General features: G+C 40.2%; 2 protein-coding genes across 8 annotated transcripts; one reads left to right on the top strand and one right to left on the bottom strand.

The window, feature by feature from the left end:
- The first annotated feature begins 35,396 nt into the window (after positions 1–35,396).
- On the top strand, positions 35,397–110,152 carry ZDHHC17 (zDHHC palmitoyltransferase 17). Of its 6 annotated transcripts, XR_013958870.1 has the most exons (18): positions 35,397–35,663; positions 55,517–55,620; positions 62,744–62,866; positions 69,072–69,149; positions 70,552–70,696; positions 75,979–76,043; positions 77,397–77,559; positions 81,808–81,933; positions 83,176–83,318; positions 85,704–85,806; positions 93,043–93,165; positions 96,621–96,683; positions 97,934–98,027; positions 101,832–101,915; positions 102,313–102,470; positions 104,868–104,962; positions 106,816–108,170; positions 109,676–109,917. XR_013958870.1 is itself a non-coding variant. In XM_080638877.1 (17 exons), the coding sequence occupies exons 1-17, from the start codon at positions 35,601–35,603 to the stop codon at positions 110,105–110,107; spliced, it is 1,767 nt and encodes a 588-aa protein (XP_080495003.1). In that variant the 5' UTR covers positions 35,397–35,600; the 3' UTR covers positions 110,108–110,152. The 6 variants fall into 6 exon arrangements, 5 of the variants coding, with proteins under 5 accessions (XP_080495003.1, XP_080495002.1, XP_080495001.1 ...); XM_080638877.1 differs by lacking the exons at positions 106,816–108,170; positions 109,676–109,917 and adding an exon at positions 110,071–110,152; XM_080638876.1 differs by lacking the exon at positions 106,816–108,170.
- A 3,609-nt stretch (positions 110,153–113,761) lies between these two features.
- On the bottom strand, positions 113,762–118,699 carry CSRP2 (cysteine and glycine rich protein 2; the record flags this gene model as incomplete). 2 transcript variants are annotated; one of them, XM_080628021.1, is made up of 5 exons in its annotated part: positions 113,762–113,838; positions 114,420–114,513; positions 115,171–115,303; positions 116,514–116,682; positions 118,588–118,699. In XM_080628021.1, the coding sequence occupies 5 exons, from the start codon at positions 118,697–118,699 to the stop codon at positions 113,762–113,764; spliced, it is 585 nt and encodes a 194-aa protein (XP_080484147.1). The 2 variants fall into 2 exon arrangements, with proteins under 2 accessions (XP_080484147.1, XP_080484148.1); XM_080628022.1 differs by having other exon boundaries at positions 114,426–114,513.
- Positions 118,700–137,706: the final 19,007 nt, after the last annotated feature.

The raw sequence follows: 137,706 nt of genomic DNA, 5'->3' as shown, positions 1-137,706 counted from the left end.
ATTTTATTCTGACTTAACTACTAATCCCATTACATTAGTATCCCAAGTGGAGTTCTCTCACCTCCACTTAGAAAAGCAGGAATGATAGAACCACAGAACACATCTGGATTTGGAGAGGTGAAGCTCTGCAAAGTAAGAACAGTTTTCCTTCATAATACAAGGCTTTTGCACATAATTTCCATTTTGTTGTTTAAATTGTTGCTTGACGGTTTGGAAATCTCATAGAACTGTAGAATAACCCAGTTCGGAAGGGTTTCCTGAGCCACCGGGAGCAGCAACCAGTTATCAGGTACTCATGCAACTTGTGCCAAAGTTGTCTTTTTCTGTGTTGCTCCATTGTTATGATAAATGAATGTTTTTCAGCTACAGAAATATTCAGTCAGACACTTGGGTTTTTTTTTCAGGGTTCAGTTCTTGTACCTTTCTTACATGGTGTGCTATTCTGCAAGTTAACCTATTAGAACTGATGGAATAATTCAGCAACTAGAGTGCTGTCTCCTGCTCTGCTGCCAGCTTCTGTCTTCCTCAAATTGTAACCCAGCTATGAAACCCTGCAACAAAAGGTAATGCTTCTGTCTGTGTTCTCCTAGTACAAGCATAATTTTAAATAGGTAAGGATTCAAAGGCTTTTCCCCACCTAGTGAAGGCACTAGGAGAAGATTGAATGCAGTGTGGTTCTGCATGAATTCATGCGTTCTTTTCAAAATCAGGGTCAGTGGAACAGAGAGAAAGTAACTTAAAACATCAGCTGTCATATTTTTCTTGTTCTCCTAATGAGCCAGATTTGACAAAGGTAAGTAAGTACTACTTCCTTATTGATGATGCTCTTTGGTTTCTGAGTGAACCTTATAGCGGTGTATCTTCTGTTTAGAATTTGTGGATTAGCAGAATTGGGGGTTTGCCATAATACTTTCCTGCATTAGCAACTTCTGAATAGATAGATATTCAACCATCTGTCACGGGCATTGTTTACGAGGTGGCCAAGTTGCTCCTTTGCCTCTAGTAAGGTAAGAGGCCCTGAATAATTTTACTGCTGCTTTTACTGAGATTGTTCCAGGCCATCTGCATTCCCTGGAGCATCATGGATGTCCCCAGAGCTTCTAAACCTATTTTCCATCTGTTGCCTCTCACCTACAGCAGCACTGATATGCCCCAAAAGATCTTGTTGTTTTCACTGACAGCAAGAGCAACATTTGGAGCCTTCTGCTATGTGCTGGTGCTGCTGGGAGCTGGCAGGCAGGCAGGCATCAGGAATGAATGGCTTCAGAGCCCTGCAGAGTAGGGTTAGACTCAGAGCTGGACTATGGTCAAAGCCAAATACTTGTTTTGGGACATGAGAAGTTCGCATGCATCCTTAAGGATGCTACTGAGACCTAACATCCAAATGTTCACAACTGTTAATACGCTTCCTGTCACTATGTGTAGCTGGGCAGAGAGCAAAGCCTTGATTCCAGTTTATCTACTTGCTGGTCAGAGAGCTAACCTATCAAATAAAAAGCAATTTACTGCTGCACAACCTGGGAACAGGGAGGAGGAAGGGTGAAAGTGAATTTGTTGTGTCTTCTGGGCTTAGGTATCTGCAAGATGGCCAACTATCCTCTCTATTGCTCAGAACTGAAGCTGAGAGAGCTGTCAAGCTGTCTGCAAGGTGCAGGGGGGGTGGAGAATTGAAAGGAGTGGTTTCTTGTGCTAGGGGAGGGTGGGATAAGATTGGAGACGGGAAGAAGCTTTCAGAGCTAGCAGAGGGAGTGACTTTTGGGGGATTGACCCCCAAAATAATATCTATAATAATAATATCAATGTCTATTGATTTGTTGTTCTTTCCTCATGCCTGAGTCACAGGCTTAGAATTTATTAACCTTTCAGCCATGGGTGCACTTTGGTAGTTTATGGTTTCCACACAGGCACTCCCTTCCTCAGTGTTTCACCTTGTGAGCTCTATACCAGCCATATGGTGGAACACTGGAGGATGCTGCTGTACTGCCTTTTCATGCCTGCTTCTCTGTCACAGCTGGAGTCACATATCCAGGGTTCACAGAGAAATTTCTGGTGACACACAGAAAGCAGCACTGGAGTGCTCATTCTTATTTCTCCCCGGGTACCAATGTGTATCAATAAACAGCCAAACAGTTGTTTTGTAATGTAACTTTGTCTGTAAATGACTGCAGGAGTTGGGATATTATGTGATTGAGTTGAAGTGATGGAATGGCATCAGGAGCCATATCTTTGTGAAGGAGAGAGATGGCTTTATGAGCAAGTCTGATAGGCTGCTAAAGTCTAATGATAGGAGGGAAAGAGGGACAAAAGGAGATGGAGACACCCATCTCCAGAAGCCAAAAAGGTGAAAAAGCAAGAGCAGAGTAGAGAAAGGCAAAACCCTTGACAGAGCAGAGTTGAAAGGGGTGTGGTGAGGATGTATTACAAATCTTTGCTGTAGTGACATAGCAGTGAATGTAGCCACCCAATTTGAGTAGCACTTTGGGTAATAATCCGGCCCTCAAGAGTGATCTAAAGAGCCTCTCTTTGGCTAATGTAAACATCCAGGTTAGCACATTCTTCACTGAAGGGACCCTTCCGTTCAGCTGCATTTGGGAAAAGCAGCTACTAGCACCGGAGAGACATGGACACTCTTCTCCTGCCACCTTGCTGGCTACACAGAAATTCCCCATCCTGGCAGCCTCACTTGACTCCATAGCATGAGTGAGTGCTGCTTCATGTTTGGTCTGTCTCTCCCTCTGCTGGTGAACGTGGCAATGCTTCCTACAGTGATGTGAGAGACAGTCTGAGAGTGAAGATGATAGTGAGATGATCCAGTCTAGAAAAGCTTCCCGGTCTTCCTGCAAAAAAGATTGTTCCCTCTGTCTGCATGACTCAGCTGGAGACAGTACAGAGCTGCAGTACATACCAGCTTACGTTAGGTAGGCTGGCACAGCTGTGAGAAACTAGTCTGTGTCAGCCAGGGACCAGCAGTGCAGAAAGAACATTTGGTGTGACCAGCTTGGGGCACAGGAACCAGTTTTACGCTGCCTGAAGAGCTGGGGAGGTTGCTATATTCTTTTGCTGTCAAAGGAGCACAAAAATCTAAACAATTCTAACAGTACTTAAAAACTCAGGAAGATAAATTTCTGAGAACTGAGAAATGAAAAATATCATTTTGGTCCATATTAAAAATCATTCTTTACTGCCTTCCTGCTTTAGAGATAGAAGCTCATACTTGGCAGGGGAATGCCCTCATGTCAGAAAGTTGCTATTTTCTTGTCTCCAGGCCATTTTTTAAAAGGTTATAAATCACTGCAGTAGCTCAGTTAATGTGCACTCCATAAAGACTTGTCAGAGTTTGGTACCCATTTTCTCAGGAAATCTGATCTGCAGTAAGCACGTATGTTGCTCAAGCTGAGATGTAGGGACTAAAAGCCCTGAAGCAGATGCTGCTGGCTGAAGCAGACTTCGTGGTCTGCTGAGATAGCTGAGAGCAATGACCCTGTCTCTTGCAGATTTTCAGTGCTCCTTCTATTGCACTAATCCTGGCAGCAACAGGACAAGAGCTGAGGTACAGCAAGAAGTGATGGTGGTGGAGAGTGGTGACAACGGACAAGGTGCCTAGAAAGAGGACTGGAGGAGGGAGTTCTTGGACGAGGACAAACACTGGGACCTATATAATAATGGATAAGGATAAGGGATTTCACCATTTCAGGTATTTTGAGAAAAAGAGTCTGGAATGTAGGAAAAATTAGGTTCTCCTGAGGAAAGGAAAGCATGTTGTGACACCATGAAAGACCAAAAATCACTTTCCAAATAGAATGGAAGCAAAACTCACAATAATTAGCTAATAATGGAAATTAGAAAATACAGAAGAAAGAGGGACTAACAAGAAACTAGAGCTGAAAAGGTGTTGCTGAAAATACCTGGATACTGAGAGGGCAGAGGGAAGAGAATAGGAAAGTAATTTAAAATATGAGACAAATGATGGATAAACAAAATTAACATGAAGATGACAAGAGCAGTCATGAAGCTTTACAGACCAGCTGTAAAACCAGAAACAACAACTTCCTACATACCTACAAGACTATGCCACACATCTCCTCTTAAATAACTGTTCTTTCTAGAAGAATTTGCCCTCCAGCTTCCTACACTAATTGTTGTTGCAGTACAGGTATGATTTCTATTATAGTGTTGGCAATGTAGAGGAACTGGAATGTTCAGTCATCAATACTATCATCAAAATTGTCCCTTCACTTCAGAGTGCTCCAGGCACAATACATAAAGGAAGGGAGTTGAATTAACAGGATGTTTCATTAATCTTTCTCTGTGGAGCTCTTGCAGAAGCACTGAGCACAGTTAACTGCAGAAATGGAAGAGGTAAATGAAAGGGGAAGAACCAAGAGAGACGTTAAAATGGACTGTTTAGCAAATAACTATCTGATTAGGGAATCCCTTGTACTGTGAGTTAGATCACAAGAAAATTCATCCTTGCTGCCTGTCCATTAACTTCATTGGAGACAGGTCAGTGCTGAATAAAGCCTTGGCATTCTCAAATACAGGTTTTCTTTGTAGTGAACATCTAAGTTAATTGTGCCAATGCAGAAAGAAAGTGGAAGAGAAATAGGATTCTGTTTCCAGTTTTGCTGCTGACTTTCCAAAATGATATTGTTTATATTGTTAACTCCTATGTAGGAATGCTTTTCTCACTCCTGCTGCTCAGAAGCCAGCACAGACTTTGTTCTTTGTGCCAGGCCCAACTCTTTGGCCAAAGATGTGTGCTTCAGGACTCAAGGAGCACAACATGGCGGAGGCACTGAGAAGAACAGAGATAAACAGAGCTCTCCATACAGCCCAAGGTGAAGAGTGAGGTTTCAAAAGTAGTGGTGTTCCTGTTGTAACAAAATATCAGGGCACAGCAACTTCTTCTGCAGCCATAGTGTTTTGTTTGCTGATAAAAGGCCTCTATGAGATACAGCAAATGGACCCACAGCCCCACCACACCTTTCAACGCAAGCCGCAACTCAGAGGAGTCCTTTCTGCTGATGCTTCAGTGCTTCATCTTTACAGAGCTTGTTTCGGAGGAACACCATATGGTCTCATCTATTAATGATTCTGAAGCTCTTTTATCTGTGGAGGAAAGGCTTTATAATGACAACTATAATGCTGCAATCCTATATTAATCTCTGGATGTCCGGTACAGATGGGGCTAGAATTTCTGTGCGTTATCCAGTTTAATAAAGAGCAATGCTGTGTTCTCAGGAGATCCCTGGGTGACCTGTCTGGCTTTGACAGATGATCTATCCAGGTTTGTTATATTTAAGCAGCACCATCTTCTACTCATATTTACTTCTTGACTGGAAACCAAAGTTGCTCAAGCAGAGGAAGTTGTATCTGTTTAATACGCCTAGTCCTGCCCTGCCTAGCCCCCAATCCTCTAATCAAAATCTCATTTCAGACTGTAGAAATATCTGAAAATGCTTTCCTTTTTTGTTTAGTTTTTTTTTAAAAGTGTTTATTTCCTTGTGTTTTATTAGTACTCTATATTTTCATTTGGCACTAAATATTTTGCATCAATTATAGTATCTATCATGGACCAAACACCACAGAAACCAGTATTAAATCATCAGAATGCACTGGATGATGTTTCTTATGCTACTTTCTAAATAGAGAAGGTTCTTTTGGTCTCTTTTAAAATCTACATATGTAAATGCATTTATATACTCACATAGGTTTCCAAGGAGCAGGAAAAAGGTAATACCTTGGAAAAGTAAGTGCCTGCATGCCTGAAAAGAAAAATTCTTCATAAATTAGCAACAGCTGCCTGCAAGGAATAGTCAGTAAAGAAAGGCCACATCTCTCAAAAGAACACCTCCATAGGGTACAGGTCTTGGTGGATGACAGTAAGACCAATAAACAAGTGTGACACTGATGGATAGCTGCTACCCTGCTGACACAGGTAAAGAAGAATATCATATATGTTCATTCACTTACAGACACACAACTAAATTTAAGATGTACAAGAGCGTAGTATAAGTACAGAAAATCAAAGAAAGACTTAATTATGGTCCACACATGTGTGTCTCAGTACCATTTAACCATGATTAAGGGAGTGGAGCGTCTCCCTTATGAGGAAAGGCTGAGGGAGCTGGGTCTCTATAGTTTGGTGAAGAGGAGACTGAGGGGTGACCTTATTAGTGTATATAAATATATAAAGGGGGAGTGTCATGAGGATGGAGCCAGGCTCTTAGTGGCAAACAATGATAGGACAAGGGGTAATGGGTACAAACTGGAACACAAGAGGTTCCACTTAAACTTGAGAAGAAACTTCTTCTCAGTGAGGGTGACAGAACACTGGAACAGGCTGCCCAGGGAGGTTGTGGAGTCTCCTTCTCTGGAGACATTCAAAACCCGCCTGGACACATTCCTGTGTAACCTTATCTAGGTGTTCCTGCTCTGGCAGGGGGATTGGACTAGATGATCTTTTGAGGTCCCTTCCAATTCCTGATATTCTGTGATTTCTGAATTTTTGAACAGACCAAGGGTTTAAAGATGGAAAGCCAAACGAGAAAACACTTCAAATTGTAGTCTAACAAAAAGACCTGTGCTTTTCATGGTTTTTTTGTTGCCTTGCATTTGTGATTCTTAGTCTGCGGAGGAGGTTATCACCTCTTATTTGTTCACTGTGATGCAGAGTTAATTTTTTGAGCCTTGCAGCCAGCAAATGCATCTGAACTGTGCAGTAAGAACCTTCACTTCCCTAAACCAGAGCAAGGGAAGCAAGACCCTCGACTTGCATTCTCTCCTCTGTGTGATGGGGAAAGAGACTGACTACCTTACACACAGAAGGAAGCCAGAGAATGATCAAGGTGATGTAACGAAGATGTTTAAATCCTCTTAAAGAGGAGGGCACAGTTGGGTCAGAACTGCTGGAGAGGGAAATACTCACAGAAACTCTGTTAGGCAGTGGGACACTGTCTCTGCAAGGAAAAGCAAATTAGGAGAACATCTGTAATTGGCACTAGTTAAGTAGCAGTGCTTGAAAGTACGAATAGTCAGACCAGCTACTGGAACAAGTTCATCCTAATAATCTGACCCTTTCAGCTCGTTAAGAAGTAAAACATAAGGTAGAGAACAGCCAAAATGTTGAATAAGACTGCTCATTACTCCAGTCAGTTCAAGTGGGGTGAGGAGCTGGAATGTATTCCAGAAGAGTGACAAAGAGAAAGGAATGAGCACAAAAGCAGATGTGCTAGGCTCTTGTCTCCCTCATAAGTGCAATATATATATATATTCACACAAAGAAAAAGAAATGTGGGAAATAGAACAGACTAGGATGGTCTGAGACATTCTTTAGGTGGGCAAAAGTTGCTGTCATTAACATTGCTATATGTTAAGAGGGCTTTGATGCAGTGTTACACATGGCAGATGACCAAAGTCCATGAAAATCACTCCTGATACCCCAATACCCAAGCAGCGCGTCATCTTTGATGAGCTTCATATCGATTTGGATCCACAAAACTCTGCTGCTGGAGCCAAATCCTCAAATCCATACTCAGGAGTTAAAATTTTTCTCTGTGTGATGGTCAGAAATGGGAAGAAAACCACCCTGTGTGCTGATAAGATGAGCTGAAGAAAACACAGCTGCAAGGAAAGGATACTGCAGGGTGTGTTCCTGATTCCCAGCTCCCTCCTAATGCCAGGATGGACTCCCTTTTCTTCTTAGGCACCTAGCCTGACTTTTTGGTACCCTCCTTCGCCACTCTGCCTTCCAGAGGGGTACAGCATAGAAATTTAACATTTTGGGGGACAAGGAAGAGCTTGCACATAGCCTTGTGAGGAGAAAGGCAGGGTGGGAAATGGTTCCCACCTATGTTCTGAATCAAACCAAGTCCTCTTTTCACTGGGCTGCAGGTTCACGTCGCCTCGTGTTCTCTGGTTTCCCTGCCATGAAAATCTTCATCTGTTCTGCATGCTGGTCCAGCTTTAACAGGCAGACTGAAATACCCCCTTTTTTTTTCTCTCTTGTTTTCTTTGCTATCACTGTCATACCTACAGACAGGTATATGAACACTTCTAGAGACAAAGGGCTGTTTATTCTGGACATGTCCAAACCAGAAACTTCAGTCAAGTTGCACACATCCCACTCTGCTTCCTCAGCAGCTGAATTGCAGAAACCATTTCTATACAAGTGTCCTAAACATCTGAGAAGCTGACCTCACTGGCAGAGCTCCTGCTGGCTTTAGTGCAACATCTTACACAAATATACAGCTCATATTTAAGCTGGTTTTCTTTGAAGAGCAGATCTTTGGAATTCTAATACAGAAGATGGGGTTTTATTTTTTTTTTAAACCTTGTAGCTGCAACATTTAAAATACCCCTGCAAAATAAAGAAATAATAATTAAATATTAATAAAATTGAAATGACACTTATCAAAATGTCACCTAATATATATCGATGCACGTTGGTGTTTTAATAGCTAGCTCAGGACATATGCTTGGAAGGAAACACTCCTTCTCTGTACAATTATTTGCTTATTTTTTCTAGCAGGACCATTAGCAATGAAAACAGCTGGGCAGTGTTTCATGAAGTAGTAACTGCTTTGATAATCAGTGTTTTCTGTCCTGGTTGTAGAAACTGAATTTGTGAAATAATGGCTTATAAAATGACAGGGGAAAAATGAGAGGCATGCAGTATGCAGAGGGGACACGTGGAGGGGCTAATACGTTTTTACTTTGAGTCATGTCTGTCAAGTTATAAGGTTTCCATTACCAAATTTTCCTTTGTCCTGACAGCATATAACATTTCCCAGCATGGCAAACAGTGGCAGACCTGTGCTTTTAATAACATGCACACTGAACCACAAGAGAGCTTGGAAAAACGTTCACAAATCCCAACCATCCTGGGCTAAGGCAGCAGAAACTTTTGTTAGAATTACACAGCCCTTTGGGACATGCAAGAATAGTGTCATTATGTGTAAAGAGTAGCCACTGTATGTCATGGATGGTAAATGAATCCCTTTCCCACAGCTGCCATCTATAATAGTGTCACTTCTGAAGGATTACATTTGTTTCCTGTTGCTTTTAACCAACATCATTTATGCTCGTTAACCGCGGAGGCTGTACAACACACCTGGGCATGTGGAACCTAAAGAAAAAGAGTTCTTGAAGGTCCTTGGGTTTCATCTCTTTCAGATTCCCTCAGCAGGCCTGATAGTTTTCTTTCAGTTTCTCCATGCAAGAAAGTACAGTGGCTTGGCCTTGGAATGCACAGTTCACACAGGTAGAGCCTGCTGCAAGCAGTGTGCTGCTAATGTGCTGGGACACCATCACCTTCATGCTTTGGTTGAGGTGCCTAGGAAGCCTTTGGACTAAAAGGCCAGATCAGCAAGGAATAAGTGACAGGGAACTTCAGAGCAATTCAGAGAGCTCAGCCTCGCACACAAAAGAGAAGTTAACTCGCTTTTGAGAAAAATCTGCCTCTTGCTTCAAGGCAGCCACTTCTCCTCAAGCAGGTATACTTGTGAGCTCTTCCACTACTCCTCCCTGACAGGGATTTCCTCTCTTATCAGGGTCACCCTTAAAAAACCTGATCATCAGCATCACTTCTTGCAGAGCAAGGAGATTTTTGATGTCCTCGGAGCTGAAAAGTTTGTTTTCTGCAACAGCGGTATAGTCTGTTACACATTGTGCTACAATTACAGTTACATCTGTACCAGCACTGCTTTTCTACACCCCTTTCTGCCACCTGAAGGTACAAAATTCCAAGAGAAGGTTATACCAAGCTCTTGCAATATTGCAGGCCATTTTCCTTAATTATGTGCAATTTAAAAACATTGCCCAATTCTCCAGGCTATTTTAAATGGAGAATACTCCTTCCCTACTGGTCAAAGAAATATCCAGTTTAGTTTTTCCTTTACAGCTCATGCAACCAAATCTTCCTTCCTAATAGGTGAAAAGCAATTCTGGTCCTGCGAAGTAGCGTATCAGCATTTTTATGACCAGAAATACCTTGTGAAAGCAACAGAGGAAAGACGTTTTCAGGAAGGATCATTCTAACACAGAAAAAAAAGAGAAATTATGTGAGTAGCAGGCAAGGTTTTGCATCAGCAACCCACCACTGTAATGTAAATGAATTAGCAGCTTTCCTACACAAGGGTGGCAAAATTTATGTAACAATACCTAGTAGGATTAATTAAAACAAACTGGTTTTTAAAAAACATTCGAAAGAAGGAGAAATATCCTTTGAGGGTGGCTTTACTGTCACCCTTGCATTTACACAACCCTATAACAGTAAATGGTCATAAAATATTTCTAGTGGAAAATGTACTTCCATGTTTTTTTAGGCCAGTCATTAGGCATCTGCTGCTCTAATTTCACTAAGGTACAATTCCCTATTCTAAAATGGGAACTTCCCTATGCACAGCTTGTGCTTTTTACTGCCTTTTACCATTCCAGCAGCTACTACATGTTTATCTTTTTGATAACTCTAATCAGAACAAATTAACAGTCCCATAGTTAATAAATAATCTCTCTCCCCTCCCCTTTTATTTAAAGCAGAACCCTTTCCAGTCGCATTGGCCCATCAGGTCACTTACCTGGGACTCATTCCACTGGGTATCTGCTGCTGCTAAAGGAAGAGACAGTCTTGAAATAACAGGTAAACACTATCCAGAATACTCAGGAATATCTAGAGGCACTTGATGCTGGCAGCGACTAACAAGACAGTCAAATGTCTGTCAAATTCCATGTATTTTTGTTGTGAGGTTTGGTAATATTCACCAGCAATGCCAACAGATTGTTTAAAAATAACCCCAGGAACTCATCTTTTCTAGGTCAAAACCAACTGTGAAGCTGAGTGCACTGTAATTATAGTGCACTAAATGAGTTACAGCTTGAGCTAATCACACCCCACTGAACTGAAAAGCTGTAATTACACAGGGAGATAATATGAGCTTGGCAGGATCTCCTATGGCAGCCTATGGCTTTGAGGGGAGTTTCAAGACCAGTTTGCTGGTCATCGTAAGGTGGGGCTCACCTGGGCCAATTTGCAGTTCAACAAGTAAAATCAAAAGTTTGTGCCCAACAAAGAGTAGAACTTCATGGTATTTACCTAGCAAGGATGAGATAAAGAACAGTTCAACTGAAAATGAAGGTTATCTATCAAACCAACCTGCATGATACTGGTTTCATGACAGCATGACGCTGTTTGAAGGGAGCTATTATAATCTAGCAATGTAACTATATAAAGAATTGGGGCCTCTGTATTTTTCTAGTATACCATATGCTCATCTTCTGTTGAAGTAGGAGTCTGGATGAATTATCAGATTTAGGGCTGTCAAATATTTCATTTTTTAACTATTTCTCAATAAATGGATGATTTTGGCTTATTTGCGATGCATCTTGGCTTGTGTTACAAGTAGAGCACTTGGCAGACAGGGCATCCTTAGCATCATAGCTCACAGAAATAACTATATTAAACTTAAACAAAGGGCCAGTTCATCATATTTGTTAAGAAACTCATGGTGACCCCATTGTCCTAAAGGTGAAAAGCTGTGACAAAGGTAGATAAGTGTGGAAAAAATGAATTAATATTAAACAAATAGGAAGAGAAGACTGAGAGACTGGAGAAAGAAAGGTCATTGATGAAATGTTAGGTGGCTAACCTGGCAGAGAAGTCACACTGTATGTATGAGGTGACTCCTAAGCCTGTTGCTGGAAAATATGTAAAGATAGGCTGGGAGACGGTGGGCTTTATAGTGATGGCTTTTAGTCTTGATCCACTCTTTTAACTGGTGGACAACTGAATTTTGACTTTGTTTTCATACACACAGTATCACATGCAAATTGTTCTGCTACAACAGTATCTGCTCAAAAAAACCTGTCTACCACAAACATCACTGTTGCTGTTAAACACAAGCTGATAACTCAGTCAACTGAAATACAGATTTAAATGTAGTGCCTGTAAGCACTTCTTTTCACCAAGGCATGCCCCTGTGTCACATTTCAGCTGCCCCCTACAGCCCTTTGGCCTCCAGATCTGTGCAGGAAAGGTTGCTCTAATTTTCTGGAAAGCATCACTTACAGAAAAGGGCCAGACATTCACATGTGCCAAAGAACAGAGGATAATGCAGGAACATTATCCTGCAGGAACAGTGCGATAGAAAGGGCTCATTGTGCTTGTAAGAGGAGGTCTCTGTAACCTGCTCCCTACCACGGGCCACATGGGCCTCCAGCAGCAGGAAAGAGAAGGCGCCAAAGGAAGTGGCTGTGGTAGGAGATCCCAGTAAAAAAGCCCTCCAGGCAGAAAAGGAGCTGCATGGAGTGTGCAGGAGGAGAGGGGTCTGCCTGACGCCAAGTGTGGATGCAGGGGAAGAGCGTGAGAAGCTCTCTCATAGTGGGTTTGTGCCTGGACAGAATGGGTGAGGTGACCCTGCTTTGTGGCTGTTTCAGCCTCTCTCATTCTCTTCACTACTTTTCTGCAAAGGGGTGAGACAGACACTGCAGGCAAGGTAGGAAGCCCTGTGTGTGCCTGGCAGGTGGTCACCAGGAGATGGCAAGTTCTAATGCAGAAGGTGATGCTTTCTTTCTCTCAGTATTGAAAATTGCACACTCAAACCCCCACTATGCTGGACTTAAAACTATGGCCTTGGCTTAAGTCTTCTAAATCAGTGTTCATCTCCTCCTGGAGATAAACAAGCTTGCACCCAGAAAGAAATGTGGGAACGAGAGCAAGGGATGGTGGATTTTTTACAGCTTTCCCCCAAGAAATGAAACGAGTGACCAGCAACAAAGTGGCTTGCTGAACGTGTTTATATCTCACCCTATGAGAAATGCACAGCAGGTGGGATGAGCAGTCGAGCTTAGCTTTGCCAATAATCTGCAGAATGTTACTGCTTCTTCCAGAGCTGATATAGCATTGGCTGGAGAACTTTCTGGGTGGATAAGAGCCAAGGAATACTCACTGTGGCTGAGAGTACCAGCAGGCTGGGAGAGCCCTCTGTAGCTAACTGCTGAGCTCTGTGTGTGACTGCAGATGAGATAATAAAGGAAAGACAAGGCAAGAGTCAGCAAAGGTATCTCTGCAAATGATATAGGTGGGAAAGCTGGGAGAAGTGAAATAGCTCTTGCGATTCACAAACACTGTTTTCCTTTCTGAAAATGTTAGTTGGATATTTTAAAGCCACTGGGTATTTTGTCCTCCTTCTGCTCCCCAGTCTCATTAGGTTCTTTGCTGTGTTCCCTCCTGCCATCTGTCCTGACTCAGCAGGCAGGAAAGCAGCTCTTGCAGAGTGACTGACACAGGATGTTTGGTGGTGCTGGTGTAGCACAGCAGAAAAGCAGCCATTTAGAAAGGTCTCACGGGGCAGAGGAATGCAAGAATAAGACAGTGCAGGGTAACGGAAGGAAAGAAAGAGTCAAGGCCTCTAGAGTCTTGTCTGGATTGGTTTTGATACCCACACTTCCGAGCAAGCCTTCATTCCTGAGCCAGGTGACGTGGACTGGCTTGTGCCCATACGCTGCAAGGCTGGGGTTTGGGGTCTGGATGGGACAGGCTGCTGATTCCTGCAAGGCACAATTCCCACCGCTACTGCAGTGCAATAGTTTGCTGTAGCCCTTTGATCTTTCTTGCCCTTAGCCTCTTCAGCAGATGCACTGCACTTGTGTCTTGCCTGACTCATGCACACCATGCAATCAGACCAGCGCACACTGTATGGGGAACAAGCCAAATGTACCCAGTGACTGTTCAGCCCTCAGCTGCCACTACAGTTCATGCTGTTGCACAGTAGTGATGGTACTGAGGCCTGCCACACTTCACCTTCCATGGTAGACTAGACAGACCTGCGCTGGGTACAAACCATCCTGAGGGGTGGATGGAGTTCCTTAATATACAGAGACAGCATGAAATGTTTGCACCGCTCTCATTCTCCAGAGTGAAGCCATAACTCAGCCTCTCTTGTCAAGAGGAAATTTGGGTCTGAGAGACTGGTGAGACAGATCAGCTGGTGAGACCACATCATGCAGCTGCATGGGATAACCAATAGAGAGTAGGGACCATGTTTAAGTCCTTGTGCCAGGAGCTGGAATTACTCTCCAGAACCAGCTACTGTTCTTGTCAGCACCCAGGCCCAAGAGAACAAATGCTGCTATGTGAAGCCATGCAAAAATTAACTCTTATCAGCCTTTGAAATGCAATCTTGGAGTCAGCAGTTTTTCTGTAGGCAAAGAGTGAAGTTTCTGGAAGCCCTACAGGCCCCCTGCCCCTGCATGATCAGTGTCTGCCATGTTCCTGGGGAAATGTATACCAGAACACAAAGGGTTCCTCAGCTGCAAAAGGCCATGATAAGTACTGAGGTTTTCATGATGCCTACACAGAAACGAGTGCCCATGAATTCACATCCTTATCAGAAATGATTGGTTAGGAGACTGGTTCATTTTATTGAGGTTTTCCTTGCCTGTATGTACCAAGGCAAAAGAGCCAAGCTGAAAGTCTCGAGAATGAAAAGCACCATGTAAATATTAAACACTGCATTTAAATATTTATGGTTTGTATATTCTATTTGTATTTATGTATTTATAAATGCTGTAAGGCACAGCAGAAATGCAAATACTGAGCCATTTCCAAAGCTTATACAGATACTTTGTGCTACAAAGAAGGTTGCAAAGTGATCTTCTTCTTAAAGCTTTCTTTGCTCTTCTTTCTTTTTCTGGTTTTTTTTTTTTTTTTTCCAATCTCCATTAGAAGTAACTGGCTTCACTTTTATATCATTTCTTTTGTTAACAAAACTGCCAGAGTGGGAACGGTGGTGGTTCCGCATCAGATCTGCACCTGCCTTCCTCAGGAGGAGTCTTTGCCATTAACCTAAACTACAGCAGGTACCTAGAGCCTCAGAGTGCTGTGTCAGCAGCTGCAGCACTGCTGAGACAGGTGATGCAGGATCAAGCTGCATCACTGTGTGTGGTTTTGTATAAGATGACATTCAAAATTCTTCACACTGGCACGGTAACGTGGAACGCCTAGGTCACACAGAGGCTTCAAAAAGCTTGACTCGAGGTTGGGGTGAGGGTAGTCATGCGCTGGAGCAGGCTGTCCTCAGAGGTTGTGGACTCCATCCTTGGAGATGTTCAGAACTTGATGGGACTCTGAACAGGTTGCTCTAGCTATGCTTTCTCTGAGGAGGCAACTGGGCTAGGTGACCTCCAGAGGTCCTTCTGGCTTGAATCATTCTAAGAGTTTATGACCTTGGCAGGAAATCCCTGTCTATATAGAAGTTCAGATTATGTGTCCATAGCTAATAAAAGATGCTTTTATTGCCTTATTTGTTGAAATGCAATTGGTTTCTTGTAACTGTAACTCTCAACAGCCTATGTACTTATCTGGCCCCATTGAGGAAACTTCTAGAGAAGTCTGAGAAGCAGTATCCATATATATTGGTTAATTTAAACCCTGTGTTGCAGATCCTCTGCAGGATAGTGCTAGTTTTTCCAATTTTCTCCTCTGCCAAGGCATGCAAGTGTTTATGTCCTAGTCTAACACAACAAGCAAAATAGCAAATGAGTTTCTGAATTAAATCTTGGCAATTTAACAGCACTAATCAGACTGGAAATGCTTTAGAGCATTGAGTGAAAATTACTTGGAATCCAAGACCATTATGACAATCAAAGACACAGCTTTGAAAGTGTGTCGGGTGTTTTGGACTTGAATATTCTTTAAGTCAGTTTCAGCAAACTATTTCTAATTCCCTTAAATACATGAAAGAGTGAGATATTTGTGGTGCATTACTTCAGTGGAGTTACATCTAGGATAATGTTGTCCATCTTTCGCTGTCAGCTGGGGAATATCTCAAATCAAGACCCCAATTAAGTATTCATGAGCTATGTCTGTGTTATTTACAGGATTGCACTTCATTAGCAAATACAATTCCCTATCACATGGTTAATGACAATCAACGTAACCGGGGTATACAATTGCTTCTGAGTTATAATGAAATGTTTTAAGAGAAAAATTTACTCCAATACTTGAGATAATAGCTTTAATGGAACATTACTCCTTTTATCCCACCCACAACCTCCAGTAAGTACTTTTAGGGCAATTCACCTCAAATGTGCAATTTAGAAGATCATAATGGACAAAGTGGACAACTGGAAGGCTACAGTTGATTCAGGTACTACCTTTAATGCACCCAGGTGTCTCTGGCTCGTCCTTACTACAGTAGTCAAAACATTACCAAAACACAGAGAGGTCTGTGTGTGTTTGTGTACAAACTTCTATATGTGTGTATATATGTCACACATATCGCACCAGGTTTATATGTGCAGCAGAACAACCAAATCCCTGTGTTTTATTTCCTTTAAAAAAGAAAAAAAAAAAAGGAAATTATTTCGTAAAGTCATTAGTAAAAGCCTTCCGTATCAACCTAAGGGACATAAAATAGTTGCAGCCTGGTTTTTGACGGCAAAGATAAAGGGAAACTACTGGCTATTGCATACAGCTACATGGTCATGCTGAGATTTAGATAGCATGAAATAGTGTAGCTTTATCAATACAAAGAGCACTTCCTTTGCTCATGTTTTCTTACCATCAAAGAAGGTAGCAGCAACATAATCCCCTTATCCAGCACTTCCCCCACATACGGAGACCTCAGCACCAGGCAGCTTGACCCTGGAGCTGCCCTGTGAACCATGCTGAACCATGCAGGTTCTCCCCCTGCTTATGTGTCTCACAGATCAGTTTCACCCATTCAGTTTTGCCAGAACTATTAATGGGACTTAACTTGGGTTATTTCCCAAACCGCATACCAACAGACACATTTAATTTTAGATACAGAGATCCAAAGTTTACTCAACCTTTTCATTGCTTGTTTCACTTTGCAACACAAATAATCTTTCCAGAAACCCATTTCCCTTCCTTCCCCCCCCTCCAGCTAATCTCCATGCTACCCTAATCATTTCTTGTTGCAAGGAAGCAACCCTTCATCTCTGAGACCTTCATTACTAGTATTAAACACTAAACCAATGCCAAAGATAGAAGTTGTAGGCACATTTGGTTTTATTATTTTTTGGAAATTGAGCCCAGATTCCCCTTTCTGCTTTAGTCAGCATGGGACTTATTTGGGAATGATTCATTGTGAGCTTTCAGAATGTATCATGAAAGACAAACTAAAATCATTCGTCTCTTGTTTGTACACAGTTACCACAGCTTGTCAATAAGCAATTTGGATTTGGCACAATTCTTGCAATGAAATGTTGAAACTTCTTGCAAAAAATATTTACCCTGTATGAATAATGGTACATTAACTACAGATGGATTCTGAGCATGCTCATTTTGAGGACATTGATTTGCTTCCACAGTCTAAGGATGATATTTTTCCACATCTAGCTATCATACATCTGTTTTAATTTCTCTTTTTATTGAGTCACCACTGAACAAAGCTATTTTTTGACATTATTTTTTGGTAATACTGTGTAAGCATTTTCATTCCCCCTTTGCTTGAACATAAGCAGTGGAAACAAGGTTAATGATCTTTCTCAGTTTTCTTGTCAGACGACTCAGGATGCTCATCATGAGGACATGCAAGAGAGGAAAAGTGTATTCTGCTTTGGGTAAGTTTTTACTGTGGACAGTTAATGAAGAGGTACACGGGAAAAACACAGCCTGAAACTAGAAAAAAAGCAGGATTTTAGTCCGGAGAAAGAAATGTCCAATGTAGAGACAAATTTGGGAATATTTTGCATAGTGACGATATTCAAAACATTCTCTTATATGCAATTGCTCAACCTGGATGTGCAAGCAGAAGGAGGGTAGAAGCCTAGGGAAAATAAAGCACAATGCACAGTTTTGGTGTTGGAAAAAAGGTAGAGTCATCACTGTGCTGTTTGCCTGGGCTTTAATGACTCTGGTTTCTCAGCAGAGCTAATTAGCTGAGTGAGCACTGTCTGGAAAGGAGCTGTGCTCCATTCAGCCGACTCCAAGTCACATCACACTCTGTTGTGCTTTGTAGACACAAGGGAGATGTCTGAAAAAATATCTGAGGGATTCCCTTAGGGAATCTCTGTCTGAAATCAAATGGTAAAAAAGATGATGCTCTACCAAAGGAGAAAATGAATGAACAATCTGGAAGGAAGGCACAGCACCGACATGGTCAAAATCACTGAATCCTTCCACATGATTACATTTAGCAGCTCTGATGTGTGGTACTTGTTAATTAGTGCCAGATGCAAATATCTAACATCTGTGTATTCCAGTTCAGCGGAGCACAGGAGAAGAAATAGGCTGAAAAGTGTTCACTCTGGGAGTAAAACATGCAGCTGTCTCATTAGCTTAGTAGCTAGGTAGTGCTCAAGAAGCTTTTGAGTGACCAAGATGAACATCCATGGGAAAGCAAAGGTCTGCCAGTAAAGGGCTGTGCTGAGTGGCCAGAGTGTCAGTGACATGGATGCTTGTGACCTGAAAATTCTTTGTTACAAGTAAACCTTAAGGAAAAAAAAGAAGAAAGATTAACAGGATTGTATTGGCAGCCTCAGCCACCTGTATTGGAAGGGACAATGCGAACAAAAGCCACCACTATCAGGAGTATGGAATTCAAACTGGATGGTTTCCCAGTTGATGAGGAGGAAGAGAAGCATTTCAAGCAAGATACAGCTTTTCCAGTCTCATTAAGCACTCTTAGAGAGGAAAACTAAAGGAACGATGATGCCAGTCCTGTACATAAAGGAGAGTAGAGACTTGGATATTGTTTTCTTAATTGTTGCTTTGTATCAGGAGGCACTGGTTTGTTATGAACCCAGTGAGAAAGGCACTCAGATTATGACAAGTACTGCTTAAAATGTTACTTATCAGCATCAGTGTCTTATAGAAAGAGAGGGTAGTATAGATAGTCTTACGTCCATTCAGATGCTGGTATTGCTGTATTGTGGAGGTCCAGACAGCCCTCCAGATCCATTCACTGAGGAGTTACACCACTTTTTTTTGTTAATTAGTGTTCTTTCAGGATTTTCTTAAAAGAAAATATCTCTATTCATCTTTTCTACTGCCAGATAGAAAGGATGTTTGCTGGAGAACTTGTTGCTGCAGTTTTAGATAAAGGCAAGGACATGCAGGTGGTGTAATTGCAGGTACCAAGTGGGAGCTGTGTGCAGGCTCCTCCACTACTATAAGCTTTCTAAGCTTACTCTGCAGCCGAGGGATCTGAGCAGCACAGCATGGGTCAGAAGACCACGCTGTAGTGTAGCAAGGCTGCTGGGGTGAACTGCTGTGTGGATCACTCACACCTCAATGTACAATGGTCTTCTAGTCATGAACACAGCACCTGCATGCTGCCTCTGATTTCAGCAACTCAATATCTAGGTTTAGTATTTCTGTTACTTCTATGAGCAAACTTTAGTGAGCAAATCGTAAAAGGTAACCCCAAATAAAAAGTAACGTTACTGCATGTTAAATGGAGTATGTGCATAAGTCAAGGTTACAGTTCACTTGGCAGAATGATGTGTTCGGCACATGTGGAGGAAGAACTTTAACTGAACCATAAAGGTTAGAGAGGTTAAACCTCTGAAACATGGTTGCTGGCAGGTTTGGATGCCTCCCTCTGGAGACCCTTTAATAAAGAGTCTTGTATATTGGTCTACTTTTACAGAGATAGCCATAAATATGCCAAGTGAAATGCAAGCCAATTAGAAAGCACTTATTCTAGTCCTCCAGAGTGTATTAAGATGGAGAGTTTCACTTTCAGTCTGCAACTTACTCCTTTCACATTCATCCCCATTCTTTTCCTGTTGTATTGCAAAGATTTTCTCCTTCATTCAGTGACAAGGCAGTACATCTAGCAGGCTTTCAATGTAAATTTCTTCCTGTGGTCCTTCTGAGTTGAAGTCATTGTGTGTGGGGAGTCAGTCACAAATGTCCTTCAAAAAGTGTGGCATCAGGTTCTTTGTCCATCCCATCAATCTCCTTTTTATTTTATTAGATTCATTTATTAGATTTATTAGATTTCTTAGATTCACAACTGGCATCAAATGTCTGTGGGTTCTATATACTGTTCCCTAATGGAATAACACAGTACTGACATGCCTATGGCTATGTTAAGACTACCCAGAGAATTTATCTGGCAAATTTGATGAAGCAAACAATCTAAAAAGGCTAAGTACGTTTATTTAATGACAAGCAAGTTACTTGGAGATAAGATGGTGAAATTGTTCAGAACAGAACGAACAGAGGAAGTTAAATGAAATTTTATCTTGACATTCTTTGATATTTTTTAGATAAAAAATAACTTCTCAAGTCCTTTTAATAAAACCAATCTCTACTACAGCAATATCTTTGCCTGTGATTGAGTTACTGGCTACTTCATCTTCAGTTGTGACTACAATTCAAATGTAAGACAGACTTATGTGGATGACTTTCTGGCAAAGAACGGCCATGTACCCAGATCAGCCAGTGCCTACGTGGAGTTTGACATGAACCAAGGAACAACAAAAGGTGAAGGAGGATGGGAGCGAGACACTGGGAGTGAGAATCCCAGCAAGATAAGAAGGAGCTGGAATTTACTGAGTTGATAAATTGAGGACTGTTGGAAAACTTTGAAGGTCAGGTTCTCACACCTGTGCTTAACCAATTATATGTTAGTTGTTAAGGGCCTCACAGATCCGTATCCAATCACAATGGGCCAAGTTAGCGCAAACAACTTTAAGAAATAGTATATAAAGGGTTAGTTTTCTAGAATAAATGGCTTTGTTTGATCACATTGATCTCCGACTGAGTCCATTCTGCAACAGACTTACTTGAACTATTCCTTACAAGTGAAAATATTGGGTCCATGGAAGAAGGCTGGCATTTCACTGCAGGTGTTGTCGGAAAAATGGATCATTTGTGCACTGATCCTGTTTGTCTATATCTATACTTATGACAAATGACCTCATCTTTCTTGGCCTTGTTTGAACATCGCCAGTTAAGGAAGCAGAAAGCAGCCTAGAACCAGGCTGGATTGTTTGAGCCTTAAACTTTTCCAATTTAGAGAACTGGAAAGGGATTCTGGCCTTTTTAGCCGCTGTCAAAGGTTATCTGTCTAGAATTTGGCTGGAGTTAGACCTAGAAATTTTGGAGGAGGGATGTTGGCAATAAGAGAGAAGAGTAGTCTTTGAGCTGGATCATCTTTGAACTGGGTTTAAGTTGAACACTGGGATGGGCTGCTGGGATGGATGTCAGGCCCAAACTGGCAAAGTGCGATGGCCTAAGGAGAAGACAGAAGTGAAGTTTAGGGTTTCAGTTTTACAGGTCGAAGGCCGAAGGCCAAAGGCTGTGGCTGAGCCCAGAAGGAGAGGGTAAACTAGGTCTGTGCTGGCTTCATTTCACTGGGTTTATGTACAGCCCTGCCCCAGTCAATTGCAAGGTAGGTTTTGATACCTGACATTAGAAAACTCCTGGGTAGGGCTGGAACACTTTACTGTTAAAATACAGACTGCAGAGGGCTCTAGTATGAATTTTCACTGCCCCAAAATGGCCACTTAATTTGATGGTGGAAGGAATTCAGGCCTTGGGTCAGGCATAGGGATGGTGCAGTAGTTGCTGCATGGATCGTGTGACTAGGCAAGGATTTTGGGTCCAATGCACAGATCTCCCACTCTCTTGCCAGGCTTCTGGATGTGCTTCAGCCCTTGGGTCTGGCCTTGAGCAAGAAAGCAAGGGATAATTGAGGGAAATCAGTATTTTGCATATGTCATAAAGTTTGAGCTCCTTATTCCTTATATCCGCTATTATAGGGGATATTTGGCAATTGCACTGCAAGGAACAGGCAGATCCATAGTCTGTGAATCTGCTTCCTCTGACATATAATAGATGGGTCACAATTAGAGCTAGGTCAGGACTACAATCTGACAAACTTATCAGATTGCTGGCTGCCGTATCTTGCTCACATTCCCAGGGCTAAACTAACTGCCAGATTTAGGGTTTATTTGAGGATTAAGTTTTTCCTTCATGTCAGATTGGCAGGGGATGAGCAGCTGTTGCTCTCCTGCAGGGCATGGTGCAGGGTCCATCTGTTAGAAATTCTCCAGGGATGTTTCAGCTAATGGCAGAACTGTGCCTCTCTTCTGTTCTCTTTAAAGTGACGCCATGCTGTAATTTTTGAAGCTTTTTGCCTTTTGTACTAATAGTCTTGTAATTGTTCCATGGTTTCAGAGACTGCTGTAGGGTACAAGATTTAGGTGGGGGAGTGGATACTCTGAGGATCCATCTGAGCCTAATGTCAATGCCATTACAGTGTGATCGCAGGGAGCTGGATTCAATCACACAGAGGTTCCTTTCCCGTCCCACGTTCTGCCCCATCCCCTGCATGCTCAGAGGGATCATGTGTCCCCCTTTCTGTCTCATGTTCCTGTTTAGCTGCTGCTCTTCAATTTTCTCTTCTTTAGATATATGCTTCTCTCTCTGCTTATGAGACTACCTAACAGCCTAAACAGAACATTTCCAAAATAATTGTGTAAGATTAACAATACCAGCCTTTGAAACTATACTATTTTGATAATTCTCACCCCTATCTTTCAATTCCTGCCTTAGCTTTGGAGCCAATATTTTCACAGAGTGCTGGAAATGAATGCTTCATATAGCTTGGAAGCTGTGATTCTATGTTTTCATATGAAACATGGCATTGTTTCAAACATAAATCACTCAAAGGCAGCAGCTATTTAAATTGGGTCAGAACCAGTGAATCAATGCAAGCAGAGAGAATGTTAGTGAAAGTAATGTGATCTTTATCTTCAAAATCCCATAGCCACTAAGCCTAGAGAACAAACTGCTGTATGTCTTTGGACTGAATGATTAGCTTTCTACTGGCAAGCAGCATTGATTTCTGTTCTGGGTGATAATGAATCATCAATAGTCAATGGCTTTTCAAATCAAGCAAACACACAAGTCTTTTTCTGGACAGGACAGGATGTTTTCTGCATCTCAAGTGTCTTGAACCACTTACTGGATATCATCCAGCCCTGGTGAAATAAGGACTAGCCAGCAGGAGTAAACAGAAGTTTAAATAAATAGGTTTTGTTCTCCTAGTGTGGGAGAGTAAGAAATGCAGGCATAGATATATAAAAGGAATTGTCTGCATGAGGCCTTCTTTTCAAAGGCTTACATGGGGAGTGTAAAGCTGCTCTTAAACATGCACTTCTCAGGCAATGGCACTAATGGTACACTATGCACACAGTCTTCAGCTTTAAAAGAGGCTGCTTGGGTAAAAAGGAGGTTCCATTGCCTCGTTTTCTAATTCTCTGGGCATTGTTTTTGGAAATATCCTTTCTGTGCAAAGCCCTGGGGAAGAAAGTAAATTCTTTTCCATTTCTGAGTGCCTGGGATTTGTGAACACTAGAAACAGGTTGAAGCCTTGATGCTATTCATGACATTTCAAAGTCAGCTAAGCTAAAATTCAAATACTACTTAACCACAGAAAAGGAAAAGATTATGGCTAGTATTCCAGCCTAGACACAAGACCTGATAGCTCCCTTGCTCCCTTGCCCCAGCCCAAAGCCTGTATATATTCAGCGGGAGAAGGTTTAGTACAATTCAAAAACTAAAAAGCAGTGCCTGTATGATTAACAAACACGCAATGAAGAAGAAAAATTTGTTTCAAGAAATTATGAGTAAGAAATGCCCCTATTTTCTCCCCAGCCACTCTTCTTTGTTTCTTTAGTACCCTTCTGTCTCTGTCTTTTGGTGCCTCTTTTAATGGTTTCTTTGTCTATCATTTTCTCTCTTTTCTTCAAAGCTTTACTGACTCAGATTCTTTTCTTTCCTTACTCAAGGATCTTTTTCTGGTTTCTCATGTGCCCTCCACACCCCTTCAGTTTGCACCTTGTCTTAGCCTTTTCCTCTTTTTATTTCCCAACCTACTTATTGGTGCTACTGCCAATTTAAAGCTACTGGCAGAGGGCAGGACCTGGCTTTGCTCCATAGATGAGCTCTTCACGGACCGAAAAATTTGTAAGTCATTAGACTTCATAATCTGCACTATGCCTTTGGAGACAGTGTTGAGGTTCATTAGTGTCTAATGCAATAAGCACAAACACAGAGTGATAATGTGTCACTGGAACACAAGGGAAGAGCAGATTCTGATCTCAGAGCATTGACTGATGGAAGTCTTAAGTAACTCTGTTGATACTCATGGAATCATACTGTCTACATCGGTGCTTGCAAGGATACCCACTGCCTCTTCTCTTAAGCGATGACCCCTGCAAATACTGGATCTGGTTCACAGCTATTTTCACTGAAGTTTTGCACCAGCAGAACTTCACTGATCTCAGTGGAGATAGGCCAAGTTTAGTGATAGAAATGAATCCAGGAGCAGCAAATCTAGCCTATATATTTCCTCTGAGTGCTTTCCAAAAATCTTCATTTATATTTTGACAGTCTCTGCATTTCTGTTCAATTATTCATGTTTGACAGAACCTGCTCCGGCACTATTGTGCTTTAAAAACTGGAATCTCCTCCAAGCTATAGTGCAGAAAAAATAAAACCTGTTATTGTCCTTGAAGGGTAAGCTGCAAGGCTGCTGGTTCTCTTCTTTCAAGTAGACTGATAGGTTTTTGTCGTATTGTGTCAGTTCATGGTTGCTGAATGTATTCTAAAACATCTCAATTACTTTCTACTTTACAGACATTTTTATTAGATTTATAATCTCATGCCTCATATCCTCAGAGTGTCTTCAGCACTCTGCCATTGCTAAACAATTATCATGAGGATGTATTTTTCTCCCTGATGGATTCTAAGCTTTTCTTCCAGAGGCTAGATTTTATTGCAGATTTTATGTCAGAACAGCAGCAGCTCATTGTTTCCTCTTAATTGTTCCCACTAGAAGTCAAAAACATAAATACAGGAAGAAGAGCTGGAGTGATAATCCAGGCAAGAAAGAGAGCAGATTTTGACATCCAACATTCTCATAAAGATTCATTTCATGTTCCTGCTGACCTCCTTCTTGTTGATTCATAGTAGATAAACAGAACACCTATCTCTTTTTAACTCTGTTACGATGCACCAAAAAGGCCAGGCTCATCTCTCACACAGCATCTGTACTGCAGAATAACAGGCCACAGGACAGCAGGCAGTTTTGCAAGCTTCAAGATTTTGGCCGTTCTTTCTGCTCATGCCTATCACCTTGTCCTCTTCATACGCTGAAAAATTTTACCAACCATAGGTGGTCTTAACCCCCAAAAGACCACAAATGAACAAGCATGTTAATGATGTCCCCAAAATACGATACTTCAGACCTGTATGTTATGCTCTGTATTTTCCACAGTAAAACAACACAGGAATACATTCCCAGCTTTCAGATAAAAGTGTCAAATTCATTAATTAGCTGTCAAATTAATATTAAGTCTAACCTTCCATTCCACATTCTATTCTTCTTAAGACTGTATTTGAAAAGGGGGATCCTGACAATACAGCAGGGAAAAGATGTTTTTCCTCCAGTCATCACAGTAGCAGGATCATAGAGACGTGAGACTTGCATCATGTGCATGTGAGCATTGCACATGACATATTTAATTCATATAGTGCACATTTCAAATAGATATTTTAAGGAACACATGTATTAATGAGTTATATGGACAGCATGTGAAGGAATCAGGCTAGACTTCTCAGTTTCAGCATTTGGGAGATGTCCTACCAGCTGGCTGCTCTGAAGCAGCAAACTTGCCAAGACTACAGACTGGTGACATACTTCGGGATCAAAGGAGAAGATGAAGAACCTGGAAGACAGCAACAGTTTGAGAAATTAAATACTAAGATTGTCACAACAGACTTTCTTGACATAATTCCAGTGGGTCCTTAAGCATGTAACAGAGCAGCATTAGGTTTTTCACTAAAAGCCTAATCACAACAAAGACTTGTCTGATTTTGGTGAAAAAAAAAATGTTGGTTTCATGTCTGCAAAAGTCCCACGGTTTGAAGCTATTGCTGCCAAGTTTAGTTCATTTATTGATTCTGTCATTCTGAATGCCTTCTTCCCCATGCATTTGACAGGTGCTTGAAACTACTACAAAGCAATGACATGCAAATTCAAGCCATCATCCTTTTGCACAAATGTATCATCTTCAGGAGCACCTACATTATTCTGGAGCCAAGGCACTTTCACGCAGAGGAGTGAAAGGATGGGGTGATATCCTTCCCCAGGGGAGCACCACAGACTGTAGCCTCTGTTGAGGTCACTCACATACTCTCCCATCCAAATGCCGTATCTGTTGAGCTGATGTCTTCACGGTACAATACCTTTCACAGGTGGGATGTAAGGTCTTTCCCATCAGCCAGAGAAAATGGCTTTTATTTACTTAAAGTACAAGGGAGAAGTTGGGCCAGCAACTCCATTATCCACCATCTCCCAGTAAAACACTGAGAGGGTTCATTCTTGCCAGGTAATAAATAGGAGAAGTAGACAAATACTCATGGTCAATAGTAAAATATTTCATGTTTCAAATTCACCATGGTTTTTTTTCCACCCAATTTCTTGCAAAGGTCGGCAGTTGCCTACTTCCCAATCCTGGCAGTTGCCTGTGCATGTAGGAAAACCCGTGTCCTGGCAAGAAAGAAGCACATGATCAGAAGTTTGAAGTGCTCAAGGCTGATGAGAGTTAGCCTTCAGCTTTAAATGACTACAGGTCTTCCTGCACTGCTTCTTTTAAAGAATCACACAGTTGCAGCTGCCTCCATTCACTCTATTTTGCATCTCAGCTCTGCCTTCTGTCTGCATCTACCCAGGGCTTAGGATAGGAACTGAGCATCTGCAAAGGCGAACTATGAGCACTGAGTGAGTTTCCAAATAACAGCACCATGCTTACACAGCATAGCTTGCTACGAGTTGTGCTGATGTGTGGTGACTCTTCATCTAGGTGCCCAAAGTGTCTTCATTTTCTCCTTTATATTGAAGATCTGTTTTGATTTGTTGCCTCTCTCCTGTAAAACCAATATTGCAAAAATCCTTGCAGCTTGGTTCTGATGTGCATCTCTGACCATGTGCACAGCCGTATGGTCCCAAATCTCAGCTGAGTTCTCATGAACTGGCTCTGCTAATCCCGGAGCTAGGAGCTTTAGGGTATTACCCAGCTTGCACCTGCAGAAGTGCTGCTCTGTTACTCCTCCTGCCATTCAATCAGCATAGTAGCTCCATGCTGTACCAAAGGGATGCTCAAGCTTGGGTCAGCCTGTGCTGGGGCTGTTCACGTGCACCTCCATCCTGCAAAGCACCACCTCTGCCTTCTCAGCACAGTAACAAAGCAGAGGCTTTTAGGTGTTTTTCTTGGTTTGGCTCTCCTTTTTTTCTTTTAATATTGTGTGAGAGGCAGAACCAACCTTGTGATGACTGACAATGATCTGCAGAAGGTGCAGATTATATTGTATGTATGTATGTTTTGGTCTGCTTAAGTAGACTACCTTGGGAGGAACAGCAGGATAATATTTGCCATACAGTTGTGAGGCAAAAGGAGCCATGAAGTGAGAAGGAATGATTTTATAGGTCTATTCTGTAAATCATGCCCCTGAAGGCCCCACCATTCCTGACTGTCCCTGCCCACCCTCCCAGGTCTGCCCCTACCCTGCCCACCCCATGTCAGCCCTAGGGGCTGTCAGTGAAGACCCATCAGGGCTGGGATCCAGCTCCCCACAGGCCTGCCCTGCCCATCCTATGCCCATCCCTGGGGATGTGCCTGATGCTGGGGCCAGGCTGCCTCCCTCCCCTGGCCCGCTGGGTGCCCAGGCAGCAGCAGATCTGCTACTTTGCCCAGAGCTGTGGGGCAGGGTGCTAGGAAGAATTACTGGGTTAAAAGCTGAGAATGCCAGAAATCGGCTGTCAGGAAAAATGAAGATATTCATAAGAAACTAAGTATATGGCTACTAGTTCTGTATTACATTTCATTTCACCTTCACAGAATTACCCCTTCCCCCTCTGAGACTGGCAGGGACTGGGTTAGTGTTCAACAGGGGAGCTCACATCAATGCAACAGCCAGAATATTCTCAGCTGCAATATGCTGACCTGCAGCATCATAGATGAAATTGATTATTTTTGCTGTCAGCTCCCTCCTGCTCCATTAAAATTCAGTTTTATGGTGCAACATTCCCTATGGACGTATTCAGTCGTTTGTTTCCAAGACATGCTGAAAGCATGTATGTGCTTCTAGCAGATGCTGAAATCTGAGAGAAATAGCTTGTAAATTAGCAGCAGCAGGCTGTAGTATGATAAACTGCTTGCTTTTTTGTTACCATATAATATGTAACCATTTGTAACAGTTTTAAAGCCCAGCTACATACTCTCTATTAAATACCATTCTGTGTGCTAAGCCTTTTAGTTCCACTGTATTAAAGTGTGAGTAAGCCTTTTTTCTTTATTTTTTTTTGAATGCTAAAAGCATCAACCCTGAATGAAGCCCAAGGTGACCAAGGTCGTGATCCTGCAAGTTCCCAAGTGTGGCCAGGTCCCATTACTGCCAAGATGAGCAGTTAAAGTGCTGTGAAATCTCTGAAGTGGTGCCACTTTTGAGAACATGGGCTGAAACAGTCTTAAACTGTGCAGCAATTTAAGGGAAGTCTGTCTCATCGAGCTGTAGGAATCATCAGTGCTATTTTGACTGTTACCTCAGTATATGAAGGGAAATAACACTGGCATGGCATTGAAAATGTCTTAGCTTATAGAGACATTTTTTTTCCAGAAAACAATCATGACAAAGGACTAAACCATCTACTTGTTCCTGGAATTATCACATTTCCCATGTTTTGTGATGTTTCTGATTAGGCATTGGTTTTGATTTTCATCTGCAAGCTCAGAAAGGCAGACTTGGAATAGTGCATCTGTAGATTTCCATCCGCCCCTAACCCAGATCTTTGCACAGCAGATCAGAGCTGCATAAACAAGGCTCTCAGCTCTAATGTGACAGCTCAGTTCTGCATTTATTCTAAAAACAGTGCCACTGGTTCATTTCCTGCAGCTCCTAGACTTGATTATACTGACTGTATGCCTCCTATACATTTTGATGTCTTTAGCAATTCCCAAGCACATCATGTAAACATACAACTGTCTGAGCCCCAGTTTTCTTTTTAAAAATAATTAATATTTCACTATGCAGCATGATGTTTAATATCTTGTGCTAAGTATTAGCAATGCATGTTTGAGTTTGCAGTTCAGATTTACTCAGGAGGAGTGGGGAAGAAAGTAGCTTTCCCTCTTAGTACCCCTGTCCGTGCTGTGTACACTCTAGGTTACAACTGAGGGAGCACCCAGACATCAGATAATAGTTCAGTTGGGATTTTTCCAACACTTTTACCCCTGTTCTAGGAGCATTGCTGATATTGTGTGATATCCAAAACTGCCTGGCATGATATACAGTGGTATTTGAGACATAGTAAAGGGTGGTATAAGTAGACACTGTGTCTGACTTTCCTCTCTTCACAACAATGTAAATCAAGATGACCACGACTGAAATTCAGACGCAAATTCATGGCTATAAAACAAGAATTCATGGCTATAAAACTGGTGTAAGAGCACTGTCAGGCTCTCTGATGTGATCCTCAGAAACAAACTGTCCAACATAGCCACTGCAACTATTCCTCTTCATTGGCTGTGCTGAGGAGCCTGACCGTGCTCAGTAGTGAGGCAAATCACATCACTCACTGCTCTCTTGTCCTAACAGCGCTGACTGACGTGCTGTGGCATGTTACACAGTCACACAGTTGAGTTGCTGCTGTCCCCAGCCAGCCTGGCTGACAGACGCTGCCACCTCTGACCGAGTAAGGACACCAGGTCCCCTCATGAATCCTCTCCTGAAGCGGCATGGATTTCAACCCAGGACACACTGAAGATTCACGTTACCTTGGAAGAGAGAGCTGGAGCCTGCAGTGGTTCAGGATCTGTCCCACAGTGAGGTCTGCCTTCCAGAGTAGTCACCCTCTTTCAAGAGGGCAAGGCAAATCGTTGTGTGTCAAACCAGGTTTAGTCACTCAGGTTGTATTCACATTCACACAACTGTCAGAGCCCTGAAATGTTATCACAGAAGCAGTGACTGCAGCTACAGGAGGCACTGTATCAACCAAATTCACTGTCTTTGTTTTCTAGTACGAATGCTGCATATTTAATGTTCTCTTAATGCACTTATAGACAAATTCCATGGAGCTGTTTGGGCAGAGTGATGCTCAGTAAACTATCCCTGCTTTCCCTCCACTGTGGCTTTCACTAAGGAGGAATTATTTGTGTTGTCCTTATAAAAAGTGGTTCTAGTTTGACTTTAGGTATTAGGTATTGTTGCAGATTATCTTAAATTTTACTGAATCTTTCTGTATTTTGTGTGTGCTTGTAAACAATTATCTATAGGAATATCGTGATTTAAGAATTTAGCCTTTATGTTAGCATGGGTTGCTGTGTTACTTGAAATCTGACCCTGTGTTGCTTGAAGTCCCTGTTCTCTGTAACGTTAACTTTAGTCCTTACTCTCTAGACCATAACTGAAACACCTAGGGTCTATTGTATATAGGATGAGTTATTTTGACAACCTGGCAAGGTAGAAATCTAACCAGCCAGCTTGGCAACAAAAAAGGTTGTTCCTTTTAAGGTGTCCTGAAGTAAACTGCCTTCATTATAATACCACAAAACACACCCGTGTTCGAAAAGACCCTTGCACAGGTCAAGACCCTTCCTTCTTGCAAGTGTAGTAACAGAAGAGAATGACACTGCTGATATCAGAATGGTATGTAAATCACTAACCAATCATTGTAACTTGTAGTTTTCATGTATAAATGTAACAATGAAATCAGCATGGGGTGTGCTTGATTTGGGGAAATTCCACCTAGCACCCAGCCCTGCAATAAAGAAGTGCCTGCTTCTTAATGCTACACTGGTATTAAGGAGTTTTATTCTCCTGACTTCTGGCAACAGTATCACCCTCTGCCAAGCACAGAGAAAGAGCTGTTTGTCACCAGTTTAAATATTTTTCTTGAAGTTGTTAAACTGCATTTTGGGGCATCACAGCCTATCTCAACCAAAGAAAGGAAACCCAGGAATGGTGTCATGATCCTGTCTCAGCTACAGCCATATACAGTAGACACCTCTTTTCAAAAAGAAAAATGGGCATACCAACACAGTTGTTTCTCCACAGCTTTGTTCATACTGGATGGAAAAAAGTCACTTGTGAACCTCTTCCTGTAATGGAAAGCAACTCACTAGTTTCACTTGAATTTTCCCTCTGGTTGTTTCCTGCTACAAGAGAAGATTTGGTGAGTAAGAGATTCTAAAGATGCTGAGGGCCTTCAGCATGGGATTAAAATGAAATTGCTGAAGCAAGTTTCACTGTCACCTTCCAATAGCCAGAAATGGGAGAGACATTGGTGGAAGTGCAGTATGTGAGTTGTGCTGTCATAGCTTAGAGAGTGAATTTCAACCAGGCAGATGTTAGGACAACGAAAAGATGCTGGTACTCCCAGAGAAGAAAACCTTACACAGCCTGTAAAATGTGTACTTAAACACTCAGGAACATGGTAACTGTTCCCGCTGTAGTTTGCCCTGCAGAAACATGTTACGGAAATGCTTCCAAAATCCAGCAGCAGGAACAGACTGGAGGGGAGGTCACCTGTGGGGTTCAGTAACCCGAACTCATGGGCTTTCGGTTGCCAAAACTGGTCCAAACTGTGTGAGAACCGGATGCTCTCCATCTGGGAGTCAATGCAGAAAGAAAAGCATGGACTTGGATAAACCCAAGCAGAATGACATGTTTCATACGTTTCTTTTGGTATACACAGTTAGATGGATAGATGTAATTTCCAATACAGAAAACACTGGACTCAAACAGTAATGTGGTTAGAAAATGCAGTGTAGATTGTGAATAATGAAGATAATTACTCATAGTTCCTCTGCAAACATACTCAGAGAACAGGAACACAATGTGGCGTTCCCAGGTATTTTAGCCCCTAGCTATATTTTTTTGGATGTCTATGCAAGGGAAAACTTCAGAGAGGCCTCAGTATGGTGGCAAATCAATCTCATGGTGTATTAATTAGAACAAGATTAACGAAAACTATGTATGAAAAGTGAAGGATAAACACAGCTCTGTAAAGATACTCATTCTTTTAGGGTTAGCTAGGGTATTTTTGACTTTGCACCTATTTTTGTACTGAGACATTCCAATATGTTCATGTTAAGTTTTGTCTTGCCGGGAGAGCAAATACTTAGCTTTAATTGCAATATTTAGTTGCAATGGAAAATATTGTTTACTCACAGTTTTAATCAGTTTAAATGGCAACAGCATAATACAAAACTGCTACTAAGACTTGTATGTTAAATGCTTTTAATTTCACTGCTACATTTCACTGTTTAGTGGAGACAGGAGCTAAAATAGCTGCACAGTCATCCCTAGTATTGAACTACACATGTGGGGGTGTGTTCTAGAAATACATCTTGTCTCTTCCAAAGGTTTTTTTCCCCTAATAGCTCATTAGAAGAGGTAAAATTCATGCTGCAGAATGGAGAGTCATAAGACTTTCTGCTGTTGACTCCCCAGCACAGCTGTGTTTTGGCTTGCCTGAAAATTAAAAGGTGTCCAGAACTTGTCCCCTTTTTCACAGCTATTAATATAAGACAAAACAAAAGGGAGAAAATCTGTGTGTCTGAGGTATTGGTGACCTGTGTCTTCCTTTTGTCAGACTGGAATCTAAAATCATTTTCTAGTGCATGCAGTGTTTAGCCAATACTATAGACCTGCCTAGTAAGTAGTGCTGGATAAAACCTCTAGTCAATATGGGAAACAGTTCACATACCAGCCATGGACCATTGGGTGCAACCTTGCAGAACATTTTCTGCCATCGATCAACAATAATTCCTGGCATTTACAAGGCATCTTTAACCTGACAGCCTTAAATTGCTCTGCAGCAATACTAAATTCTCAGAGTACCTCTTTGAATTAGGTGACAAAGTATATAATTTACAAGTGAGCAAAGAAAACAGAAGGATAATTGTTGGTCAGATAGTGAATTTTTGGCAAAGTCCAGAAAAACATGTAACCTTATAGCCTCCTAGAGTTGTTGAAAAGAGATGTCAACTTTGTTACTGAAGCAGATTAGGTTTGTATCTGCTGTTCATTCACTCTGTACTGATGCAAACCTGTCTGTAATGCCAATGTAATTATACATTCCTGTATTCTAGTTCTGCTGTTACTGGTGGTAGAAGGAACACTTGGTTCTAAACAAGGATATGATTGGCTGCATGCAAATCACAGAATCACAGAATAGTTTGGGTTGGAAGGAACCTTAAAGGTCATCCAGTTCTAATCCCCTTGCTGCCATGGGCAGGGACACCTTTCATTAGACCAAGTTGCTCCAAGCCCAATCCAACCTGGCCTTGAACACTGCGAGGGATGGGGCAGCCACAGCTTTTCTGGGCAACCTGTGCCAGTGCCTCACCATCATCACAGTAAAGAACTTCTTCCTGATGTCTAATCTAAATCTACCCCCTTTCAGCTTAAAGCCATTTCCCCTTGTCCTGTCACTACATGTCCTTTCAAAAGCCCCTCTCCAGTTTTCTTTAGATCCCCTTTAGGCACTGGAAGCTGCTCTAAGATCTCCTCGGAGCCTTCTATTCTCCAGGCTGAACAAGCCCAGCTCTCTCAGCCTGTCTTCATAGCAGATGCTCCAGCCCTCCGAGCATCTTCATGGCCTCCTCTGGACTCGCTCCAACAGCTCCATGGTCCTATTGTGTTGGGGCCCCAGAGCTGAATGCAGTGCTCCAGCTGGGGTCTATACACACAGACAAAGTCTCAAGTTTAATTGCAAAAATTCTCTGTACCGATGTATCTGAGAACAAAATTGGTTTCAAAGTGCATAGACCTGTGAAGAAACAACTATGAATACCTTAACAGCTACCATTTACAACGCCGTTCAGAACCATGGGATGAAGCATAGCTTCTTCAGACTTGCAAGTAAAAATACTATAAAGATTATTGGCTACTTTATCATCCTTACCTTTATCATAAATATGAGTGAAGAACTGTTGTGATTGATGGAATTTCTATGTCTGGGGTTTGCAGGGGGCTGGAAACCCTCTTCTTCAGGCAAATCAGATTGCAAATTACATCTAAACACTGGTACATTTAGTACTACACACAGTCAAAAAAAGATCCTCTCCTGTATACTCTATGTCTTGTTCTGCTTTTTTAGCACTTCACCACCTTGAACCATGTTTTGAGTCTGTGCTTTCAGACCTGTTTCACACCACCAGTTTCTAAATCCTATGTCATTCTTCTTCCTGACAAATGTAAATATATTTCTATGGCAAAAAGATGCTTATGGCTTAACATTTTAATAACGCTGTAGTCATTTTTTAGTAGTGCTTCTCTGTTACAATTTGTATGAGATACGAAAGAGTAACAAAGAGAATATCAGTGCGGTGTTTTAGGCTTATGAGCTTAATGTATTATGATACAACAAAATGTATTACCTAAAGTTCCTTTTCTCATAAAGCCAAATAAGAACACCATAGGCATGACAATAAAAAGCAGTGGCCAAACCAGCAGTAACATTCTGTAATTGCAAAAACACTTTTTTTTAAAAAAACAAAAATTTATACAAAAAAGTTTGAAATGAGGAGTGTTAGGATCCCTAATCTTGGCTGTGTGTGTATTACACGGCTTGTAAGAACAGAAATGATGAACTAAACAGAACCAAACCATTTTTCCCGCAGGATGTGCTCTGACCCCTGAACCCGCAGCAGATAGCTGGGCCATGTGTGTGACAGTTTGCAAGGAATCACCCCTTCAGATGGGTACAAATGGTTGGGAGGAACCCCTGCCAGATATTGCGGAGAAGGGGGGGGAAGAGTCAAACATTCTTGAAGCTGAGAGGGAAAGCCTCATAAACTCTTGATTTCTTCCTGTGCTCTCTTTACTACCCAGTAGGCATCAAGATAACAAGAAAACTGGACAGGAATTACTTAGTCTGGAGCCAAATCAGCATTAAACGTGCAGGGGAGCTCTTTTTCCACTCTCGTTCCAAATTATAATGAACTTAATTAAGCTGAAGTACCTCACAAAACCTAAATTAGTAAGTATCCATTTCAAAAGATACTGGTATCTCCAAAAAGTGACAGGCTCCTCCAAACAACAAAGTATCTACCGAAACGTTTGCTTTCTCTTCGATCGGCGGCTGCCTGCCTCAGGGACGCCCAGCGAGGCTGCCGCTGCAGCCCCAAGGAGCCGGGGCTGGGTAAGGCCGGTCTGAGGGAAAGGAGGCGGGCAGACAGGCAGCGAAGGTCCCGCGCCGGCGATCCGTCAGCTGCGGCCGCCCGCTTTGAGATCCGCCGCTTACTCCGCCGTAGGGCTCCAAAGCCCGTTATCGCCGGCGCCGACCGCGGCTCCGGTAGGGGCGGTGCTCCCACAGCGGCTCTGCGGCACCGCCCCTACCGGAGCCGCGGTCGGCGGCGGCGCTGGCCGGCAGCCTGTGACAGCGGAGCCGGACGCACACCCCCTCACAGCCGCGTGCCCCCTCAGCGGGGCACCAAACGCCCTACGGCCACGCGCCCTTCGCCCGCCGGGGCGGGAAGGGGGGGTGAGAAAGTAAGCGCAGCGGGCGCGCGCACATTACCCGGCATGCAGCGGGCGCCGCGCTCGCACCAAGATGGCGGCGCCGCTAGAGGAGTACGAGAAAGAAGCGGGTTGCGTCCCCATTCTGCACCCGGAGGTGAGGGCACCCCGCCGGGAGGCGGCGACGGGCGGGCTCGGGGCGCGGCCGGGACGGCGCCCAGCCGCGGGAAGGGTGGTGGTGCGAGGCGAGCGGGCGGGGTGCGTGGAAGGCGGGAGGTGCGCCGCCGCCTCCTCCCGCTGCCGGCCTGGGTGTGCGCGGCGGCGGCCGGGGAGGGCAGGGCAGGGCAGGGCCGGGCCGGGCCGCGGCAGGGAGGTGGCTGGCCAGGAGGAGGATGCGGGTACTGGTGGAGGGGAACAGGGCTGCAGGCCCTCCTGTGGTGCCCTCCCCGGCAGTGGTGGTCTCGGCCGGGACCGTGTCAGGGGCTGAGGCGGGTGGTGGGGGCCCGGTTACCTCCTGGCCCGCGGCTGCCCCGCGGGCAGAGGCGGCCCGGGTGGTGCCTCAGCACTGGCGCCCCCGAGCAGCAGCGCTCGGTGTCCGGCCAGGCTCGGCGGCCGGTCCCGCCGCCCCGGGGGGTGCTGCGGCCCGTTAGACTGAGGGACGCGGTTCGGAGGAGGAAGAATAAATGTTTCTTGTTGCGTTTTATTGGCAGCGGCCTGCTGGTCTGGCCTGGTCCCATCCAGCCCAGCGCTCCCCGTGTGGCGTGGGGTTTATTTTGAAAGGAAACGGTCTGTCATTTCCAACGTGTTGGACAGGCAGTGGGAGGAATACTTATAGGTGATGTGTGGAGGTCGCTTCGTGACACATTTTTACCCTTCTTTTGTGCCACCTACCTTTGTCAACACCGTGAGCATTCTTCAGGACCGGTGCGATTGTTTTGAAATGTATTTTAAACAGTTTAGAAAATCTCTTACGTGTGGGCTTGTCACCTGATACATTAAGGATTGTAAGAAATGATTTTTCAGCCTACGAGAAAGATTAGTGGGTATGCCAGGCTCCAGTTTTTGCGAAGCAGATGGTACTCTTGTTCCTTAAACAACATCTCAAAGACACTTTTAGTTTTCTTGATGACTGAAGAGGCTTTATAGGCCTCTATGCAATTGTGTATCCTACCCACTCCTCTCTACCTCTCCAAATTGTGCTTGCTTATGACTTTAAAATAGACCTGTCTGTTCAGAAGGTTAACTAGCAAAGCAATGCAAATAGGTGTCTTGATATATATATTTTTTACTATTTTATTTTTTTAAAGTGATGTGCAAAGGCTGTTGCTACATGTTCCTTCAGACTAACTGGAGAAGTACCCTCATTTGCAGTGTCTGATGTTTTTCAGAAGTTACAGAAGTTTTCAGTAATGATCCAGATTGTTGGATGTTGATACTGTTTGAAAGAAAATGTTGTTAACTTGTGGAAACTTTAGGTGGGCAGTCAGAAATTATAAAATAGAATAAGAATTGTCTACAGGCTGTTAGAAAACAATTGTGTTCCCAAGATCGAAGACAGTATTTGTTAAATTAACTTTGAGTGATTACTATGTAGAGAACAAACGTGTCTCAGTTTAAATTGGGGTTTTTCACTAGTTGAGCAGTCTGGTAGAATTTTATACTGTTGCTTTGGTGTATAATGCTGAGTGTGTGTACAAAAGATATGGAAGGAAGTTAATACATACTGTGTTCTCTAACACCAGTGTGAATCTTTTACTATACAATAAATATCACTTGTCTGTCTAGTCTTGAAGGGGTTTTACTTGATTTTGCTGGAAATGCTGAGTGTTATCTGACTATATCTTATTCACAGGGTACTACTTACATGGATTTGAGTGGGTGTCCCTTAGTCCTTAAAAATCCTTTGTGCAGATAAGCTTTAAAAGAGAAGGATGTTTTTAATGTTGGTAGTGAGACTGGCTGTTAAAAGAGCATTTCTGGAGTGCTTGTTAAAAGCTTGAGGATTTGTTACTGTAGCAGTATTGTCACAGGACCTGCCCACAGAACAATGTAGTGCATCTGTGCTCAGTCATTTTTGAAGGTCAGGGGCCTTAATACTCAGTGATTTCCACTTTTAAAGAAAATAGCACCATGTCCTTATGTAAGTAGTGACGTTGGAGCATGTAATCAGTGCTTACATTGGTATACATATAAAAATGATGCTTTTTATAGGACTGTAAAAATCTCATGATTTCTTGCATTTCCTTCTATTACCTGTCATGCAGCTTTTTCAGATATTTTGTGTGTATTTTTTTTATTTTTAAATGAGACTTTCACTTCTTACTGTCTTTTTGTTTTGACTAATTTGGATTACATTCCAAGTTTTTTGATGGGCTTTTTTGGAAAGGAAATTTTCGCTTTCATATGGGCTCTATGGCTTGCATTTTGCCATGAGATATTATGAACACAATATTATCATTGTAGGAAAGATGTTCTTAGGAACAGTGGGAAAAAAAAATACTGGCGTGCTGTAAGATCTTTGTAAGATCTCAATGTTTATTTGTGAAAGGTTCATCTGAAAGTGGTGATTCAAGTAATTCTGATGAGAAGAGGTAGAAACACTGCGGAAAATATGAATGCCTTAGGAAACTGATGATGCGACTGCTTTTGGTGGGTTTTGTGTAGTATCTTTCTGGTTAAGTTCGTGGGCCTCTCTCCATCCCATGTGAAAGCAAGCTGAACTTATATAATAGCCTCTTGCTTCAAAGGATGTTTATTCTCTCATTCTGACCACAAGCTCAATATAGTATGTCAGTGTAGATCCCACTGTTTTCTGCTAGTAGTGTTGCAAGGTGACTAGTGGAACAGCGAAGCATATAAATATTTTTAGTGAGGAAGTACAGTAAGTAACATAAATTGCTCATGTAATACAGAATAATCTTATAGTATATGATAAATGGGTGAAAAAATGCTGGCTAACTAATCTTGGAAATAGTTGCTAGAGAGAATTATTCCTGAAAGTCTTACAGGAGTTAGTCTACTAGACTCAAGACATTTTTCATGAATTAATTGGAAGTAATAACAAAATTGCCATTAATATACCTTGCAGGCGAACACAATGGGTAGGTGCTAAGCAAGGAGGACAGCACAACTGTACAAAACCATCTAGAATTCATCTGAAGTTGTTCTAGCAAAATGAAGTGCACCTTTGTGCAGCCATATTCAAAGTAATGCATTGAAGGTAAGGAATGTAAGCATGGGATTGTATCCCTAACTTTACTGACTGGTAGGATATAAATATGAACAAGCAGTTCAGGAGAAGCTCCCAGTATAATGCTTTGATTAAAAAAAAAATATGTAATATATTCCTTGATATATCTTTTTTTTTTCTAAGGGTGGTTTACTGATGGGAGCAAGGAGAGCGTGTTGGCTGAGCATGTGTTAATACTAATGATGAAGTTTTGTCTTTAAAAGTCATTGTTAAACAAGGAAGAGTGTGGAAAAGAGTTAAGAAACAGTTTAGTAATGCCTTAATGCTTAAAAAGCCCCTGTTCATATTAACAGAAATAGTGAGAAGCATCTTTTCCCCCCCCCCCCCCCCCCCCCCCATGTGACTACTTTCTTACTGAGATGCAGTGCTTTATTCAGTTTATACTTAACAAAGCTCCAGTGGCTGGAGAGTGAAGCTGAATGGCATCAAATTGAAAAGTAGAAATGGTAAATGGTGAGAGTGAGTAGTCATCGTAAAGAAGGAAAGAGGACAGGGCTGGATTTTACCAGCTGTTAATGTTTTCAGCTTGAGTTTGGATGTTTTTCTACAGACCAAATGAGAGCTTTCGACTTCTGCGTATGGATAAGTGTTGTTGTTTCAAATCTGTGAATACAAGCGAGTGTAGATGTTTGGGGTGACAGATTCTGTAGGTGATATGGCACCTCTTACGTATACTTGAATCCTTCGGCAGGATTGTGGAGTGTGTGGATGACCAAAGAGAGGGAGTCCTGTGGGTGTATATCTTAAGACGTACATGGCATTGGCTGCCCTGCAGTGTGATACGGTAGCTACAAGAGAGGGAGAGCCTCCATACTGTGCCTGGGATGGCACAGTAACATAGTGCTGTATAGTGCCTGCTAGTTTGTTTCCTTCTTCAGGTTTCTGGTGACAGTTACAATGGCAAGCTCTGCTTCAATTTATACAGTGTAGCCCTACCATGGGAATGCTACTCAATACTGTTTGCACTTGTTATTTGAGTAAATGATCGTAGTAGGCCGCCTGACTTTAAATTCTTAGGATCTTCTAAACAAGAACAACTTCCTGACTATCGTGTGGAAAGTGGTAGGCTTGGATGGTTTGTTTTGAAATCTAAGGAGGGGGGTTGGAAATCTTTAAAAAACTGATTTTGTTTGTATTGCTCCTTTTTGTTTGGAAAATATTCTTGGTGTGTGTGGCCTAGTATGTCCTGAACTACCAAAGGTGTTTCAGCTGTTCAGGGCTGCGTCTCCTCCAAAATGGTAAGAATTTTTACTGGGGAGGAAGATCTGTTTTGTTACTACTGTGTAGTGCATCCACCATTGTCCTTAGGCTTATGGGGTGTGTTCAAGAGAGGTGGAAGTTATCAATTAATCCCAGCTGAAACACTTAATTTCGATCTTTGTTTCTCTCTCTGTGGTTCAATTTGTAACTACCTAGGAAGTTAGAAGCACAGTATCTCCTTGTAGTCTTTGGCGGTGGTGTGAAGAAAATAGGTAAACTTATTGTAGATAGCTTTGGCTCTAATTTCTTCTGTTTAAAATGCTAGTGAAAGGCCTGATTTTACAGTCCAGCTGTATCCCCTGTGGAATTCTGTTGATTTTGTGTGGGGCTGTATGAGGTTGCAGTTTGTTCTTAATTGTTCTGTAAAGGTATGGGACTTTGTAGTTTAGTTAGGATCACTCCAGGGACTAAGCTTACACCTGTAAGCTTATTCAAAGACCAGTTATTGTTTACTGGTATTACTAAGAGTAGAATGGAACCATGGAGTGTCAGGCAGATTGGCGTGCTTATTATTGAAGCTTGAGTCTTGCTTCATGGCTTACATTTAGCCTCCTAGTTTGAGGCCAGAGGAGGCTGCAGATCTAATCCACCCTTCTAATGCAGGCATTCAGGATTCTTTAATGAACTAATTCTCTTTATAGGCAGGATACTACTTATAAAGCAAACAGGAAAATAAACAAAATCCAACAGTAACAAATATTATTGTATGGCTGGGAAAGTTGCCTCCAAATTTAATTAGTCTAAGACCTAAACCTGTTTTCAGTCTGAATTTAATTCGTTTCTGTTCATTACATCTTGAGGGATACCTATCCAAATACATTATGTCTGTATTTATTTAATATGCTGATGATTATCAGATCCTGCACTGTTGTTATGGTCTGCAGCCATACTGACCCTTTTGAGTCTCTTGTGAAGTCCTGTGTCCTGGGTTCAGCAGCAGCAGTCAGTTTTTCTCCTTCTTAGTAGCTGGTGCAGTGCTGTGGTTTTGACTTTTGGCCTGGGAATAATATTGATAAAGCCGATGTTTTCAGTTGCTGGTCAGAATGTTTACCCTGACCAAGGACTTTGTGAGTCTCATGCTGTGCCAGGGAGGAGGAGAAGCCGGGAGGAAGCGGGGACAGGACACCTGACCCAAACTAGCCAAAGAGGTGTTCCATACCACAGCACGTCATGCTGGGGGATGTAACTGGGAGTTACCCGGAAGGGCACGTCCTCTTTTCTGTCGGGCTCATTTCTGGTGGGCAGTATCGTATTCTCTTCCCTTGTTATTTCTCTTATCATTATTATTATTGGTAGCGGCGGTAGTGATTTGTGTTATACCTTAGTTACTGGACTGTTTTGATCTCAACCCGTGGGAGTTACATTCTTTCGATTCCCATCCCCATCCCTCTTGGGGGGGTGGGGAGGGAAGTAGACTGCGTGGTTCTAATTTACGGCCTGGGCTTAAACCATGACATCCTGTTCTTTCATTCTTTCAGTGTTTTCATGGCATTGCTCTGAGTGCAATAGCTGTTGTAGTGTACTCAAAACCAAAGCGCTATTCTAGTAGTCATACCAGGGCCAGTTGCTGTAGTAAAGCAACTTCTGCATTCTTGCTCAGCATTCCCCATATGTAGAAATTGTTGTACTGATCCTGCTGGAAACAGCATTGCATTGGAAGCTTGTGCCTAGATGATTACCCATCTCAAAGTCTTTTTGGTGCTTTCTGGATAGTTTCCAGGATGGGTCTTCATTTTAGATATGACTTTACTACTGTTAGTATGTAAAATAACCTTATTCTGGCCTCTCCCAACCTTCCCCAAGTAATATAAGCTGCATGGTGTGAGAAACAGAGTGTTATGTAGCCTTCTCCCCACAGTTGTTCACCACTAACCGTTGTTTACTCCTAGGTTGCAGACAATCATGAAATAAAGTGGGGTGAAATACAAGCTCTGTAGGATGCTTAGTGTCCCCTCAGTACGGTTTTTCATATTGACAGTACCCTAAGTTTTAAAAATGTGAGCTACTGAAAAGACCAAGAGAGGGTCTTTTTTCTGCTAGCATAGTCCTTAACCAGGACAGTATGTATAATAGTCACAAAACAAATCACAAGAATAAAGCTTGTTCACCTCTAGTTTTTAAGACTTGCAAGATAGAGCACATGAACTTTCTGTATATTCTAATTTCTTAATCAAAATATCAGACAATACTACATTAAACACCTTTGACATTGACTGTGTTTGACCATTACTACTTCTTTATCATCTGGAAGTGCTGGGTTTATTTTTCTGTGAAGACATAATACTTAGCATTACTAGTTTTTGCTTTTTTGTTAGTTCTATATCAAACCTAGAAAAGGCAGCACTAAATTAAAATGGAAACCATTTATAATCCATAATCTTTTATCCAGATCATGAGAGTTTCTTCAGACTTAATGAAAAACAATGTTCACATCTTTTGGACTGTATGGTTGCCTAACCAGCCTGTACTTTAAAGGAGTTTAATAATATTTGTTGTTATATTAGGAAGCATTTTATCATGGCAACAGGATAGGATTTAAATTTTCTGGCTTTTTCCCTCCTGTTTTGTTCTGCACAAATCCAGGTAGATGACGTCAACTGCTCTGCCCCTGTCCATCAGTTCTGTAGCCCCATCATAGAAGGCCACCAAATTGGTCAGGCAGGGTTTCCCCTTAGTGAAGCCATGCTGGCTGTCACCAACCACCTCCTTGTTTTTCATGTGCCTTCCAGGAGAATCTGCTCCAAGATCTTGCCAGGCACAGAGGTGAGACTGACTGGTCTATACTTCCCCGGGTTATCCATTTTCCCCTTCTTGAAAATGGGGGTTATATTTCCCTTTTTCCAGTCGTCGGGAACTTCACCTGACTGCCATGATTTTTCAAATATAATGACCAGTGGCTTGGCAACTTCATTCGCCAGCTCCTTCAGGACCCGTGGATGGATGTCGTCAGGTCCCATGGACTTGTGTACGTTTAGGTTTTTAAGATGGTCTCGAACCAGATCCTCTCCTACAGTGGGCCTAGGGTCTTCATTCTCACAGTCCCTGCGTTCACCTTCCAAGACTTGGGTGGTGCAGTCAGAGCCTTTGCCAGTGAAGACCGAGGCAAAGAAGTCATTAAGAACCTCAGCCTTCTCCAAATCCTGGGTAGCCAGTTCTCCAGATATGTTCCGAAGGGGGCCTGCGTTGTCCCTAGTCTGTCTTTTACTCGCTACGTACCTGTAGAATCCCTCCCTGAAATAAATTATTAAATATTTTAACTTATTAAATATTAATTTTTAACTTATTAAATAGTTTCAAGTTGTTTGGGTTTGTGTTTTTACTGACAGTTCTATCATTCTCATGTTGTAATCTTGACAACTTTTGTCCATTTCTTTTGTTGTTTGGATGCTCCTTGCCCGGTAGGGTTATGGATGTCTTGTATCCATTCGCTTGCTTTTCAGTTTTCCTTATTTTTCCACTTTGTCATGCTCACTGTCAATGCTTCTCTTGCCGTTTTACATGATTGTTTTTACAGTTGTTCTCACTTCTCTTGTAAACTACAGTTTTTCATCACTTTGGGCTTTTTCTCAATGGTAATAATGTGGCTTCTCAGGCGTCTAGTAAAACACCTAAAACAGATTTCAACTATTTGGAGTTTTAGCTCTACATATTTTCTTCAGATTTGGGCAGTAATTGATTTTTAACTTTGTGAAGTAGGCACTCTTAAAGTATCAGTGGTAAATATCTGGTTTGACCTGAATTTGTGTTGACTCAGTTTGCCTTTACTTGTTAAACATAGATTTTATTCCTCTCAGATTTCACAGGTTTTAAGTCTTTCAACAGCATTTGTTTCACTGTGTTTACCTGTTTGTTCAGGATAGTAATGAGGCATTATAAGCGTGGAAGAGGGTTACATTTTAACTTTGCAGAATCCAGTTTATGGAAATAAAGAGGAAAATGTTTTTTTGCTGTTTGCTTGAAAATTGGGTGGTATTGCCATTGATACTGATATGTTTAGATGGGAGCAGCCTCAGTAATTGATATTTCAGCATGCACGCTGTCCTCTGCTGTTTTTCGAAGACAGTATGACATAAAGAACTGGCTTTCATAGCAGCCTTGTAGTTGAAAGAAACACAGGGATCTCTTACGCGTGAGACAGTAGAACAAAGTCAAAAGCTTTTTCTAAGTCGTAGGGAGTCTGGCTCAACTGAACCCTCAGGCCTGTCATGCCTAGTACGTGGTGTAACATTAGACTACAATTTGTCTTGTGCAGTTTTCAAATCTAGTAATTTCTTGCTACACTTGTAGATGCCCTTAGGTCTTTAGATGTGTTTCCTTGATTGTGTTTGTAAGGGGAAAGGTGCTCAAAATGGGGTTAAGTAGGAATGCTCTGGTCAGAGCTTGGAAAGCTGCTCAAGACCAGGGGAAGGTGAAGATGACTTGAGGAGGGACTGCAGTAGCAAGAGAGGAAAGACATCAGAGTGTGCTGTGAAAACACTTGTGTTGCTGGCTTTAAAGGGTGTGGTTTTGAAATTGAGTTTAAGCTGGTCTAAAGCCATGGTGAAACGCAGACACAGTCCTTTACCTTTCCTGGGATTATCTCTTAAAGTTGTGTGGCCAGTAGGTGAATTGGGATACTTGCTTTGTGAGTTAGACCCTAACTGAAACCATTTCTGTGCTGTTGTGAGAACTGGTAAGAGGTAATGGAAGATGGGCAGCCAGGACTGTGGGTCTGACCACTCCTCTTGAGGGCAGGTCAGTTTTAGCTTGACTTCAGCTAGTTATGAAACTTACCTTTAAACACTTCCAGGTGCACACGTTTATCAATGATATTTGTGTGGTCCCAGGATAAGCCAGTTCAGGAAAGCGAATCAGTAGAAAATGCATCCAACTAAAAAACCCCTAAAGATTATGTGTCTCTTGTGCCAGTTCACCCAACCTACTCATTGCGGGATCAAGTGTGCTACAGTACCAGCAGGAAGGTACAGGGTGACCTGATTGGAAGCTTAGGAGTTGGATAGAATAGAATCATTGTGAACTGTCACACCATAGATTTACTAAGCTGTGTCACATATGCTGCAGAAAAAGTGACTATCAACATGACTAGAAGCACCTTTCATGCACTTCCTAGTTGTGGTAGGTGAACCAGCTTGCGTTTATCACAGATGGGAATGAGAGTTTGCTTAGTTGGCTCCATTTGCTGATTCAAAGTGGTGGTGGGAATGGTGAATTGAAGTATTCCAAGAGGACAAAGTGCAATTTGTGCTAACTTTCTTTTTTTTTCCGTATCTGCCAAGGAGAAAAGAGGCCTCATGGCTAGGTAAGGCTGACTGCTCTTTCTGTCATATGCACCTGCCAGTGCTATGATTCTTGATCTAATTTTTTCCACTGTTCCTCAGAGATGAGTTAGCTATAAACTCATGAAGCAACGGAATTTACCTTTGAGTGTGGTTTTGGCAAATACTTGCTGCATAAAGCAGAACCTTCAGTATACTTTTTTAATATGTGATATTACCAGGTTTGAAAATTTAATGAATAGTATTGATTTTTGAAAAAAGAATTTTCTGAGTATCCTTTTCTAGGAATTTTAAAAGAAGAGTTTGGCTTTTTTCCTTCAAATAGCTGAGGATCAGGATTGAGCTAGATACGTGCTTAAATGTTTTTTTGAAACTGAGCACTTAAAAGTGTAATGCATGTTTGATTTTAAGTTAATCTCATGATGACTGAATGCTAATGCTAGGTCTCTCAGGTATTTTTTTTTATGTGGAGAAGTCCCTAAGCTCTTATGCCCTGGGGCTCAGTCTATTGAAATCACTTGGAAAAAAATACAGGCTTATTTCTGTTGAAATACCAATGTTTTGGCTAAGAACACAATGCAACACCCCTTGAAAAGTAAAAAATAATTTATGTACATGTTATTGTAAATTGCTGACTAAACCAAAACTTTAAAGTAAACTTTAAACCATAGTATTTTAATCTTGTTACCTTTACAGATGCTAGCAAGCACAGCTGTTTTAAATAACACTTGCTGGTGGCACTGTATGTGCAAATACAAAGCCTCTGAAAAGGCTACTTGTGAAGCTATTCCTTCCTGAAGTATAACACTGTTCAGTTTAGGAGCATCTGTAAGTAAATGACTAGAAAGCACTCCATTGGTTGTGTTTGCTTTGAAGAAGCAAAACTTGCTCATTAACAGTTGTGCCTTAAATCATGTGATCTCTGACCTCTGCATAGAGTGGCTGGATTAAGGGCTTGAGTTGAGCATGTCTGACTTGTTATGTAAAAAATGAGATCTACACTGGAGTGTGTGCAGGATTATTCTCTGTGATTGCTGAGTGTTGCTTGTGGGTGAAAGTCTGTATTGGCAAAAGGACTTCATTATGTTTGAGATGAACATTTTCTCAATCTATCTCGCCACTTTTTAAAGCATTGTCAACTAAAACTGTGACTTGTTTACAAATAAAAACCTCAGTGTATGTCCTGGGTTCAGCAGCAGCAGTCAGTTTTTCTCCTTCTTAGTAGCTGTTGCAGCACTGTGTTTTTGACTTTCAGCCTGGGAACAAAGCTGATAACACAGGTGTTTAGACTGACCAAGGACTTTGTGAGTCTCATGCTCTGCCAGGGAGGAGGAGAAGCCGGGAGGAAGCAGAGACAGGACACCTGACCCAAACTAGCCAAAGAGGTATTCCATACCACAGCACGTCAGGCCCAGGATGTAGAACTGGGGGCCCGGAAGGGCTGGATCATGGCAGGGTGGGGGTGAGGTACCGGTCGGTGAGCGGTTGTATTCTCTTCCTTGTTATTTCCTTTATCATTATTACTATTAGTGGTAGCAGTAGTGATTTGTGTTATACCTTAGTTATTAAACTGTTCTTATCTCAACCCGTGGGAGTTGCATTCTTCTGATTCTCCTCCCGGTCCCTCCAGGAGCGGAGGGAAGAAAGGTGGGGGGGGAAGTGGACTTCGTGGTTCTGATTTACGGCCTGGGCTTAAACCACGACAGTGTATTAGGTGTGGATTTTTTCCTGTTGTGTATGTATTCTACAGTTAGCTTCTCCAGGGATTTTCATAAACACATCTTTTCTTCTGGCATGTCAAGAAACTGTGTAATAGGCCAAAAAATATGGGAGGGAAACTAAACAGACTTCACAGGATGCTGTCAAATGTGGAAAGTAATGGAAGATGGTGACAGAATTGACATTGAATGGAAGAGTTTTTTGTTATGTCATACTTATTCTGTGTAATTTAATGGTATAATAGGAGCAGGGAGAATCCCAGCATAAATTGTAAGGGTCAGCCTAAGGCAAGTCTGATAGTATATATTTGCAAGACAAACACTGAACTGTGGGATTTCATGGTTTTTGGGTTTTTGGTTTGGTTTTTTTTTGCCTTTTTTTTATGTATAATATAACCAGTTAGGGTTAAAAAAAAGTAAATAAAATGGCACATTTATTTCATGGAGAATGTAATCTGGTTTAGATGGAATTTTTCTTGCATGTGTAAGCTAAACTGAAGGTGTATATGCATCATCATATTGCATTCAGCTCTGGGACCCCCAACATGAGAAAGATGTGGACCTGTAGGAGCAAGTCCAGAGCAGGCTATGGAGATACTCTGACGGCTGGATCACCTCTCCAGGTTGAGAGGGTTGGGTTGTTCAGGCTGGAGAAAGCTTCAGTGAGATCTCAGAGCAGCCTCTCAGTGCCTAAAAGTGGCTGACAATAGAGCTGGAGAATTACTTTTCAGAAGGGCATGTAGCGATAGGACAAGGGGAAATGGCTTTAAGCTGAAAGAGGGTAGATTTGGACCAGATATTATGAAGAAGCTCTTTACTGTGAGGGTGGGGAGGCACTGGAACAGGTTGCCCGCTGAAGCTGTGGCTGCCCCATCCCTGGCAGTGTTCAGGGCCAGGTTGAACAGGGCTTTGAGCACCCTGGTCTAGTGTGAAGTGTCCCTGCCCATGACAGTTTGAACTGTGCGAGCTTTAAGGTCCGTTCCAACCCAAACCATTCTGTGATCTCAGTTCACAAAATCTAACAGCTCACAGCTACTGAAGGCTTTGACTCCTCAGATTGGGGAACCTATACAGCCCTGCAGAATTCTTTTTTTCTGGCTAGGACCTCACGTGAATATGATAAAGATCAGAAGCTCCCACTTGATGACAGGCAAGTTAGTCAAATTAGCTGCTACTGGTTTCACCCTAAACTTAATTTCTTTCTAGAAAAGAAAAAGCTACTCTTCTTACACCTGTAAAGAATTAAATGTGATTCTCTCTGAAATTAAGACATGATCACTTTAGCATCTATTTCTGTTCCTTTCTTTGCTACGGAATTAGGTGAAGGGGTAGATATCAGGAAATTGTTACAAATTTTAGAAGAGGAACTTCCATTTAAAATGTTAAAATAAATACCAGCACTTTTTCTTGTAGGAATGTGATGAATTGATTTGCTTGCACTTATTTTGTGAGCATTTTTCTATTAATGTTAGTGTGTGAGTGGCTAGTATTTCTGTGTATATAAACTAATGTGGGTGTTTCTAATATGCAAATGACTATAAATACATTTGTAGAGCTTCTTGCACTGCCTCAAAAGTAGGAGCAAAAATGAGAAAGCTTACTGAAAAGCACTATATTCTAACAAATGAAGAACAGAGAAATTGAACACAAATACAGGGGAAGGAATTCTTTAAGATTAACCTCCAGTAGTCCATCTTAAATGTAACATACATGAGTATTATTTTACTGTTTAACTAACCTGAAATAGTTGCAGTCCTTTCCAATTTTACAAGTATTCTTTCAACTGCAGATGGATATGGAAATAGTAGTCATAAAAAAACCTCCACAATCTATGGTTTCTTCTGTTTCATTAAGAAACGAAGGCAATAACATGCAGTATTTTTTGGAAGGTTATGCTTTTATTTCTAATCTTTATTTTAGAGCATGCTAGTATTTTCTCTTTATGTGTCAATTTTCTTGGTCACTATTCAGAATTGGAGTGTCTGATCATGGTATTGCTTCCTTGTAGCGATATTGCATAATGTTAAAGGAAAAGCAGTTTTAGCCATCTGTTAATGCCTACCAGAGCCATGTGTGGCAGCTGTAAGTAGCAGTATTTTCCTCCCTTCCTTATGTCCAAGCAGGCATATTGACCTGTTCGTATCCTCCTGCTATACAGAATTGCAAATTATGAAATTGTTCACTAAGAATAATTCAGACTTGGACATCTTATTCTTTCAAGTGTAGCTGCTTGGTTTTTTTATTATGAGTACTGCTCTCAGAATTCTCCTTAACCTTATTTAATTTTGGCTTTTTATTGGAAAAGATTAAAAGATTTGAGTATTGAGGGCAAATGAACATAACTTTACTTGCGTATGTAGTTGTGAAGAGAATTGATTGGGAATGCCACTACTCTTAGTGCTCATTCTTGGGAGCTGTGCTTACTGCACGCACACCCTTCTTTCTTTTTTTCTTCGGAGTTACTTTTCATGCTTTGCTTTATTTTCTGCTTCCCCAGCTTACCAGTGCTATTTTCCAGAATAAGTTCCCTTTTCTCCTCTTCTGTGTTGTTTCTGTTTTTCCTAAGCGCCCATTTTTCTTTTTAGCCTTATTCTCACTCTTCTGAGGTTTTTCCTACCCTGCATTACTTACGCATCTGTGCAAGCAGTCTGCACATTTTGTGGCTAATGAATGATGGCAGACTAGTCACAGATGCACATGAGCGATAGGGCACTGTCAAAGGATAGTCAGTGAAGAGAGAAGCTCATCTAGAAAGACTGACCCTTGGTAGTAATTGGTAAACCAAATTTGATTTTTATAAATAAGTAAAATCTGTCTTTTTTGAAGCCTTCTAAGTCAACCAGTTCTGCCAGTTTCTAGAAGTAGCATCATTTTCTTTATCCTGTCAGCTTGACTTCCTTGAAAAATTAAAAGCTGGAGTGTGTTGTTCTATGATTACTTAGTCAAATTAACAATTGGCAGCTGCCAGAATGTTCCTGCTATCTTCTCTTTACTTGCATTTACTTTATCTGTGGCTCTGGAGCCTGTCTTTTCACAGGAGAAACAGCTTTAACTTGCTGTCTTAGTCTTGTTTAATTTTTTCCCCTGGAATTAATTGAGCTCACTGTGACCATGTCTCTGAGTACCCAAGCTAGCTTGAGTAAGGCAGCAGGGGCACAGAGCCAAGAGCAGTGGGGAAGAGTGGGCAGAGAAATTACCTTTCTTTTTTAGCAGTGGTAAACTGATAATTTGGCTCAAGTCATGCTTGGAAATGGCTTCTTGAAACAGATAAAATAAGTAGATTTAGTGTTTGCAACCTGCTTATTGTAAATCAGTGAAGGCCTCTCCTCTTCTACTTTCCATTTAGTTTCCTTTCAGCTGTGCAGGAGCCATTGTCAGTAGAGATTAAAATATCAACAAATAAATGTGTTTGGATTTCAGTTAGTTTTTAATCTCTGAATTAGCTGTTAGTGTTTCTTAACAGTGGATCATCATTGTAAAGTTAAATTCTCCTGGAATAAAAATTTTCATCATGGAAGTAAATATTTTAACACTTTGGAATATTGTTGAAGGCATCTGTGAATGTGGTACCTATTCTTGGGTGAAAACATTATGTTGTTACTTTGTTATCAATCTGTTATGATTAAAAAAAGTATTAGTTTCAAGAATTTTAGCTATTTTGCTAAAATTTGCATGAGGGTGTATGAATTTAGAAGAGATTCATTCTTTGCTGGTTTAGGTGAGATCTTAAAAGACCAAATGGTGACAGTGAAACTGACGATACTCAAAGTTCTTTGAAAGGCACAATGTAAATGTGAGATAAATGATATTTTTCCACTTTTTAAATGCTTGTTCCTTTAATAAATGTGGACAAGTAATCTAGATGAGTGTAAGATTTTTAAGCAGAGCTTTATTTTCTGTCCAGAAGGTTGGAGGAAGTAATCTGTATTTTGTGTGTTTTAATCTTCTGTTAAACCCTCAAAGTAGTTGCTTCCTGAATGTTGTACTTGCAGTGTCTTTCTAGCTTAGCTGCTGCTGCAGAATGACTAACATTAGGCAAGCTCACTCCTGAGGTTGGTCCTAGTGAGGCTGAACAGGATGTGTGATGGTGCCTGGGCACTGTCAGCTTTGTTCAGGCAGCTGCTGCTGACTTAAAGCTGTGCCTGCACATATTATGACAGCCTTTGGTGGTTGTGGCTGCGTTGAAGCCGTTATATATTTGGTTAGCAAGGCGTATAGAGTGATATCCCCAGCTTTTTTAATAGCAGTCCTTTAAATTGCCCTGCTAAACACTTAAAAATACAGAACTTGCCAAAGAAGGGGGTGGGGAGGTAAAGTGTTTGCTAGTTATTCAGCTTTAGCAGGGTTTTATTCTAAGCCATGTCTATTGCTTTTATTTTAAGCCATATCTTATAACAGGTGAGTATTTGTACATTTATGAGGAGTTTTAGTGTGTATACTTTCTAACTAACTTGTTAGTCTTTATTTCTTTCTAAATCATTCTTTCTAGAATAAGTAGGAGAAATTACCTTTCTGTATTTATGCCCTAGCCCTGCACACGATTTTCAGAGCCTGAAAAAAATTCTTTAGGAATGAAGAGGCACTTTCCTGTTGCTGGCTGCTGCCTTGCCTCCTGTATTTTGCCTTGCCAGCTAAGCATAGTGTGTAACAGTGCTGTTTGCAGTGACTGGATTCACCCAGTCACTGATAGGTGATTTGGACCAAGTATTACTGTGATTCAAAAAATCCAGGCTCTCTTTTACCTTAATTCCTGGCAGCTTGTTGACTTAGGAGCTCAAAAGTCGCTCTGCAGATCATGGTCATAAACTAGGTGCTTAAAATGCTGGTTAAGAGTTAGTTACATCCTGTAGAATAGCACTGATAGTAGCCAGCATGCTGCTACTATCAAGTTGCATGGATAATGCCAAGTGATACATTTTGACTCTTAAGCTTGGGAATCTGCATGCAGACTGCAGAGAACTGAGTGTATTAGGTGAGGATTCAGATTTGATATGCTCCTGGAATATGTCTTAAGTTATTTGCTTCCAAAATGAGTCATATTTGCATCAACTTTTCAGGTGAATCTAAAGTCATCCTTTTTCCACAGTTAACACTGTTTAGAAGACTCTTGTGTGATGTTGGAGGCTGTGATGTTTGTATACCTTTCAGGATTTTAGGAATTGTTTCACCTGGTCTTACCTGTAAAATACAAGTTCAACTCTCTTAGTAAATCAGGAAACTTAGGGTTCACTTCAAGTTTAGATCTGTCATGAGTCTTTATATGAAATAAAGACTCATGCTAATGTATGTTCTAGTGGAAAAGGAGACAACCGTTTCTTGCTTACTGATTTAGTTGTCAGGCAGTCATATTTGTCATCATCTTAAATCTAACTTTGGAATCACTTAATCTATTTTGCATTATTGTCATCTGGAAGTTTCAGCATAAAAAGAGTAGTTCAGAGGTGCTATCGGTACAAAAGGAGGTTAAAAATGATGTCATTTTGAAAGTTAAGGGTACTGTCATTACCTCTAGTCCTTAGTAAAAGTTGTTAAGCTGTAGGAGGGGATAAGGAATGTCATCTCTTACTGTTTTGAATTTACATGGTTAATAATTAATACTTAAGATTTTGCTGTATTCCCATAAACCTTTTTGTGAAAGTACTAGTATCAGAAGGCTGTGGTTTCTTGATGACTTTAGGCTGAAATGAATTTATAATTCTTGTCAGTGGACAGCTGTCTTGACTGGCTACTGCAGGCTCAAGGGAACAGAAGCCTAGCTGGTGTGCTTAAAGTGCTCAGAAAAATGCAGCTTAAGAGAAATAAGTGTTCCCTGGTAAATTAACATCTGCCTGAAAAATAACCCAGGTTTCTCAGTTTGCTTTTAATAATTGTTAGGTAATGCAAAGAGAGAGCTTTCCTCTTCCAGCAGCTGTGGAAAGCAAAGAAATACATTGAACCATTGAACTACTCTCAGGTGCTGCAGGACAATGAATTTCCTTTATCTATTTGCAGTCTGACCATTGCAATTTGATATGTAAAATCCTGTTGCAATTGTGTGGTGTAATAACAGGTGAACAGAGATTGTATAAATCCTGCCTTTTTTTTTTTTTTTTCTTCTCTAATATCAGAGAAGAGAAAATCATGTGGGACAAAATAATGAATTTATTTAGTCTTCTCTTTTATTTTACCTTTTTTTTAATAGTAATGTCCTCTGGTATCTTTTCCAACATCTTTTCTTCAGATAACACTGTTGTCGTGGTTTAAGCCCAGGCCGTAAATCAGAACCACGAAGTCCACTTCCCCCCCCACCTTTCTTCCCTCCGCTCCTGGAAGGACGGGGAGGAGAATCAAAAGAATGCAGCTCCCACGGGTTGAGATAAGAACAGTTTAATAACTAAGGTATAACACAAATCACTACTGCTACCACTAACAGTAATAATGATAAAGGAAATAACAAGCAAGAGAATACAACCGCTCACCAACCGGTACCTCACCCCCACCCTGCCATGATCCAGCCCTTCCCGGAACTCTCAGTTCTACATCCTGGGCATGACGTGCTGTGGTATGGAATACCTCTTTGGCTAGTTTGGGTCAGGTGTCCTGTCCCTGCTTCCTCCCAGCTTCTCCTCCTCCCTGGCAGAGCATGAGACTCTCAAAGTCCTTGGTCAGTCTAAACATTCTGACCAGCAACTGAAAACATCAGCTTTATCAGTATTATTCCCAAGGTCGAAAGTCAAAACACAGCACTGCACCAGTAGAAAAAATGACTGCTACTGCTAAACCAGGACAACTGTCTAATGTAGTAGCTGGGTGAAAATAAAGGTTTGGTTAAGCTGTTGCCTTCCTCAAATACAAAGTTGAAGCTGTGCTTTTGGGTAGTAAGAGAATTCTTTGTAATGTGTAGTTTGGATGACAGCAGATGCCCTGTTAACACTTTTAGGCTCTCCTGAAAAGATGGCAACAGAGCAACCTTTCTGCTAGGCTGGCAATGCTTAACTGATTAATATAGTTAGTTTTACAGGCTTAGAAAGAAAAAGTGTATGCCACAAAATAACATTGTGCTCAAGGAAAGATGCACTCTCCTGATTGTTTAGGTGCTGTGTGAAATCGAAAAAAAATATTTCTTTAAAGAAAAATCTATGCATTAGAATAGACCTGTTTTGAAAATGAAGGCGTTTGCTGTGCTAGTTCTCAGTGATGTTATGTACTTGGTTTAAAAGCTCTAAACACTTGAATTTCTTGAATTTTTTTAATATATAAAATGTCGTAAGTGTTCAAACTATACAAGTGACTACATTAATTTAGTACAATTTAGTGCGACAAAATGTACGTAACACATTAGATTTGATTATTTTTTTAAATTTCCTTGATATGTAACAAGTACAAACATGTTCAACTGAAGTTACTCTGTTTTGAGATTATTACTGAGAGCTTTGGGATTTGCAACTAAACTACCTTCTTGATAGTTTACTCCAGAAGTTCGTTACTGGGAGGGCAGTGAGGCACTGAACAAGTTGCCCAGAGAAACTGTGGCTGCCCCATCCCTGGCAGTGTGCAAGGCCAGGTTGAATGGGGCTTTGAGCAACCTGGTCTAGTGGAAGGTGTCCGTGGCAGGGGGGTTGGAATACTTCTCATACTTTTTTACATGTCAGTGCTGAACTGCACGATTGATACAAAGGCAGTCAGCTGCAGTACTTGTAACAAATGGAAAAGTGTGTAGCAGCTGTGTAAAATCCATTGTTCAATTTTAGCTTGCTGAGCTAACCTTCACATGCATGTAGTTTGTAAAGAAAAATGGCATCTTTCTGCCCTAGTGATCTGTCAGTACAGTGTTTTAATATAAATTCCACCAAGGGAAACATTGAGAGTTGAAGTGTTGCCTTTCTTCAGAAGAATTAAGTTTGTAGGGAGCTGTATCTGGCAAAGAACGTGTCATGGTTGTGTCATTGATTTCTGAGATCCATAGATTAAACGTAAAAAGATTACCTCTAGAGCTGGGACTGGAGTTGAAGAATCAATAAAGTATTAGTAGGTTCTAGTCACTGGCATTAATTATTCCCAATTAGTTTTCTAGAAGGTACATGACTATGCTATTTGAAGGATAACATTTATCTGTGGTAGAGTAAGACTTCATGAGTTTATGGCCAGTAGCTTTTTTTAGCTATGCTACATTGCATTTATAAACCCCAAAATCTAAAACTAAGCAAAAGAAATTACTGTTACTTTTTGTTAACCTTTTATAAAAATACTCCAGTGTAGGCTTTAATGGAACTCTGTTATTACTAGTCGTGTTTCCTGGGAGATGTTGGAAATCTACACTAGAGAATGCGGTGGCCTGCTTTGCAAGATGTAGAAATGTGGCTAGTCAGCTTACCACCCGCAAATCTGAGTAGCTTTATAGTTCACTGAACTGGGTACTGGGTTTAGTTTGCTTACAGCATTATTATTATTATTATTATTATTATTGTTTGAGCAACTTCAGTAATTCTGATTTTGGTATTCTAATAGCAAGTTTTGTCTTTTTTAGGAAATAAAGCCTCAAAGCCATTACAACCATGGATATAGTGAATCTCTTGGACGGAAAAGCCACATTGATGACTACAGCACTTGGGACATTGTCAAAGCCACACAGTGAGTTTACTTTTGAGTGTTAGATTTGTCTATGTCTGTATTAGCTGAAAAGCAGTAAAATGGATTTTATTGGCACACAATGGGAGGTGAACTGTATTTGCAGGTACAGCAGTAGAAGATTTCAGAAATGAACTCTACAAAATTACTGTTACGACAAATTTATGAGCATTTTATGAAAACATGCATGAGGAATTATGGTAAGCTGTAAATATAGACGGTTGCTGGACAGACTGTTGGAAGCGAACATATGGTTTTCTTCATGTTGGTAGTGATGTTTATTTTCTGTAGGTGATGATTAAGAGGTAAGTGGGCAACATTGATACACAGACATGATGTTTCCTTGATTTGTCAATATCATTTATAGGTTAGAAAGAATATGTGTCTGTGTAATTTCCTCTTTTGTCTTTGATCCTGCAGTTTCACTGCTTGTATGGAACTGAGTTTATTGCTGAGAAAGGTTTGTAGAAGTAAACTATGTGCAAATTTAATAATTGCATTATTAATGCAGATGAGTTATACAAATTTGCCTGCTATACAGTCCTATAGTACATAGTAACTTTCTGAAGAATTGTCATGAAGCTAGTTTTTAGCTTTCTGTTGTTTACCATTCAAAGACTACCATGACTGTCACTTTTCTTCAATGAGCTGAGGTGGTAGAGAGTTTCATAAGATTTTTCTCGTACCACTAATTTGAATGCTTAAACTATTATTTCTCTTGCTGAGCTAATTAATTTTTTTCCTCTTAAAAGTTTTTTTCCTTTTTTCCTAAAAAGCATCTTCTCCAGTTGAAAGCAGCTTTGCAGCTCTGCATGTGACATAGGCCCCATTTAGGTTTAGGAAGTATGTACTTCAGTGTTAGTTGTGAGGAGTTTAAGTTCCTGAAATAGATGTTGGCTGACTCCCCAGTTGTTGCTCTAGATTCTTTAATAGCAATACTACAATCTACAATCATCATATTAAAAGATTTTTAGAAACAAAAATATTGTCACAACATCAAACTATCTGCTTCTTAAAAGCATGGAAATACGACAGCAAAAGTGGTTTTACAGGTTACCTGCTTCCATCCTTGTATGCTCATTGCATGTTTAAAACCCTAAAACACATTTGTCCCTGCTAGCCCTCAAATTTAGACTGATTATGCTTTCAACTGAGTTATAATTCTTTTCTAGTCTCCTCAAACAAGAATCAACAGAGCTGTGAGTTATCCATTATGTTCCTTCCCAGTCATGGGAAGATGTGGTTTACAGAGAAGATGACTATCACTGAAGAGGAGTGTAGTTCTGTATCATAGCCCTAATGGTTAATATCACAGGGAAGGGGGACTGTCAGCATGGGTATGTGATCAAGTTGTGATATCCAGACAGCACTTTCCTGACTAGAGGAAGAACTCACCTTTAAGTATTTACTAGGATTAGAAGGCTATGTTATGTAAAGCAGCTGTCTTAATGGGAAAAAAATGTCTTAAAGGCAGAAAATAAACTCACCAGGTATCATAATGATCAAAATAAAAAATAAAATAATGCCGCTAATGTATTTATTCTGTTATTAAAAAGTTATAGAGTTCCTATTAAAATGTAGTTAATCACTTTTGTAGAAATATAATATTTTATATACATGAAGAATTGGAGGTCTTATCCTCTACCACTTGCCTTCAAAAATCAATATTCACTTAGATTAAAATATCTGGTGGCTTACTTTTTACTTTAGTGCTAGTGTAAGTAAGGTGCCACAAAAAATTCTGTAGAAAAGGGGGAACATAGGTCCTTAAAGATTATGATGAAAAATGAGATAAAAAGGTTTAAAACTCATCTGTACTTCATATGTTTAAGTATAGAATTCTATTTTGAGATGTTGAGTTTATGGATACAGAATTATAGAGAAATAAAACAATGTTAGTAAAATAATGCATTTGCTCTTGTGTTTTTCAGCAAGGGAAAATAAGAGCTTGCAAACTGCACACGTTTTTCCAAACGTATTTGTTCTTTCATATCTTGTTGAACTGTTTGTGTGCTTTATCTTCTTAGTCTGTAGATTGGATACTTGTTAAATTAACATGCTCATACACTCATACACTGAGCTACAAATCTAATAATCTCTTAGGATCAAATTAAAACTTTCTATAGAAAAAAGATTCAGATGATGTTCTCATTGCAAATATGTATTTGTATTTTTTTCCCCATCATGTTCCTGATAAGTTCTCCCACAGGTATGGAGCCCTAAGGCATGATTTACACCACAAATAGGCTCTCAGTGTGTTTGTTCTGCAGAAACTTCTGCTGGCTTGAATATCTATTGTTATAAAGGACACTTTTCACTGGCTTTGTTATAACCTGTCTAAGGGCATGTAGGTAGTGTTAAAAGTAGTAGTGTCTTAGCCCTTTGTCTTGCAAATGTTATAGTATGTGTGCGCTCTCTTGGCATCTGGTATTTTGGTTCTAGCAAAATTATTTGGTTCATTCATATAAATATTTCCACTGTTCTTCTGAAAGCAAAATCGGGCTTCTCATGTACTTGAAAACCTGTTTTCAAAGCAGCAGTAAAAAAATCATCCATTCTTGCCTTTGCTATTGCAATGAAGGAACATTAATAATACTTCATACTTAATAAGTATTTCACTTTCAACTGCACAGAAAGTGTTTGAATTTCTTCTGCTTCTACAAAATCAGAGGGTGGGCTGTGTAGTGGTTTAATTTCTCTGAGATAGAATTTAGTGCTCTCACTGGAGCTGCAAGGGAATGGAGTCTTGTAAAAAAGTCGTGATTTAAAAGTGAAGTTTAATGGGGAGATGTTGGGTATGTTTATCTCTTCTGGCACTCTTTGTCATCCAAGGCTGGAGTCGTAACTTTGAATGTGATGTCTTGGCAAGAGTGTTCTGTTAACATAATAACTTTAAGTTTCTGCCTTTGTTTTAAATCGTTTAAGCCATGAAACCAGGTAAAAGTAGCTAATATTCACAGGTGGAGAAGTGTATGATGGATTATGACTAGGAGAACAAAATCATACAATCATAGAATGGTTTGGGTTGGAAGGGACCTTAAAACTCATCTAGTTCTAACCCTTCTGCCATGGGCAGGGGCACCTTCTGCTAGATCAGTTTGCTCAAAGCCCCATTAATCCTTGCATTGTGACTTTCAGTAGTGAACCTGAGCAGATTCTCACTATGCTGAAAGTGTGTCAAACAACCACTATGAACATAGGTATTAAACATTAATGATCTTAATGAGTGCTTTTGTGACTCCTAGAAGATTGATTCCTTGTGCTCAAGTGTTAAGATTTCATTATCACAAGATTAACTTTTCTGTTAGTTTTATTCATTGAGGTCATTCAAAATGAAGTTGTGTGCATTGTGAAATAGTGCAGCACAAAAGATGAAATATACTGAATCTTGTTAAAAAAAAAAAATTGACATACATCGGAGAACATGCTTTTCTTCTCATTATTTCTCATGATTCATGGGGTAACTGGTAAGAAAATAGGATACGTACGGAATCATTTAAATCGGTGAGGGTTGGCCAAAGTGACAGTTACTCCTGGCTTTTTTCAGCTATTCACAGAAGATGGGCAGATGCTGACATGGGTATATGTTCTGTATGCCTGGTCATTTGTGCCCATAGAGTTTGGTTATATCGCTGAAAGTGAAATGTATCTGCAGTTCATGTGGAAGGCTAATAAGCCACTACTGCTTAGACAATTTGAGGCTTTGGAACACATGTAAGAGCTGAATTTCTCTTGTCTCTCAACATCATTGTTAACTGTTAATTAAGCAGCTCTTGAGTTGTCCCTTTGGTGTTGAAAACAAAACTATCTTGCTGTTTAATGCAAAACCCATGAGAAGGTACGAAAGGCTTTGTTAGTATTTAACCGCCATCGTTCATGGGAATGAGACTTCAAAAGATAAAAACCCAATCATTTTTCTACTAATTGCGTTTCCAGTTAAAACAGCTTTGATTGGAGTTATGATGACAGCAAACTGAAGGAGTCTGCTCCAGTCTTACCTACTGTTTGTTGGCATGGTGATGTGCTCACTGAAGAGAGATTCCTTCCTAGTACTGTGGCCAAATTTTATGTTAATCGTGGCAAAGCTGGCAGTATCTATTTCCAAGAGTCGATGTGCTTGCAGAAAAAGATTAAAAGAATGGATTACCTATTTAAAATGCAAAAGCCTTCTAGGATACTATTTTTGAAAGTATTAAATGCAGGATAAATTTAACCCACAATGACAAATGTTACAGGTTAGTTATCAAAATGGCTTAAAGACTGTAATAGTGAAATAAGCTTGCACAGTGGCATTTTAGCCCTGGAAGAACTAGTTCAATTTCTTTCAGAACAAGGGAAGTTCAGTAGGATGCTTTAATTATACTTCATATTGATATTTACAGCATGACAGTCACCCTCTAGAATTCACCAAAATGCTTGAAAATTTGTTAGATTAACACATAAGTATCTTGTATTGTGAGGATTTGACTCCTGTCCTCCTTTCCTTGCTCTTGAAGGGCATAGAGCCCTTTATAGCAACGTTATAAGCATGATTATGCTGAGTGTCTGAAAGAGATGACTTTCTCATTTTGTAGTCTAACAGTGCATCATGAACCTTTGGAGAAGGCAAGGTGAAATCAGCTGCAGCGAATCAATGGAAGAAGACTATAGGTAGTATGTGAGAGAAGAATGCTTGATTTCTAGGGCACAGCTCAAGAAGCTATGACTGCATTGGATTTAGTGGTTGGTTTCGTAGTAAAAGAACCTGATGTTTCCAGGAAGAGGAGCAAATTGCAATTTCTTAACCTTTTTTGCTAGGCAAATTTTATTTGCCTAGATCCTTAAATTCTTTGGTGACAACTTAGTAAATTGAAGAATTATTAAATTATACCTTCTGTGTTACATCTTCTGTGATTCATTATGATTGAGTTCAAGATACTGAAATAAATTGCTAAGAAGAGTCAGACTGATGGTGACTTAAATAAAAAATTGCTATATACCTCACACTCACTTAAATTTTTGGAAGGTATTTTGTTTTCCTGGGAACGCTCTTCAGATGTATTGCAGAACTTCATGATTTGTTTTGTGGCCAAGTGGTAGGAAGTACTTTGAAGTTTGCCTTCCAGTTAGTTGGTAGGAGAGGAAATCTATGATGCTAAGCCCAGAGAATAATCTATTCCTACTACTCCTTATATCTGAACCCATCCAGTAGTCTTTGCCCAGGACCTAGAAGCCGTTATGGGTGAATCTTAGAGAGTACTATTTGTAAACATCAGTGGAGCATAATTACAGCATCCTATCAGAGCTTCTCTAGGGGCATTGCAAAAGCTTTCTGCCTCAACAGGCTGAAGAGATGAATCACATGCTTGCCTTAGCTCTCTTTCATTTTCATATCTCTTGGCCTTTTAAGCAGTGGGGTTTGGGGAAGTTAGGAATGTCATATGTTAAGCCATTTGAACAGGCAGTCATCAGACCACACTGCTGATCTGGACTGGGATTTGGGAGATAGTGCATCTCGAGTTTTGCCAGACTTACAGCCTTATCAATTTTCCTGGCAGTTATGTGTGTCTCACTATGTATATCTTGTCTGGCTGGTTTCATATTTTTAAGACTTCGTAAACCAAACCTCTTCTCTTCCCCCTTTGCCAATAATGATTAAAACCTAAGCTTTGTTGTGAAAATTATGCATGACTGCTGCTTTTTCACTCAGTCTGAGGGACCAGATTTTACAGGCTTGTTGCCAATTGGTATGTACTGCATGTAACAGTCTTTGTTCTGATCTTTTGTAATATTTGGAAGGATTATAGGTACGGCAGCAATTTCTAGCATTTTTCAGAATTTCTAGTGCAACTTTCCTAAGAAATTGAAAGCAACATGTTCTGGGTAGATTATGTCTAGTATTTTATTTAATTTTATTTATTGATTTTTTTTAATAGTGTCCACTGGTTTATGTGCTTCAAACCTGTGATAGGCTTGGGAAGCATTCCTGAGGTTTGTTGACTTAGGTCATTTGAGGCTTCACTATTGGAGCGCTGTCCAGATTGAGGATCTGTTCAGATATATGACAGAAAAAGTAACTGCCCTGGAATGGAGGTCTGTCTGTCAGTTATGAGAGCTGATCAATTAGAGCAGAAGAGCCTTAAGTTGACTAAGGCTGTCTCTTCTGCAGAAAGTAGAACATAAGAGCAGCATAAGGAAAACTTACTTAAATCCAAACTTTAGGAGGATGCTAAATTCTGCTCTTGCAGAAGTCGGGTGTCACAAGGCAGTGGTCTTGATTTCAGGATGTGCACACACATCTGTCTCCTTCTTGAGACTTGAGAAATCCCTGTGGGTTGTGCAGATGTTGAGATGTGATCTTTACTTACTTTCCTGCACTGCTTTTATTGTCACTAAAAATAAATGGTAAGGTAAGCTTCAAGCCAAACTTTAATGCTGGAGTTAGTCATGAATGAGATATTTACATGATGTTTATGCTTCCTGATTTGTTTCAACTTTCAAAATGTATGCAGATGGGTTTTTTATCATTGAAGGTAGTTCACATTTAATAGTAATCTTTAATGAAAGAATTTAATACTAAATTGTGGAATTTTGAAGTGGTATATAAAGGAAAATGGTACTAATTTATATCAGGAAGATTGCTATTTGTTATCTGAGAAGAAAAATGGGAAGTGTTTGAGCTTGGTTAGTGTTTGTAGTTAACCTAATGATCTTGTCATCTGCTGAATTTCAGTAAGATACTATCAAATCAGTTAGCTAAGCTCTTGCAGTCTTCAGGAGATAGAAAGAAAGGAGAACAGAGGTGGGAGAAACAAATGTAGTGGAGGCCCTGGGAAGAGAAGAGTTCTATTTATTCTTGGTACACTACTGTTTTATATATTGCCTTGCTCTGCTGTATAGTTTGCCATGCAGACAAGTTTTCTGTAAAATCTTGAGTTGATTAACTTCTATAATAATTGATATATCTTCTGCCAGCAGAAGCTTGTTGTTGCAAGAGATCTATAATATTACCTAAACAGAAAGTAAAGATTTTTCTTCATTTCTCCTCTGTGGAAGGTTTTGTATTGTGACCATAAGTATGATGTTTGCTAAATGCATTTTTATGTAAGGTAACAGTTTTAAAAAAAATCTTGTTTTCTTCCTCAAGGTATGGAATATATGAACGATGTAGAGAATTGGTGGAAGCAGGTTACGATGTACGACAACCAGACAAAGAAAACGTAACGCTTCTCCACTGGGCTGCAATCAACAACAGGATAGATCTGGTGAAGTATGTATTACATTTTAATCATAAACTAATCATGCTCTTAAAAAATGTTGAATTCTTTTTTTAAGGTATTAAATAATCTTGAGTTTTGTAAAATCTCAATTTTGGGTTTTGAAATCTGGGGGAGGGGGAAGAAGTTAGCAGACCTAATTTACATTTCAGCAGCAATGTTTTGATGATACAGGTAACAGAAATAAGACCTGTTATATGTCCAAAAGTCAAGCTCAAACTCTTCTTAGATGAGATAAACTGGTGGAACAGCTAGTAAGCTGCACATGCAATTTCTTCATTGGTTCTTTATTCTTTATTTGGTTTAAACACCAAATTTCTTTTTTTTTTTTTTGGGGGGCGGGGGGAAGTTTGATACTAGGTGGTAGTGAATGTTGAAGAAGCAAGATTAACATGAGTCAAGGGGTAGTTCCTACTTGATTCAGCATTTTAAGAAGTTCTAACTTAAATAGATTCTTTGCATTTTTAAAACACAGCTGTTACAAAAAGGTAACATTGTAGCACCTCTTCTTGTGCTTAATAGCAAAATCTTTAGTAATGGGAGCTGTGGGATTTGGGGTAGTCTTTTGCTTTTCAGTTAATAAAATCTAGAGTTTCGTATTTGAGACTGTTTTCAAACCTACTATTATCTTTCAGAACTTGGAGAGCTTAAATTCTGAGGGAGTAATTCTTGCTGTTTAACAAATCATGAATGTGTATAGAACGTGTTGGTTTTTTCCCCTCTACCAGTAAACTGCAAAAAAATGACATAAACTGCATATTTTCAGGCCTCTTCAAAGCAATTCTTATTAATGAATGTGTTTTCTTACACATAAAACCAAATGCAAAACATCTTCATTTAAACATGTTCTCCCCATGTATGTCCTCCACCAGCACCTTCATCAGACCAGATCTTGAGTTTCTGGAAGATCTCGGGTTCATGTTTCTCTTCTTGCATTTAAAGGACTTTGTGTCCTGATGCAGTTCTCTTAAAAGGTGGTTAAACGGATGAAGATAGGTAAACAAATAAAGATTTGTATCTGATGAGAAGGGCTTTGGGGTCCTGAGCTTGCTGGGGAAGCTGACTGCAATGCAGCCTTCTGGTAAAAATGTCAGTGGTATACTGGGTCCTCATTAAGAAAAACAGTGCCAGCATGTTGAAGGAGGTGATACTTCCTCTCTACTTGACTGTTGAAGATGAGCATCTGTGTGAAGTTGTTGGTTTCCCTTTGCAAGGCAGGTATGGACTTACTGGGGTTGCAAAGATGATTAAGGGACTGGAACATCTGACATAAATAGATGCTGCGAGTGCTTGGGCTTCTTAGCATAGAGAAGGCTTTTTTTTTCTCCGGTCTATATAAGATCCTCAGAAAGGGTCTTATCAATGTATATAAGTACCTGAGATACCTGGTAATATAATACCTGGAATCTTATTGATGTATATAAATATCTGAAGAGAGGGAGTAAAGGAGACAGAAGCAGAGCTTTCTCATTAGCGCCTAGTGGCAAGACAAGAGGCAGAGGGCATGAACACGTGTGAAATTCTGTCTGAACGTTACAATACACTTATTTTACGATGCGTGACTGAGGACTGGCACAGATTGCCCAGAGAGGTTGTGAACTACTCATCCTTGGGGATACTAAAACCCCAACTGGACATGGTCCTAGACAACATGGTCTGGGTGCTTAGATCAGGGATGGTTAGGCTATGTGTTCTCTGAAGGTCCCGTCCAACTGATTTCTTTTCTGAAAGAAATACTTTGATTATGTGCAATAGATACCACAGAAGGTTTTATGTCTTTATTGTGGGTAGAAGCTTACAGTAGAAACCATAATTCTGCATTTGGTATCTTCCTTTCGTAATAAAATAGGTAACCAATGTGCTTTCTGGCACACTGAAAGAGTCTCTTGCAGAAGCGATATAGAATCCTGATTTAACTAAATAACCTGGTTTGGCTTTTTTTGTGAGAGTACATTATAATCCTATTGTGTTCTTCCTTTTCATTCCATTTTCCTTCTGGGTTGTCCTGGGTCTTTATGGCTATGAGTTGCTCTGAAATAACTGAAATGCATACAATTTTTCGGCTACTTGTTTTTCTTTAAGAAAAGAAGAGCATCTAAAAGCAGTTGTTATATTTTGAGGTCAATTTTTTATCCATCTTGAATGCATAATGAAATATATGCAATGAATTGTTCATCTTCTTTGGGCTTATTTGGAAGCCATTTTGTATTACAGATATTCCATCTCATTTGGTAGGTCTTTGTAACATCTGAAAAGTGAATAGCATTGAGACAACTATCATCATTTAAAAACATGAGCCATTTGAAAAAATAGGCCTGTTTTGTGCATAATGTTTCTGTATTAATTTATGTATGATTTCTGTATTAAGCTTCACAGTGCAATGAATCTACCTGCATGATACTTGATTATCAACTTAATGCTTTAGTTCACTAGCATTTTATGTATTCTACGGCTTTTTTTTTTTTTTTTTTTTAAGAAAAAAAGGGGTTTTTTTTTCCCGTTTGTTTGTTAGTTTGGTTTTTTTTTTCTTAACAACAAAAAAACCTCCTTCCAAAAATCTGGGGACCTTCTGTCATTCATAGAGTAAAATTGGCCCAAATTTTAAATTCCACATTGGTCCTTCTTTAAAGCTGAATTTGTGAAAAGTACTTAAGCTTGTGAGGGTTTTGTGGTGTATTTTATCTTTTCTTTTCCCCCTCCAAGCATGTTGTTAACAATTTCCTGCTATAGCAATTCTATTTGACATAGAGATGGTTCAAAATGCCACATCCAGATAGATGGAAGTCTGCTTAAATCTGTCTGAATTGCCAGTTAGGTCTTTGTTATATGTTAGGAAGATCTGTCTACCTATGTTTGAGTGCTGGAAACTTGTTCTGAGAATTTTAATTCAACGTAGTTTTAATTGTACCATCCCTGTCTCTTTCAAGTTATTTTGCTATGAGCCCTGACAATTAAGTCTAATATGTCGGATTCTTCCTTTATATTCAACGATATGTCAAAGCTCCTGTCCCTTCTTGAAGCTTCCCTACCACTGTGACATACTGCATAGCATTTTCTTCCTGTTGTTTACGGAAGTGTACATGACTATCAATGTGTTTAGCTGTATCTGGAATTTCTTCCTCCTGATGCAGTTCTTGTGCTCTTAAGTTCCTCTGTCTTTAGGGGGTCTTGATTTAGTTTAGCTTATATCACCCAGCATTATCAGGTGCTCTCTCACTCTCTCTTCTGAGAGACACTGTTTATTCTATTTCCTTAGAATGAAATTTTGGTTTTATTTGATCCTATCACATCTTTATCAAAGTCTCTGCTATTTTCCTATTGTGTGCAGTGGATAATTTCATTAAATATGTGGGCTAGTAAGCTTGGTATCACAGAGATGGAGCCTAAGTGTAAGTGGTCTGCTCTCATGATACCAAATTTCAGTGCCTTACTGGGTATTGACTGTGTAAGGTCTTCCCAATGAAGTGGCTAAGCAGCTCGTCTGTGGAGAGTGCAGGCTTAGAATTAGACCTGTCTTATTTTTAGTATTTCCTCATCCTGTCTATTTTGAGACTTGAGATTCAATCTGGATAATGGTGGAACCCATTGATATTTTATAAGAAAGACTACATAACCTTTTCTTAGTTTACAACATCAGTGTCAGACATCCACAGAGTTACTCTTTTGTTTCATCATGACATTGATCTGTTGGTCTGTCTTCAATTCAGTTTTATAAAAATGCAAAAAATTGGCCTTTTATCTCTACAATTCCTACTGCCTGCATTTCCCTGTTCCCTGTTTTGAACTTTCGTCAGACATTAATTTCTCTTCTACTTTTCCTCCTTCTAGTAAAAGTGACTGTGTGCACTTTGAATCCGCAAGTATTGAATGCAAGCTGGGGCAGTTTTCAAATGCCTGACAAAGACTTAGTGATCCTAAGTGGGTATCAGTGGAAGTATTTTCTTCTTAAGGCGACCTCTTTTCAGATCTGCTTGCTTTGAATGTAAGTAGATTGCCTAAATAGGACTTGCACACTTAGCATCTTCTAGTATGGAAGATTAGATGACTCACTGAGAGTAGAATAGCCAAGTTCCTCCTTCTACCAGGGACACTCTCATCAAGCACAACATTCCTTCTGCAAGGTCTACCTAGACAAGGAGATTAAGTTCTCAGTCTGGTTTTGCAGAAAAAATCTCACCATTTTTGTGTGCTGAATCTGAAATGCAGTGATAAATCTCAGCTTCGTCTAAGAACACTCTTAAGGAAACATAAAATGTGCCATCTGGCAGGAGATCACCGCCTTGTTTTGTCCCATTTGTCAAACTGCAAGTTCTTACTTCTAAATAAAACGCACTAACCAGTAAGCAGTGCTGCTGCTCAGTAGAATCTGAACATATTCTGTGTTTCTGCGGGGACCAGTGTTTGAATGAAGACAATCTGTTTAATGTTCACCTCCCCATGAGTGGCTGTCACATCAGCAGGATGGATCCAAGCTTTGACTGTGAATTTATCTGTACTGTCTTTTATCTAGGTAAGATTTCCTTGGGAACTTCTTCGCAAGGGAGACTAAATAGCTTCCTAGTGTCTTTTTCAGATTTGTTCTTTGGTAGCTGATACTTTGCTCCACAATAACAAAATTACATTGTCCCTTTACCTTATATACAAACTTATCTTTTCACCTACCACCTTGTCTTTTCTGTGTACCCAGACTTTCACAAAATCCTTGGTTGATCTCATTGAGATTTCAAAAAGCTTAACTTCAGCCAAGAGCTGTTGCAGTTTTGTTCTTGTGGTGTTGGAAACAAGCAGAGTGGGCAATCAGAGCAGATCTTAATTATGATAAAAACAAGAATTTGTATGACTTCAGTAAGTGTGCTGAAATTCTTCAGTGTGCCTGATGGCTCTAAAGGAACTGTATGAAAGGACTCTTCCTTGAGATGTTTTTAGTGTGGACACATACAACTAATGTGTTTTTCAGTTTCTGTTCCAAAAGTTTCCTTTTTGGGCTGTTTTTGAAGTTTCTGAATCAATAAGCACTAGAGAAAAAGAAGATAATTACTTACAGAGTGATGTTTTTCAGATAGTTCTGTTTGTTGCCACCCTTCTTGCCATGTCTTGAAACACATGGAGGAAATTGAGGTGCCAGAAACGAAGTGCTAAGGATTTGAAGGACAGTTTGTGTGGGTGTGAGAGCATCATTCGCATATGCCTGAATGGTATTTTGAAAGCAAAAGGTCTGTAGGTACAGATACTTGAAACGTGTAACCACTTAAAAATCTATAGCTAGATAGTACTTTTCAAAGGTCTGTTAGTAATAGCTTTTTTTCCCATTGGCTTATATAGTAGTGAATGAAGAACTAGAAGCCTTCTGATAAGGCCTGTTTATTAAAAACATTTATTTCTTTGTAATGTATGTGTATTCTTTCACAAAGGAAAAGTCATCTTGCCAGTTTAGAGTCCCATATAAAGCAGCAATGAAAACAGTTCACAGAAGCAGTACAAATGACTATGACTATAAATTTCTGTGGTTAAATATAGGTAATTTGCTTTGTTGCTACAGGTAGCTTGTATTTTTCATAAATGTTCTTGAGAGAAAAATAATTTCTAGCCCATCATTTAGATATTCAGATTATTTTTTTTTCCTTTGATTAATAACAAATGAGAAGTATGTGAAAACCTTAGCACTTAGCTAAATGTGTAACTTAAGTTCTTGGAACAATGACTTCGTCAGGGCCATTCCAGAGGTGATACATGCTGCAAATTGAATTGTATGGAATTCTGCCATTTAGCCAAAATTCTCTAAATACAGTAGTCTTTTAGCAGCATGTTCTTGTACCAGTAATTCTTTTTAATGCAGCAACCCCTAAATATTTTAGAAGAATCAATTTTATTAAATATTTATGTGGTAGCACAGATTGTACTAATATACTTACATAGCAGTTATTCTGTTTTACCTTAGAACCAAACTAGGAAATAGCATCACGTTTAAAATACAGTAACGCGGTAGAAAGTGTCCCTACTCTCTCAACCTGCATCAGAAAGGTAAAAAATTAAATGTATATGCATGATCTATAGAAAAGGAGGTTATATCAAGGCAAGGAAAGGTTCTGGTCTTCTGATCTTTATCTTCCTGTTTTGCATAATGTCACATGTGCTTACTGTTTGTCCTCTATATTTAACCAAGGCAAACAATAATGCTTACTATTTCTGTTATTCCAGATACTATATATCAAAAGGTGCTATCGTTGATCAGCTTGGAGGAGATTTAAATTCGACCCCACTTCACTGGGCAACAAGGTGGTGAAAAATCTTCTGGAATTTTCTTTTTGTGTGTTTAATTTGGAATATGCTATCGATCAATTTATGAAATTGCTGTATATAGATGGAATACTCTGTACAAGAATTAAGTCCGTCATTGTTAACCGGGCACACTGTGTACGTAGTATGATTGAGCTACAGGAGCTTTCAGCATATAGTTCAGTTTTTGTCTAATCTCTTTCTCATGTAGAGGAAGTTAATTACTGTGATAGGAAAGGAGTAAAGTAAAATTAGAGTGTATAGGCACCTTGGTTTATTCTTACTTTGGAGATCTTATTTTTGTCAATCTGCTGAAGTTCGGCAGCCCTTGTGCAAATCGGGCTTGGAATGATTTTTGTGTGACATTGTACTTGCAGTGTTCTGTTACGTGTATGGAATTTTTTAAGATGCACTTAAAAATCATACTTATGATGCAGAAGATGGTCAGAGAATACTTAATGGCTGGGAAAAATGAAGACAGCCTTGAGTAGTAGCTGCACCTTCACACAGCCACCTAGAAATAGGATACAAAGGAACACTGTCCATATTAATATTTTTTACTGTAGACTGCAAAAGAAGACTTGGAAAATTAGCTTTTAAAACATTTAATGTGTCTAAGTAATTTGTTTACTAAAGATGAGAATTTGGTTTTTAGCCTCCCTTAAAGATTTTAGCTTGTATATTTCTTCTTGTTACAGATCACTCGCTGTGTTAATAGCACAAAAGCTTGATTAAATTTCCTGGTATTCATGGCTGTAGTCTGTTGTTCTGTGAAGCAGTGTCTGAAGCTGCTTCTGACAGATTGAAAAGGCCTTTTTGCTCATGTCAGAAACTGTATAGTTAGGCACCTTGTTTACAAGAAGGATATGCCAATGCTCATTATGCCAAAAAGATGCTTAAGCTTTTAATGTAGTGTGGAGGAAGTGTAGGCCTTCAGTTTTCCTTTTTTTCTTCCTATTTTTATTTCGCTACTGTTTTCAATACTAGAAAGATAAACCATATGCCCTACAAAAAGTGAGAGTATATAGCCAATTTGACATCTCTTAAAATAGCAGGTTTCATATGTGGATTGGAAGAAGTCGGAGTAGACTAGATTTATAAACTAGATTTCTAAACTCACAACTTTTTTTTTTATTGACTGGCTTTTTGCTATATAACACTTGGGTAAATTGCACGTGATGAATGCATTGGCTGCACAGAACTTGCTTGTTTGAATGATAGTGCATATTCAGTTGCAAGAATTGGTTCATGACAATTGTTTTCAAAGTATGAGTTGAAGTGCAGGAGCTCTGGTAATATAGTAACTGCTAAATACATTTGATGTATTCAAATATTAAAATTTTAATAGTTTTTCTGTGTATCATTAATCAGTTGTTTATTTTTTGTGTTTTGTTACCTTTAGACAGGGTCACTTATCCATGGTTGTACAGCTGATGAAATATGGGGCAGATCCGTCGCTAATTGATGGAGAGGGATGTAGCTGTATTCATTTGGCTGCGCAGTTCGGACATACTTCGATTGTTGCTTACCTGATAGCAAAGGGACAGGTACATTTTCCATCAGGAACAAGTTTTGTATTTTGCCCTCAAATTACGTGTAATTGTATATGGGTTTTACCGTTAACCAGAAAAATCTTGCAGATGTATAACATAGTAACTTGCATGACAGGTGTGAACTTGTTTAAAGCATAACATTAATCAAGTATAAATGGACTTGAAAATGTTCTACTGTGATTATGAAATCTCTCTGTGTTTGTTTGTCCTCATGTTTATGTACAGATTTGTTCTGTTTATCTGAGCATATAATACTTCAGTCCAAAAGAAGCTGTCTGTCTTTACATGTGTACATACATAAACACACAAAACTGGCTTTAAAATTTAAAACTTGTTATCTTGGAAAGAGCTCTCCTTATCAATAGCTTTTAAAATGATGATTTTTATTAAAATCACCAAATATTAATCAAGTATGATTTTGGTATCCTTTGTATGCTGTAAGCCTGAATTAATTTTAACAGTAACTTTTGGAAGCACTTCAGAAAGTTCAACTTTAAAATTATGTACTGATTTGTATATTTAAAATATAGCATGTTTTAAATATAGTACTATCAAGAGCATTGTAATAACAATCTCATATCTCATAGTTCTTTAGCTATACTACACACAACTACAGAAACAATGTGGTTTCTGTAGAAGCTATGGGGAATACATGATTCTACTTTTTATTCGTTTTTATATATTTTTACCTCCTTTGTGATGCTGTGACTTAGGCTTGGGAACGAGCTGCTTTTACTTATGTGGGCTTACCCTATATGCTACTTGCAAATTATTTTTGCCTTTTATCTTTGTAGAGACCAGGTTCTCTTCTAGACGAAGAGCAGGCTTGCCCTAGTTCTGAACCTTAATCGTAGTACCTGTGTGATAAATGACAACTACATAAATGTCAAAATAAATGTCAGTGTAGGCTGTTGTGCTTTGTTAGTTCTGATCCTAATGCCTTTGTGGACCTGAATGTTCAGAAGAGAGCCAGCTTTCATAACTCTGTGGAGAACTGACAGGTGGATTAAGAAATTGCTCCTAATTGCATCTGTCCCTTTTCAAGACAGCGCTGGAACCCACCTCAGTGTTGCAGCTTCACTGGCTTCCTGGGCTGCAGCAGCCGATGGTAAAATTTCCAGTCTGAGGCTTGAGTCCAGTCTTTGACCTTCTGGAGTGTAGTGTAGGGGAAGAACTTTTGGTCAGATGCTCTCTGGCCTTGGTTAGAAGTGAACCCACTTTCAGTGCCAACAAGTACTACTTGGTCAAGAGGCAACAGTGGCCGATAGCTGTTGCTTTTTATTTAGCTATGTCTCTTACTGAATTTTAAGAGACCAATACCTGGCTGTATCATAATTTGCTCATGTTTGTGTCAGTAGGTTTTCCTGATTCAAAATCAAGCCTGGGGCAAGTACATGACATAAATATAATCAGATAGCAATTAACAGAACCTGTAACACAGCTCAAGTTTAGGTAAGATGATTATTTTAGAAAAAATGCCAGAAAGAAAAACTGAAAAGAGTTTGAAGGCACTTAAAAATGTTCCAAATTGATGCTTGCACCTACTTGTTTATGCTACCTACACTACTTAAAATGCCAAAGATGTATCAGGGGCTAGCATATGCAAACATGCCACCCCGGAATAAGCTAAGATATGGATATGGTTTATCGGGTGGTTGAATAATGTGTTCATGTTCCATGGCATGTGTGACAGAACCTCAGTCACACATGATAGTTACTAGTAGGGTAAAGTCATGTTGTAAGAAATATTCTGTAGCTAAAGTTATAGTTTAACTATTTTGTACTCGCACTTTATCACTTAATCATGAAGTATGTATTTTTTTTTAATTATTCTCAGAGTTGCAATTTTATATATTAACTACTGTCCCAAACTACATGAGGCTTTCTTCTGAGCTATGGCCTAGGATTAGTTGGGCATCTAGGTTGGGAGATGCCAGTGTGGTAGCAGCAGCCTTGGCTACTTTGGTGCTTCAGCCTGTGAGAGCTACTCCTAAGCGCTGTTAGCTCTGTCGGCACTAAATATTGTTCTCTCCATCAGGCTCAGGCGAGTATTAAGACATTGAATCAAATGTGTATGTCCTAGGCCCAACCTACATCACATCACTTGCAGAATTAAGTCTAGTCCTGTTTCTTCCTCATGATTATCAAAACTAACTCTGCTTTTGATGGCCTATAGTATTCAGAACAGAGGTTTTTTTGTTCGAAAGAATAAGATAGGTCAGTTCTGTGTGTTAGTTCTGTATCAGTTCTGAGCCGTGCTTGATGAGCTGGCTGCCTGTTCATTCCACAAGAATCCTACAAAATCTCTGCTTCTAGTGAATAACTAGCACATGTTTTTTCTAAATTAGGAAATGTTTTCAGCCTTACATCTCCCTTCCTTATAAATCTTCTTTACTATATGCTTTTAAATATGTCATCTCTTTAGAAGTCCATTTCCCTTTCCCTGGGCAACAGTCCATGTGAAAGAGATCTTTTCCTTATGGAGATAGAATTCTGAACAAGGGCGTGATGGGTCTTTCTATGAAGGTCTGTATTTTGTGAAATAGCCAGTAATGGTTCTAAAGAGGATCAAATTCCTGGTCCCTTCCTGTGCAATTTAATGCACTTCTAAGTGGAATCTTGATGGTTTTTGTGCTTTTGAAAAGGCTGTATTGTATCACAGTACTGGTTTGACTGTTGCTTGTTAAATGTCCTGGTAAGCCTAAATGCTGCTCTGATCTCTAGCTGCTATTCAGAATCCTACCTTGTCAGCTACACTGCTTTCAGAAAGTAGTGTTAAGTGGCAGAATAGCTGCTACAGCTCCTTTCCATGCAGGAAGCTCTTTCTCCCCTATGTTTTTGCCTCTCAAAAAGCTTTTTGTGGAATCTTGTACTAGTGTCCTAGGATTAAGTCTTTGCATATGCAGAGTTGCTCTCTTTCAGAACCAGAGTTGTTCTATTTCAGAAATAAGTGAAAAAAATTGCCAGTTGTGGTCTACAGAGTTCATGCTTGAAATACATACCACAGGGCAGCAGGATGTGCAATTTTTGATCATTGTATCGCTTATTGTTGAAATCTGTTTCTTCCAATGCTCATACTGTGTCCTAACAGCGTCAATACAACCCTTCATGGGCATTATCAGATTGACCTGTCACTGAGAATTAAACAAGAAATTGATGCAAAAATGCTTGTTGGTACACACCGGAGCAGAAGAACGGTCTCCTAATATATACCTGCTGCTGAAAGTTTACTTTTTTGCCTCAGCCCTGTGGCAAAAAGTAGCAAAAGAGCTTCCATTCTGAAATGTCCCACTTGTTGTGTGGTTACAGTAATAATCTGGCAAAATAATGAAGCTTTTTTGATGAGGGGTTTGTTAGAGCACAAGTCTGCTATCCACAACTGTCAGCTTTATTACATCTCTACAACAGTATGCAAGTCAATCTTAGTTGCTTTGCCTCTAGTTAAAGTTCCTTTGAAAAGGGATCTGCCTCAGCCCATCGTATAGCTTAATATGAGTAATGGCTGTAGCCTGCCTGGGTAAATTATGTCCAGGGAATAGTCTGGAGCGCATGGATTTTTATTTTTCTTTTAGCTGAGTGTCACCTGGTCTGCAAAGTGTAGTTTTGATTAGTCAGGTGGAATCCCTGAAGGAATGGTTCTGCTTACGTCTGGGCAGTCAGATCCCAGCTATTATGAAGAATTGCTCTTCTATATGAAATCTGAAGACGAAGGAGTCATTGTTCATGTTACAGTAACTTCTACTATCTTCAAAATATTGTTCTCCACAGTGTGACCTGTGAATCAAAATCATACTTCTCAAAAATGAATGAACTTGAGGCTAGGGTGTGGTTCTAATTTCCTTCATGATCTCAACAACAGGAGGTTAAAGGGAGTGCTGGTTGTGCTGTGCTAGTAGGCTCAAAAGTATCTACTCTGTACATGTACTGTGGGCAAGCAGACTTGGATCCTGATCTTAATGTGTGTAACTCTCATCTGAACAAATAATACAATAAAGCAGTGGTTCTCTTTCCTCTTCATCAATTGCTTTTTAAATTTATTATTTCTTTTTAATTAAGCAACAGAGTAAAACCCCAGAAATGTAAAGTTATTTGTAGGCCAGGGAATTTTAAAAGCAATTCTTTAGAAGAACTGGGTTGGATTTCCTGGAAAACAGCTGTCTGGATCAGGCTAGCAGCACCATGAGCAGGGATCCCAGAGTGCTGGGTATTTGGCAGACTACTGGAGCAGAGAAGAAGGTTCTGGGGTGATAGAAAGCAACATCATCCACTTTCTGGGTTTCTGTCAGTAGTTTCTGTAGCAAAAGACTTTATTCAAACACTTTCTACCTAATTTTCCTAGTGAGGACTGAGGGGAGCAGCATAGAAATTATTGGTATAGCTGTATTGCCTCGAAGTAAAACTGTTCAGATCTTGTATTCAGGTAGTTTAGAGTAATTTTGTTAGTGAAGGCCTTTGGAGCTTGCCCAAATGTGCTTGAGAGTCTTATCTGTCTTCAGTGGATTTAGGGATTACCAGTTTCCAAACTAGTGAGACGCAGGGTTCTATGGCAGGAAAAACTGCTGTAGGCATTAGATCCTTTGCGATGGATAGAAAGGAATTGTCTGTATGGTGCTGTTTTGTCATTCTATGGCTATATTCTGTTAAATGTATTTTTATATATATATATATTTTAGCTATAGGATTAGTCACCACTTGATTCTAGGTCAGTTTTATTTTTGTGTCAGTTGTTTTTATTAATGGCTTTTGTTTAAACTTAAAAATTTTCTGGCATCCATTAACTTGATGCCCAGATCTGTAAATATCTTTGGAACTGAGTGAACTAAGGAAAATTGCTTTGCAAGTGAAAAACTATGCAGCTACCATTCAGAAGGATATAGGATTCGGCCCATGGTATTTATGCTGATTTATCAAGTATTTTATTAAATATTGGTGCATGTTTTAGTTTTCTCCTGCTTTTGAGTACAACAGTACACTGTCTGTATATCTGTTATGTTGAAGATTAATAGTAAGATAGAAATGGCTAGTCTTACACAGCATGACTGTTTCTTCGTTTCCAAAATAGATTGGAATGGTTATGTTTTTGCAGTGGTGGTGTTAACGTCTGTTTTCGTTTTCTAAATCCCTCATTATGTACTAAAAGCTTGCCAGTTTTTCTCCAATTCAGTTGGGTAGTCTTAAATTACTGCTTCTCACTGCAAGCCTTGTAGCTGCTGGATCTTGAGCATGCTTTACTTATCTCACCAAAGTACTTTTTTTTTTTTTTTTTCCTTTTTTAGGATGTAGATATGATGGATCAAAATGGAATGACACCTTTAATGTGGGCAGCTTACAGAACACATAGGTAGTATCTCACTGCATTTCTTACTTTCTTTTGATGTTAACTAAAATGGTGGATAGGAGTGACTGTGTTTGATTTTTTGGAAAGTTCTGATGGTTGTTTTTTTTTGTTGTTGTTTAATTAGTCAGTGTTGTTTTCCACAATTGCCACTTCATTTATGATCATTGTGAGTTAACCTTATTAGGCAGCTCAGCTCTACACAGCCACTTGCTTACTCCTGCTCAGTGGTTTGAGGAGAAGAATCAGAAGAGTAAAAGTGTGAAAACTTGTGGGTTGAGATAAAGACAGTTTAATAGCAGAAGGAAAAGCTGTGTGCCCAAGCAAAGCAAAATGAGTTCATTCACTATTCCCCATTGGCAGAGAGATGCTTAGCCATTTCCAGGACAGCAGGGCTCCATCACCTGTAATGGTTACTTGGGAAGGCAGATGCCATAACCCCAAATGTCCTTTCCCTTCCTCCTCCTTTCCTCAGCTTTTATTGCTGAGCATGACTTTGGTCAGTTGGGGTCAGCTGCCCTGGCTGTGTCCCCTTCCAACTTCTTGCCCACCCCCAGCCTACATGCTGCTGGTGAGGCAGCATGAGAAACAGAAAAGGCCCTGACACTGTGTAAGCCCTGGCCAGCAAGAGCTAAAACGTGTATGTTATCAGTGCTGTTTTGCTCACAAATCCAAAAGAACACCTTAAGTGCTATTATGAAGATTAATTCAATCCTAGACAAAACCAGTACAATAACAGTAAAAGAAATTGGAGAGAGTGGATATCATGCCGAAATAGTAATACGAACTTTTAGTTTACAAAGTACATCTTCTTGTAGAGGTGACTGGAAAAGGTTGGTGTAAAATAACATTTCTCCAAAGAGGAGATTTGTCTGAATTAAATTCCTGCTCTGAAGGGCCTATTTCAATCAGTTCTTGAGAGGCTAGCTTTTATGAATGCATGTCATTACCAACATTATCATCCTGTTTTATTTTCCATCTTTCGGAATGTGAAGTGGAAATATAACATGTTTTGAACTTTGGTTGTTGTCTGCCAAGTATATAATCATGTGCATGATTTTACGAATCTGTTAATACTGTTAGATTTTGGTAAACATGAAAACAGAATTGTGTAACAGATGTGTTTCATGACATCCCAGAACAAGCTGTCTTACTGAGCTCCTTTAAATGTCAACAGAATTGTGGTTGCTCTTTGGTGGGAAGGAAATTGAGCCATTCATAATCATCGGTAAAAAATGTCACATTGTATTACATAGTGTGCCTGATCAATGTTCTTTATAGAAATCAAACTCATTAACAGTAAGATCGTATGTATTTGAGATCATCTTCTGTTGATCTAACAAGAATCTTCTTTTCTAGTGTGGATCCAACCCGATTACTACTTACATTTAATGTTTCTGTTAATCTTGGAGACAAGTACCACAAAAATACAGCATTGCACTGGGCTGTGCTAGCAGGAAATACAACAGTTATTAGTCTTCTGTTAGAAGCTGGAGCTAATGTTGATGCTCAAAACATAAAGGTAAACACTTGGTCTGTTCTTACTGTGAGTGGTTTGAGACAGAAATAACTGAGCTTATGATAAATCCCAAGAATATTATTATGGGTATGGTAGGATTGTGAAGATGGGCAAAAGCCATGCCACTGATGTTAATTTGGGAGTCAGTTTTTCCTAACATTGAAGCATAACCACTAAATCTGCACCCTCGAAAGTACTTGTGTAAATAATTTAGCAATGGTTATGTGCAAATATATGGGATCAGGGTGTGCAATTACACTGCATGCATGAAGACCCACTCATGTGGATGTGAAATTGGAAATATGACAGTATCTTCTAGTGGAGTTCTGGGGTGACTGTTGGAGTGAGATGAGAGACATCCGTCCTCTTCCAGAAAGGTGACAAACACTCTTGTATATCTCCCAGTGTCAGTAAGGAAGTTGGAGGCCTGAAAATACTTTGAGTTGCCTCATTACCAGAATCTCTTAATGCTGAATCTAGATGCAGCACTATCAGAGCCAATCCCTACCATATGTTAGACCAGCCAAGCAGCTGTTAGAATTTATGCCATAGGCTTGGCGTCTGTACGAGTTTCTCCAGCAGTGGAAGATGCACTTACTGAATTTACTTACGTCCATTGCCTCCAGACTCTTCTGCATATAATATTAGGTGCACTTCACCACCCAGGATGCTTTTTCTGTGGTGTCAGAGAAGAATTCAGTTTTAGAAAAAGAATTCTCAATTTCTCTTCCAGTATTTGTATTTTCCACTTAATGACTGTTACATATGGAATGGTTACACTGGAAAATACATCTGTAAATCTATACTTACAAAGATTAAATGCAATCACATGGCTTTTCACAATGTTTAAAACAAATCAACTAGCCTCTTGCATGTACTGATGTGAATATGTAATAGTTTTTCCTTGTCTGTAAGGTCAATCCTGTGGATAAATTATGCTGCTAGCCTTGCTTCTTGTAAACTGTTGAAAAGCTTTTTTTGATGCCACCTAATGGTAAAAATTAAGGTATTTTTATGGAAAACAAAAATCAGTGTCATATGTTGCTTCCCTTGGCAGACTGATTAGTGTGTTAGACTTTTAAAGTTATCACCTTACCTACATTTGTGAGTTATAAAACCCGTAATAAAAATTTATATCTTTGGCCAAATAAAAATGTATTTGCTAGCCTGAAGCATTTCATGGTCTCTCCTTCTTTATTGACAGACAGCAGCAGTCAGTAGAAAAATAGGTTTTGAACCTGCTGGATCATGATACCTTTCCAGTCATGCCAGAGGACATGTGCCTGATTTCATTAACCACTGCCTGCCTTCTGCGGTGGAGTCTAGGTTCCTTGCATGCCTTCCCAGATTTCCTGGGATCTTCAGAGGATCAAAATCATTCTAGCAGTGGTAGTTTTGCCATCCTGCCAGTGACTTTATAACAGATGCTAATTTGAGTGATTGTAGACATGTAGGAAGCTTATGAATTCAGTTGATTTTTCTAGGTATGTAGAAAAGAGTTCAGTTTTGTGTTTCACCTTGGACTGTCCAGCAAAAAAGTTTTCTTTGAGCCAAAAAACCGTTGTTAGGTGTCTGGCTCATGTTTCCCCAGAAATGAAAGGAATAGTGAAAGGCTCCTTTCTGATGCAGTCACTTCCAGATTTCTGCAGCACTATCTAGTGAGGGCGTTTTCTCAGCTAGCCCATAGAATTGACTAAGAGTTATGGTAATGATCATCACTTTTTGGCTCAAATATTAGGTGCAAGCTTTGACTGTGTTGTTCCCAACTCAAGGAAGTCTGTGTTAGAAAGGCATATAGTGCTGGCCACCTAGGTTTGGAACAAATTGGAACCAGTCATCTCAGTAACGTACACTCTTGCTTTGCATGACAGTTTGGCAAGTGTATGACAATAGCACTCTTATTCTAGAATAAAATTTGACACAAGCAGTGGGTTTTGTCCTGTTTGTGTTATTTAAAATCTTTATAATATGCTGTACATGGAAATAATACTTTTCTCTTGGTATAAGATAACTTTTTCCTTTTTGAGAACTGGATTACAGTTAGAGTTGGAACCAGCTTTCCAGTTGTCAAAGTAGAGTGGTTTCTTAATTAGTTGATTTTTTTGTTAAGGAAATTATCTTGCCACCACAGTAGATGATGGATGGGGCAGATGAGGACACAGGATTTTACAGGGAGTCAGCTTATCATTGGGGGTCATGGGGAAGCTGCAAAGTTTACTTAAATGTAAGCAGATGCTCCTTTTTTACTAGAGAGTGATAGAGACCTAAAAGAGCTTTTACAGTTTAAGGAAGATTTTATTTAATTTTTTTTTTATAAATTTAATGGACTTCATATGTAGTTTCTTGATTAATCAGTGTATCTGTAGGCTTGTCCATGGAAGTCTGTGTGTAAAGTTCCCTACAGTAATAGCTTCAGATTATTCTTTCTGTCTAAACTCTTCAGATACATACTACTGAAGCCTTATTGCTTCCTGGCAAATCAAGATTGTAACTAGATTAAGTTCCCCAGTTTTTATTGTTTTTCTTTTTTTTTTTCGCCTTTCTAAGTGAGTCAGCCATCCACCACCCCTGTGAAAACAAGGAAATTATTAAAATGGCAAGGTGATGAGAAGCACAGTCAGAAGACTTTAAAGCTCCCTCAATCTTTTTATTTAGGCAGTTCCTAGGTGTCTCATGGCCCTCTAGTGGAAGGGATGCTCAGCTGGACCACAAGACAACTTCAGGATTTACTTGGGAGATCAACTCCCAGAGGGGATTGCTTGTCCACAGGTAATCTTTACAGTCTAGATATGTACAGTGATATTAACCCAGAAGCATCTCTGAAGTTTTCCAGAGCAATTCAAGTTTCTATTAAATTTGCGATGAAGCAGGACCATAGCTTGATTTCAGGCATTTCTGCCGAGGGTGGAGTTAACTTAATCTGTTTCTTAAACATCTGGCTAAATAACTTTGAAGCCAAGTTAAGTCAAAAGGTTATTTTTAATTATTTTTTTCTAGTTAGACATCTTGCACAGGAGTGCAAGATCGTATTTTAGCAAAAAGCTTCAACTCATAAACTGTGCTGTTTACTCTCCTTTTAGAGATTTGGAGCAAGATTTCAAAGGCAAAAATGACAGTTAAGTACTCGATTCCCATTGTCTTTCTATGGGATATAGGTAGCTAACTGTACTTTTTAATCTTTGAGATCTCTTCTGTCTATAGTAATTATTGCCCTTTCTGGGTAATTTCAGTTTCTGGTACCTGTCTCACTTTTTTTTTAGGAGGGGGCCGAGCGATGGAGGATTCAGCCATTTTTCAAGCCTCCATGAATGGTTTGTTTAGGAGGAGAGTTAACTCCAGTAGAAGAGAGGAGGAGTCAAATGCAAAACTGAAGCTGGAGGTACCTGCAATTGGTTGTCTCTTGCCTCCTCTATAATTTTAAACCCAGTCAATAACATTCATTTAGCTCTCTTCCTAAATGTTTTAAAGGCAACAAATCAGTTTGGTAGGCACCTTTGGCCCCTGTATCTCTCTCTCTCTGTCTCTTTTGCTCTGTCTGTTGGTCCTCTGTGAAAGTAGGGAAAAAGAAAGTATAGACCATTGCTGGCTTAGCACCCAAAGTACGTGGAGCGCAAGCTAAGCATAAAAGCTTAGAGTTTTGGAATGAGTTGGAAATGAGCAATCAGTTTATTCTTTCCCATTTTCTTCCTAGGACTTCAGTAACAGAGATGAATATAAAGACGTTAAGCTTGTGGGAAAAATTCCTTACAGAAACATTCCATGATATTAGTAACTTCACTCCGGCAGAAAGGCGGAGAATTAACTGAGAAGTCAGGCTTTAGACTGTGAGAGTTTCCATGATCCAGTGGGTCACGAGTTCTTATTCTTTGCTTGATTTCTGCTGCCTGTCAATAGCTGAGGAGGAAGCACAGTCTTTCATTTACAGACTAGTAGACTATGTGTAAAACAGTGAAATATAGATGTGTTATGCCTAAGGCAACAATTAATGCTATATCAGGACATATATATTGTCAGGATCACACATTTTATACTCTACTTGTCCATGCATGTACAGTTATGAGAGAGTGAAAAAGACCAAAAGGAATGAATGATGTTTCATGTCAAGTAAGCTGCAGAGCAAAAAGTATGCCAGAATGTATCTCAAACTGATTTAAAATGTATTATTTTTGCTTGCCAATCTTCTGCTTCAAAAGTGCTCTGAATGCGTTTTATTTTTAAATTGAATATTTCCTGCTTTTGCACTCCTGGCAGGGAGAATCACCACTTGATCTTGCAAAACAGAGGAAAAACGTTTGGATGATAAATCACCTACAGGAAGCAAGACAGGCAAAGGGATATGACAGTCCATCCTTTCTGAGAAAACTAAAAGCTGATAAGGTAAGAAGCGGTCTAACGCTCATGTAAATCAGTATTACTGCTGCTGTTGGTTAGGGGGATCGTGTATTTATTTAAGGTAAGCAGTTCAGTTGTGTGCTGTCTCCACATTTCAGTTTCAGAAAACGTGGTTTTGTTATAGCAAGAGTAATTGTGAAAGAGAGAAAAAAAAGGTTTATTCAATGCAAGAGGAAAGAAAACCCTAATCCTCCACACAGTTACCTTTAGTTTTTGTGCTAAATGTTAGGGAAGTACCAAGTGGTCAGGTATTGTAGGGAACAGCCAACACTTTCACAAAGCTGACTCTTAAGCATCTAAGGAAAGAAGCATTTTCGATACCCTGAACTCTGGTCTCCTCTCTAATTATGTATCCTTTTGTGTGGATGAAAGAAGCAGTTGATCTTAATAGTATAATGTAATCGCTAATGTGGAGGCCTTTTTCTTCTGAGGTTATTATTTTATACTGCAGATAGGAGGAAGAAAGAAATGAGGGGATAAAGGGTAACAATTGCTCTGGCATGAAGAACTGTCTACCTGCCTATAGTTTGATAACTTATGTAGAGTTAATATTTACTTACCAGGCAGTGTTGTGCTGGATATTAAGTATTGCTATCGCTGACTTGTTATAACTTCATAATTTAAAGATACATTGCATCTTGATTAGTAAAGCAGTGGCTACAGCCTGTGCTTTAACGCTGTGGTAATATAATAATGCAGTGCTTATTAATTTTAAATGATTTGTGCACTGTGTTGTGTGTACATGGGCTTTGTGACTGTGCTTCGAATATCTGGAAAGAGTTCAGTGCCTTCATCAGGAATTGTATCCACATAATATAAGACAAAAAGCTCCTATCTTTCTTCATAGATGCTTCAGTATAACTTTTATCTGTTACTTACATAATAACAGTCTTTAAAGTTCACTGAGATTACTGTGTGCCTTGTAGTAGTTTATACACTTTGACAGATTCTAAAAGAAGAGCTACCATTGTCTTTATTCTGGATTAACATCAATGTCTTTAGAAGACAATTCTTCTAAAATAAAATTTGAGGAAAATCTTTTTCTTGCACATTCATCAGAGGTATGTAAATATAGGGAATGAGAAATTTATGAAGGTTCCTCCCTCTATGTCAAGCTTCCTGAAAATTTCGTGTAAGTTTTTTGTGGCTGTCCTGTGTATTATAGAATATTATTTTATAACCTGTTCCTGAAAATAGAGTTGCTTACTGATATTTGTTTCTATGTAGGAATTCCGTCAGAAGGTGATGCTGGGAACTCCTTTCCTAGTTATTTGGCTGGTTGGGTTTATAGCAGACCTAGACATTGATTCTTGGCTCATTAAAGGGCTGATGTATGGTGGAGTTTGGGCTATGGTGCAGTTTCTTTCAAAGTAAGTGTTTTATCAGGACACTGTCTGTTTAGTGTGTGTGCACAAGAAATGTTTTGCTGGCATCTTTATTGGATAAATAATCTTAAATCTCTTTTTTTGTGTGTGTTATTTCAACATGCAACATTGATCTTTTGTTCATTTTTTTTTTTCATTGCTATTTCTGGGAAAGATCTTGTGCGACTTTAGCGCTTGTAATGCTCTGTTGTCTTGCAAATAGCCATGAAATTACCTTGGGGGAATGCCACTGAGTTAATAGAAGCTAAAAGCAGAACAGAAATTCAGTCATTATCCAGAGGAGGGTGCTGAATGTCTACAAAGAGTTATCAGCATGAATTCTGCAGAAAGCAGTCAGGGAAAGTTACTAGAAAAGAATAAAAAAAGATAAGAGCAAGTGTGCTATAACAGCCTATTTTTTGTTAGCATTTAGATACCCAAAGGCATCAAAAGTTCCTTATAGAGAGAAATTAAGTCAGAGTCAGAGAGTGGAAAGTGGTAACTAAAGAAAAAGGCTGCTTTCTAATAACGTTTTCAACATGTTACCTGATCATAAAGAATTCTAGTTGTATTTGAGGTTACTTTAAATGCATCTATGTACACATGTACACACACATACTTATGCAGGCATGCTTCCGTGGATTTTCAAGATCTGTAGACTACTTTATCTAGCCTCTGCTTTTTGTTATCATGTGTTATATGTATAGAAGAACCTGTCATATCTTCATATTTACGAGCTTTTTGCATTTCTGTTATTGAATGTCATGTTTATTAGAGCTGCTTACTTCTTCCTTTCTGTTTAAAGAGGAAAATAAAATATATCTCTTCCTTAGACCAAGGTCATAGAATTTTAGTGAACTTGGTACATCAGGAGAGAGGTGTGGGGGGATCATCAAGTTTTTTCCTCTGCAGGACCTTGGAGGTGATCTGTTCTGTCTTTTTGACATCTCTGAGGCTCTGCAATTTGCTGACCTTCTCCCACAAATAACGATCTGGCAATGCAAATCCTCAACTACACCTCCTGCAGGAATCGAGGACAAAATTTCTTCCAAGTTTCTCAGGATCCATGTTTTTGTCAAGTTTTGTATTTTTTGCCTACTTGACACACATTCATGATTAACATTCTTACTTTGTCTTATCATTTGCTTAATGTTTAGCATAAATACTTTCTGAAGAGGTTTTCACTAAGCCCAGGTTTGAATGAAACTATTATTCCAGTAGTATTTCCTTTCCCTGTGGAATTTTAGCTAACCTGCCTTAGCTGTGTTTTCCTCCCTGCTCCTTTCACACACACACACACACACACACATGCACAGAGATCACTGAAAGAAAGATTTCTGCTAAGTAGCTACTGTGGGTCCAAATGTATGTTCGTTTACTACTCACCATCTTAGCTCATCCTCTATATAGGATTTTCTCAAATGACCTAAGGAACTTCCATTAGAGATGGCAGTTACTGCAGAAGTGAAATGGAAACTACTCTGTGCACACCTTTGTCTATGACAGCCCTGAGGGCACCACCAAAAAAAATAAAATGCTTCAGTGTAAAGATATTTAGGCAGATGATGGCAGAAGTTTTATTTCAAGGAGCTGAGCAGTTTAGAGTGTGACTTTTGACACATTTAGCAATTTTTTCTTGAATATGAAGTAACCTGGTCACTCACCTAGCTTATCTCAACTATATTCGATATTATTGAGAATAGCGTTGAAGATGTAAGAGATAAGAAGGTGAAAATATTTCTGATGGCTTCATTTTTTCTTTTTTCTTTCTTTGTTTTTTTTTTTTCCGAATTAAAGTAGCAACATTCTGTCTTTAAATGGGGAAAATCTAGTGATATGGGAAGTGAATTCATCTGGGTGTTTCTCGAACTTTCTATTGCCAAGTGTACACAGGAAGAAAACGTTCAAGAATCTGAAATATTTCAATTATGTGGGCTGGTAACAGCAAGGTCTCTTAAGCTTTTTTCTTACTGAAGTAATTTAACATGTAGTTTTCATTGTATGGGCTTCCAAACTATCTTTAGCACTGAAATCTTGTAAGTAAGTGCAATTTGCAACCACTGGCCATTTAGGCAAGGAATCTCACAGGTTTCTAACTGCTTTCACAGTGTAGTTTATCATGAGTATTTGCTTGTTCTACCTTTCTTCTTTCCAGTTCTTGACATTCACTTCGAAAGTAAATGTATGAATTTTAATTAAATAACTTTCAGTCAGCTGTACAGGTTGAAAACAGGAATTTCTCATGAACTTTAACATTGAGGAAAATGTTTTTTATGGTGTATTTTGCAATATCCTATATAGTACGCATTTTAACAGGAAGTGTTTTTCAGAAGCAGTAGTTCAGGCTTTATAAGTTGAAACCCCTCATGTGAAATTGTTCCTACTTTACAGGTCATTCTTTGATCACTCCATGCACAGTGCACTGCCTCTTGGAATATACTTGGCAACAAAATTCTGGATGTACGTGACATGGTTCTTCTGGTTTTGGAATGATATCCTTTTTTGTATACATTATAATAGTATTTTTTCATGTTAGTAGTATGAGGTAATACCTAGATGATATAGCCTCCATATAACAGTAATTAAACTAATCAAAATTTTTTAATTGCTATCTCCATTAAACATTGCTTTCTGTCCTGATGGTAATTATTTTATTACTTTAAAAATGTGCACAATGTCCTTTGCTAAATAAGTTGCATTCCTTTGGTAAATTACTTTCATCAAAATTGACTTACAGTAGTCTGCAAAATTTCCTGTGCTTTAGCAATTTCTTAAGTGAGGGAAATGTAAGCAACTCCATAAAGTATGCTCTAGCTGAGAGGTGACAGGGTGTAATTGCCTGCATTTTTAGACATCACTTTTCTGAAAAGCAGTAGGTAATTTCATGGTGTGTATCAATTCCAGTGAAATTAGCTTTATAGTTAGTTCTTCCTCAAGATTTTGCAAATTCCATTTCATACAAACTTTGGATGCATTTGTTAACTGTGTATTTTCAGTCTTTGAAGATCTATGTATTAACAACATACCACTAGGTTATAGATATTCCATCTTGGGTGTGTCTATATATGAACTTTTCATACTCACAGGGGTAGAAATCAGTTCAGAGTTCACTGAAGATTGTCAGTTATCCACCTTAAGGAAATAGGCTCAATTTTTTGAACAACTTTCTTGGGTATCGTAATTACAGGGGAGATTTAATATTTTATTAAATGTTTAATGCAGTTCTTGTAGTTGTAAGTAGTTGAAGTGAACTTAGTATTTATGATGGATGTGGGCTTGACTTTTCTAGAAACTAGTTTTCATCCTCAAAGGAATTACCATGAAGTAGGATAGTAGCAGTGCAACCCTTTTCTCATCTTGTTAATATATTCTCCAGCCTTAGCTAAATAAGCCTCACATTTTTGCGCGGAGAACAGAGAGGAGACCCTGCTTCCATGTTGCTTTTTGCTTCTGTGCTAATAGTGTTTGCAAAGGAGTTGGCTGAACAGTGGCAATCCAATGTGCCTGGAGATGACAGCTCTTTCATGTTTAAAGAAACTGTTTTTTTAAAAGCAGGTTTTATGGAATGGATTAGAACTATCTAAATATGTCATGCCTCTAGACTGAAGTTGCTTCTCTGTTCTTTTTGTTAAGAAAATCTGACTTTAACAAATAGTAAAATACAGGTTTCTAAGGCAATTACAAAAACTACACCACCTCACTTCTGAATCTCAGCTCTCCATACCGTGTGTGCTTTCTTTAGAAACTCATGTTTTCTAATACTACTACCTGTTTTGGGTTGCAGATGTTGAGCTACTGTGAAATGCTCTCTTATGCTAATATAACATCAGCTTGAACCAAATCTAAGAATGTGTGCAACTTTAAATCAAAAGTCCTCAACCATGTTAAAATGGCTGCACAGACAGCACAACTTGATTATGGCCTCAAGCTTGGTGTAGAAAGCTGTCCCTTAAGGCTGACAAATTGTGAGATTTTTATCCTGAAGCTCATGTTTTTTACAAATTTGTACAACTTGCTTAGATTTTTATTTGTTAGCCATTCTGATTAAAGTGACTTGAAGTTTGGGGGTGTTTTGTCATAGAATAATGTTCATTGTCCACTACTAGAAGTAGTAACCACAGACAATTACACTACTAAACTGTGACTTCTGAGTGTCAATAAAATACTGTACTGCTTTGTAGTTTAAGGTAAGTGCCTCAAACCTTTGCAACAGTCTTTTTGTACACAGAAGTAGTGGTCTAAAACCTTCAGTTACTAATTGCTTTCATTAGAGCTGACACATTTCTCTGACAAGCAGTTTTACAGACTAAGTGCTTGAGGCCATCTTCCTTTAATTGGTGATTTTTAATTGGAAGTCTTTCTAATAAGATTCCAAATTCTTTCTTCTTCTGGAAAATTGCCCTGTAGCTTTATTGGAAAAAAGAAATTGCATGCCTGCTCTATTATTGTAGCATGAGGCACAGCTTTGTGGTTGGAGAAGGGGTTCTAGTATTTTTACAGCTTTATATGATTACTTACAGCAGACTAGAGTACTACTTTATATTCTGTAACGTTCAAGTGATAAAACCTGTACTTGTAGTTTCTGCAAATTCTGACCATCTTTTCCTCAGGATAAAAGTTTCAAACCTTAAACAGCTGTCATGAATTGCCTTGCTAGAACTTTGTATTATAAATAATATAAAGGTTGTAATTGCTGCAAGTGTTACTTTAATATTTGCGTATTTGGGAAGAATTTTCTTTTCTTGTAGGTATGTTGAAGGTATCTAAAAGATCATCTGGTCTTTTGGGTTTAATCCTAATGAGACATAAAAGGGCAGGCAAAACAATCTGTCATAAAGAACAAGCAAAACCAAAGATTAGCAGTGTGGTTTTTTGAATTTTAGGGTGGTCACGTGAAAAAATAAGTCTATAAATTCTAAGGCAGTGACGTGTCTTCTAGAAGACCAATCTTGAAAGTAAATTCATGCAGTTTAGATGAATCTAGTATACTGAGGTTTTGTAATTGTTTTTATTCTACTTGGTTTTTCTCTCAGTGGCTTCTGAGTCTGGTATATTTGTTAAAATAGAAATCTTATTCTTGCAGGGAGTGAGGAAGTTACAATTGGTGTATTTATCGATATGTGTGTTCCTATGCTTCCCTGCCACAGTTCTACTGCTGTTTCACTGCTTCCTTTTAACTGTATTTTGCCCATAACAAGGGTAGTTGTGTCTTGCTCTGTCAGTGTATTCTAATCTTCTACTGTTTGCAAAGTAGGGGAAAAATACCCTCAAAAATTCTACATGTTAAATCACTGTATTTTAATTTATTTTTTAAAAAAAAAAAGGTTTAAAAGTACACTTCTAATAATGTGAGACTAGAATTTCCCATTTCGTTCTTTTCCATTCGCATTTATAGGTAGAACGTTCTCTTGTGTCCTGTAAAAAAGTTCAGGGCATGTGTGCCGAGTTCCTATCTCAGTTGTTCATGCAGTCTTTTTGGTTCCAGCTGAACAAATAATGCTTGTTATGTAAGAAGGTTCTTATACAGCTCTGTTTTTCTAAGATGTCAGGGTTTGCTGGTGCAAATGGAGTATGTGGTATAGCTTTTCTGGAATAGCACAGTACTTGCAATGCTGAGATTATAAGATGGTATAAGTCTATTCATAACTTCTTAAATAATTTATCATTTATTAATACTGTATTATCTTTTTTCAGATACTCTTCATGTATTGATGGGGTTTAGGTGAAAGAAACTGCACACTTTTTCAATTAGAGATCATTTTAAACATGGGATGTAAGAGAGTTCATGATGATTTTTATGCTTTAACAAAGCTGTTACAACAGCATAGTGTGTTAAAAATGGTAACAAGCCAATTGGTAGGGCTAAGCAGTTAAAAAAAAATACCCAACATTCATATTACCCGAATTATCTTCAGGAAAACAGCAAAAAGCCTTGCAAGCAGAAAGAAAGAATCTAGCAGCCATGTTTCTAGAAGAAACCAGAAGACCCAGAAAACTCAAACCCCAGGCCCAGCAATCCAGATCGTCTGTTCCCATGTCGAAATACTTTTTCTAAATAAAAATAAAAGTTATTTAAATTTTACTGGGGGGAAATGGCAATGAATGCTTTGCTTTTTTTTTTTTTGCAAGCTAAGAGATTTTTTTGTGTTAGAAGATGGAAGTAGAGAGCTTTTGTGGAGCTTCAGTTGATTCAAAATGGGTTTCATCTAATATGCCTAGTCAAATGAGGCTTCTTGTGTAGCTATTCACTGGTATCTACCTGGACTCTTGGATCCAGATGTACAGCCGCTAGGAATTGGCAGGTTCATTAGCATGTATTGATCTCTGACAGCTTTCACTGGCTGCAGGTTTTTCTCTGTAGGAGAAAAGGATTTATTACTGGATTAGTAGATAGTGGAAGGGAGTGTCTTGTTCTATAATGTGCATTTTGGCTTGCTTTCAGGCATTTGCATGATGTGTATAGATACTCTGATGCTCTGATAGCAGGAAGCTGTTTGTGCTTGGGCCTTTCTAAATAGGCTTCAGTTCAGGAAGGAAAATGAGCTTATAGGGCTTTTACCTGACTCATGGGTTGTAGAGTGCTTGTTAAGTTTTGGTTTTCTGTTTAATATTATGGTCTTTTTGGTTCCAAGAGGTTTCCTGGCATAATTTTCAGCCTGTTGAACTTGTTCTAAGCATTAAAGGGTACTGATTAGGACTAAAAGTAGGAAGTGTTTCATGGGTGTTTCTGCTTTGTTTCTCACAATGATAAATGCAGAAACCTCATAAAAGACAGCAATTGGTGACAGGGCAGAAAGTGACTTCCTGCTATATCATACATTTTTCAGCCCTTAATAGTATGATAATGAGTTTTTATTTGTGTAGTTGAGAATGTTAAGGCAAAACAAGGCACTCTTTCTGGAAAACCACTTCCCTACTCTCTAGCTAATGCAAACCTACGAGGAGGGTTCATGTGCCTGGAGAGTTTTCAGAGATGTCTGTGCTAGGAGATACTAAAATGTCTTTGGAAGTAAATGTCAGTGGAGAGTTCAACATAATTTTAGATACCTCTGGTGTGGACATCCATATCCAAGTTATTTAAGCTCTCTTCATAGCCAGTGGAGAAAAACAGCTGCTTGTAGGGCACTGCTTCTTTAGCTTAATTTAAATATCCTGATACTGAAGATACGTTGGACATGGCTTTTTCCTTTCTGTTGTGTATGAAGGCATACTGAGTGATTTAAATAAATGAGATGGATCCCACAGTTCGAGCTGTCTGTGTCAGATGCCAGAAATACCCTGGAGGAGGCAATTCTTTCACCTTCAAAGTCTGGTTGGTTTTCATCCCTTCTCCCCAGTTTTGCTTAAAACTTAAGAGAAATAGGTTTTTGAAGACACTTATGAAAAATACTGCTGAATTTATCCTTCTCCATTTACATAGTTACTGCTCATCTATACTTAACTCTACTTTCTCATGTAGTCTCCTGACATCTCCCATCTCCTACAGAAGTACTTTATCTGCCACCATTTAAACTGTCAGCTTTGCACTCATCTAAAACCACCATGATAAGAGGAAAGGCAAAACTTAAGACTCTGTATTTTATGGAGTCAAATGGTGGAAGGGTAAGTTCAAAAAATGCACGGATTCCTTATCACACAGATTGTCCAAATTTTAGTCAGTAAAAAAAAACAATTCCAAAGACTTATGGTTATAAAAACCCTTTTACTGGATAGAAGATAAGTTGTCTCCCCCCCCCCATCTTCTTTAACAGTCTAGACATGATGTGGAGTAATTAGGAAGGGGTCATGCAATTTTTTTCAATTGTACCTTTATATTGTTTGTAACAGATGTCTGATTAAGGTAACTTTAATGGGGAAAAAAAAAAAGATTTCACTCTTGTGGCAAAAACCCCACTGATACTTTTAATATTCTAAGGAAAATATAATCTAGCTGTACAAATACGCTGAACCAGTTTATTCTTGGCAGCAGATAATTTTAGAAGAAAAATAGGAAGAAATTAGATTGTAGAAATATTAAAGTCAAAGCTTTTTATCTGTAATGTATCAAATAGAACTGTGTTAGGCTGTTGTGTAGGTGGTGGAAATTACAAACTTGCTGGAAATAGGTTGTTAGAGGAAAGATTAATTAGCCTTTAGTGACTTAACATTAACATTCTACTATATAAGTTGCATGATTAAAATTTTAACTTGCCAATATTTTTTTAATTAGAAATTCTCAACCAATTCCTCCCCCCAACAGAAGGAAAACAAAAATTATTCAGGATAGGATACACTCCACATGAACAATGAGACTTTCTTAGCGTCAGAAGTCAAAAAGAGACTTCACTTGCATTTATTCATATTTCAGAGTTTTCAGATCACATGATTAGTATAGAAGGATTTGAGATACTTACTGTTATTCTGTAGAAGTGCTGTTTTTTCAGTTAATATTTTCTTGTATCTGTACCATGTGATTTGTTTATAAATGATTTATGTAATTTTTTATTACTGCTTAATGCCTTCAATGAACATTTTTTCAAGAATAGAATAGAATATATTGTTGATAAATAATCTAATGTTTGCCATATAATGCTTGGTTTTAAGTCTTACATGCAGCGTTTTGTAATGCAAGCATACAACGTATTGAAGTTGAATAACAGTAGAAGTTCTAATGATTTACCAAAGTAGAAAGAAATACTAATTTAAATTACTCATAATATAGTCTGTGTGTGCCGTGAGTGATTTATGCCAGAATAATCAGTGTCCTTTTTGCCTGTATAATGCTGTAGACGCTTCTGCCACCACCGCTTTGTCAAATATGGCAACTCCTTGCAGTTGTGACTGACAGCTGACAGGTATCTTTAGTTAGGTTGGTTAGGGCTTTTGTAGGTTTATCAGAGGATACAATTTTCCACCTTTTATGGAAGAGGCATGTTTGAAGTATTTGGTTTTTTCGACATCATTGCTAAGAAATGTTTTAATTCTTTGAAGAAATGTCGTGTTGTGAGACTAGCCATGTTAAATGGCAAGTCATTCAACACAGGAAATGTTTTTTAAAACTAATGGTTATTTTCTGTCTTTATATGGTAACTGATTTTATAAACACTTCCAGAATACTAAATCCTGTGGGTTTGTAAGCATTAGATGTACTAATATGTTAAAAATAACTTTTTGTTGGTGTGAAATATGGGTTTTGCCCTATAATAGGACCGGTTTTCAGACAGCACCTTTGCTGGAGATAAGTGGTGTTGAGACATGATAGCCATGCAGCAGTGGTTGTTGCAACGTAATTCCTTCTATGGCTAGAAGGAGTCCTTTCTGTGATCTAACAGGAATGTCAAGCAACTAAAGATATAGGGAGTCAAATGTCTGTCGTATAAATAGAGCTCTGAAATGTTTATTGTGAAAACAGGAAATACTTTTGAGAAGATAGTTTTCATGGAGTTTATTTAAAAGGGAAAATAATTATGAAAACTGAGCTATCATTATTCATTCTTCAGAAGGATAAGTGCTTTAGAAATGTCTCATGGAGAACAGCATTTTAAAACTTAAGTTTTCAAGTTTGAACAACAGAAAATACTGAGTACCAGGCTGGTTCTTGCAGCAGTGCTGAGTTTTGTCAACTCAGAAGACAGTGACTCAAGGGCATCCTTGTGTAAAAATTGATTTAAATTTTATTTCAGAATTATCAGTGGGCATTTTAAAGATTAAATTTGGGGTTAAACTTTAAATTCCTTGACTTCAAACACATCTCAATTTTTTCTTTATACATCTTCCATTCCTCGCGAATAGCGTTGCACTTTTCTACAATTTTGGAAAATCCTGGAAATCTGATCCAGGAATCATCAAAGCCACGGAAGAACAAAAGAAAAAGGTAAAGCCATGAGATACGTGAAACTTGTTCTTCAGCAGCCATTCACTAGTTGGTTAGAGTAGTTCGCTGTTCAGTGAATGTAATGTCAACAAATTGTTGTACCACAGAAGGTCTAAAATGTTGAAAGGTCTTGTCTTCCAGCCTTCTCTTTTTGTATTTGAAATATGCTCAAGTCTTACTGGTTCAAAGTTGCATGGTGGTCATTTTGAGTAACAAGATGGACTTTTTATAAGGACATGTAGTGATAGGACAAGAGGTAATGGCTTTAAACTGAAAGAGAATAGATTTAGGTAAGATATAAGGTAGGAATTCTTCACTATGAGGGTGGTGAGGTGCTGGCACAGGTTGCCAGAGAAGCTGTGGCTGCCCTATCCCTGGCAGTGTTCAAGGCCAGGTTGGATGGGGCTTGGGGCAACCTGGTCTAGTGGAAGGTGTCCCTGCTCATGGCAAGGGGGGTTGAAACTAGGTGGTCTTTAAGCTCCCTTCTAACCCAGACTATTCTGTGATTCTATGAAAATAAAATCGCAACTTAAATTTTCAAAATAAAAAGCTTAAAAAGAGGTTGGTTGAAAACGAAAGTGTGAAGTTTCAAAGTTTTGCCTAACTAAAACAAATAACCCATTATGAGAAAAGTGTTAGTTGAGTTTCTAAAATCTTCCCAGACTTCTAAGCACCTCTCATTATCCTTGTGTCTGAAAGTATTGGACTGACAAACATTTTGAGACTAAATCAACCAAAACACCTGGCTGTCTGGGGTGAATTTCTGTTTTGGTATTGATATTAGAGAAAATATGGATATCTTTCTAAGATGTTACAATACTGTTATTAGCACTTCTGATTTCTTTTAATTTACATGCATTGTTCTCAGCATCCACACTGAGACCGAATATGCAAAAATTATACAAGCAGCAGATGCATTTTGTTTCATTTTGTCGAAGTTTCCTAGAAGCTCATGTCCCACCAAAGATGAGGTTTGAGCTTCTACTTCACAGTAATTTGTGAAAACACCTGTGTGGGTTGACATCAGACCACTTGGAATTATGGTCATACATAGGAATGAAAATATAATAGGCTTTAAAAGGATGGCTGGCATACCTTAAATGATTTTTGTATTCTCCAACAGGTTGCAGCTGAGTTATGTTTAATCAATGTGCACATTTATTCTGCAAATTCCCTTTCTGTTATTGCAAATTTGCCAAAGTAAATTCCAAACTAAATTGTCTTCCTTCAACTGGACTGAATTATATAGTGTAGTCAGCAACTGCACTTTGGTTTGGATTCAGCAAATTACTCAAATATGCAACTCATTTTATCTACTTGCTTGAGTAGTTGAGTGTGGTTACAAAAGCCTTGCTGAACTGGATAGGAATTACGAAATGCAGCTTCTTTAGGCAGATGCATATGGCTAAGAGTGTTTTAGATTTCTTACACTGCAGTTAACCAATCCGTAAAAATGATCTGTTGTCAGGGTTATAACGCACTGTAGGACGTGTGCCTTATTTTTATGCAGTGTAGTGCTTTTTCATGTTTTCAGAATTTGTCTCCAAATATTTAATGTTCAGTTAGCCTTTACCTTTGGAATAAGCAACCAGAAGAATTCTTTTAATTCCGGTTGGCCAAGTTAAGTATGTTTGGAAATGTGTAGTAACAATGTCAGATGTTTATTCTTCTCATTTGTCATGTCCTTTCTTCTGTGTTGCAAAATAAGCCAAGTCATTCTTAAAATAAGTAAATAAAGAAAAATTTCTGGTAGTTCAAAAGCACAGAAAATAGACAAAAGGTTTACAAAGCACAACAATATATTCTAACTTGAGTGCTCCTGGGTCTCTGTATAAGCTCAGTGAGTTATATTTAGAAGTGATTTGTCTGCTCTGGTTCAGTTCTATCCTTCCAAGCTTTGGGATCTTACTTGTGGGTGATACTGACTCCAGTGTTGAGCATCACACCATGTACATTCTCTTGTGTGGCACCCTTTTGTTAATCTGTAGTGTAGTGTATACTCCCACTGAAATCAGAGGAACTATTTATGAAATTGTTCAAATATATTGTATCAATTTTCCAAGGTATCAAAAGGCACGCCAGCAGCACTGAAATCATGGTAGATACATCTCATTGTGTGGGTTTTTTTCTGTTCATTTGGCTTATTTACTAAAATTACTCTTGTGAGGGAGGCCCTTTAGACTCATTTCCTGTGATGGGGATATTAGAGAAGCAAGGGGTGGCAGAGGGAGATGAGAAAGGGATGTAGAGCACTGAAGTTGACAAGCTGCATGGAAAGGCTTGTGAATGGCAGTGGTTGATTGGAGAGGTGATATGAAGGTGGACATGCATTAAGACACTGATTTACGCCCAGCCTGTTGACTGTAGATTTACTGGTTACTTTCAAGACTCATTTCCACAGATTTTTTGTAACCAGTGTAGTATTTTGGAGGAAAACTTCTACCACTTCAGTCAAGATACCCACCTGAGTGGTCATCATCTAATTAAGGAAGTTACGTCTATATTGCTATGATGAGAAACTAGTTGTAAGGACTATTCTAGTGCTTCTGCAGTTAGAAACCACCTATATGAGTATAGGTATGGTTTGAAAGGGAGCAGTAGATTAACCTATTTGCCGTTAAACTATTTATGCTGAGTGAGTTCCTTCTAGTCCAAGAAAGTTGTTCTGTAAAAGATGTTTTCAGGATATTTTCCGTATGTTGCAAATGTCAAAATGTCATTTAAGTCTAACATGGCATGATCCCAGCTGCTGAATTTAAAAATTGTTGGAAACCATTTAATAGAATATTAGGTTCCTTCTATTCCAACAATTGAGTACTGAAGGAGTGTATAAAATAAGAAAAGCTCCTATTATTTAATGTGAAATTATAGGCGTGCTTTAACTGATACCTTCTTCTGTGTATCACTTGACCCGTAAGTATAGCATTGTCAGTAAGAGGAGGTTTGGTTTGCATTATTTGTTTTCTTTCTTGAAGCTTCAATATCTGGGGAAAGAGGTGAATATAGATTTAAAGCTTTTGATGGGATACCACTGGAAAGAAAGTCTGTTTTTCAGACTGGCAGATCATGCTAGCTAGTTTAATTTACGTTCCCGTTTGGAAATTCAGCTGCATTAATTCCAATAGGTTTAACAACGTGTTAGTCAAACTGGTGCTAACCACTGTGTGGATGTATCAAAATTAATATAAGCTTGCTTTTTCTCTAATTAAACTTAAATAGACTAGGAATAAGTATAATCTAGAATTAATTGAGAAATAAATGTGCATATTGGTTTGAAATTATAGGTTTAAAATCTGTTTCAGCTGAATTTAAGTTCTTCCAGTGTGGAAAGTACCTGAAATGAAGAGAGTTCACAACCCTGGGTCTGAAAAGCAGCTATTGCAATGGCTGTCAGCATTTGTTTATGTGCTAAATTCTAATTTCTTATTTTCCTTTTCCCTTTTTTTTTTCTGCAGACAATAGTAGAACTTGCAGAGACAGGAAGTCTGGACCTCAGTATATTCTGCAGTACCTGCTTGGTAGTGTATTTTTTAATCAATTGCAGCACTGATTTCTGTTATGTTAGGCCAAAATTAGGTGTTCCTGTGCTGAACACATTTTTGGCCTTAATGGAGTTTCAAAGGCAGTATTTATTTGTAATCTTTCATTTAAGCTGTGTTTTCAATTAATATGTCTGTACACAAAAAAGAACCTGCAATAGGAAGAGGAAAACAGATAATCACTGTGGAAATAACTTGCTGGTGTTGAAATCCAAGAATCCAATATATCTGCCTAGATGGCTGGCTGTACAGCTAACAAGTTGTGAAAACCACTTTTGTAACTCACAATAAAATTACGTGGTTCTTCTAGTAAATTTTTTTCCCCAAAAAAAATCAAGTGTACTTCTCAGTTTGACAATAATTGAAGGAGTTCATAGTTTTTTAAAGCTTGCCAAATTAAAAGCAAATGCTTTGCTTGGACTAGTTAATAATTAGTTTCATCACAGAAAATTTAAAAGGGAATAATTGCTTAAGGAAAAAAAGTAACCATAGTGAAATGCAATGCGTTTCTTTTATAGAAAGTTTTATAGAAAGAAACTAGTAATATAAAATTATCAAGGTTGTCAGTGTTGCACTATAATGCTGTGACCTATGTAGAGCATGAATGATGTTAATATTCCCAAAATTTAATCGGGAAAACTATGTACCGATGTGGCACCTTAAAAATGATGTGTGTGTATATATGCATATATCTTAGAATACTTTTGTATCAGTTCTTTTTTGTTGCCATTTTATATTTCTTTCACAGCATAAGTGTTAAAAAAAAGTCAATGTTGGGAGTAATTTGGCATTTTAAGTTCCACCAACTTGCACTTGCTGAGTTGTATTCCTGTCTTTAGAAAAAAAGCTGGGAGAGTTTGTTACAACTCATTTATGAAAGATAGTGACAGAATCGTGGAACTCAAACTCATTCTGTATTTTTGTTATTGAAAAGCTGAAGTTAAAGTGGTTGCTATCTAAAGCTCCATAGCTGGAGGACTGGAAAAAAATCCTGTATATATAACAAGAATAGTGTGAAAATCATTTTGACATGATTGCATAGATGTTTGTGTTAAATAGGGTATAGGTAAAGCTTAATACCTAAGATTGCTTTAAAAATTAGTATCGGTTTTGAGGGTTTTTTAAGGGATTAACATCAGCAAAATCATTTTACGTTTAAATGAGGGATGGTCCTATTTAAAATGGCTGAGTCTTTTGCTTTTCTAAACAAATGTTAATAACCCTTACAGATACGGAAGCCAGTGAGATCCAAACACTGTGGTGTATGCAATCGATGTATAGCAAAGTTTGATCACCACTGCCCGTGGGTGGGTAACTGTGTAGGTGAGTAATTTGCTAAAATATGATGTTGTCTGAACAGATAAAGAAGGGAAAAGCTTCTGAAATGTCCCCTGGGTGTTGTACAGGTTTGTATCTGTTCTCATTTCATGGTGAAAGTGACTTGGTTTCTGCCAAAGTCTGAGGAAAACTGTTGAGGACTTTTGGTAGAGGGAAAAATATTTTCAGTATTGAGCTTAATTTTTCTTTCTACATGCCATTCTCTGCATTATTCTAATTTGTATTGTCTGTTACATACTCATCCTCAAAATTCTTCTGTCTAATTCAGTTTCCTGCGTATATATTTTTATTCACATAAACTCAATTAGAAGATGCAAAGCTTAACTGCTTTTTAAAATCTGCAGAAAAAGCATGTACTGATTCCACAATGGACTATTATCCATTGCATAAGATAAAATCTTTCATCTTTACCAATAATTTTCAGTAATTTAATGGGAAAGTGGACTTACTCAGAATGTCATGATGATCGCAGCTAGATACAGAATCCTATTGAGGTATTCTCCTCTTTTTGACTCCCCAGGTGGTTGCTTATTGTCCCCAGTGATGACAAAAGGAATATATATATAGAATAGAGCAAGACTAAAGTCTCTAAATGCTACTATGCCCTGTCATACATTTTGAGAAACTTATTTGAAAGCCATTATTATGCAGGGAGCATTGAACACTTCACAGCTAGGAAATGAGTGCAGCCTGCCTCACTGGTTTATTTTTTTTAGGATACAAGCAGAGGTAACATAAATCTTGGGGAAGAATTAGAACCTGGATTCATTGGCAGCTGATGGTCAATAAATGCTTCATTGTGGTCCTTCCAAATACATATAATAATGGATAGTCACAGTACTTTGGTCTTGTGGTGAAGAGTAAAATAGTCATGCTGGCATTTGAATTGTAATAGCGCACCACTGAAGTCTCATTGAGATGGACCTATATCACTGCCTTCTATTTTACATTTCCTGTTGATGTTACTACCTGAGCTACTTTTGATTTATATTTTAGATGCACAATGAAGAACTAAGACGTTTTTAATTAAAACTGGCAAGGGGGATGGGCTCAGGTTTCAGAGAATGGTTAGTAACTGTTTTGCAAGAGTGCAGAGGAGTAAGTACTTGTCAGCAGGACAGAGGATCCAGTATTTTAATCAGTAACAGGAAAAGGGTGAAAACCAGACTGGGGAGGAAAGACCTTAGTGTGTGTGTGTGTGTGTAGTAAGAGAGTGAGCAATGGTATTGTTAGGTGGAAGAAATCTGTTTTTTAAAAACAGTGGTGATGGAAAAGCAGAATCTGTCTACTGGTGGTCCTGTACAGATTGCTTGGGATAACTGGGGATAAAACTAAACATTAGGACACTTGAAAGTATGCTGGGAAAAAAAGTATTAGAAATCACACTCTGGGAACAGCGTGAGCTGGAGGGAGCGATGGTGTGAATGACCTTATATGGCTTCTCTGTTGCGCTCAGATTGGTACATGGTGACTCTGAGCATAGGATTACAAACCAGAATCCATTCTTAAAACAGCATTCCTGCTATGTTTGCCAAAAAGGGAAACATGAATCACACTTTTCTGGAATGGTGGAATTTGGAAATATTTTGTGTAGCCTTCCTTTGAATGTGTTAGAAGGATAAGAATTTTACTTAGAATAGGACTGAGAAATACTCTAACAGTGTGTACAGACCCTAAAATAAATCATTTGGGGGTGAAACTTGGCACATAAAGAGATTGAGAGAGAATATTTTTACCATTCTGAAGAGGCTGACAAAAAGTACAGACTATTTGAAAAATAAATGCATTGGCAATTGGGGCAAATTATTTTTATCGTACCCACAGAATTTTAGTTAAAACTGCAGTGAGCAAGTCTCTAAAGGTGATGATACTTATCTTTTAAACCAAGTATCAAAATAGCATTATGCTTTTTACTGTTGTTTTTTTGAAAATCAAAAATGTTAAACTTGTAGTTACATTGCAAACACAAACTGCAGACTGGCAACAGAAATCTAATCTTCAAGTAATAGCATGAAAGGAGCTAGACCCAAATTTTAAATTGTTGAGTCATATGGGTTCTGCTGATGTTGTAATGTATTATTGTCCTGATGGCAGTGGCTCAGAAAGTAGGTCTTGTGTATATGAGAAATTATTTTATGGTTTAGAATAATTATCACTTTTTACTCCCATCGGGATTCTTCTCCAAGGAGCTAAAAGTAGGAAAAACTAAGAAATCAACAAACAGTCTAAATCATGCACTCTAACTCCATCAATAACATATAATAAAGATAATTGACTTTTATTACTTATGTATAATCTATGCACAACCATATAAAAGAAAGTAGCGACAGTTCTTTCTGCAGAAAATAATGCTGTGTTTTGTCCAGTCTTACTAAAGATAGAGAAGAAAGGCGGTTTCTCCAGTTTCTTTTTCCAATGTCTTTTGTTTTTTTAAACTGTAACCAAGATTGTGCCTGTCTCTTTTGTGTTTTTGAAGTGCCACATAGATGATTTTGCCAGGTACAGATGGATTTCCTGTTACGTATAATTTGGTTTACTATCATTGAAGATGCTGCTGAATGAAGCATCTCATCAGATGCCTCTCATATGGACCTCTAGGTCACTGTTCAACTTCCATTTTTCAAAAGACTGTCTTTAATGAAACTTAACAGTTCTGAAATTTAGAACGCAAATGAAGGTTATACCTTAGGGATATTCCCATAGGACATTCCCAGCACTGTTTCTCATATGCTTTAGGTGATTGAAGGTAATTTTACAACATATTTTATGTCTGCAGGAACTTGTTTGATTTTCAAGGAAATGTGTTTAGTCTAGCTTGTATTGTATGTGTATTTTTCCTCATCTCCTATTTATATAGTCCTTTAGTTCACTTGCTAAAAGCACTTTATTTTATGCCTCCAGAGGATGCTCTTGTTTTAGCAGGCAAAACATTTGACATAATGAAGTAGTAAATGCTGTGTTGGTAGATGGTGACAGCCAAATCTTTTGTAGCCCATTATCATCTCTGTGGGTTTAGTTTACAGCCTGGAGCAGTTGGAAGGTTGCAACAGTGGACATATTTTACAAACAGAAGGAAGGCTGAGTACCTCAGAATTATGATGTATTTGCATAAAAGACATCTTTTTAGCTCTATTAGTGTTAAAAATAGATCAGTCTTTCAGTAACTGAATTTTCTTGTGTTTAAATTCTCTCTTAATGAATGGGATAAAACACATTCTGCTTATTTTAGCCAGGTTGTCTGTTCAGTTACATTTATTTGTTTTACAAGTTCTGTTACATATTTTATTTTTAGCTTCACTGAGCAGGTTTAAACCTAAGCTATGAGCTACCTTATTATGAAAGGAGATTCTATATTTATTCATATTTTTATTTATTTTATGAAAGTGAATGCTACTTTTTTTCAATGCGATTTTAAAACTATTGATGTGTAATTCCTGGCTGTTCAGGGCTCTGCAACAGCTGTCACCAACATTGTTCTAAATCAATTATTTTCTTAGCTTGTGAAAGGTTACAAATGAAATGCATTTGTGTGAATTGCAGCTATAATGTGACAGAAATTGGAGAAAATAAAACATTGCTTTGTTGTCTGAGAAGTATAAAAGAAAAGAGCAATCATAAGTAAACCAGCTACTTTCACTGTCTTGAAGTTATATTGGCTTAATATGGGAGAGTAATGTTTTTGTATACAATAAGAAGCAGTAATCTAAGCAACCAGTTGAACTTTCTAGTGTAGTGTTGTCTGTCTTCTAAAAGCATAGTAATTCAATCCCTGTTTTTGTGCAACTTTAGGAGCTGGGAACCACCGCTATTTTATGGGATACCTGTTCTTCTTGCTTTTTATGATCTGCTGGATGATTTATGGATGTATTTCTTGTGAGTAAATAAGGGCTTTTTGCCTTTTTATTCTTTCAATTGCCTATAAATATTTTGTTTATCTCCTGGTATAGATTTTTACATGCTGCTGTCTCACCAGAGTTTTGGACATTTTTTTTCTGGAATCCATCTGCACATTACTAGGTGACTGTACTGGGTGTTTTAAGTTAGAAGATGATGTTTTTCTTGTCCTAGATTTTTTTTCTTTATCACAGCCAAGTATATGCATGTGTCACGTATTCAAGGAGTTGGGAAAGGAAGATAGAGCAAGTAAAACTATTTTGGCACATTGTCATTTTCTTATTTATTACATTTAAATATAGGCATTCTCTTCATGTGTAGTAAACATATCTTAACACTTCTGTATGGTTTTTTTGACACTTTGTTTATTCTCTAGACTGGGGATTCCACTGTGAGACAAGTTATGCAAAAGATGGATTTTGGACCTACGTTACACAAATTGCTACCTGTTCTCCATGGATGTTCTGGATGTTTCTAAACAGTGTTTTTCACTTCATGTGGGTGGCTGTGTTACTCATGTGTCAGATGTATCAGGTATGGAAGAGCCCTTCTTGTAATGCTGAGTTTTGAGAGTGACATAAGAATATCTAATAGTTCTCTCGTTTGAATTTTAATGTTCATTATGCAAGATCAAGTGTTTAGTCTCTCAGCCACGCTGGAAGAGGCCAGCATCTGTTGTCTCTGGATATTAGACATTATTCACTTCTCATTCACTTGTGCCTTTGTGGGTTTTCTGGGGGGGCAAGAGATTTAAAATACCTACCTTCTGTTTTCTGTTCTTAGAATGACAAAAAGGCAAACCAGGCCAGAGAAAGCCAATAAATACTAACAGAGGGTAAGATCTGTCAGTTGAGCTTGGAATAATGCAATACATCATTAGGAGAAAAAGGTGGTAACTTCAAGGGGATGCAGTAATTTCCTACCCTGCTTCAGTGTGATTTGAGGTCATGTTACTGTACTGTAATTTGACCAAACCCATGTTTTTGTTTTTCATTTTAAGAAAAGACGAGTCATACTGAAAGCCTTTAAGTAAGACTTGAAAGTCTTTTGCTATGACTTGTCATTAATGAACCATGAGACTTAACTGATTTAATCCTTTCAGAGATCCTGGAAATAAAAATAATCCTCTAAAGCTTAGGTACAACTTTTCAGGAAATTTTAAGGTTTATTCTTCTTTTTCTACAATATTCATCATTTATAACATATATCAATTTCAAAACCTTTCACGTGTGAGTGATAGCTCTTCAGTCTTTCAGAGGCCTTCCCTGCCCATGACAAATGAGCAGAGGTAACTCCATGTCTTTCAGGTGGCTTTAAAGCAGTCTAACCCACCAGACTTTTAGCAGAATAAGCATGTGACAGGACAAGGGGTAACGGGTTAAACTTAAACAGGGGAAGTTTAGATTGGATATAAGGAAGAAATTCTTTACTGTGAGGGTGGTGAGGCTCTGGAATGGGTTGCCCAAGGAAGTTTTGAATGCTCTATCTCTGGCGGTGTTCAAGGCCAGGTTGGACAGAGCCTTGGGTGGCATGGTGTGGGGTGTCCCTGCCCATGGCAGGGGGATTGGAACTTAGATGATCTTAAGGTCCTTTCCAACCCTAACTATTCTATGATTCTATGATTCCATTGTACTTGCATTGTGATCCATTCAGTTCCCCATTGAGGATTCCTGTTAATAGGATCTTTTTACAGATGAATCTTTGAATTACGCCATTTAGAAAAATACGTCTCATAGTATTTTGTATCATTAGTGCAATTAAGTAAAATCTAGTATTTGACTTCTTTAATAATCCTGGAAAAATGAAAACTGAACATAGTCATATGACTAAATTTCCTAAGAGTTTTATGCATAGAAAACTTGGGATTATTCATGGCAAATCAGCATTTGCCATAATGATGAAATGGATAAAAATATTCTCTAAAATGCTTCTTTTGATTTGCAACTGCATAACCCCTACTCTAGCTGCTTTTTTTTCATCTTCATCATAAAGTTTGGACCTGTCCCTCTTATTGAACTGGCCAGAGTTATTGTCAAAACACTACCTACTATCTTAAAAACCTCTACTTCCTACATCAAAAGGTGGCTGTTGAGAGCCCATTTGTATACATAGACGTGAAACTTCACAGGGTTTCATGGAGGTGAAGAAAATGCTTGAGATAGTAAGTACATCCAAATGGGGCAAGCCAGCCCAAACTTAACTTTTTAAATGTTTTTGCTTCTGCAACATGCAGTTGTTTGACTTTTTATATTTCACAAGGAATGACAAGATTTTATCTTCCTGTAGTATACGGCTGCTATGGACATTCTTACATTTTTGTTTCCAATTACATCACATTAAATAAGCTCCATTTTTAGGTAAGATATCATTTTAGGCTAATGTAGTTGGAAAGCTGTTACAGAAAATCACAGCCTTTGGGACGAATTATTATGGAAAAGGGACAAAAAACACAAGTAACAACAACCAAAAACACCCCACTATTTTTCTGGCCATCTTTTTCGTCTTACAGACAGAAAAGTTATGTTACTGCAACACATTTATAAATCAGGAAAAACATACTAACGGAGCTATAACTAGAATGTCTGGAGGAAAAAAAAAGTCAGTCAGATGCTGTGTAGAGTAACTCCTGAATCTGTTATTTACAGTGCACTTCAGCTAACAGTGCAGTTCAGGCATCTCTTTGTTATGAACTAAGAAGTCACGGTTTATTCGATGATCATGCTTGATTTCTGATCACTTTCAAAATCAAATATTTTGCACAGTCTGGTACCAGTATTCTGTGCTGTTTTATGTTGGGACCTGATAATTTCCCTAGATGGAAAGAATATAAACCAGTAAATTTGGTCTTTGTTTTTCAGTCTGGCTTAGGCAGGGCTTGTTTGTATGTTTTTACAAGAGCTAAATTGCTTACTCTTTTTTTCCTGTCTTCAGATATCTTGCTTGGGTATCACGACAAATGAAAGAATGAATGCAAGAAGATACAAGCACTTTAAAGTTACAACCACATCTATTGAAAGCCCATTCAAGTAAGTTTTAAAGTGTGAACATATTTGTGTAGCCTTGCATACATTTGAGTTGTGTAGCTTGTTGAAACAGAACACGGCTAAATACTTTTAGAGAATTTTCACTACTTGGAATGCTGAATGTGTCAGCTATTTTTACAGTAACAGATTCTATCCAGTTAAAGCGATAACCATTTTGTAGTGACTCTAGACAGGGATGTCTAACTGCAGAAAAGAATGCTTTCCTAGCAGTGGCCATAATTTGCTGTAGAGCTTATGGGGAAATATTTTCTTTATAAATCAGATGCTCAGACTGGAGGTGGTTGTTTATTGCATGGTGTTGACCTGGACCTTCACTTCCACACTGGGCACTTTCTCCTGATTGGTATTTAATGTGCACAGTAGCTTCCCTTGCTCTCTTTACTGTGAAAGAAGCAGCAGCACTTCCTTCCTGCTGAGGAGGATGAGCATGAGCAAAACTGTTTGTGGGAAAGGGAGCAGGATGCCTGAAGTGGGTGTTAAATGGGTAAGACGTGGGCTTTTGGATGTCAGTATGTAAAGGGTAGGTTGGAATTCTGGTTTCTATAGCACTGAGGGTGCAAGCTAAAGAGAGGGGATCAGGAATAAAATAGCTCTGGGATGGGAATAAGGGAGCGTGGAGCAGCTTGTGGAGCCAAAGCAGGAAATAAATGGAGGCATGAGGCTGGTATATTGGTGTGTTAAGATCAAAGTACAAAAGGAGCAACAAAAGGGCAGAAGCGTGTCTCATCCTGCTGCATATGTTTATCTCCTGCAGGGGCTACTGCTCTTTCAGGTGACAACTCAGGGGAACAGGAGATAGAAGATACTGTTGCAGTTTGATTTTCGTGGTAGAAGAGAAACCTGTGTGAACCTTATTTTAGTATCTCTCCATACCAAACTTGTAGTGAGAAGCAGGCAAGCATTTCTGTATGATTGCAGTCTTCCAACAGATTAGATTTGTAACAAAAGCAGGTGATTATTTTGCCTGAAGAACACAGGGTAGTGCATGGATAGGATAAAACTACTGGTTTGATCCCCAAATTAATGTCACATTGACAAACCATTTCACTGAAATAGCTGCTATTATAAAAATGACTCCTGAAAATAGCACCAAATGTCTAAAACAACTGACTTGTCAGTTGAACATCACCTGTCAGATGAAGGATCAACATCAAGTAGTTGTCATCTTGTTGCTTAGACCTGCTCTTACATATATCATAATAAGAGCTTCTCTTCCAGAAGCCTGTGTTTCTTCAGCCCATCTATAATTTAAGTTAAAAAACCCCAACGTGCTGGAATTTTGATGTAGGTATCTTAAATATTTAACAATTAATTGATTCAGCAGCAGAAAGCACTTGAATGGTTCATTTAATTCAGATAATGCTTTCTTAATTTTGTGCTGTCTAGGGACTTAATTGAGCTTAGACCTGCAGCTGCTGAACCAGTATGTGTGGCAGAAATAAATATTAATAAAAATGGAAATTATTCTAGGAAGAAACTAACTTCATGCAGTTGTACAATGCAGCTTTCCTCTTAGGGATCTGAATTGTCATGCTGTGCTACATGATGGTACACGTCAATAACATGTTACACTTCTCCATACAGTTTTGGTAGATAGTGGAAGCAAGTTAGTGTCTTGGCTGTGTCCAGGGATCGAACATTTGCAAGTCTGGCAACTACTTCTTATTCCAGAACTTGCTCATCAGTAAGCACTAAGATAACTGATAACAGAATTGGTTTTCTATAGTTAGGAACTTAAAGGGTGAAGAGTTGAATTTGTAGGTAGACAAAAAACATCGTGTTTTGGATAAGCTATGATGTTGCTTACTAACATTTTTGTTTTGTTCTGGTTTTAGCCATGGATGTATAAGGAACATTATAGACTTCTTTGAATTCAGATGCTGTGGTCTCTTCCGGCCTGTTATCGTGGACTGGACAAGGCAGTATACAATAGAATATGACCAAACTTCAGGATCAGGCTACCAGCTAGTGTAGCACCACCTTTGTCCTGTGAGCATATCATATCTGAGTGGTGCCTGAAAAATTTTCTCTCTCTCTCGAATCTGCATCCCTTGAAGAGTAGCATGCTATGTGTAGGGCTGATGATGAATCATAAGGTACCTTCTCTTCATCAGAATTTTATTAACAAAAGTGGACAGAATAAACTGCCAAACCTGATAAGGAAGAGGAGGAAGATCAAAAAGGGATTTTAACAGTTCTTAACATGAGAATTATTCACAACAGCATATTCACAGTATTTGTTGTTGGGTTTTTTATTTAAGGTCTTTCACAATGGAGCATGAGATTATTGAAGCATTGACATAAGTAGTTACGTTGTGCTGAGCAGAAAAAATATTTCCCAATACAAGTAATTCCGCTGAAACAAGAATCTAGAACATAAAACTAAATTTCATGATGCAGAGTTCACTGATCACTATGTTGTAGTTCCTGTAATGTGATATTTTTAATACAGATTTTTGGTAGTATTATGTACCTTGAAAAATGTGCTTTTCAATACTGTTACCAACATCATGTGGTGGGAATCCCCTGTAATGTGTTACGTTATAGCATTTGGGCACATCAGTTAATGCTGAAACAAGAATACATTGCCCATATTTTTTGGTGACTGCTTTTTGCCACCAGTTACTGATACAATTGAATACTTGTAATAACCCTGTTCTGAGGCTGTATAGTCTGAAATAAATAAAGAAAGCTCTTCTGTCAAAGTTAAAGCCCTGCATAAATGCATGATACACATGTAAAACTAGATTACAATATATAATGTACGGGAAAAAAGTGGAAAAAATTCATTATCTTTGAAGTAACTGTATAAGCAACTTACAAACTAGCGATGTTTTAATATTAGGTTTGGTCCTCACACAGTACCAGTGTAGTGAAATTGGAGACATGTTGGAAGAGACATTGCATGGGGGAAACCACAGATGTGAAAGCAAGAATCTCAGTTGTAAAAAGACAAGACAGCTTTAAATTGGATGCAACTGCAGAAGAAGAACCCAAAGTTGCCTGTAATGCTGATTTTGTTTGGATGTGAAATAATGGAATCCAAACTTTAACAAAGCAAAGTTCCCCATGATAGCACACGCACACAGAAAATGTCACACAATGTTCTGAAGAAGATGGTGTATTTGCACATGGAAATCACCCTTAATTTCTTTTTTTTAAGTTCTCATGCTACAGATATGTTTGGAAGGTAAGGAATGATCTGAAATTGCATTCCAAAGGGGCTTTTCTTGAATGTGATGCACTGATTTTTGTTATGGTGTTTTCATAAACTCATAGTGAATTGTTCACTGCTTCCTTAACTATTGTTTACAGAGAGACTGAGAATCAGGTTAGTTCTCTTCTAAGTGCTGTAGCAACCCAGTGGTTCGAGAAACCTGTGAGGGGAGTTTGGGGAGGGACCTGAAAGCAGATGTCTGAGACCAGTGTAAAGAATGTGTATCTGTATATAAATAATTTATCAAATAGTTTTCTCTCTGTGAGTGTGTGTTTAGTGTATTTAAAGCTGCTCATTTTCATTTTATTCAACCAAAAAAGTGTAGGATGATATCTAATGAGCTTTCAGTGATGTTCAATATTGCTGTTAATAGGCATTATGCCCTGCAAATTCACTGCATGTTTGATGCTTGGCAAAATTAGCGTTTTCTGTAATATGCAGATTACAGGTAATAAAGCAGTCTAGTGGTATTCCCAGCCCTTGCCTTAGTAAGAGGAGCAGTGAAACTGTAAATAGTTGATGTTCAGTATTTGCAAGTAAACATTTTTTCTGTAGTTGTTCATTGATCTCAAGACACACACTTAGTTTGCAAGTACCAGATATCAGGATTTACAGAAGTGCAGCATTAGAGTACTTGAATGTTTAATACTGGAAAAATCAGCATTGTCTTGGATACAGTTTTAAGGGGGGGGGGGGGTGGGTGGGTGTAGGGTGGCAAGAAGCTGTTGCTGGTTTTGTCAGACAAAACTTGCAGTCCTAACAAAGACACGTTCTGTTTCAGTGAAAACAGTTGACATCAGTTATTCACATTTTTTTCTACTCAGAAAAAGCATGAAGACTCTCCAATGTTGTTTTAATCACCAGTATTTCTTCAGTAGAGGTTTGGGTTTAGTTTTCATTCCCCCATTTCTGTTAGGGGTCGGTTGACTTGAAGGACTTCCATCCACTTTATTGACTATCGCCTAGCACCAGAAGAGCAGTTCAGTACGCGATACAAGCTCTGGTTTTAGTTGCCCAGTAGCATTAACTGCCATGACTTGTGTCACACAAATGTTTGTAGAAGAAGAGGTGATCTTTGGTAGTATGTAGTGAGTTCTGCACTATTTACTTGTTAATAGCTCTCTGGTGACAGTCTGTTGAGACCTGCAGAATTTGAGCAGTAGTGGGTAGTTGTGAAAATTAACTTGCATATCTGGATTTAGGATGTATGGAGTTTCCAGTGCAAAATGTGATTTGTCTTGAGTAACATTGAATGGTTTGATGTGAAACCGTAAAATCAAGCAGGGGGGAGCCAACTATGCAGCATTTTCCTGTCAAGTTATCAAACATACAATTCACCTGTTGAACCAAAACTGCATTGCTTCTGAAACCTAACAAAGCTGATCCAGACCAACAGCAGATCAGACCAACTTAATCTGACATAGGTAGAATAAATGGGAATTTTGTCTTGGCCCTAAACATGTGCTGTTTCTTTGCAGGTTTCTGTATTCTTTGATGTCCACCAGATATTATTTTGTTTTTCCAATTAATGTGTAAAACAGCATCACTACATTTTAAGCTATGGATTTTTTTGTATATTCTTTATTTATAACTGTGCCAAGTATTATTTTAATACTGTCAAGATCTTGATGTATTACATTGTGAACAAAAAAAATCTGTAAAATGTTTAATAAATTAGCTCTCCTTACATAAATTAAATCTGTTAAATTTTGTAAGTTATTAATCAAATAAATATTGACTCTTAGATGCAGTGTTTGTCTTTGACTGGGGATGTGATTTCATGGAGTGGTGCCTGTGTCCAGTTTCAGAAGCCATACCATGAGAAAACAGCTGCTGTCTTGCATTTCATTTTAGTAAGGTCTTTCTTTTACAGGTGTCTTAAAGATAGCATGCACCCAATTCCGTGCTGATGGGAAATCCTGTGAACTACTACAGTGGGTTTTGGTCAAGTACACCTTTTGCACTACCAATTAGAATTACCACTCACTTGTTAGATACTCCTTTCTTTTGAGCAAAGCAGGCTGGCAAGGTAAGGTTTCTTAATGGAGAATTCCTTCTAGGGAGCACTTCAGGTGGCCAAATGTGCCTATTGGATAAATAACAGTTGAGATATTCTAAGGGTAAACAAGACATAGATACAGGGCTAGGAGCTGTGACCAAGATGTGTGCTTCTGGGTGGCACTTGCAGGAGATGGAATGCCTTGACTCTTCTGCTCTGTGCTAAAGGTTAGGTTTTGAGTAGAAACAAAGTAACCATCCAAGCTGGAATTTAATCAGTGTATTTATAACCAGCAATAGCCATTAAAGTATTAAGGCTAGGACTCAAGAGCACACCTAATTGGGATAGAAAAGTGTTTTCTCCTGGGTTCAATACTGGCATTGGGGATTGTTGGTGCTGTCCTCCTCTTCCCGAAGCAATGGTTCTGGTGAGGCTGGGCACACCTGACCACTCTTTGACTTGTCTGGAAAAGATCAGGGAAGGTACGTCAAAGAAGACATTCTGTTCTGCTGCTCTCCATCAGAAATCTGCAGTTCTCCTTCAGAGCAGCTGCTGCTCTTGCAGTATGGGTGGGCTCCTGACGGCTTGAAAGCTGGTTGCTGGGTTTGTTTTGTTTAGGAAGCAGCCTGCCCTCTGCACCCTCATTACAGCTTGATTAGAGTTCACTCCCTTGCACCTCCCGTAAGCTGCCTCTAAGTAAAATTAGATGGGTTTGCTATGACAGCAGTGTCTACTTGTGAGCACTTGCACTTAGATTTTTATCCACCTTAACAGTAGAAATGACCCAGGTTGAAGTTATTTGCAGACTCTCATGAACTTTGTGCCATATTCACATTGCCTCCAATCCTACATGCTACTGAAGATCTCCAGATTATTTAAGTGCTTTTGAGAACCAATCTCTCATGGAACTAGGGCTCCAAACTGAGACTTACTCAAAGCAGTGCTCCAGCCTGGGCTGAGCTTTTGTTCATCGGTGTTTTGCTGCAGCTGGAAGGTTGACAATAACCAAGTGAAAAGTGCTTCAGTGTAGGGTTCTCATTTCTCTTGACAAGGTATATTGTCTTTTATGAGTGCAAATTTTCTTTTTCCTTAATTTCTTCTTTTGTTGTTAAATTGTTGGGATGTAGAGCTGTATGGAGTTATGAGTTATCACTCAGACTCTTTCCAGGAAATGAAAGGAAAGCTCTTGATATTTCAGCAGTTTAAATCACTTCTACAATTTATTTTCTGAAGAATCTAAAGCACTTCTTATAGGTAAGCAATGTTTTAGATGCCTGGTTTTGTCAGTGTAAATCACACCTGCCAACTCTGCTAGCGTGGTGGGTTTAAATCCACTACAGTAGCTACATCAACTAATGGGGAGCACTCTCATCTACTCAGTAGGGTGTCAAGGGCATTATTTTGGTTTCTGCTTATTGAACAGTGCTGCTCAAGCCTTATATAATGCTTTTCTTGAGAAGAGGAAGCACTTCCATCAGGTAACAAGGCTATGGAAAGGGGATACTATCAGTGTCTTCCATGTCCTTGGCTGCTAGGGCCTGGATATGGTTTTTAAGTTAGAGCTGTGTTTGTCCAGGCTGTTAAGAGTCAGAGGGCATCAACCCTTCCTGCATAGCTGTAGGGCTGTCAAAGAAGAAAAGTTTTTGGGTTTTTAAGGGCAAAAGTATTGAATCATCAGTGTGAGTAGCAGGGCCAAGCTTCTGCCCAGGTTTGCTGGGCTGTGCTGTTGCTTGCTGCGTCTTTCCCACCTGAAATCTGTGCTGCTTCTGCCTTATGGTTGTCTTTTTCAGTTGCAGTCTCCCTCGCTGTGAGCTGTACATGCATTTATAGAAGGCTGTCTGTTCTTCCTCACAGCAATATTGTTCCTTTGTAACCTGTACAAAATGCTCTTTGTGTGCTATTTTCACTAGTACATATTTTTCTAATTAGGTTTTTGGCTTGCACTGCCTCAGACTACAATCCTGGATGTTGCTTGAAGCTCTGCCTTAGACTGTGCTCACACACTTGCTTAATACTTTATTGCAACATTTCCAGTCTTGAATGTATCTTCATAAATTGACTCTGTCAAGGTTCTTTCTCTTCCAAAGCTATCGGCCTGAATCCCCAACCCGACAGTTTCAAATCTCTCTTCTTTAACTCCTGTTGTGCAGGATGACAGCTGTAACTGAGCTTCCCTCTCCACCCCACACTACCAGGTCGGTTGTACTCACACTTCCCTCCACATGGGGTTGGCCTCTAGTGAAGCCCTTCACTGGAAGGGATGGAAAGATGCTCCTACAAGTGCCTTTTGCCTGCTAGAGCTCAGGCATTCTCCTCTGAGGCATGGTTTGTGCTTTCAGAAGGCATCAGTGCCCATATGTCACTTGCCTCTACTGTAAGCAAGAGGAAGCCATTAGCTTTGCAAAAGTAGCTTAGTAGAGGAAGCTGAGCACACCGGTGAGGTCTGCTTCAGGTAAAGCATTGGAAACTTCAGACTGGTATTGGGAGCTGCTCTAGCCCTTGGCTGCTCTAACCAAGCTCTTCCCATAAGCCTTCCACTCAAGATCTAGCTAACGCAAAGGAAACTGTTTCCTAATCCTAGACCTTTATTAGCAGCAATTCCTAAAGAGTTACATTAGCAGTCAAGGTCTCCGATTATTATGGCTTTCATCCAGCATGGTGAAAAACATGTGGTGTATTTACACAGCATTGATCTACTCCATTTGATGTGTTTAATTGCTATTACTCCTTGCCCATCAACTTTCATTCAAGTCATGTTTTCTACAAAGTGTTTAAAACAGACTTTTACTCAGCTCTCTTACTGCACTGCAGCTGCTTTGTCAGATCCTCAAGAGGCTGTGAAACCCTCCACCAGCTTCAGGGAACTAAAGGGCCTCGTACTATCAAGAAAAGGGGAAAAGCTGCTCTTAAACCTGAGTTTGGTGTGATAGTCCAGAGCTTGGTCAGCTGCTGCATAGGTGTGGTATTAATCTGCAGCTGTCTTGCTAGAATGCTCCTGCACACTAAATCCTGTGCACAACACCACCTCAATACCAATCAAAGCCCAGTTAGATGTGGCTTTCAGCAACCTCATCTAGTGGAAGGTGTCCCTGTCCATGGCAGGAGGGTTGGAACTGGATGTGCTTTAAGATCTCTTCTCACCCAAATCATTCTATGATAGTGAAGCCCATGCACCCCTGAAGGACAGAGCGAGTATTACATACGTCCAGCTTTCAGTGAAGGTCTGCACCAAGTCTGTAACATCATATCTGCATCCCTCACATACCCCAACAACACTCCCCTCCCGTGCTTTGTCAACCATGAAAGATGACACTTGGCTTTAGGATATATCAATAAGCAAAGCTTTATTAAATTGATACTCAGTATTAAAAGTGTTACAGTGTGATACACAAAGCAAGGAAAAAAGCAGTGCTTTTTAAAAACAGTTAATAATCATCTGCTGAATGTCTGTCCAAGCACTACAGTAACTAGTAGCTGTTTCACAGTAGTTAGTAACATTTAGGAAACTCTTGGTTCTTGTAGCAGGATCTCAGCAGAGCCATAAGGGGTGTTGAGCCATGCCTCCTCACTGGGCGTGAACAAGGGCACCCGCTCCCTGACCGTACCCAAATCCCTTGGGGCCAAAGTTCTTTGCATAGCAACCTGTGAGAAAGAGGGATGTGGAGTATCTGAAGCTTATGGCTCAGTAATTAACAACAGCTCTGCATAGGACAAGCACCTCATCTGCTTCCCGTCAGTAACCAGAACATCCCCATCAGAAGCAATGCTTAAAAACATTGTCAAGCTGCTTAACTGCCACGACTGAACTCAGCCGCTCCCAACCTGCTCTGTGAAAGCAGCTCATCAGTTCTGTGCCCAGCTGTCTGTTAAGGCAGATGTTATCAAACCACTGTGTGGATCAAGTTTATACCCACAATGCCATTGAAGAAGGCATGGCAGGATGCTGGCTAGCTTGTTTTCTTACTCTGATCTGCTCCCTGACTCAGGGAGAGGGCAGGGGCTGCTCTTGCACTTCTCAGTGTGCAATGTTTTCTTGATGCAGATGTAAACTGCATCAGCAGCTTCAGTAATATTTCATTTATCAGCTCTATTCTTATGCCTTATAGAACACTTCTATCTTGACAAGAACATGAAAATTTCTTATACCCGGAATAAATTGAGCAGCTATCCTTGTAACACATTACCTTGAACCACAAATAAATGGCATTTGTTTCTTTCCTCACCTTTACAATAGATTTCTCCCTCTTTTTCAGTTAGAGTTGTAGATTCTAGGCTTTTTCCACACTTGGCACATCGGAAGCAGTTTTTGTGCCATGGCTAGGGGAAAAATAACAAGAAAAAAAAGATATCTTAAATGCAAAGAATGCCAAAGTTGGTAAAAACTGCATTAACTGGAGGTGCCTGCATCAGTATTGCTTATAGATGACTGGGGTAACAAACACCAGTTCACCAGCAGCAGACAAGAGCATCTACATTTCTCCAAGCGGCCCAAAGGCCCTCATTCCACAGAGCATCCCACTCTGGGCAGTGTTTTGGAAGGTTTGGGCTTGCTCTAATCAGTTCAGAACAGATCTTGGCTCATTTTAGTGAGTCTGGCAGACTGACACACAGTTTTACAGGGTATTTCCAGAGAACATCCCCTTCAGCCTCCATCAGGAGCTGCGCACCACAAGCCTGTCTGTTCCCTCTCCTGCAGTGAGAGAGCACTCGTGTAATCAACTTCATGTCTCTGACTCGAGATGATAGTGAAGCTTCAGCTCTGAACCCCAAGGTGAGCACTCAGCACCCTGCGTTTCAAGTGCTTTTTGTTCAATTAAGTTGATCAAATTCCAATTACTATTCCCAATACTAAGAAATGCAATTCCAAGGTAACTCTGCCCCACAGTTGCTTCCCTCCTGGAACCCACATGACACACCTGGCTGGCTCACTTTAAAGTCCATGCAGCAGGTACAAACGGCACACCAGTTCCTTACCTTTCCAGCTCCTATTACTTTCTCAGCTGCATACACAGAATCACCACACCTGGAGCACTTCTCTGCCCCTCCGAACTTCTGGGCGAACTTTGAAGTGTTTGGATTTGTTGTGGGTCGGTGAGGAGAGGGCGTGCTGAAAGAAAGTGGACAGCTGTGGTCTTTACTCTTGTCCTAAATGACCTCTTGCTCTTCTTAACACTAACAGAGCAGCATCCAGCACACAATACTTCTGCAGGACTGGAGCAGTAAGTTACCAGCAAGGCTGGACAATGACAACTTAGTAGGGAAAAAAACTCCAACAAAACAAATACAAAGAGAGAAAGGTCCTACTTCAAATGATAAAAAGAAGCTGTAAAAGCTAGTTTTCTGAGGAGCCTTCCCCTTTTCACTTCTCTAGAAGTGCTGAATTCTGTATCAGGACATGAATCCCTCGAACAGTATGCTACAAAGAGCTCTGTTAAATTCCTGTCCACTGATCATAAGCTGGAGTCTGAACTGGTCATTGAGCCTGGCTGAAGAGCATACACCATGTGAACATCAAGCACTAATGTGGGAACTTGGCACAAAGCAAGCTGTGAGGCATACCTCAGCTTCTTTCCACATGCTTTGCTTCACAGCAAGGACTTAATCAAACTAGGAATGTTTACTATTTAATAGGGGGTTTGGCTATAATTAAGCACAAATGGTTCTTCATTTGCCAGTTAAAAATTCATTCTTCTTGTAGCCCCAGATTCTCAGCTCTGAAACCATCCCTGCACCAACCTGTTGAACACTTGAATTTGCAGCTTATTCAGGACAGCAACTTGAGACCCACAGTCTCAAGGCCACAAAGGTGGTCAGAAGGCTGCAGCACCTCTCCTATTAAGACAGACTGAGAGAGCTGGGGTTGTTCAGCCTGGAGAAGAGAAGGCTCCAGGGAGACCTTAGAGCAGCTTCCAGTGCCTAAAGGGGTTACAAGAAATCTGGAGAAGGACTTTTTACAAGGGCATGAAGTGACAGGACAAGGGGGAATGGCTTTAAGCCGGAAAAGGGTAGATTAAGATTGGATATTAGGAAGAAGTTCTTCCCTGTGAGGGTGGTGAGGCCCTGGCACAGGTTGCCCAGAGAAGCTGTGGCTGCCCCATCCCTGGCAGTGTTCAAGGTCAGGCTGGATGGGCCTTTGAGCAACCTGGCCTAGTAGAAGGTGTCCCTGCCCATGGCAGAGGGGTTGGAACTGGATGAGCTTTAAAAGGTCCCTTCCAACCCAAACCATTCCATGATTCCCTGGTCCTTAACAAAGTCCAGCCTGAAAGACTCCTCTGAAAGCAGTCCTGGAGACAAGGATCACACCCTCTCCAACTCACCTCTCAGGCTTGATGCCTAGTCTCTCTCCCCTGTCCATGTTCAGTGTTCCTGCCCCTTGGCCGTATCCATAACCTTTTGGTCCATACTTTTTTCCATAGCAAGACTTGCAGTAAACTTCAGCATCATGAATCGCTACAGTTGTGCTGTCCAAGTTTTTCCGACAGACCACTGGAGGAAAAAGCCAGAAAGTTAAACAGCCTTAAGGGGCCATTTCCATCAGCACATGTCGTAAGCCAAAAATCAAGTGAGAAGTGGTATTATGGGTTTCCTAGTCCACAATTCTTGGAACTGCCAGAGATTAGAGGGAGCAGGTTGCTGTTTCAATGAGTGAATTATGCTTAGCTCTACAAAGGGCTCTATTCCCTCCCACCTCTTCATGGCCATGACTTTTAAAGCTTGGAAACCTGCTATGGTTTGATGAATGAGGCTGCTCAGAAACCCAGATAGTGCAGTCAGCAGTTTCCCTTGACAGATGCCATACAGCTTGAAGCAGGAGTCTATCAGTGCAGAAAAATCCCTGTCCTGCCCTTCTGGCAAGGGTGGGGCTGGGAAAGAAAACAACCTTCAAGGTTTTCCCTGCCTCGGTGCTGGTTTGTGGCAGAGCTGGGGCCATTTCACAGCTGTCACCAGAGGGGCTGTGTTTTTCTGGCATTCCTACATTGTCCTTCAGCACAATGCAAGTTCTCTGCTCAAGGTTACGGTAGAAGGCAGAACTATTTCCTTCTTAAACCTTCTTTTGTATCCCAGCTGGCACACTCTTCCCGTCTGCAACAGTATTATGCCCGTGATAAAGAATTTGGGGAGAAAAAAATTGAAAGAGAAAAAGCCTTGTGAATTTTTTTGTTTAAAAAGAATCTTAAGGTCTTCAAAACACAGGGTGACCTTTGCTTATGGCATTCATTAGCTCCAAAGTTCTTTTTATAAGATGCTAATATCCAATAAGTAAATCAACTAATGCATGTTTGTTAAACCTACAGACTTTAACCCCACCAGAACTGCGCACTAAGGAAAAGCAAATATTCAGACACACTAGAGCCATTGTCTGATTCTAAATTCCAGGTTTCTTTTAATAGAAACTCCCATAAAAGGCTGAAAATGAGGCAGCTGAGACATCTAATCTTGTTTTTGTGACTGCTGTAGAGCTAAGGAGCGTAGGTGTGCCGAGGCCCACATGCCAGCACAGTGCGCTGGTGTTAGACTGCACACTATAGCAAACTACGTTGAGAGAGCCAGTGGTAACTGTAGCTTATGTGAAGAGGGCTAAAACCCTGGCTGTGCCCACAGGTATTAAAACACCAGCAAGTGGGACAAAACAGTATGTCCTGTTTGTAGACAGGTATAATTCTCTGATTCAGACAGACAGGCTGTCTGTTTGCCAAGCAGGAGCCTCGGATTCACAGCGACCCTTTGTTCCCTCCATCTAAGCAGAGATCTTTTCAGCAGAGAGAGTGATTTTCAGTGCCTCACTGGGTGTGTTGGCTGGACTGGAAAATAACACTCTGGACTCCTTTCATCTGAAATAAACCACAGGCCCCTGTGCCAATAAAGTCTAGGCTTTTGGCTGTGCTAAAGCATCGACAGCCTGGCTGTGCTCAAGCATGCTGGTGTCCTGCTCCGTGTGGGGCTTCAGGGCAGGGCTGTGATAACTGTTCCCTCAGCTGCTGCCGGCCCCAGGACCTCCAGAAGCCCAGCTGAGCTGAGATCAGTGCAAAGAGAGCTCTGCCATGAGGCTTTCTCCTCTGCTTAAGCAACACTTATGCCAGGTTTCTATCCTAGATCCCTTACATTCCCAAGGAGAAGGCTGGGAAGGGGGCATACAGGAGAAAAGCACGATGTGCTCTGTTTTTGAAGGTGCATCTCCCCCACTGGACACAGGATAATCTCTGTCCAGGAGACAGACTCTCCCTTTGGTACTGCCCAGCCCAGGAAGCAGGCATCAAATCCAACACATGATGGACAAAGCCATCTCTGGCCACGCCATCCCCTGTGTGTCGCAGGTGCCAGCTAAGCCTGGGATGTCTCCTGCAGAGCAGCACCTTGCTGTAGTGACCCCCAGAAGAGGACAGTACTTACTGCAGAGGAAGCAGCACCGGTGGAAGCTCCTGCCATCGCACTGCACCTCCTCAGCGTGGTAGACGGTGCGGCCACAGGCGCCGCACTTGTTGCCGCCTCCCCAGTTCGGCATGGTGGCTCTGTGTGCCTGGCAGGGGAGAGAAAGGGAGAGCTCTGTTAGCCACGGTGCCCTCCACTGCCCCAGTGGAAGGACAGCTGGGGTTACAGGCTCCTTCAGACCAGGCCTGTGAAGCCTGTGTACCAGAGCACAACGCCTGCGATTTCACCAGCTGTTTGAAAACATGACCTTCCACCGTGTGAGGAGTTTTTGTGGTCAGACCCACTTCTCAGCCCTTGAGATCCCAGACCAGGCTTAAAGGCTTAGGCAGGCTCTCTACGGCTATTTGTAACAGCAGATGGACTGGCAAGAGGAACAGAGGCTGCTGCTTAACAGCAAGAAAAACAGAGACACAGTCTTCAAGAGACGTGTCCTCCTGTCCCTGCCCGGGGTTTTGGAAGTTACATAAATTGGATATGCACAAATTACAGTTTCATGCACAAGGGCTTTACTGTACCTTGTGCGAACGCCCCCCCAGCTGGATACAATTTCGGTTTCCATGCTTCATTAATGCTGGGCCTCTTGTCTGATGGAAGCAAACCAATTGTGCCAACAACGGCATTTTGTTTTACTGCAGGGCGTATCATTTGGGATGTGGTAAAAGCCAAAGTTCACTTCAGCGGAAAACCACTTATTAGGGCTGCAGGGACATTCTGAACTCCTTCAAGATCAAGCAGACACTTCAAATAAGTGTAAGGGGCATCATTTCCTGGGGACTCCACTGCTATTACATGAACTGCACTTTTACCAGGCACGTATATGAACCAAACCAAACTCAAGGAGCCACAGCTTGTTTAAAATAAAACTCCCTCATCTACATTACTTGTAATAGACACTCATAAGGCTAGGAGGCTGGGACAGGCACCATCACCCATTATGTCAAACTGCAGTGTTGGGAACAGTCTCGTACATGAAGCCAGAAGCAGCAATGGTCCCATCTCAGGCCAATCTGCCCCCTCCCCAGCTTTCCTGCACTCCTGCCATCACTCCAGCAGTTCCCACCCAGCTCAGCTGGGAGCTCCTTCTATTAATGCCCCAGGTCACAGCACCAAAGCAGAGCACTGCCAGCCACCTTCAGCTTCTCAGGGGCCTTCCTCTTCCTGCCGCCACCACCACCACCAGAAGCTAATACAGCAGTGTTTGTTGAAGGTACATCTCTCAGGCACCACTGAACCACCCTTGACTTGTGCCTGCTCGTCAACACGGGTCTGCTGCCCTGCAGTTCACCACCAGAGAAGCACCTCTCACAAGTCCAGAGCCCAACAGCAGCCAGAGAGAGGCTTATTGTCTCAGTGAGACTAACCCAGCAGAGCCGCTCAGGCCTCATCACCCCCAATGCTCCTCACTGACCCATGTTTCAAACAGGGTTTCTGAGTGAGGACCATGGCTTTGCCCACTGGAAGCCCAGAGGAACCTCCTGCCACCCTATCCCACCAGCAGCAGCATTCCCCCCAGCCACACTGTGGTATGGGTCAGCTATCAGGGAGGAAGGGAAGGAAGGGAAGGAAGGAATTTGTGAGCTTCTGACTTCTCTCAGCAGAACTCACTTTCAGTTAACCTTAGAAGCAATCCTCTGTTGGCCAAACAGTGAGAAGAGACCCCACACCATGCCCACAACCTTCTCCCTTCAGTCAGCTTTGCCACTCACCCCTCTGAGCCAGAAGCAGAGGACTACCAATCTCCAGTTCTCCCCCAGCCAACAGAGAGGAACTGGAAGCACCACCATGACCTGGCCAACAGATTGGAACTGGAAGAGCTGCCAACACAGGGAGGCAGAGAGGAGCACTTTGCTTCAAGATCCCTTTCTCTCATGGCTTCCACCAATGTGTGGGAGAGACCTCAGTGCAGAGGAAGGGGGTCTGGCTGCGGATTCGTGCTCCCCAGAAAGGGTAGCATAGACTCACAAATCACATCTCAGAGCCTGAATCACATCTTCCCTAAGCCTGAATCAAGCAACCCATATTGATGGTGCTGCTAGAACAAGCCTCCTGCCCCAACAGCCTGACCAGCAGCTTTAGGGATGCAGGGCAGGGTGAACGGTTCCCAAGTCAGACATGCTGCCAAGTAGCTGCTACAAGACCTTTGTCCAAGACAAGCAGACGGCCATTAATGGCATGTGAGAAAATAAGATTAGTTTATTAAGCTGAACTGGGGCATCTTAGGTACATTCCTAAGCAAAGGCTTAGGAAACTTCCTTGGAGTGGCTGAGCAGTGCCATTTGCACACTGACACTAATTACTAAGATATCCCTTTGTTTAATACTTCCACAGGATTAGCACCATTACTGCTCCATGGTTTAGCACTAATACTCTGACCAAGCTCATAAAAGTAGTTTTATGACATTTTATGACATATCCCACTTTGCCTTTGTCATTCTTGGCACAACTGTAGAGTCTAAAAATTAAGATTCCATTTCTTGTATTCAAGTGCTTGGCTGTGCTACTACACAGCAGCTGACATCAATCATGGCAAAGAGCGTCCTTATTTAAAGGGAATATAGACTGCACAAAGCTTTGGAAAAATGAATGCACAGGCTGGAAAAAAACTAAAAGAAAAAAAGGGGGGAAAAGAAGAGATTCCTTTCCACTTTGTATGCCTTCCAAAACATAAATGGTATTTGGTACAAGAACTGCTTCTGTCTTAATCTCTCACCATCCTCATGCTCATGCTTTTTTTGTGCATTCACATGAGCCTAAATTATTTTAATCACTTTGTTAGCAAACACTTATTTAGTTGCCATGCACACTAGAGCTGAGGAACTGGATCAGGCTTCCAGCTTTACCCCAGATCTCCCATGGAATACTGGGCAACACGGGGTGCAGCTCCACCCCTCCTTCCCAAAGGAGATGGAGTATTAGACGATCTGGCAACTGTTAACGGACTCTGGTCAGCTTCTGATAAGGGCTCTGGGAATCCGTTAAATGAAAAACACAAAGGGACTGAAGTCAATACTTCCAGGTCACCTTCGCCTCTTCCACAGAAGATATTTCCATTTATCATCCCATGATGGCTTGTGTGGGAAGAACAGCAGTATTTCTTCAATTACCCAACAGCAAGTGCTACCTGAGGCAGTGGTGCCCAGAAGGCACCTAAGGTGAAACTGGCCAAGATGAAACAGCTTTGCACATAGAATAGCATACAAGCCTGTATTCCTACCCACTGGAACCCCCCTGGATTTCTGCTGCCCAGGTCTCCTTCCAGAGCTCCACAGGCAGCAGATCGACATTTCCAGCCCTGCATTAAGCCTTCCCCGCTCCCTCAGGACCCGCTGGCTACCTCAGGCAGGCCTCCAGGGAGCTCTGCAGCGGCAATTAGGCACCGAGGTGATCTCACTACCAGTGCCAACAACCCCGACTTCTGACTGCAGGTTTGTTGGCTGGTACTGTCCTCTAATAAGAGTATCCCAACTTTTACTAAGCTTGTACCCATCAAGAGGGGAGCACGCTACTCAGCGTTCTCTCCAAAACGCCAGGGACAAGCCACAGTGACTGCAAAGTCCTTTCCAACCCATTTGTTATAACATAAACACAAGAAACCTAAACCAGCCCCAAGACAGGCACTGAGGAATTTCAAGCTATCCAGTTATCCCGAATTGCTTGTTCAGGGACGCGGGGGAAGCCAAGCGTGTCACAACTCCGCTCAGCGCACCGACCAAACAGCACCGCGGAGCCACCGCTCCGTGCGCTTCCCCTCGCCCGCAGCGTTGGCCCTCATACACCCCTCTGCCGAACCCGCTTCCCGCGCCCTTCCCGGACCCAGCACCCTCCCCCTGCCCCTCTCACACCCCATCTCCGGAGAACTCCCCGCAGACCCTCACGGGTGCGGTGGAGCGAGACAGGCCCCACAGCGCAGCGACCACCGCGCCCATCCCGCACCCCCACCGCTCTCACCTCACGGTTCTGCTCGTCTCGACGCGTCTCAGCCCGGCGCTGCCCCGCAGCCGGTTAAAGAGCCGGGGCGGAGCCATGGCGGGCCCGGCCCAGCCCCGCCGCGCAGTCCCAGCCCGGGCCGTGGCGTTGGCGGCCGGGCAGTAGCGCTCACATAGCACATAGTCACCGTGGGGTCTGGGCGCGTCCTTGCAGCAGTCAGACCCGGCCGCTGCAGCACCGACCCAGGAGCGAGAGGGTGAACAGGCTGTGTGATCCTGCGACAGCCACCCCGGCGGGCGGGAAGGCAGCAGGAGGCTCTCCAGCTGTGGCCTCAGGTAGAATCATGAATTCAACCAGGTTGGTAAAGACATTTAAGATCGCAAGTCCAGCCTGTACGCCAGCACTGCCAAGGCCACCACTAACCCATGTCACTGAGGGCCTTGTCTGCACCGTTTGTGGACACTCTCAGGGACAGTGATTCTATCACTCCCCTGAGCAGCCTGTTCCAATGCCTGAGCACCCTCTCTGTGAAGAAATTGTTCCTAATGTCCAATCTAAACCTCTCCTGGTGCAGCTAGAGGCCATTTCCTCTTGTCGTGTCGCCTCTTACGTGGGAGTAGAGGCTGACACCCACCTGACTACAATCTCCTTTCAGGTAGTTGTAGAGAGTGATAAGGTCCCCTCTGAGCCTTCTCTTCTCCAGACTAAACACCCCTCAGTTCCCTCAGCAGTTCACCATCAGACTTATGCTCCAATCTGTGTTTTTACTCATTTTTATGATTTTTCTTGAAATCCTAAACCTCTTCGCCATCCACATGAGGTCAGTGCCGGCACCAAGAAGGTGTCTCACCGGGGGCATGGGGGAAGGAAGGTGTACAGGGCTCAGAAAAACATCTCTAGATGTCAGACAGGAGGCTGGGCAGCAGTGGATGCCTCATGGGAGGAATCAGCTCCCTGCTGAACCACACTGCAGGCTGGACTGATTAGGAATAATAGTTTTCACGAACGACCAGCAATTAGGCCTGTCCTCACCAGCCAGTTCATGCTGTAAAAAAGAACTCAAGTGCTTCAGCTGCTTGTTAAAAGTGGCCCTATCTCCCAAGTCCGCAGGGCTGTCATGCGCTGGCTGGATTGGTTCAGGATTATGCACAAAGCTCCCTGTGTTTATAGGGAAATGCAGGTTTATCTCCTCGTCTTTATTAACTAAATACGAAATCAGCTACTCATTACATGTATGGGTGCCAGGTTGCTCTGTTTCAGCACAGGAACAACTTCTTCAGAAATGACGCCTGGCAAACTGGCCAGAGGCAGCTCCATACAAAACCTCCAGCACAAGCACCGCACAGTGAAATGGCTGTCTGCAGGTCAGGCGTGAAATCAGTCCCCTGGGACTGTTAGTGGCATGCAACCCGCATTGTCCTGCAGCCGGTATGTAGGGCTGAATATCCTGTACTGTGAGATTAAAAACGATCTCCACATCAGGCCTGTGAATGAGAAAGGTTAGCTGTCCTCTCCCGTTAAAAGTGCTTCTAGTCTGCTGCAGCTTGCATGCTGGCAGCCACAGCTTACTGAGGTTTTTTCCTTCCCATTTATGATTTTCTTTTTTCACTTGCAGTGAATTGTGAATGACCGGATTGTGCATGATCTGTGCACATCTCAGAGCCCAGCTCCATAAGCAAAGCCAGTATCAGTTCCTGCAGAACGAGGTGGTGTTCACTGTGAGTGAGACTAAGAAACCGATCCTTTGAGGGAAGGGAGTACAATGGAAAGCAGAAGTATTAGCAACTGTTGTTTCACAGCTTGGAGGTTACATGAAGAGAAAGGATCTCTCAAAGTCAGACAAATAAGAGGCGTATGAGTCAGAGCAGGCTGACTCCATTTATTGCCTGAAATGCCTGTGCTCTCTTGTCCAACCTGTCCCACTCCCAGCTCTGCTGGAACTATGTGTGATGATGCTAAGTTATTTACCATGTCTCCTCAGGTAGCCTCCAAAGCTATTAGATTTTCCCTTTTGATAACATTTCCTACAGACTATCAAAAATAAACAGCAGAGTTCCTGAAGGGAAGAGACTAGCATTGCAGTTCTAACAAGGTCTGACCATGCTCAAGGAAAGGAAATTCTCCCTGTGACTAAGGGGCCATGCTGGTATGAAATAAAACATACTTCAATGGTGAGGCACTGCTAAGTGAGCTAGAAGACAGTCTGACATCCAAGAATTAATTTTCTTGTGTCTAATAATTAGTTGGTCTGTCAGAAGCAGTGTAACTGTGAGGGACAGACATAAGTATGTCAGTAAGTCCGTTACTATAGGAACAATATTAAGGAATATATTACTGTGATGCTGGGGAATAATACCTTCTAATGAAGGCAAACGAAAACAAGAATGAAAACTTTCACCACATAGTTTATTTCTATTGATAAGGACTGTTTCTATCAATTTTCTATATTTTATAAATATGTGTATATGTGTTTATAATCTACAAATATATTTCTTATCTGTAAATACATACTTTATATGTATTAGCATACATATTCTATCTCCTCAGCAGATCTCTTTTTCTGTCTCTGTCTTTCCCGAGGGCAAGGTTCAGAATTTTTTAAAGATAAAGCCTGCATCCAACCCTGTCACATTCCTCCTGGCTGTCCTGCACTCCATCACCCTGTTACCCTGACCATCCCTCCCATTGACTGATAAGCCCCACTCCCCCCTTCACCCTTCTTGCTATCCTTCTGACACAACCCCATCCTTCCCCATGTTACTGCTGTAAATTCCTCTTTCCAGCTCACTTCCTCAGCTTTTCGTCTGGCTTCTGCCATTTAGAGCTCAGCAGTTTATAATTAGGACAGTTTATTTCTGAGAAACAGCATTAAGGTGTATTAACAGCTCCTATTCATTCCCCTTGCTGATTCAACAGCTCTGTGAGCAGGGAGGTGTGCCTCTGTTTTCCTCTGCTTCCTTGGCCATGGGAAAGCCCACAGGCTCTACATAAAACTAGTTCTCCCTTCACTTGTAAAATTGACCCAAAGCACTTTCATCACCTCAAAACAAAATTCTCAAGGCTTTAACTATGCCAAAATTATATGTAAAAGTTTTTTTCTGTGTTTTGGGGAGCTGAGTAAATCATCGGCTCGTCTGACCTAGTTACTTCTTAAAAGACTTGTCACACATTGGTGTCCTCAGGCCTTTTACATCCACTAAATACCTTCCACTCACCTGGGATTATTTTATCCTTGTTTGATCTTGTAAGCTTGGTCCCACATGCCTGCTTATAGCAGAGTCAATCTGCTTGCTCTGCTGGTAATCCTTACGATTATTTTATGAAAGCTTATTCTAGATAGCCCACATTGTATTGTGCAACGGGTTTAGTCATATGCTGGCATCATTTTTGTCAGAACTAGTTTTATCCAAATGCTGCTACTACTGATAAAGCTTCCTTAATTACATTCTTGAAAGAGCACAATTTAGTTAATTTTCCTATTAGAAAAGATGGTTTAAAGCTAGCATTAGACCTTATCCTTAACCAACCTTTGAGTTCACCCACCTCACAGTGGTTCCTGTGGTATGTTGTTTGATTTCTCACTGGCTAACCCCAAAACTTGACCCTGGTAAAAGCGATTTTCAAGTGAGCTGTATGCAGTGTCAGTTAGTGCAAATTTAATTCATGCCCAGAGTTACCCAGATTTGCCCTATCCTAGAAGGGAACGGGTGTTTAGCTTTTCCTTATCTAAATGTTTGTGCACCTCAAGAGTGCGAAACTATACAAGAGTTACTCTATTGTAAAAATAATAGTGGTAAATCAATGAAGTTTGCACAAATTGATGCAAATACAAAAGGGAATTGAAGAGTTTCCAAAGATGTGATTTTTTTTTTTTTAATTAGCTCTTGAAATCCAAACTCCAGATCTCAGGGACATTCAGTATGAGAAGGCTGAATTCTCATTGATTTCTTTATCGTTATTCATACCTATAAACTATTTAACTTCTAGGAAATTTTAGTTCTAGGATAAAATTAATTACAAAATCCTCATTTGCCTAGTGATTATAAGAAATAGCTACTTGGGTGTCCAATTTGACTGAGAGGCTCTCAGACCCTTCTTCAGCTCAGCAAAGTGGTCTGGACCCAGTGTGTTCCTGGTCTCCCAAGTAGATGGATCTGGACTCTGCAGAGAGCTCCCATTCATTCTCATGATCTGGCACACAATGCTTCAGCCTGATGTGAGGTTTATTTAAACCCCATAAAGATGAAAGAAACACAACTGCTTGCATCTAATCCTAAATACATTTAGCAAGGTAAAGTACAGTGTAGGCTGCCAGTGTTGATGTTATCAGGCAACAGCACTGTAGAACCCAGCAAAACATTGAAGTTACTATATTCAAGTTCTGAGGTTTTGAATGGAAGCTTCTGAAGAGCCCAGCAAAATGTGAGCTCTATTTCAGATGCCAGCTCAGCAGAATACTAAAACCTGGACTAGTAATGATGTCACCTGCCTGGCAGGAGGCATAATTTAGGCTGAAAGCATTGATTTCTTTAATAAAGCTCAGTTTATTCACTGTACATTCACAAGACCAGATTATCCCTTGCATTGTGCCATGGAAAATCCTGCAGGCAAGATCTTCAGTAATCTCAGCCATGTACAAGCTCTGTTGCTGACTGACAGGATTTCATTAGTGCAGGACAAAATTTGAGGACTCACATGCATTGTTCCAATAATACCATTACTGATTTTTGAGGAGCACAAGAAAACATGTGTAAGGCACAGAGGGGACAGCAAGGTGAAATGGTCTTACTGCTGTTTTCAGAAAGCTTCCCAGCTCCATCAGGCTGCTGAGGGAGTTGCTGGGAAGATGTTACCCAGATAGTAGATGACAGCCTGTCAAAATCTATGTCAAAAAGCAGTTGGTTGGGCTGAAAAATGAGTCAATGTAATTCTTTTCCCTCCTTTCACAGTATTGGTTAGGACCCTAACCCTAAACCCTTCACCACCCCAGCACTGCTACGTGTAGCTTCATGCACTGATACGAAGAGGAAGCTCCAAGGCGAGTCATGCCAGGGTGGGATGGTGATCATGCTGTTCTGGGCCTGCCTGCCAAGGAGCACTGCTTCAGGCTCCGTTACATCACCTGTGAGCAACCTTCACCAGAGTCACTGGCAGCCTTGGGCCAGGGCTCTCTGCTGTTGTGAGAAAGAAGAGGGTGGATGGTTTCCAAGTTGCATCGTGTTGCCGTTGCATGGAGTTTCCTGCACCTTACATCAAAGGAAAAGCATTGCAGACTCCACAGAAACAGTTGGAAGGTGGTGAGCAGTAAACCCAGCAACATGCTGGTGCCTGCTGGAAACCATTGCTATAAAATGTGTCTGTGGTGTCCCTCCCCCTGGCAGCACAATAGGTTAAGGTGCAGTGATGCTTCACCTTTCCCAGGCTAGGAACATCAGATCGAGGGAGAGGGAGTGGAAGTTTTGGCAGGAAACCCATCCAGCCTCAAGGGGAAAAGCTATTGAGTGTGGTTGGGCTGTAGCTTTTAGCATGTCTCCTTGCAGCCAGCAGCGGTTTAAATACCCTGGCTGTCTGCAGAGGGGCTTGATGGGATTGCGTATTGTTCCTGTTCTCATCTCAACATGAGAATGAGAAATGAGCATTTTTTTTTTTTTCCACTGAGCACTGGACTCCTACTTTGCAACTGATTGTAATGCCAATGACAAACACGTGTCACTGGGGAGTGTATGAGCATGCTGTGAAGTCTCATGACCTCATGACTTATATCAGCTAATGATGGCTATTAATCAATACAGGTATCATATACATAATATAGTTGGAGTACTTTAATTACCTCTATCACTACATTATTACTTGAACCAGTAAAACCAGGTAATGATAGTACCTTGGAAATGCTGATTACATGCAGGGGCTTCAGGAAGGAGAGCATGTCTAGACTGTTTGGAGAAGTCTCTGTGATTGTATTAACATAAAGGCCATCATAGTGCACACTGAGCAGTCAATGTGAGTCGCCTAGCAGAAACTGCTCATCTGAGATACTTCCTTTCACCATCAACAGAGATACCCATCAGCCAACACTGGCATTAATGCTCCCCTGATCCCTTGATTCCACTTCTCTTTCCTACTCCCACCCCTGCCCATGCTCCATCCCTCTCGTAGGTCACAGCATTAATGAGGGTGCACAACAGTTCCCAGTTAAAACTAACCATGCAAAAATAATTTCTAGTGCCAGTACTGGCTTTGGCAACTACATCATTAACAACAAATCATTGTAAGGTGCTCTGTTTTCTGTGGTTTCCCTGGGTAGCAGTTTGTGACCTCTGTCCCCACACAGCAAGTGAAAACAAGCTGTGCTTAAGAAGATCATGTTGGCTATCTATTGCACATCACACAGTCTTGGCAATGATCTCTTTTTCTTGGCACAAATACAGAAGCATTAGGAGGCTACAGGGTGTCAGAACCTTTTCTGTATGGTGCCAATGGTCAGCTTTCAATGCTTGGCTTATTCATTATCTTTAATCCTGCATTTAAATTATGACATCTGCACACACTGTCCTGTTAAGATAGAGCAATTTCTGTAAAATACAGATCTCTTTTGCTAAGATATACAGGTGTAAAAAAGCAATGAAAGAGCAGAAATTATTTCTAGAGATATTTTATTACTTGGATAAGAAAATCCAGCATTAACAAAACTGAAATTCTGTGCTCAGGAAAAAGCCCCCAAAAGTTACAGTATTTTCCTTAATTGGATTACAAATGTCACCTTTGGAATACATTTAAAAACCAGTTATTCTTTTTTCTTTGTTGTGCTGTTTGTTTTTTACATTTCGTTAAGCAAGGCAATGAAACAAGGCTGTTGTGCTTCTTATTGATTCTTCCTCGTGTTCTAAGTCAGTTTATCTTTCTAGATAGTGGGGAACAGTAAGCTCCTTTCCCTTCTAGCATGGAAATAGTTATCTGCATCGTTATTGCTGTTATCTACTACAGGGTCTTTTCTGGTCTTCCTTGGGTTGTAGATTTTTCCGTACAGTTAATTAAAAGACAGATTGCACTATAACAAAAGACAGCATGTTTGGTTGTTGGGAAGACAGCCTCCTTAACCCAAGAATTAAAATGGAAGAAGACATATGAACATAGGTTGAAGGGGAGTGTGTTGAGATTTGTTGTCTAAAAGTTAGGGATTAAACAAGGTTTGAAAACCCAAAATGTTCTGGAGATTGTTTTGTAGGTGTAAATGGGGAGATGGTGGCAGGCAGAGGACAAAGTGTGCAGCTTGGAGTGTTAAAAAGAAACAAAGAGAGTAAAAAGTGTAAATAGGGGAAAAAGCATAACTAGTAATAAGGGAAACTGGAACAGAGATAATATGCAAGTTCCCAGTGGAAAAGGCCTCTGGATGAGGACAAAGAACCAACCTTTAATGCTGTTTGAGACATGAAGGCAGACAGTCGTCAGCATGAGAAAGGTTTTAGTATTAGGTTGAAGATAAATTTATTTTAAAGTTCAGAAGTTCATTAACTCTGAATGGTCTGCTAGATACAGAAATAAGTGTATTTTCTGTGTTCCTTGCAAGTCATGGTACTGCTTGTACTGTAAGATTTATGTTTGATTTTTTTTTGTCCTAAGATGTTTTTCCTGTAGCAGTCGATACGTTCTAAAGCTTTCATAGAATGGAATCATAGAATAGTTAGAGTTGGAAAGGACCTTAACACCTTTAGTAAACAATACATTAATTTTAGGACTTACTGGTGATTTTTCTTTACCACCAAAAGGCTTATTGTCCTAGCTCAAAATGGTACTTTTTTTCAAAGACTGATTTTCAAGTCAGGAATGTATACAACATTATATATCGGTATGCTTATATGCATATGTAAGTACACACTTTGCCATTGTGACGTCTCTGTCATTTTTGATCCTTGGTTACACACAGTGTTATTTACTTTCTATTATTTTTTCTACACATTTGCGCTTAGTGCAAGCACACACCTCCAGTTCAGTGTAAATCACCTAAACCTTCCCACTCTTGATGAAAAAGCTGTGAATTAACATGTTGTACCCTGAGTTCAACACTACAGTTTTTGTGCACATAATGGCCTTGGTGATGTGGCTCAGAGTAGGACAGCAGAAGGGTCTTCTGGCATTCCCTTCTCCTGGGGGCTGGTGTATGCTGTGCTAGAGCAGCTGTGGCTGCTGGACATCCATGGGGCCCACCATGAGGCTCTGATGGTGCTGCTGGGCTGAAAAGCCCTTCTCAAAGTAGGTAAGCTCCTTATATAGCCAAGGCTGAAGCCAAGTAAAAAACCTACTAATGGTAGCTAAGGAGGTCCATGAATTTCAGTAGGGTCTGGATGGGCTTTCACTCCTTTTCCTTGGCTGTCTTCCTCAATCTGCAATGTGAGAATACCAGCTGACAACGTTGAGATAGCTGTGTGGAGGCAATAGGTTTTAGCTATTGAGGGCCATATCACCATCACAGCTGGTTGCAACTATAATTCTCTCAGTAATTAAAAGTCAATATAATAGACTGAAGTTGAAACACTAGGCATTACTGTTATGGTGCTGGTCATCTAGCAAGCAGCCTTCCGTCTGGCTCTCCTTCACCATATGTGGTTTCAGTCTTGTTCCTGCAGTGACCCACAACATCAGTATTTCCAGCAGCAAATTCTTAGCATGACTTGGACTAAACCCCACAGAAACAGCAATGGAGCAAAAGTACAGCAAGCACTGAAAAGTTTCAGCAGGCTTTGCAGCATTAAAAAGCCTTCAGAGTAATTTTGCATTCCAAAATCTTTACAACAAAAATAAAAGAGTTTTGCTTCCATTCTGTTGTTATTTGGTGTGAATTGGGCATCTTAAAGGCCTTTGGCATTGTACATGTTCATCCAAACTAACTTTCAATGTCCTGAGAACAGTACATGGGCCTGAAATTCACAACTAAAATTTGTTTTGATTAATTTACACGTAATTGTTGTCATGCCACCAGATACTGTTTTCAATTTGGCATTATGTTCCCAACAAAAAGGTTAATGGAAATCAAAAGTAATTAGCACTCAGTCCTTTTATGCAAACCAGAAGAGGATTTGGGATGGTTTGTTGTTACTGCAAAACATGTACAGTAACATAAAACTGCTTTGAAGGTTAGCACAATTTTTACTGTTTGATGATGCTTTCAATGGTCTTCTCTAAAAATTAGAGGAAGGAACAGTGTGATTCCATTGCCTGTGGTGGATTTGGAGTCTGGTACCAAAAGCAATAGGGAAATCAGCTGAAAGATGAAGATTAAACCAATTGAGTGAGACACTTGCTGATAATTACATGTTCAGGATAATGAATGCTAGTAGTTTCCATCAGCCTGTGGCTGTTTGCTGCAGTCGTAGCCATCACTGCAGCTAAATTTTGGTATTACTGTTCCTCTTGAAAATTTACTTTACTTGCTTTTATCTGTTATAATTTCCATTTTCCTTCTGACCTTTGCAGACAGCAGCACAAAGGGGGGCTTTCTCTTTTCTTTTTGTGGCTGTAACTAATTTTGGTTGTGAATTTCAGGCTCATGTAATTATTCTTTTAGAATAGTGTTTTCTATGTTAATCATCTCAGTAATGTGTATGGAAGTTGTTTCTAGGGGTTACCCGCTTACTTATACAAACACTTCTCATATTTTGCTTTCGTTGCCTCGACACTCCAGCCCTTGCCATATGGAAAATGTAGGACATACCATGTTGCCTAATCCTTTATTTTCGCTTTTGCCTGGCAGTCTTTTTGCTACCTCCACCCCAAAGCCTTCATCAGGCTTATTTTACTCCTCCTTGCCTGTGAGCAGCCCACAAGACCGTACAGAACACACACACATGCACAGACACATGTACACATGTTTACATACATATATATGAACGTATTATTTTCACATGGGCTGGGGGGACAACATGTTTTACATCATCTCACATCTATTCCCCTGACCTTTTCAAATAACATGTCAAGTTTCAGTGTTGTTTCAGTTTGTCTTAGCAGCATGTTTGTAGTTGAATTTATGTAATATTTTATAGCTTGATTCTTTTCTCCCTCATGGAGCTATACTTCAGGGAAGAAGGGTTGGAAAAATAAATACATCCACAAGAAAATCATTGTGCGATATACCACTCTAATGCTAGAATTTCACTGCTTTATAAGTAATTTCATGTATAGATGAGGAACAGACTTCTGATTTACTACTGTCTGCCTGAATTAGTCATATATGGTAAGTTTCTGTAAAAGGGTCATATTTGACTGAAGGTGTCTGTTATTGTTGGCATTAAGTGGTATGCTTTCCAGAGCTGCTAGACTACTCATGGCACTGGACCAATTTGTTATTTTGGGAGTAGATAAAGTCTTTGTTTAGCCTCTGGCACTCAGGATAGCTCTTAAAAATGGCATTCTTTGTTTTGCTTTAGGTTTTCTGTTGCTCTTAAATCTGCCCCATTCTATGGGGTTTTGTCACAGGAGACAAGGGCCCTGAGTATTAGGTGTTCTCTTTCTTGGATGTCTTCCCAGAAGGCTTAATTTCAGGTGCGTTGGAGGGGGACACGTGCAGATAGTCTAGATACTGTACTTTGCAGTGTCAGCACTCCTACATTTGTCTAAGACCAGAGGCTGCCACTGTTGCTGGTGTTCACTAGATGTCAGATATGGTTTTTATATTACATCACACCACCTGGAGAAGTTGGATCATATTTTTTTCCATGTGTGTTATCTTACTGTGTATAACTTGGAGTCAAACCCAGTAGAGGATTGGACAGTTAAAGGAGAAGCATGTTTATACCTGACTGCAAAGCTTCCTCAGTTCCTCATTTGAAGATTGCTGGACCTTCATGTTTATGCAGACCCAGAGCTGACCCAGCTCTGGCATGGAGGTCACCTCAGGGTGTGGAGGATGCCTGAGGCCAGCCGAGATCCTAACCAAAATGTTCCTGTCCCACATCCATTGCCATGCTTAGTACACAGGCAGGATTGTTCTCACAGAAACACCATTGCCAGCTTCCCCAAAGGCAGCTTGTGGTGCTATTGTGTGAGATAATCTTGCAATTAGAGCAGTCAACAAGGGCCTGGGAAACTTGTATTTAGCTCTTTTTCCAGAGGGAGAGGATGCCAGTGGTCCCAGAGGCCTGTCACCCTTGCCAGGCTCCAAACTGCCCTGTGAGAGTGGGGCTGCCAGGCCTGGGTGCAGAAGAAGGGGATAGCCTGTGCTGTTGGGGTGAGAGTTTATCCACCCTGCTCTCCCTTATGCTGCATGCTAGCAGTTACCTAGGGAAACATGGAGTCCACGGCTTCCCCATCAGAGGTGTCTGGCCCTGGGGCAGTACAAACACACAGCTGCTCCCTATTCCTCTGTCCACTCTTCTCCATGAACTTGCTCTGCAGGACCAGGAGTGCCTCAGCCTGGGCTCGCCCATTTCCTTGGGTACTGACCAGAGAAGAGGGGTTTTGTGCCCTAGAAATTCTGAGCAAGGGCTCTGACCAGTTACTGTCCCAGCTGCTACCCATCCATCTCTTCCAGCTGTGGTTTGGAAGACAAGCAGGCTGTTCTATTTTCAAAAGCCATGTGCTGGGTGCAGAGGAAAGGATGCCTCTGAGGCCAGTGCACAGCCAGAGTCCCAAGGGGCTGGGCTAAAGGCTGCTTTTGCCTACTGATCTCTACCTCTCTATAGTAACCTGAGTCTGTGAGCTAAGCTGGGTTTCACCTGCTCTGAGGCACCTGTGTGCATCATATATACAGCCTAACTGCTGAGCCATAGGGACCCAAGCATCCACACTGGTCCCAGGTCTTTGGGCTTGATCCCAGCAGAAGCTTTCATCCTGTTACACAGCTGGAACAGACTCTGTGTGGCTCAGGAGGTCACTGAACTCCACTGATTTACAGTCTGGAGCAATTCACAGTATCACAGTATGTTAGAGATTGGAAGGGACCTCAAAAGATCATCTAGTCCAATCCCCCTGCCAGAGCAGTTGGTTGGATTTGAGCTCTGTATTTAAAGTATTTTTATCAAACGAGTTCCCAAAAATGGTTTTTGTTCAGTAAAATGAACGCTTAAGGATATACCTGAAATCCCATCAGCTTTAATGACTCTTAAGTAGGTTTCACGTAGTAGCTTTGCAGAACAGGGCAGTGACCTCAGGAACTGATTTCACCAGCCCTACTCAGATACATGGCTCAGGTCTTGGATCTGAGTGAGGATTTGATCCTCCACAGAAGACATGACCACCCGTTTGGATGTACAGCGTAGAAATGATACTGTGCTGTCTTTCTGTACTCTCCACAGCACGTGTTCCAGACGGTTCAGCAGAGATGGTAGACTTAGAACATTTATGCACTTGAAGCTCATAAAATATGTTGTACTCCTCAGCCTTTTGAACTGAAGCACTTCCATATTTTCTAAAGCACTTTTTAAAACAGCAATCAATGAAAATGTCTCCAGGAATTCAGTTTTCCAGGATACAGCTCCTCATTCATCTTGAGTACAAAGTTACGCTGCAAAAGGCCCAACTCAGCAAACTCAAACCCGCAAATTTGCCTTAAGCCCCAGGGGAGCCTCACTCTGTACCATTCTGGCTTGTGTTAGCATGTGTTTGAAGAGTCTGAACACAGAGACCTGATGTTGGAAATATTTATGACGGTTTGACAGCATTTGGTTGGAAATGTCACTCCAGCAGCACATGGACCCCACTCCAGCCCTCAGACAAGCAGCAAGTGGGTGTTGCTGGTGCCCTGTCCTACAGGTGCTCTGAAAACAAAAGTTTAAATGATTTAGAGAGGGATGAGAAAGACAGCAAGCTTCAGATTTCTGCTGTGGATGGAAACATGTTTCAGCAAAAGGCAAGTTTTTATCCAATGCGTGCCCAGTCTGTGCAATTTAGATGCTAAATGTCAGCTCTCAGTGTTGCTTAAAATGTAGGGCTGAACTATGTAGTCCTTCATTAGTGGTTGCTTGAGGCATCTGGATCTCCTGAAATCTCAGCTGAAGTATCTCATGTGGGTAGTGCTGTGACACAGGTACCTGCAGTATCCCTGCGTCCCTGTTCTCCTGAGGCACAGGGCTCCTAACTGCTCCCACCGCCACTGCTTTTGCAGAGCCTAAAAGGGAAGACATACTCCACCATCCTCATGTATAGCCTCTTGATCCTGGAGTAAAGGCCTTGAAACCTCAGAGATATTATTAAGTTTGTCCATAATTCAAGTGAAGTGACAGGACAGGGAAGAAGGGAGATCATGCAAAGAGTACAGCAGTTAGCTCATGAGAGCAGGCTAGTGAGCAGCATTTTAATGACAGTTTGAAAGGCACGTGCATATACTATTCCTGGCCAGATCCTGAAGTCCTATGCTACTGGTTGCTCAAACAGGCTGTTAACATCAGAGGGTTTGTCTGTACTGAGTGATGTATACACATAATGAGAGCATCAGTATTTGACGTCTCATAGTGAGGGATAAAGCTTTACAAAAGAGCATGTTTTAAAAAGCAATTTGAAGGGCAAAAGGAGGTGAAGAGTTGAACAGGAAGGCAGGTCTTTTGCTCTGTAGCTAGAATGCATTTTAACACAGAAGAGCACTGTGGGTACAAGAAAGCTCGGCTTCTTCTTGATTCCTTGTGTTGGCCAGCTCATCGCTTACTTGGTTTTGGCTGAGTGGCTGTAGTGGCTTGTTTCCATGGTCATTGTTGGCTCATCAGTTTTACTCAATTCTTCAGCATTTTCAAAGGGACCAATTAAGACCATTTCCTTGAACTTCAACATTAGGGACGCTGCTCAGTTCGCACACTTCTGTTACATGCCAGATCTGGTGCAGCTGTCCTGTGTTTCGGGTCTTGTGTGCAGCTTCCTTTTGTGGAACTGGGATTTCTCCTGTCTGTAGGAGAAAAATTTTCTATCTGACTTGAATTTCCCCAGGCTTAGAATGATACCCAAGAGGAAACTGGAACCTGTGTTTCTTTTATTTTAAATACATCTTCACCAACTTCTGCCATAAAGGGAGCTCTGAATTACTGGAAACAGGGGCAAATGGCATCCCTTGGGGAGCACTCTGTAGTGCAGGAAACTTTCTGTGATAGGATTTGGGTCTTAATTTGAGGTTTAGCTAAAATAAAGATGTCAAAATATTGATCTTTCCAAACTGCATGCAGCATGTGTTAGAGCTGGCTGCTGAGATTTCACTTCAGTCTGCATCAGGATTGCTGATGCAAGTCACTAGTATTACTAAAAGGTTCATTTTCTCTTTTGGTGTGGCTGCTAGTGCTCTAAAGTTTTGTTTCATATTTCTTTCTTGAATATTACTTACAAAAATACACATTAAACAGGTTATCTTTTTGGCTATAGATATATATGTGTGTGTGTGTATATATATATATATGTAGTGGTGTGGTCAGTGATGTTTATTGAACAAAGCTAAAGCCTGGGCCAAAGTCAGAGCAAATTGCAAATGTGCATTCTCTATGTTTCTTAACAACAAAGTAATGTTGAAGGACTATAGCTAGTGTCCTACAGTACCTGACAATGGCTTCATTTGCCTACTTGAAGATATTTTAGCATTTTATTTTGTGAAGAAATGAAATGTATTTCATTTTTTAGATTGGATGAGAGGCATATGGACATTTTCATCTTTGTTCTGACTATAAACATTACTCCTCAGGAAGTTAGGATCAAAGAGCAGAAATGATGCTTCATCTTTGCTTTGTTTCTTAATGAATTAAACAAGTTTTTTTCTCTTGTCCTGGGCTCTGGGAGGCCTGAAATGCAGGAATTATGGATGTGGTAATGGCTGCTTTTCAGTAACAGATCCCTTCTCTTTTTTTTTTTTTACTTTTTTTCCAGCTTACCTCTTTGTTTTGAATATATCTATCCATTTCTCTAAGTACTTGTAACTGGGTTTAATTGCAAACACTGAAAAATTCTCTCTTTCCACATAGTAGCATAGCTAGAAATGACAATTCAAATCAGCCCAGGTTATGCTGTACAAGCAATGACTCTTCTTGTGCTACAGTAAATCACTTCACTTGCAATGTTTTAAACAAATATGAAACCAAAGTGAAAAATGCAATCCTCTTACAATTTTTTCTTAGAGAAAGCTACTAAAAAATTTATCCGGTACATTTATTTTCAATTCAGTACTCCTCTGGGCTTGGTTCTGAGTTATGG

Source organism: Psittacula echo, assembly GCF_963264785.1.
Source record: "Psittacula echo genome assembly, chromosome: 1".
Taxonomy (NCBI): Eukaryota; Metazoa; Chordata; class Aves; order Psittaciformes; family Psittacidae; genus Psittacula; species Psittacula echo.
This window is presented reverse-complemented; position numbering and strand designations above follow the sequence as displayed.

Coding starts and splice junctions, on each gene's coding strand:
- ZDHHC17 (XM_080638874.1), top strand. CDS start 35,601: ATGGCGGCGCCGCTAGAGGAGTACGAGAAAGAAGCGGGTTGCGTCCCC. Junction 81,934..83,175: donor GAAAACTAAAAGCTGATAAG/GTAAGAAGCGGT, acceptor GTTTCTATGTAG/GAATTCCGTCAGAAGGTGAT. Junction 83,319..85,703: donor ATGGTGCAGTTTCTTTCAAA/GTAAGTGTTTTA, acceptor CCTACTTTACAG/GTCATTCTTTGATCACTCCA.